Source organism: Miscanthus floridulus, chromosome 11 (assembly GCF_019320115.1).
Source record: "Miscanthus floridulus cultivar M001 chromosome 11, ASM1932011v1, whole genome shotgun sequence".
Lineage (NCBI taxonomy): Eukaryota > Viridiplantae > Streptophyta > Magnoliopsida > Poales > Poaceae > Miscanthus > Miscanthus floridulus.
The window spans coordinates 74,095,188-74,239,366 of record NC_089590.1 but is presented as its reverse complement, the minus strand read 5'-3'; the positions used below and the strand labels follow the sequence as shown (position 1 = coordinate 74,239,366).

At 44.8% G+C, this 144,179-nt stretch overlaps 5 protein-coding genes, 4 long non-coding RNA genes and 3 pseudogenes across 11 annotated transcripts; 8 read left to right on the top strand and 4 right to left on the bottom strand.

Moving 5' to 3' along the window:
- The first annotated feature begins 14,873 nt into the window (after nucleotides 1-14,873).
- On the top strand, nucleotides 14,874-15,413 carry LOC136491009 (uncharacterized). 2 transcript variants are annotated; one of them, XR_010767931.1, is made up of 2 exons: nucleotides 14,874-14,978; nucleotides 15,090-15,413. It is a non-coding gene; the product is annotated as an uncharacterized lncRNA (long non-coding RNA). The 2 variants fall into 2 exon arrangements; XR_010767930.1 differs by having other exon boundaries at nucleotides 15,058-15,413.
- A 2,022-nt stretch (nucleotides 15,414-17,435) lies between these two features.
- LOC136493976 (uncharacterized) lies at nucleotides 17,436-18,931 on the top strand. The gene is made up of 3 exons (XR_010768460.1): nucleotides 17,436-17,647; nucleotides 18,357-18,426; nucleotides 18,680-18,931. It is a non-coding gene; the product is annotated as an uncharacterized lncRNA (long non-coding RNA).
- Nucleotides 18,932-34,576: 15,645 nt separating this feature from the next.
- On the top strand, nucleotides 34,577-35,125 carry LOC136490826 (uncharacterized). The gene is made up of 2 exons (XR_010767875.1): nucleotides 34,577-34,690; nucleotides 34,770-35,125. It is a non-coding gene; the product is annotated as an uncharacterized lncRNA (long non-coding RNA).
- Nucleotides 35,126-37,168: 2,043 nt separating this feature from the next.
- Nucleotides 37,169-40,638, top strand: LOC136493533 (uncharacterized). Of its 2 annotated transcripts, XR_010768373.1 has the most exons (4): nucleotides 37,169-37,375; nucleotides 38,084-38,153; nucleotides 38,407-38,495; nucleotides 39,127-40,638. It is a non-coding gene; the product is annotated as an uncharacterized lncRNA (long non-coding RNA). The 2 variants fall into 2 exon arrangements; XR_010768372.1 differs by lacking the exon at nucleotides 39,127-40,638 and having other exon boundaries at nucleotides 38,407-38,658.
- An 18,763-nt stretch (nucleotides 40,639-59,401) lies between these two features.
- Nucleotides 59,402-60,016, top strand: LOC136492213 (uncharacterized mitochondrial protein AtMg00810-like). Its single transcript, XM_066488307.1, has one exon. It carries the CDS (start codon nucleotides 59,402-59,404, stop codon nucleotides 60,014-60,016), a length of 615 nt encoding a protein of 204 aa, XP_066344404.1.
- Nucleotides 60,017-62,793: 2,777 nt separating this feature from the next.
- Nucleotides 62,794-65,994, top strand: LOC136494689 (uncharacterized). The gene is made up of 3 exons (XM_066490858.1): nucleotides 62,794-65,367; nucleotides 65,526-65,793; nucleotides 65,888-65,994. Exons 1-2 carry the CDS (start codon nucleotides 64,999-65,001, stop codon nucleotides 65,778-65,780), a joined length of 624 nt encoding a protein of 207 aa, XP_066346955.1. The 5' UTR covers nucleotides 62,794-64,998; the 3' UTR covers nucleotides 65,781-65,793; nucleotides 65,888-65,994.
- A 1,551-nt stretch (nucleotides 65,995-67,545) lies between these two features.
- LOC136492211 (uncharacterized) lies at nucleotides 67,546-73,043 on the top strand (annotated as a pseudogene).
- Nucleotides 73,044-73,200: 157 nt separating this feature from the next.
- Nucleotides 73,201-88,957, bottom strand: LOC136492210 (uncharacterized; annotated as a pseudogene).
- Nucleotides 88,802-93,878, top strand: LOC136491217 (vacuolar-processing enzyme beta-isozyme 1-like). The gene is made up of 9 exons (XM_066487460.1): nucleotides 88,802-89,341; nucleotides 89,968-90,132; nucleotides 90,296-90,452; nucleotides 90,532-90,617; nucleotides 90,690-90,889; nucleotides 91,811-91,859; nucleotides 91,963-92,169; nucleotides 93,205-93,411; nucleotides 93,537-93,878. The coding sequence occupies exons 1-9, from the start codon at nucleotides 89,105-89,107 to the stop codon at nucleotides 93,717-93,719; spliced, it is 1,491 nt and encodes a 496-aa protein (XP_066343557.1). The 5' UTR covers nucleotides 88,802-89,104; the 3' UTR covers nucleotides 93,720-93,878.
- Nucleotides 93,801-97,358, bottom strand: LOC136491218 (plasmodesmata-located protein 8-like). The gene is made up of 3 exons (XM_066487462.1): nucleotides 96,248-97,358; nucleotides 94,241-94,342; nucleotides 93,801-94,145 (listed from the first exon to the last, which is right to left on the bottom strand). The coding sequence occupies exons 1-3, from the start codon at nucleotides 97,005-97,007 to the stop codon at nucleotides 94,141-94,143; spliced, it is 867 nt and encodes a 288-aa protein (XP_066343559.1). The 5' UTR covers nucleotides 97,008-97,358; the 3' UTR covers nucleotides 93,801-94,140.
- A 23,410-nt stretch (nucleotides 97,359-120,768) lies between these two features.
- LOC136492209 (uncharacterized) lies at nucleotides 120,769-123,466 on the bottom strand (annotated as a pseudogene).
- A 13,289-nt stretch (nucleotides 123,467-136,755) lies between these two features.
- On the bottom strand, nucleotides 136,756-137,715 carry LOC136493412 (auxin-responsive protein SAUR36-like). The gene has a single exon (XM_066489495.1). The coding sequence runs from the start codon at nucleotides 137,434-137,436 to the stop codon at nucleotides 136,924-136,926; it is 513 nt and encodes a 170-aa protein (XP_066345592.1). The 5' UTR covers nucleotides 137,437-137,715; the 3' UTR covers nucleotides 136,756-136,923.
- Nucleotides 137,716-144,179: the final 6,464 nt, after the last annotated feature.

Genomic DNA, 144,179 nt, shown 5'->3' with positions numbered 1-144,179 from the left:
GTTTAGCGGTCACCATCACATATTACATAAAAGTTCACAATCTCAGATACATCAGAGTTTCAACATAGTTATTACAAAACAAGTTTGAATAAAAGTAGCGGAAGTCATTTGTTCAAACCACACACACTCACGCGGAGTTTAAATACAGTGCCAGTGAATGATCATCTCCAACAAAAGCATCAGATGAGATGTAAGGAATGACCATGCCCATGGTCCTAAGCATCACCCATCGCAGGATAAAGGCAGTTGATACAGTAGCCGTAATACATCTGCCCATCTGCAACAAGTGGGAATAAAACCCTGAGTACGAGAAGGTACTCAGCCAGACTTACCCGACATAACCGAAAATAAATGACACCAAGGATTATGAAGGGCTTTATAGTAGGGTAGCTGACTCATTTGCAGAAAGAAGCATTTTTAGCATTTCAAGAACTTTCGAAAAGCATTATTGCCAAGTTAATTATTATTAACCTGTCGACTAGATTTGCACCTATACTAGAGTAAACAAGTGATTAAGCAGATAATGATAACCAATGATCATTAAACAACTTCCATACTGTCATATTCATTATAACTGTCCAAGTGTTCCATAACATTTACTATGATGAAGTAACTCAAGTCAAGTGCTCACTATCCAGGAGCGATGGCAATTCGAATCGATTCCTAACCAGCTGGTGATTTATTCCTTACACAAACCTCACTCACCCGCTAAAGTGAGATATTGATCACCGAGTCAACTTTCCAGAAATCTCGAGTTTGCCAGGAACCACATGTACCCGGGGGCCGATCGACTGCACTTTGGTCTTATCATCCCGCCCCCGTGTCCTACCACACCTGCTCCGGCATAGTGCGTTGCGGGCAATCTACTCGGCCCGAAAAATCTCCCAGCTTCACGGTCGAAAGGTACTTTATCCGGCCAACTAAATGTAAGGCATGCGTTCAACATGACTCGAGGCCCAACAACGGCCGGTCCTTAATCGACACAGACGGAAAACACTACAGTCCAAAACTCTGCAAGTCTCCATCCGGTCTCAACTTCATTTAACACTTAGTTATACCGTGACTTCATAGTCATCCAAGCAGATCCAGGTAACCACCTATAGCTCGCAGGTGACAGGAAATCACCCGACTTCTACCGGTCTAAGCCAGCTAAGCATTGACTCGACTGCGGATACCAGGGTAACAAGGATATAGTATAACAAAGGTAAACAAGGTATAATGCAGCAACGGTTGCAAACAACTCCTGAACGTAATGCATTAATTTAAAGTAAAGTATTTAATTAAATAATTGCAAACCGGGAGAAAAATGCTCCGGGGCTTGCCTCTCTCGAAGGAGCTCGGACGGTGATCGGGGCACTCCGAAAGTTCCTCAACGTCCTCCTCGTCGGCTTCTGGCACTTCCTGCGGCTGCACCTCGAACTGCTCCTCGGGCTCCTCGGGTATGACGACTGGGTTCTCGGTTTGCGATCCTGTATGATGCAATGCGCGTAAGTGATTATGCAAACGGTGCATCGAAGGAGATGAATGCAATGGATATGTTTAAATGCAAGGTAGTCAACATCATCCAAGAAACTATACTACAAGCACATGTCATCTACTGCATTCTCTTCTACTACTAATATGTTAAGTCAACATATCTTATGAAATGCCTCAAAGATACACCAAAGCTATTATTATTAACTAACCTTGTATTAAAGAGGATTATTTTATTTCCTTTTTAATTAGGGCTACAACAGCAAATCTCTATTTCTGGTGCTTATAAAAATCTGAGAAAATTACTGTAGCATGGTACTACTCTAAGTAGACTACCATCAGATTTTCATGATATTTGAATGAGTGGATTAGCCTACACAAAAATAACAAGCTATGGCATGATTTTGTACATGAAAATACTTTGAACTGTGAAAAGTGTCAAACAACAGAATTAATATTTTTCCTAGGTTCTTTATAGCATATAATGACTGTACAAAAATTATCTCATGCATGTTTTATACAAAGTTTGCTCTCTAGCAAAAATAACAGAAATCAGCTATTAAAGGGACTTGAACTACACCTCAAAATTTTCCCATAGTACATGCATGAAACATATTTTTCCTAGGAAATACATGACATAAGAAGATTAACAAACTGGGAATCATATTTTTCTGCAGACTATAGATTTTTCTACATATTTTTCAAGTTATCAGCAATATTCATGATTAAATAAAATTCTACAGCAAAGTATCTCAAAAATGACATGCACAATTTTTACCTGGTAGATCTGATGATAAGGAACCTAGCAAAATTTGTTTCGACAAATTTGGAGCAAATTTGAGTACCCAAACATTTTTCAAACCATTTTAGATTTCAAATAATAAAAAGAAATTGAAAACGAATTATTTCTACTCCTACTGGGCCGGCCCGTGGAAACGAAATGGCCCACGGCCACCACCGGCCTGCTCAGTCCGAGCGAAGGGGCGAGCGGCGGCCTGGTAGGGGCTTCGGCCCACGGTCGCTTTGGCCCAGCTCGGCCGAAGCGAAGGGGACACGCCGGCACCGAGACTACGCGGCGGCGCGGCTCGGCCAGCGACCGGTGGCCATCTCCGGCCACGGCAGGGCAAGCAAGCGAGCGCATGGGACGCGCGAGAAGACGGCGAGCGCGGTAGGGTAGCTAGGCGAGGCTGGAGAAGAGAAGGAAGACGACTTCCATGGCGGCCGAGCACGGCGGCGCCATGGCCGTCGGTGGCGAGGCTCGGGGAGGCTCAACCTGAGTTCGGAAGGCGGCGCAAGCGCGAGCGCGACTTGAAGGAGGGCGAGGCGGAGTTGCGGGTGGGAGGAATCGGGGAATGGCGCGGTGGTGCGGGAGCTTGACGCCGGCGGAGCGCGTCGGCGAGCTCAGCAGCACGGGCGCGCGCTGCTGCTGTTGCTGCGCCTGAGAGAGCGGGAGTGCGAAATGAGGTGCGCAGCGAGGGCAGCAGATGTAGGCGGGCGCGTGGGAGCAGTCGCAGGCCATGGCTGCCGCGCGGCGTGCGTTGCCAGCATAAGACGGCCACGCGGCGGGCATCGCCTGACGCGGTCAGGAGCGTGGCGCGGCGAACGGCGCGGCGCGCGGAGGCAGGCCGGGCTGGCACGGCACGGGGCTGGGCCGGGCCAAGGCGAGGCGCGCGGCGCTGCGGAAGGCTCGCTGGGCCGGCTTCGGCAGGCGGGCCAGAAGCGAGGCGGCGGCCCGCGAAGGAGGAAAAATCCTTTTCCAAATAAAATTTTCAAGGAATTTTTAAATGCCATCTTTCAAATATTATTTTGAGCAAGAAAATGACCTCTTTTGAAAATGTACCAAAAATGAAAGTTGTTTAGAATTTAATTCTCTACAACTTTGCTTTTATGACCAAAGCCAAATTCTTTCTAGATTTTGAATTGTAGCATCAAAGTCCACGTTTAGCTCAAAACCCTAATTTTTGGAATTTATTTTTGAAGCCAAATTTTGAATTAATTTGAATACAAACATTGCTCCAAAAATTGAACTAAACATTGCTAGATGATTTACAATAGTAGCCAAACATGTTTTACTAACCTAGCAAGAAAAATTTTAGGGCAAAACAATTCTTAAACAGGTGTATGCATCATTCAGGTTTCACGCATGTTTCAGATGTTTCAAAGCAATGTTTCAATTGTTATTCACATGATTAAGCATGTATGATTTGGATGCTTGATGATGCATGATATGCGTGATTTGCAGTGCCTAAATGCAGACATAACAGCGGGGTGTTACAAAGTCCATAGGCTGAGCAACCTCCTGGATCCAAATCATGAACCTCAACCTGATGCAATGGACCCTAGTGTCATCATTGCTGATGATGATGAATTTGAAGTGGAAGAAGAAGAAGAAGATCCAGAAGAATTAGTGATGGTCGATGAAAGTGATAATGAAGGCGGAAATGTTTTTGGAATGGATACCGATCACGAGGATTGATGTGGTCGAGGAGAAGGGTAGAGTTGTAAAATAGGAGATCTAGTTAAGTTGTGTAGTGTTGTTTAGGTGCGGGCTTGTGCTTAAATAAGTAAACCCAATGTAATTTGTGTTTGTAGTAAGCTCTTTTAAGATTTCAATAAAAGTTTGTGAGTAAAGTTTGGTTTGTTATGAACAGATGCCTCGTACTCATGCTTCGGATGTTCCTGGCTCTTCATAGGATGAGAGTGGTGTTCCTGATCCACCACCAGTTCTGCCAACTTTAGCTGATGCTATAGCAGCACTAGTCCATGTGACTATTGAAAATGCTCGATTGCTTCGAGAGATAGCTCAGAGTAATCAGAATATGGTGCAAGGAAGCCGTGGCCGCAATCATAACAGGCAGGAGGCTACGTATGTTGATTTTACAGATACAAGACCACCAGTGTTCACCAAGGCCAATGAACCATTGGAGGCTGATGATTGGCTTCGGACCATGGAGCAAAAATTTGATCTTATTCCATGCACGAAGATACAGAAACCTGTGTTTGCTGCCCAGCAACTTAGAGGTGCAGCAGGTGCCTGGTGGGCAAATCTAGTGGCTATGCAACCAGCTGGCATTCCAATAACTTGTGCTGAATTCTGTACTGCCTTCAGAGCTCATTATATTCCAGAAGGAGTGATGGCCATGAAGCTGGATGAGTTCCTTGCTTTGAAGCAAGGGGATCAAATGGTTATGCAATATGTGGGTAGATTCAATCATCTGTCACAGTATGCATATGAACATGTCAATACCGATGCTAAGAAAAAGAAATGGTTCATGAGAGGACTGAATACCAAATTACAGACAATGATGACTGCATGTGCCAATGTTACTTATCATGAGGCGGTGAATATTGCAATTGCTTCTGAGGAAAAGTATCGGTAGCATAAGGAGATCAAGAAAAAGAAGAGTGTGCCGTCTGGATCTTTTGGTGGAAATCAAAAGAGGCAAAAGATAATCTATCATCTAGTCAACCATTATCATCCTCCTTATCGTCCACCGCAGTTCCAAGCCAGGCAACAGTCAAATGTCCGTCCTGCTATAACCTACCCGAATTCACAACAGACCAATGCTCCTAGTGGCAATGCTCCAACGTCCTAGGGTCACAATTATCCATGTTACAATTGTGGAAGGACCGGTCATTTCTCCAGGGAATGTCCGTATCCCAAGCAGGCTAATCAAAATTATCAGAAGGCCCCTGCCAATCAATAACAGGGTCAAGCACAGAACAAGAACCACAATCAGAATGCTCAGAAGGGCAAAGATGAAAGGAAGACAGGACAGGTGTTCTATATTCAAGCTGGGGAAATTCCGGAAGGGGAGCCAGTGATGATGGGTATGTTTCCTGTCACCGATCACCCTGCTGTTATGCTTTTTGATTCTGGTGCATCTCATTCATTCATCAATAGAACCTTTGTCGTAAAGCATGCAATTCCAATTGGGGAAACAAAGGAAAATTTCTTTAAACAGTCGCCCGGGGGACGTCTGTGTACTAAGGAAATGGTATACTAGGTACCCATAAACTTGGGTGGGCATATTTTTCCCACTACCATGATTATTCTCAAGGATCAAGATATAGATGTGATCTTGGGAATGAATTGGATGTATCAGCATAAGGCTGTTATAGATGCTTTGAATAGGACATTAAGGGTGAGTTTGCCTGATAGTAATTCTCAGCTTCTTATCCAACTTCCAACCTTAAGGAGGTCAGTGGAAAGAGTTTGTGCAACTTTTGTCAAGGAGATTAGAGATATCCCGGTAGTTTATGAATTCCCTGATGTTTTTCCTGAGGATTTACCTGGTCTACCACCAGATAGGGATGTTCAGTTTAACATAGAGTTAAAACCTGGAATAGCTCCGATCTCTCGGAGAGCTTATAGGATGCCTCCCAAGGAATTAGCCGAGTTGAAGACTTAGTTGCAAGAGTTGATTGAGAAAGGATTTATTCAACCTAGTTCATCACCTTGGCGATGCCCTGCAATTTTTATGAAAAAGAAAGATGAGACCCTGAGGTTATGCGTTGACTATCGTCCGTTGAATGAAGTGACCATTAAGAATAAGTATCCCTTACCTCGGATAGACTTGCTTTTTGATCAACTGGCCGGAGCCAAAGTTTTCTCCAAGATTGATTTAAGATCAGGCTATCACCAAATCAAGATTAAGCCTGAAGATATTCCTAAAACGGCATTTACCACAAGATATGGATTATATGAATACTTGGTAATGTCTTTTGATTTGACAAATGCCCCAGCTCATTTCATGTATCTGATGAATTCAGTGTTCATGCCTGAGCTAGACAAGTTTGTGGTGGTGTTTATTGACAACATCCTAGTTTATTCCAAGAACAAGAAGGAACACGCGGAACATCTCATAATTGTCTTGACCCGCTTAAGAGAACATCAACTATATGCCAAGTTCAGTAAGTGTGACTTCTGGCTTAAGGAAGTACAGTTTCTTAGACATGTCTTATCAGCTGAAGGAGTTGTTGTTGATCCAAGCAAAGTTAAGGATGTGCTTGATTGGAAACCACCAACCACTGTTCATCAAGTTCGGAGTTTTTTGGAAATGGCGGGGTATTACCGTCGTTTTATTCCAGATTTCTCTAGAGTATCCAAGTCCATCACTAGGTTGCTGATGAACCAAGCCAAATTTGTCTGGTCATCTGAGTGTGAAGAAGCTTTCCAGACTTTGAAGAGACTATTAACCACTGCACCAGTATTAGTCCAACCTGATATCGAGAAGTCATTTGACGTTTATTGTGATGCTTCGGGTATTGGTATTGGATGTGTATTGATGCAAGAAGGCCGAGTCATTGCCTATGCTTCTAGACAACTAAAGCAACATGAAGAACACTATTTGACTCATGATCTAGAGTTAGCAGCAGTTGTCCATGCTCTAAAGATTTGGCGGCATTACCTGCTTGGTAATACGTGCCATATTTATACAGATCACAAGAGTTTAAAGTATATCTTTACTCAATCGGATTTGAACATGCGACAAAGAAGATGGTTAGAATTGATTAAAGATTATGACTTGGAAGTACATTACCATCCTAGTAAAGCAAATGTAGTTGTAGATGCTCTCAGTCGAAAGAGTCATTGCAATTGTCTGACAGTAAGAACAATGGGTTTGACTTTATGCCAAGAGATGGAAAAGTTGAGTATAGGGGTAATTCAACAAGGTAGTTTGACCAATATAACTGTTGAAGCCACTATTCGAGATCAGATTATTGCTGCTCAGAAAGAAAACAAGGGTATAGCACATATCAAAGAAAGAATCAAGAATGGGAAAGCGGAATGTTTCAAAGTAGATGATGAAGGTGTGTTATGGTTCAAGAATCGCTTAGTGGTACCCAAGGTTCTGGAGTTGCGACAGTCAATTCTTGAAGAGGCACATGCTACTAGGCTATCTATTCATCTAGGAAGTAATAAGATGTACCATGACTTGAAACAAAGGTTTTGGTGGACCAAAATGAAGATAGAAATTACCCGATATATAGCAAGTGTGATACTTGTCAAAAGGTGAAAGCTATACATTTGAGGTCTGCTGGGGAGTTATAGCCATTACCTATTCCAGCTTGGAAGTGGGAGGATATTAGTATGGACTTTATTGTTGGTCTACCCAAGACATCAAAAGGTTTTGACTCAATATGGGTCATTATAGATCGACTAACTAAGTCAGCACATTTTCTTCCACTCAAGAGTATATATCCTACTATCCAGTATGCCAAGATGTATCTAGCAAGAATCATGAGTCTACATGGAATACCAAAGACCATTGTGTCAGATAGGGGTACACAGTTTGTCTCTAGCTTTTGGAAACAACTGCATTCTTCATTGGGTACCAAACTACTGTATAGTACAGCTTATCATCCATAAACCGATGGTCAGGCTGAAAGGGTCAATCAAGTACTTGAAGATATGTTAAGATGTTGTGTTCTTAACTATTCCAATAAGTGGGATGAATGTCTGCCTTTGGCTGAGTTCTCATACGATAATAGTCATCAGGAGAGCTTCGAATGGCTCCATTTGAAGCACTCTATGGTCGTAGATGCAGAACATCACTGAGTTGGTCTGAGCCCGGGGAAAGAAGGTTCTTTGGAGTTGACCTTGTGAAAGAAACAGAAGACAAGGTTAGACAAATACAAAGTAATTTGAAGATAGCTCAGTCCTGCCAAAAGAGTTATGCAGATAAACGACGTAGACCATTGGTGTTTAACAAAGGAGATTTTGCATATCTGAAGGTATCATCAATGAAGGGAGTTACCCGTTTTGGTGTTAAAGGCAAGTTGGCACCTCGATATATTGGGCCATTTTAAATTTTAGAGAGGTATGGAAAAGTGGCATATCGCTTGAAGCTACCCGAACATCTTTCAGCTGTGCATGATGTATTCCATGTTTCTCAATTGAAGAAGTGTCTCCGAGTGCCTGAGCAGAATGTTGAGGTTGAAGGAGTGGAAGCAGGCTCGACGGGGGCAACCGCAGGAGCTGGCTTGGCATGGCTTTTTTTTTCTAGGACCAATTGTTAGGGGTGGATAAAATCCTAAGCATCCCTCATGACTGAGTTTCCAACGATCTACCACCAAAGATAAATTAGCTACTACATCTATTACATTTAGAGTTTTCCCAAAAGAAACTACTACTACTTAGCCAATCCCAGCTGGGAGACTAAAACCTTGTAGATTGCCTTCCTCCACTAGTCATTCCTGCAGACTCCTGATGTTGTCCTCTCAAAAAGAAGTTGTTTCCATTTCTGCACAAATGATACAATTATGTGAGTAACATATTTTTTTATCTTGTGGATAACATCTCCTGGGCACAGTAAAATTCTTATTTGAAAAAACATCCTAGGAAGCCAAAGAACCCACACTATCCCCACAAAGAAAATCTTCATGTTATTGTTCTTAACTAAAACTAGGTGGATACCCCGCGCGTTGCTGCGGGAATTCAAAAGGTGATATTTTATGAAAAACAAATAAATTAATCATGACACATGAAGTGAAAATTTTCAAAGAAAATGTTAGGGTAGGAAGTGTGGAAGACATTATATATAATTTGCACAGTAACATACATCACACAACCGCACAGGAATAGTCCCATACATGCTAAAAAAAACTCATATAGGGATGTGAGAGTCCAAGAGTCTGAGAGCAAGTAGAAATCGAGATGATGTTTCTCATCAAACAGGATAAAGGGAGTGACAAAAGAAAAACTATTTAGTTACTATACAATGTATATGATTTATGTCAGAGGTTCATGTCAGCAGAAACTAAAATAAACACCGGATAAAAAGCAAGTAATATTTTAAAAATAAATCATCTTCCTAAAAATTAACAAAATTGTATATAGGATGGGGTTCAGCAAGAATTGAGAGGAAGCTTTGTTTGAAATTAAGGATGACAAAAGTCTGTGATGCATGCCTGGATGCCGGCTGCTATGATATTTTACTGAAAATGATCCGCCTCTTGAGCCTTGATCATTTGCTTCTGTCACCTTGGAACGGATGGTACCAACAATCAAGTAAGACCATCGATACAAAGTAGGAATTGATGGTCGCATGGAAATCAAATTCTCAACAATGATTGAAGAGGTGAAAATGGACTGCCTAGCAACATAGCAGTATATATACGCTAGCTTAGGAGCGGTAAATAAAGTATATGTGAGTGGAGAATAATCGCAATCGGCCTCTTCAATCTTTGATTGCTGGGCAGTCGGTGCAGTTAATGCTCCATGGAATGGGCGCACGGTGGTGGCTGGTGAAGTTACACGGACTTCTGTTTCTATCGGCTCGATGGAAGAAGCACTCAACTCTACTGTAACCGTAGAAGTAGGGACGGCCGGTGGTGAAGCAGATGACGTGGCGCAACAAAATTTCAGATAAATATGATAGTGGGGTTTGTCTTTATAGGAGTTATAGATGTTATTGAAATCCTTAACATGGTCATGGGTGGTCCGTGATTTCTTGACATGCAGTTGTTCTACTGTTTTCCAGGATTTCATTAGTTGCTATTGTATTACATTTCTAGCAGTGAAATAATGATATAGCACAGGTTCAAGAAACCATGATATAACAACATATATAGCAGTGAAATAATGATATAGCACAGGTTTAAGAACTGGACCTTCACTTCATGCTCAAGTTCTTCACCATATCCTCCAAAGAGCCCTGAAGTTCTTGTTTCTGCTCATTGTATTCATCAACCTCTTTTTTCAAGGCCTGCACTCTTTCTCGCAATTCCAGCACACCCAGGAATTTAATTGTAGTCTCATTTGTCCTCCTTCAGCCCCTACGTGCTTAAATATTTATATTTTACAATAAAAATATAATTGAGCTTTTGTAATAACATATTAAGGGTGTGTTTAGTTGGTGAAAAAGTTGGGGTTGGGCTACCGTCCTTGTTGCTAGGGTTGGTCAGGAGCAGATTGACCAACACAATGCAAATTGCAAGGCTCGCACGGTGTTGTTTTCTAGTCTGTCTATGCCTGAGTTTGAGAGAGTCTAGGACTTAGCCACAGCTAGAGAGATTTGGGAGAAACTCCAGAGCTACCATGAGGGTACCCCTCAAGTCAAGACCAGACTCTTTGAGACCTACCGGAGAGAATACGAGAACTTCACCCACCTACCCGGAGAGTCGGTAGATGCCTTGTTCTCTAGGTTTCAGTCCCTAGTGAACAAGATGAAAGCCAACCGTCCCAACATCCCTTACACCGAGAACGAGAATATCCACAGTAGATGCTGTTAGGGTTTGAGTCGGTTGTTCCAGATGCCTGCGTGCTAGCTGGTTCGCCATTTAGGAGTAGCAGAGTCCAGGGGCCTAAGTGGAAAATAACCGACCCCCTATAAATAACAAGAGGGCTGCCCACTCCCCTCTTGAACGAGTCAGTTGAGTCATTTCAGTTTTCCCATTCTCTGTTGTAGTCTCGTTCCCTACTTTGTCCTTTGTACTGCGTCTGTGATTTCGGGAAGCAAGGCCCTTACCTTGCGTTTGCCCTCGTGGCATTGCAATTCTTGTGTTCGTGATGTTTTGAATTGTGTTCTTCGCGTTTCTCTCCCCCCCCCCCCCCCCAAATTCCCGGTGCTAGAACTTTTTACTCGCTCAATCTTTTGGAATTATGTTTGAACCAAGTTGTTGCTTATGCACAAGGGATCAATCTGACCAAAGGGTTTCGGGATTAATGGATTGAGCTAGTAGATCGGTCTAGTTTTCTCCCCAGGTGTTTCTTCTCACGAGTTCATCCTTTTCCCTTTTGATTTCTTTTGATTTCGGAGCTGAGAAGACGAATCCTTCCATGGATAGAATCTAGACCTCATCTAGAGGCAGTCCACGAAGTTGGAAATCATTTGGTTGGCTGGTTTGGGAGATCAGGTGAATTTGGGGCGAAGAACCGAGCGTTCGTGCTTTTCCCGATAGCACCGGACGCTGGTTCAGTGAGCACCGGACGCTGAGGTGGTGCGTCTGTTGAGTTCACGCGCTCAGCCCGAGAGTCGCTGTTTTCTGGAAGTTGATCGAACGCTGCACCGGACGCTGCATCGATGCGTCCGGTGAGTGGCCTGGGTCTCTATCCAGTGGACTGAGTTACACCGGACGCTGCTACAGTGTTACCGTAGCGTCCGGTGCAATTCCTCCGGAGCGTCCGTTGCGTTTCCAAAGAGGTCCAGAAAGGGTTTTTCTGCACCAGACGCGTCCTGTGCTCAGTCACCGGAGCGTTCGGTGAGTGGTGTTGTTCTCCAGGCAGCACCGGACGCTGCACCGGATGCACAGGTCCAGCGTCCGGTGAGTGCTATTTCAGCAACCTCTTCCTGCTGTTCAGCCCTAGCTCTGTGAAGTTCGTCTGCTCGGCGGTTGCTACTTTCTTACGTGTTTTGGTACCCGCTGTGATTCTCGGAATTACCCAGTCTCTCTCATAGACTCGGGTTACCTTGTGTGCTTGGTTTTTGGGCAAGTGTTTGGGACAGTGGCCGGTTTCTTGTGAAAGAAATTTTGGGCTCCCATTCACCCTCGTCTGGTCGCCGTGTTCGGTCCTTCAATTGGTATTAGAGCCAGGTTAAAGGTTCTCCATACCTTAACCGGTTGTGAACCACGAAGGTGACATGGATCGAGGAATCGAAAAACCGCCGTTCTTCGATGGTACAAATTACCCATACTGGAAGATCCGCATGTCCGCCCACCTCCAGGGTATTGACTCGCGGGTATGGGATATTTGTAAAGACCAAGCTTACACTGTCCTTGCTGCTAGGGTTGGTCAAGAGCAGATTGACCAACACAATGCAAATTGCAAGGCTCGCACGGTGTTGTTTTCTAGTCTGTCTAATCATGGATTAATTAGGCTCAAAAGATTCGTCTCGTGATTTACAAAAAAACTGTCTAATTAGTTTTTTCTTTCGTCTATATTTAATGCTCCATGCATATGCCGCAAGATTCGATTTGACAGGCACTGTAGAAACTTTTTTGGGAACTAAACAGGGCCTAAAAGTATGCACAGTTAGGCCTCGGGCTGGTAAAATCGAAGGTCCCAGGCTGGAAATGTCAAGGGGTTCTAGGCAGGCAAAATCTTAGGGATTGAAATCGTTTTGAGTCCCCGCCTCCCCGCGCCAGTCCGGCGGTCTCCCCTGCCTCCGAGACTGATGGCCCCCAAGCGGAGCAGAAGATCGACGCAAGAGGTTCTGCTAGAAAACTACTAAGTTCAATAAGAAAAAAACATTAGTGGCATGGGGAAGCAGCAAATCTTCTTCTCCTCCTAGTGGCGTTGTTCTTACATCAAACACATACATGAATAATGAAAAAACTAGATAACTTGGTGAACTTCATCTTCTAGATCATGGTGATTGTGGCTGGCCTGCGGAGTGTTCAGACATTGACGCCCCCACCAGCAGACTGCTGCCCTGGATGAGCAGGTAGATGCACTACAAGAATGAGAAACGCAATGTTCATATAAGGGAAATCTAAGGTGCTGGGCTGGTAAAATCTATGTCCCGGGCTGGTAAAATCTGAACTTAGGGGCTGGTAAAATCTAGGTCCCAGGCTGGTAAAATCATGTCCCAGGCTGGTAAAATCACAGGTGCCGGGCTGGTAAAATCTATGTCCCGGGCTGGTAAAATCTATATCCCAGGATGGTAAAATGTATGCGCCAGGCTGGTAAAATCTACGTCCGAGGCTGGTAAAATCATGTCCCAGGCTGGTAAAATGTATGTCCCGGGCTGGTAAAATCACAGGTGCCGGGCTGGTAAAATCTATGTCCCGGGCTGGTAAAATCTGAACTTAGGGGACATACATTTTACCAGCCTGGGACATACATTTTACCAGCCTGGGACATGATTTTACCAGCCTGGGACATGATTTTACCAGCCTGGGACATATATTTTACCAGCCTGGGGGACATGATTTTACCAGCCCGGCACCTGTGATTTTACCAGCCCTGCTTAGAACCGTAGATTAAAATTGTAGATTAAAAATTTAAAAGTGAAGAAGACCAAGACAATGTCATCATTTCATTGTCCTGCTCGGGCACCTATTTTGTAACCAAAGTTACTAAGCAGTTTAAGCGAATCTTTTCTATAACCCGATACACTGTGGAAAATAATAATCCTTTTATTGTTTTGTTGTTTTCTCTCTATAAACAACTTTGAAATGTCCAACTCGCATGTGTACCTCGTTCAAGTTCGTGATTAATATAAGAGGTAAGGATGCACCTAATACTTTTAATTAGGTACTTATTTTTTTGAATCGAGGGAGACCCCCATTTCCATTATACGAAACGGAAATACAGTGTAGCAAGTGTTTAAAGAGCAAGAAAGGAACAGAGCTAGTAAAGTATCACACCCTACGCTGCCTGCCACCTACATGATAAAGCTAGCAACAGCGATCAGAAAACTAGCAACTTCAGACAAAATACAACCACCAGATAACGCAACAGCTGTTTATGCCAAAACATCAGCTGACTACTTCGACCTAGCAGACGGCCTGGAGAACACGAAACAGTATCAACAGCAGTTCATTAGAACAGGCAGGACATCAGCAAACCAGGTACTTATTTTATACCACATTATGTTTTTTCCTTTTCTGTTGTACAACTAAGCATGTAATTGACATATGTTACAGATTATGTATTTCATCATTAACTTATTTGATAGTTATGAGCCTGGTATGGGTTGCTTAGGCGCTCCTATAGTGGCCCTAGGCGTCGAAATTTACCAGCTCCGCCACTGCTAAAGCCCAAAGGTGTGTGTGGATGTGGGCTGGATGGCATAGTATTACCAATTTGCTACAAAAACCGGTACAACCAAAACAGCAAAATGAGAGGAGAAAGAGCAGGAACTCACCTGGAGACAACAGACATCACAGGAAGTCTTCAGGTAGTTTATCTCGAGGTATATTAGGCACACCAGGTCCTCCTAATTTGTACAAAGATGAGAAAATGGAGGTAAATGGAGCAAGTGCCTGTGAAATGGAGCAAATTAGCAAAATGGAGCAGGTGCTGCTTACAAACACATCAAGGAGGGAGCTTCTCCTCTCTTCATAGTTATTAGGCAAAGCGTTAAAGTTAGACAGAAGGTATGGAACATTATTCAGCATAGCTGTAAATATCAACAGCTCTCTGCCTCTGGAACGTTGTTCTCCATTCCCTGCAGCCATAAAATCAACTGCAGCTTGTACCTCAGGGGATACCTCCTTCATTTTCGACGAACTGCAACTAAAACTCACTGGACCACTACCATTCACTGGACCACTACCACCTGGCTCCGATTCAAGACTCACTGCACCTGAATTTGTGCTTTCACCATCAGTCTCAGCGAACAAGGTTTCGAACGTGGCTTCATGGCCAGTGATAGGGATTCTATTGCGTGTAGTATACTGGGATGCAAGAAAAAACTTCTCATCAGCAATCTAAATTGAGGAGTGGGCCTCAACCGTGCACACACATGGTTGATTGGATCGAGTCGCATTGTTGCGCGGCCGCCGGCCACCATCGCGAACGAGGATGCGCGCCTGGTTTCCTGTGAATTCCGAAGGTATGCATGTGTATATCTATTGCTATTCATCAATCTCGATTAGAAGATTAGTTTCTAATTGGCCATCCGGCGATTCGAGGCTTCCAAGCCATGTGAATGTTCCTGATGCAGACTCCTCTCCTTGCGTCCTCATGCGAACATCCGATGCTCATGATGCCACGTGATCTGGCTGCGAACAGCGGCGTCGATCGATGATCAATTGGATTCAGAATCTTTCTCTCCGTGCACGGGCACATTTGTTAGATCGGCTATGCGAGAACGGCTCCAAATCGGCAATGATAATCCCCATGTGTTTTATTTTTTCTCCCGATCCAGAATTCTTGTCTCCGATCCAAATATTCATAGTATTCTTGTAAATACTTACTTCATAGTACACATTTCTCGTAAATATAAATGTACCTATGTTGAGGTAACATGATAGAAAATTCTCGTAAATATTCTTAGTGCAAATTCTCGTAAATATTCTTATCTTAGTATAAAATATTTGGAGTATTATTGTAAATGCTTATATTCATAGTACATGTTTCTAGTAAATATCAGTGTAAGTTATGTCGGAATAATACAATACAAAATTCTCGTAAATATTCTTAGTGCAAAATATTCATGGTATTCTAGTAAATATCTACATTCATAGTACACATATCTCGTAAATATCAGTGTAAGTTATGTCTGAGCAATATAATAAAAAAATTCTCGTAAATATCGATCTTTTTCTAAGGCTTATTTATTTATCTTATTAGCCATGATGCCATGATGCATTGGGGTTTCATCTTCATGTTGTTGCTTTATCTACTCAATGATGGTCGTTGGGCCTTTGAACAATGTGAAACCAAATATGTCGATATGATATCAAACTAAGTAAACTATATTAACATTGGTTAATTTTGGTAACCTAGAATTATGTTTGTCTGGGGATTTTTTAGTGCACTCAGCTGATGCAGGTTCAAAATTGATTTCTTGCTTTTGCAGCTTCGGGTCTCCAACTGCACAAATACAAAGTGTTCTCCAGCGACTTCAATTTCATTATTTATATCCAACATGTTCGCTTAGTTCGTGTCTGATCCGAAGCCATGGGAGATGTTCTAATGATTTAGAGCACTGTTTTCTCACTCAATTTCTGGATGTAAATACATAATATAGTTGATGTTCCTATCAGTGTGCCATGTTAGATTGTGAACTTCTAGCTCGATTATTTTGTTGTATGTATATTTGCCTTGGTTCTCTGCTGTCTATATATGTATAACTTGTCAAACCTCAACTATAGACTGCAATACATTTACATATTTGCATGGAGTATACATTCTAGTTAATAAGTCTGCAAAAAAATCTAGTAAATATATTATCGTAACTACACTTGCGGCAGAATGGCATAGATTCTAGTAAATAATTATGTAAAAATCTAGTAAATATTACTATAAAAATCTAGTAAAGATTACTGTAACTAGTAAGGGCAGAAAGGCATAGGTTCTAGTATACAATTTGCAAATCTAGTAAACAGATTATCGTAAAAGAGGCAGCATAGATTCCAGTAAATCATTTAAAAATTATCATAAAACGTACATGGCAATCAGGCATGCAGCTCCATCACAGAACGTACATGCATGTACATGGTCCAGTTACTATAATCACGGAACGTGAAAATTGCCTCTCCATAGTGATTACAGTAATACTATAATAACGGAACGTGAAAATTGCCTCTCCGAGATAGTGATTACAGTAATTAATCTGCAATATTTAATGCTCATGTGCATGCAGGCATGCAGCTCCATCCGCCAGCTTCAAAACTGAACGTCCTGCTGGGTATATATATATATATATATATATATATATATAGTATTTCTATATTGTACCCAGGTACCGAATAATATTCAGTATCCGAGCCCGTCCGCGCGCACCCATTCCACAGCCCTGGCCACGGTTATCCCCGATAAAAAAAAATCAACAGGCTTCATCCGTATCCGTCGCCACCACATGACCTCAGCCCCACACGACCACCCCTCCGCGCCGGTCGTGGGAGAATCGGTTGCATCCGGCTCCTCCACTCCTGTGGAGGCTCCGCCGCCGCCATCCGTGTGCATCCGCCGGCAAAACCCCGGCGACACCTGGTTATATCTGCCGCCGCCGCACTCGGGGCGGCCATCCTCCTCGCACCGCCGCCCTTCCGTTCCTTGCCTCGCCACTGCTGTGGGCACACCCAGCACCACCGTCTTCACCTTAATCAGCTTGCCGTCGCCACGGACCGCGGCCGTTTCTGCTATCGTATCATTATCTCACACCCTATGATTTGTTTTGGTTTTTGCCTAAATCCAGGAGATTAGTTGGATGATCGCCTCCCAAATTCATCTAGATGAAGTGTGTTGCATCCTTTATCGCGGAGGCAAGCCTACAACTCTTTGTTTTTTCTGTTTCCGTTAGAACCTAAGAGGATTATGCAATAATATAATTGGCTTGTTTTTGTGCAGATCGCCTGTGAAACATCAGTGCCAGGATCGCCTGTGAATTTCTCCCATCCTCCTGGTGCTGCAGGCCAGCTCTGCATCCTTGTTGCTCGGCTGCGCTGGTCTTCTTTGCCAGATCCGAACCATGCATGAAGTTGATTTTGACACAGATTTCTACATCCTCATTATTATAGAATAAAGGATGCGGATAAAGGATGCGCAAGCACCAAGGTTCAGGAATCGTGCCCCTCTTTATTATAGAATACAGATTTACAAGCTGACCATGTTTTCTGCGTTCAACTACATTTGGAGTAGGAATTCATGAACTCGGTCAAGCTGTTGTAGTACTGCCAGGCTATCTCTTCTATTTTGGTTCTCAAGTGTCCAAGTGTCACCAACTTGATATGTTAGGCAAAACATATTAGCTGCAGATGGTCCGATAAACAATTGATGGTTAACCAATTAGTTATCACCATAAATATTCATTTCTAGAAACAGATATTATGATTGTTCCAGAAAACAGGTGGTCATAGCAATCCTAGCCTCCTACATGATAATAAAAAATATTATTTAGAAACACATTCTGCAGTATGATTCATTAATAAAAATTTAATTGAGTGGATTCACTTATTCAATTAACTACTGATTCTGAGACACAAGAGTTAGTACCATGATTATTTTATGACATTGTAAGTGTTGCTGCTGTGATACAGTAACTATGGTGGATTAATTAGCAGCTCCTTTTTTGTTCGATGCATAAGCATGGCAAATTAAAACTTGAACTTGATCATCACTGCAGCTAGAGTTTGGTCAATTTTGATTGAAGATCCAGCTACCCAAGTAGTTATGCATCGGAGACTTCACTTAATCAGCTTATGCCTTTTTCTGATCTGTCAACCAAACTGGCTCTTGTCATGGTTTGGTGGGTTTTTTTTTGTAGTGGCGGAGCTGATGACCATGAAGTTCAGGTGCTGAATGAGAGGGCGTTTGTCCATGTTTGTGTGCTCCAGGTAATTTTTTCTTCCTCTTGCCGTGCCCTCATTAACTCTGTCTTCCTCTATGCTGCAGTAAACTTTGCTTTCTTTCCTTTTCTGATTGTGCTATGCTGGTTTCGATTTTGTAAGAGAGAAATCCATTTAGATATATATATTCATTATGAGGTAATGCAAATGAGACAGGGAGATGGGGGAGAGTGGCGTATGCCCCATTTTCCTATTCTTCTCGACCAATGAATTAATAGTGAATATTGTTTTGCTCTTGCAGGTTTTAGAAGACATTATAGCCATACTGATGCTGCTGAGGCAACACCTCTTCGGCATCCCATCCCTGGAGTGATGGTGTGATACTGTAGTGTACGATCTTGTGCTCATTTTTCTTAAGTTTTAATATGTTCAATTATCAAGCTACTGACACTATTAATGGTCGAAAAATCTATTGCTTGGACATATGAAGTAGTGTATCAGTTCAGTTTTCACAGTTTCCATTGGAATATGGAAACATTTGCATTGCAGTCAATTGTGATGATTATTGGGGATTGGGAAATAACATGATAGTAGGTTTCTCTGATCTATTCAAAGTCTGATGCTTCCTTCTAGAAAATAGTTGAATAAATTAAATTGATCTGGTACTGTAGATGCAAGATAACTTGAACATTTAAAGCTGTACTGCAGCTAATTTGGCTGCATGGAGCACACATGTACTCCTAATTCAATTTAACTTTGGTTAGTGACCACACTTGAACTGCATGGATAAATTAGTATATGAAATGATTCCTATGCCTGATTCCACTCTATAAACATACTTTCTGTTATGTTTTTTTTGGTTTATTTCAAATGCTACATTAGCTCCTACATTACTGCTACCCTACATTTTAACATAACACTTAGCCCTTTTAGAAATAGAATAAAGTAAGTTCTACAATATGTGTCGGTTTGCTTGTGATTGCAATGGAACATCTGAATCCTATTTTTTTTCCCCTGACAGGTATGAGCGAATTTTGAGTTTGAGTTGGTAGATAATTAAATTTGTAGAAGTAGCTCGTTTATTAGAGTAGTCATAAAATTCCTTGTTTTGATTGTTTAGATTAGTCTGCCATTAGCTTCTTGCTGTGTTATCTGGTAAAAGAAGCTGTGAAGGAGTGGAAGCTGTGAAGAAAATGGCCTTGTTCTTCCACAAGAAGGATCTGGAGCTGCAGAGTCAAGAGGATCGTCAGCTGGTGCCGTTTGTTGGTTAGCTGTGATGGTAGCATCGTTGCTAGGCTTGTGCGCCATCTGTGCTGCAGCCCTGTATGGAACTCCTGAGAGTGCCCTTGGGTAGCCCTTTGTTCGTTGCTGCATTTCGCTGCGTTTCTGGGCCTGCGTGCCATCTGGGCTAGAGCCCTGTATGGAACTCCTGAGTTTCCCCTTGGGTGGCCTTTTTGGTCGTTGCTGCGTTTCGCGCTAGTCGTAGCGGTAGTTGATGTCCTTGGGACTGATCCCTCTGTGATCAGTTTCATGGGCGTGTTGGGTTTCGTTTCTCGCTTCCGTGATCAGTTCTGCTACTCACTAAAACTCTGTAATTTCGTTGCTTTGGTAATGAAATTCGGTCTTTACCGGTGTGGAAAACAATCTGGTAAAAAAAGCTCATTTCAGTAGCTGTAGTTAGTCCTCAGTTCTAATGACTGCTAGTCTTACTCGCTTTTGTTTGTGGTAATTCTAATAACCAGCCACTGCACAGTATGGGTGCATTTTTCCTCAGTTCCAATAGTTTTTTTCCTTTCGGTTCACTAGCATAATTGGTTAGCTTCCTTTCTTTTCTTGTTAACTAGTTTTCTTTTGTGAACCATTGGTGAAGCAGTCTGAAGACTAGCAAGGTTCAGAAAACTCACTGGTTAAGACGATGGATCCCACCACTCATTATTCTAGAAGATGAAAAAAGTTCCTATTTATTTAAAAAAATGTTGCAGAATGCACACATCTCACATGGACAAGTACATAATATTGGAGAAAGTGCTTGTTTGTTGCTAGATTCCGATTTGTACTCTTAAATGAAATTATTTATGATCAGACTACTATGCCTTTTGTGCTCACACATTGGATTTTTTTGATGTCACACTTATGATCAGATAGCATAGGTGCAATTTTCAGTCTAAAATGTGCCCTTTGCTTCTCACTTGTCGAAAATGAGCCTTGAGGTATCGAAGATGGCACAATAGTGCATAGCAGATTATTTGTCTCTGCTTATCACTGTTACCTAGGTCAATGTGAGTATTAGAGAGCATAGATGCAGTTTTGCATTATTAAATTTCATCACTCAGCAAGCTGCAGTTCCAGCTTTCACTCCTTGTATGCATGTTTGTGCATCACATGAATAAATAGTTCAGTCCAGATTTGGCAAGCCATTAATATAAATTGATGAGATTTTGCCCATCACTAATACATGGGCAGTGTGCTTGCGGTAGTAGCTCATCTAAGGCAAGTATGTCCGAGAAAAACAGAGCTTATGGATGAAGACTATGCACGGTAGGTTATTTCATTTGACATACTAGTGTTAGTGTTTTGAAGGACTGTTCAAAGTATATTTACTGTTGTTGTTCAGTGCTTTGAAAATTTTGCCTATTTTTGTTTTATGCCAGATGTGATTTAGTGACTAATATAGGGATGTATATCATCAGTTCGTGATTCCATGTTTTCTTAGTTCTGCATATGGATTATCTAGTCAAGATGAAATATGCTAGTGCATGCACAAATTAGTGCTCATGTATGAAGATCCACTTGCAAACTTCCTTATGATTTCTTTAGAATTTTCAGTCATGCAGATCTAATTAATCTGTAGCTCCCAAGTTTGCTCTGCTGCAGAACAGTTCGGGAAATGCCATTTTTCTCAATATTCATAGGTGATATCTTTACTTCTAAATCATATTTTTTTAGATGTCCAATTATGAATGGGCACGGCATAGGGAAGAGTACAAAACGAGCTGTTATTATTTATTGCACTTTAGGGGTAACGTAAACACATATACCTGTTGGTGGAGCCTCCTAGCTTTAGTTGCTTTTCTTTGCTAGATTACATACTTGTTTTTTTCCCATTCAAAACTCTTGGTTCATTGATGTTTATCCTGTTGTTTAAGAAAGTGCAAATCGGTACCTGAGTTTGTAGGAAAATGTCTCTTTTTTGTCCATTATGGACTACTGCAGAACTGAACTGAATGTTAAGTCTAGAGAGCAACTTTTCTTTCCTATTTGGTTTGATTATCTGCATCTAGCAATTTCCCTTTCAAGCCAAATTTATGTTTTTCCTTTTTACAGGCAAGAACCCTTCTTATATGGATGGATGCTTTCAATTGATTACCACAAAAGTAGGTCTCCCCATGGCCTACCTCTAAACTAATGCATCTTGATATCCTCCATTACATGTGCTATAATAGATTGATTTGGAATTATTTATGGATCCTCTACTCATAATCATGGTTTCAAAGGTGACTAAGGCGTCCAGTCAAGAGCTTGGCGTGCGTCTACACACCTAGGTGACACCTTTGAAACAGGGCTCATAATACTTGTCCTTTTGTTCTGTTTCAAGTTTTTGCAAGTCACTAACGATGGTTCCACACTTGCAGTTGATCCATTTATATGAGTATAAGTATATACTTTAATTCGGTAACTATGTTTATCTTTCACCATTTTCTATAGTATGTATAAAGTATCCTTGGCTTACTGAATTATTTTTGCATACTTATTTCCCATTTATATCAGCTTGAAGGTCCTATAGTCGTATCATATTTGAATGGTTAGTGGATGTTACCCTTCATTTACTATGTATTCAGCAATGGATTAGAAGTCAGGAAAAGTATTTCTGCTATATCAGATAATTCAAACTAATATTAGATTTTATTTTGTCGATTTGACAATAGAAATTAATTTTATTGTGTTTAGCACATAGGTAATTTAGTATAGCCTATACCTCTTTGAGATGCAAGCATCAAATGCATTAGGTAAGTGCAAGAGACCTTGACATCAGCAGGGACGGTGTGTTGCTTCAAGATGAATTATAAGTTAAACATTATTGATGTTTAGGGTCCGTTTGGTTGGGCTTTTGACTTTGGCTTTTGGCCCCAAAAGCCAAAAGCCCAACCAAAGGGGCTGCTTTTCCAGGCGGCTTTTTTAGAAGCAGCTGCTTTTTCGTAGTACAGTTTTGAAAGCTGGTTTGACCCTGCTTTTGGCTTTTGGCTTTCTGCTTTTCGAAATTGGTGGAATAAAAAGCTCTTCCATAGTTGTTTCAAGAGAGATAAATATAGAAGGTATATTTTATACTTGTTTAACCAAACAGCTTTCAGCTTTTCTACAGCTCACAGCCCACAGCAGCTTTCCCACAGCTCATAGCCCACAGCAGATTTTTCCTACAACCACAGCTCAACCAAACACACCCTTAGTAGTTCCAAAGTTGGTGTTAGCTGTTCATGATACATGCCCTTGTCATAGATAGCTCAGATTTCTTTGGTACATCATTTTTAATGACCTACCTGGCACGATTTGTGACCAAAATGCATTGGTCATAAATAATTTAGACTATAGTTCACTATACTTTTATTTTGTATGACCACGTTATTTACAAATTAGAAAAATCAGAAAATAGTCCTATATTTATATGTACATCTATCCGTAACCATAAATCATTATTTTTCTAACCACAACTATTGGTTACCATGTTCAATCTACAAATGCTTATGCCCCCTACATCATGCATATTTATTTTTTCGAACCACAATTATTTTTTAATTTGGACTTTGAATAAACTTTGCTCCAGTGCAAATACTTATCACCACTTTTTGGTGTTTGATCCATAAGTCCTTATTACCAAATTTATCCTGAGCAACAAAAGCTCCATTTTTACAACCATAGTTATTTTTCTTGTTTTTGATCCACAATTTCTTATGTCCAAAGTTATATGTAACCATAAACATTCATTTCAAAACTACAACTATTGTTTCCTCTATAAGATCCACAAATCCGTATGCATGGCTTACTCTGATATTAATCATGAAATTCTTTTTTAATGTTCTCTTTTGTTTCGCTTTTTTTGACAGGTAAAGCAATTGGCGGCCACTAGAGAGGGGCGAGACAAGAGAGGGATGTATTAGTTTTGTTTTTTCTTTCTGAATAAAAAGTAATAAAACTGCAAAATATATTGCAATCTTCTTTGACGATTCATTTACCTGAGAATTTATGTTCTTGGCGAAAAAAGGTTTATGGATTGAAATACGATTTGTATGATTCATTTACCGTTAAAACCCAAGTTTTATGATAAGTACCATCATAAATACATCAAATCATGTTTTTACGTCCCACAAGTTTTAGACTTTTTTGTTGCCTCGCCTATTTCAATATAAAATCTACCTTCCAAAAATAAAAAACAATACACGTTCGAGCCATGTTCTTGGACGCTCACACTTTCAAAAAAAACCACGAGACTAATAGAAAAACGACCATGAGACGAAGAAAAAAAACCGACCATGAGACGAAGAAAAAAAGGAAAAAAATATTGTTGTTATTATTGTTGTTATTATATTACTATCACAAGGAATTTATATATATGTGGATGATAATTGGAGACCGGACAGAATGGTACTTTGGATCTAGACTTGGTTATTAGGCATTCGAGCGAGGCTCGGATTGCACTTGTTTCGCCTGTGTCGATTAAGGACCGTCCCGTTGTTGTGGATGGTAGTCAGGTCACAGACTTATTATCTTAAGCACATACTTGCTTATGGGAGCAGGAAGGCTCGTTACGCTCTTGTCGTGGGTTTCGGCTCTTTCTGGATCGACTGGTTGGAGGCGGAGAAATGTGGAGGTCTAAGCACCATACTGAGACCGGGTCTCGAGTGTGGGAGGCTTGGAGTCCAAGTTTGGACGGGAACCTAGACCCCGTGATAGGAGTGGAATGGGTTGGCCTTGTTTGTGCTTGGGGTACAAACGTGGCATGTGTTTCGGGGTACCCAGCTGGGATACATTGATTCGTGAATCACCGTTTCTGAGACGGTACCGACTTGGTGAAAGGTCCTAATATGGCTAGAGGGGAGGTGAATAGCCTATTTAAAAATCTACAAATCAACTAGAGCAATTTGATTAGTATGACAAATAGCGTAATGCAAACTTGCTCTAGCTCTACAAGGGTTGCAAGCCACCTATCCAACGATTCTAGTTGCAATGATTACTTAGGCACACAAACTTGCTATGTAATTACTCACTAAGAGCTCTCAATCTTGCTATTCTAAAGAGCTCAACTAGATGAATGTAAATAATAAATCAAGCTCTCAATTCTAATTACACTAAAGAGCTTGTATCAACTAGTTTGCAAGAATGTAAATAAGTGAGTAGGGTGATTATACCGACGTGTAGGGGATGAACCAATCACAAGATGAATATATAGCCAATCACCGGGAGAATGCCAAAGACAAGAGACAATCGATTTTCTCCCGAGGTTCACGTGCTTGCCAACACGCTACGTCCCCGTTGTGTCGACCAACACTTGGTGGTTCGGCAGCTAAGAGGTGTTTCACAAACCTCGTCCACACAATTGGACACCGCAAGAACCGACTCACAAGTGAGGTAACTCAATGACACGAGCAATTTACTAGAGTTACCTTTCGGCGCTCCGCCGGAGAAGGTACAACTCCCCTCACAATCACCGGAGACGGTCACGAACAATCACCAACTCATGCCTATACTCCACCGCTGCACCGAGCCGTCTAGGTGATGGCAACCACCAAGAGTAACAAGCAAAATCCGCAGCGCAACACGAATATCAAGTGCCTCTAGATGCAATCACTCAAGCAATGCACTTGGATTCTCTCCCAATCTCAAAAAGATGATGAATCAATGATGGAGATGACTGGGAGGACTTTGGCTAAGCTCACAAGGTTGCTATGTCAATGAAAATGTGCAAGAACGAGAGCTTGAGCTGGCCATGGGGCTTAAATAGAAGCCCCCACGAAATAGAGCCGTTGTACCCCTTCACTGGGCACACTGCGGGCTGACCGGACGCTCCGGTCAGACTTCACCAGACGCTGGCCCTCGGCGTCCGGTCGCCCGATGGACGCCACGCGTCACTAGCTTCAAACGCTGTTCGTTAGATTTCAACGGCTACAAAGCTGACCGGACGCTCCGGCAACCCTGACCGGACGCTGAAGCCCAGCGTCCGGTCGTTTCCAGTAAGCTCCCCGAGGCGTATTTTTACGTCCGGACGCGTCCGGTCCACCTTGACCGGACACAGACCAGCGTCCGGTGCAATACCCTATGTACTGTGCAGACCCGTCAGTTTTGACCGAACGCAGCCTATCAGCGTCCGGTCGCTGAGTGACCCAGCGTCCGGTCAATAGACAGACGCGCGCACCCTCTGTTGCCACTGACCGGACGCACCGGTCCAGCCGAGGCCAGCGTCCGGTCACTTGCAATGACCTCCAACTTTTCTGTCTAGGGCGCCGGTGGCACCGTCGGACTGTCCGCACTCTACGGGCGGACACTCCGCCGGTGGAGTTTTTTACCCTTGCACCTAAACTTCATCACCCTTGATCAAATGTGTCAACCACCAAGTGTATCACCTTGTGCACATGTGTTAGCGTATTTTCACAAACATTTTCAAGGATGTTAGCACTCCACTAGATCCTAAATGCATATGCAATGAATTAGAGCATCTAGTGGCACTTTGGTAACCGCATTTCGATACGAGTTTCACTCCTCTTGATAGTATGGCTATCTATCCTAAATGTGATCACACTCACTAAGTGTCTTGATCATTAAAACAAAATGGCTCCTACATTTTATACCTTTGCCTTGAACCCTTTGTTTTTCTCTTTCTTCTTTTCCAAGATTAAGCATTTGACCATAACCATGCCATCACCATTGCCATGATCTTCGCCATTGCTTCATCACTTCGAGTAGTGCTACCTATCTCATAATCATTCTTGATAAACTAGGTTAGCACTTAGGGTTTCATCAATTAACCAAAACCAAACTAGAGCTTTCAATCTCCCTCTTTTTGGTAATTGATGACAACCCTTATACAAAGATATGAATTAAAGTTCATTTGAATCCATGTTGCTTGCCCAAGCATATTTACCATGTGTAAAGGATATAGGCAAGTTTCATGAACTCCATACGATAGCAATTGCTCCCCCTACATATGTGCTAAGAGTTTGGATTGAAGCTTTGCACATATGATTAGATATGAAATATAGGAGTCAATTTCTACCAAATGATGCTAAGGTATAAGAGATGGACCTTTGAAGCGTGATACCAATCGGAGTGCACCAATATACCATCCTTAGCACCATTAGTAACTAGACATATACAAGAACTAGAATACCCCGTGAGATCAACATTACATGCAAGGGTCTAGTTTCCATAGAATGAACATAAGTCTAGTTACTTAGCCTATGCATGCTAGTTTTTCATTTCAACATTCAAACCTACAACTAGCATACACCACACAAGCATTGATTTTTGAAATTAAAACTTATGCCATGCAAGCAAACATATGTAATGCTCATTCAAATGCACCATACAAGTTTATGAGCTTGCTCCCCCTATTTGTATGCTCAAAAATTTTTTTGTCATCTCCCCCTTTGTTTTACTATCTTTGTACACTATTTCTCCCCCTTTGTCATCAATGACCACAAAGGCTTAAAGTATAGATAGGGTAGGATTATTAATGTCAACAATTTGCACAAAAGGTGGCCTCAAATTATAGATATGTTGGGGTGAAACCAAGTGAAATGAGGATCATTTTTCCAATTTGGTTCAATCTAGATTACTTGCAAAAGATATTTAACTCGGTTTGATCCAAGGACAAGCTTCTTCACACCTCCAAATAAGGGTTATCTTGTACCATATTGAGTTAAACACTTATAGCTCATTTTCTAAATCAAACACTAGGTTTACAAGCCCACAAACATGTCATATGCTACCACTAGGTCATTTTAAACATACAAGCAATAGTGGTACCATACAAGCATCAAATTCATTTGATTTTCATGAATGAGCCTATTCAAATGTGAAATATGTCTAGATGCACTAATCATGTCCTTAGCAAGGATATATGCCATGCCAATCAACTTTTACCTTGGATTGCTCGAAGGAGAGGCATGTCATATAATGGGGGTGCATCAACACATATTGGAGAAGTCAAGTATATTTAATTCATTCCTTAGCTTGCAAAACCTCTTCTCATCAAGTGGCTTGGTGAATATGTCGGCAAGTTGATCTTCGGTGCCCACACTCTCTATGCAAATGTCCCCTTTTTGTTGGTGATCTCTTATGAAATGATGGCGGACATCAATATGCTTTGTTCTTGAGTGTTGAACCGGGTTGTTGGTGAGCTTTACGGCACTTTCATTGTCACATAGCAATGGCACTTGCTTGAACTTGATTCCAAAATCACTCAAGGTAGCCTTCATCCAAAGTAATTGAGCACAACAACTACCGGCTGAAATGTACTCCGCTTCGGCGGTTGAAAGTGCTACACTATTTTACTTCTTTGATGACCAAGACACAAGTGATCTTCCTAATAGTTGACATGTGCCCGATGTGCTCTTTCTCTCAACTTTGCATCCCGCATAATCGGAATCCGAATATCCAATCAACTCAAATCTTGCTCCTTTGGGATACCATAATCCAACATGTTGTGTATGCTTCAAGTACCTCAATATTCTCTTTGTTGCCTTCAAATGACTTTCGCTTGGTGAGGCTTGAAATCTAGCACACATGCATACACTAAACATCACATCCGGTCTTGATGCGGTCACATAGAGTAGACTTCCAATCATAGACCGATACATCTTTTGATCCACCATGTTGCCACTAGCATCACTATCCAAGCTTCCACTTGTCCTCATTGGTGTACTAATAGCTTTACTCTCATCCATTTCAAACTTCTTGAGCATGTCCTTAATATACTTGCCTTGACTCACAAATGTGCCATTCTTTATTTGCTTGATTTGAAGACCAAGGAAGTAACTAAGTTCTCCAATCATAAACATCTCAAACTCACTTGCCATCATCTTGCCAAACTCCTCACAAAATTCTTGATTTGTTGACCCAAAGATGATATCATCAACATAGATTTGCATTACAAACAAGTCATTCTCAAGCTTCTTAGTGAAGAGAGTGGCGTCAACCTTTCCCATCTTGAATCCCTTAGAGAGTAGAAAATCCCTCAATCTCTCATATCATGCTCTAGGTGCTTGTTTCAATCCATACAAGGCCTTTCTCAACTTGTAGACATGGTTGGGTTTCTTTTCATCTTCAAAACCGGGAGGTTGCTCAACATACACAAGTTCATTGATGTACCCATTGAGAAATGCACTCTTCACATCCATTTGATACAACTTGATGTTGTGGGCACAAGCATAAGCCAGCAAGATCCTAATTGCTTCCAATCTTGCAACCGGGGCATATGTTTCTCTAAAGTCAAGACCTTCAACTTGAGTGTAACCTTGAGCCACTAATCTTGCTTTGTTCCTTATCACTATCCCATCTTGATCTTGCTTGTTCCGAAAGACCCACTTGGTTCCAATCATATTATGACCCTTAGGCCTCTCAACTAACTCTCATACTTGGTTTCTTGTAAAGTTGTTTAGCTCTTCATGCATAGCATTGACCCAATCAACATCATTCAAAGCTTCATCTATCTTCTTAGGCTCAATGGATAACACAAATGAGAAATGCTCACAAAATGAAGCAAATCTTGATCTTGTTTGCACACCTCTTGAAATATCACCAATGATAGTGTCCAATGGATGATCTCTTGCAATATTGGTTGGTTGAAGCACTTGCACTTGATTTCTAGCATTTGATTGATCACTTGGTTGAGATGATGAACTAGCCATTTGTTGATCTTGCACATAGCCATCACTAGTGCTTGCTTGGATTTGATCATGAGAACCACTATCTTGCACATTTGAGTTAGAGAGCACTTGATTCTTGTCATCTTCAATATCAATCACCTCTCTAGGCCTTAACTCACCAATCTCCATGTTCTTCATTGTATTGACCAATTCAGTGCCTCTTACATCATCTATATTCTCATCTTCCTCTTGGGAACCATTTGTTTCATCAAACTCCACATCATGATTATGGACTAATTAGGTTCGAAAGTTTCATCTCGCGATTTCTCACCCAACTGTGCAATTAGTTTTGTTTTTCGTCTACATTTAGTACTCCATGCATGTGTCGCAAGATTCGATGTGACACATTGAGGTGAAAATTTTTGGAATCTAAACAGGGCCTAATTTTATATCACATATACTGTTATAGTCCTGTACACACGTACTGCATAGAGAAGATGGCTACAGTGTTACCGTAGCGTCCGGTGCAATTCCTCCGGAGCGTCCGTTGCGTTTCCAGAGAGGTCCAGAAAGGGTTTTTCTGCACCAGACGCGTCCTGTGCTCAGTCACCGGAGCGTCCGGTGAGTGGTGTTGTTCTCCAGGCAGGACCGGACGCTGCACCGGACGCACAGGTCCAGCGTCCGGTGAGTGCTGTTTCAGCAACCTCTTCCTGCTGTTCAGCCCTAGCTCTGTGAAGTCCGTCTGCTCGACGGTTGCTACTTTCTTGCGTGTTTTGGTACCCACTGTGATTCTCGGAATCACCCAGTCTCTCTCATAGACTCGGGTTACCTTGTGTGCTTGGTTTTTGGGCAAGTGTTTGGGACAGTGGCCGATTTCTTGTGAAAGAAATTTTGGGCTCCCATTCACCCCCTCTCTGGTCGCCGTGTTCGGTCCTTCAATTGGTATTAGAGCCAGGTTAAAGGTTCTCCATACCTTAACCGGCTGTGAACCACAAAGGTGACATGGATCGAGGAATCGAAAAACCGCCGTTCTTCGATGGTACAAATTACCCATACTGGAAGATACGCATGTCCGCCCACCTCCAGGGTATTGACTCGCGGGTATGGGATATTTGTAAAGACCAAGCTTACATCGTCCTTGCTGCTAGGGTTGGTCAGGAGCAGATTGACCAACACAATGCAAATTGCAAGGCTCGCACGGTGTTGTTTTCTAGTCTGTCTAATCATGGATTAATTAGGCTCAAAAGATTCGTCTCGTGATTTACAACAAAACTGTCTAATTAGTTTTTTCTTTCGTCTATATTTAATGCTCTATGCATGTGCCGTAAGATTCGATTTGACAGGCACTGTAGCAACTTTTTTGGGAACTAAACAGGGCCTAAAAGTATGCACAGTTAGGCCTCGGGCTGGTAAAATCGAAGGTCCCAGGCTGGAAATGTCAAGGGGTTCTAGGCAGGCAAAATCTTAGGGATAGAAATCGTTTTGAGTCCCAGCCTCCCCGTGCCTCCCCGCCTCCCCGCGCCAGTCCGGCGGTCTCCCCTGCCTCCGAGACTGATGGCCCCCAAGCGGAGCAGAAGATCGACGCAAGAGGTTCCGCTAGAAAACTACTAAGTTCAATAAGAAAAAAAAACATTAGTGGCATAGGGAAGCAGCAAATCTTCTTCTCCTAGTGGCGTTGTTCTTACATCAAACACATACATTAATAATGAAAAAACTAGATAACTTGGTGAACTTCATCTTCTAGATCATGGTGATTGTTGCTGGCTTGCCGAGTGTTCAGACATTGACGCCCCCACCAGCAGACTGCTGCCCCGGATGAGCAGGTGGATGCACTACAAAAATGAGAAACACAATGTTCATATAAGGGAAATCACAGGTGCTGGGCTGGTAAAATCTATGTCCCGGGCTGGTAAAATCTGAACTTAGGGGCTGGTAAAATCTAGGTCCCAGGCTGGTAAAATCATGTCCCAGGCTGGTAAAATCACAGGTGCCAGGCTGGTAAAATCTATGTCCCAGGCTGGTAAAATCTATGTTCCCTAAGCAGGGCTAGTAAAATCTACATTTTACCAGCTAAAATCTACAGTCTAAGCAGGGCTGGTAAAATCACAGGTGCCGGGCTGGTAAAATCACAGTCCCCTAAGTTCAGATTTTACCAGCCCGGGACATAGATTTTACCAGCCCGGCACCTGTGATTTTACCAGCCCGGGACATACATTTTACCAGCCTGGGACATGATTTTACCAGCCTCGGACATAGATTTTACCAGCCTGGCGCATACATTTTACCATCCTGGGACATAGATTTTACCAGCCCGGGACATAGATTTTACCAGCCCGGCACCTGTGATTTTACCAGCCTGGGACCTAGATTTTACCAGCCCCTAAGTTCAGATTTTACCAGCCCGGGACATAGATTTTACCAGCCCGGCACCTGTGATTTCCCTTATATGAACATTGCGTTTCTCATTTTTGTAGTGCATCCCCCTGCTCATCCAGGGCAGCAGTCTGCTGGTGGGGGCGTCAATGTCTGAACACTCCGCAGGCCAGCCACAATCACCATGATCTAGAAGATGAAGTTCACCAAGTTATCTAGTTTTTTCATTATTAATGTATGTGTTTGATGTAAGAACAACGCCACTAGGAGAAGAAGATTTGCTGCTTCCCCATGCCACTAATGTTTTTTTTCTTATTGAACTTAGTAGTTTTCTAGCGGAACCTCTTGCGTCGATCTTCTGCTCCGCTTGGGGGCCATCAGTCTCGGAGGCAGGGGAGACCGCCGGACTGGCGCGGGGTGGCAGGGGAGATCGCCGGAGTGGCGCGGGGAGGCGGGGAGGCGGGGACTCAAAACGATTTCTATCCCTAAGATTTTGCCTGCCTAGAACCCCTTGACATTTCCAGCCTGGGACCTTCGATTTTACCAGCCCGAGGCCTAACTGTGCATACTTTTAGGCCCTGTTTAGTTCCCAAAAAAGTTGCTATAGTGCCTGTCAAATTGAATCTTGCAGCACATGCATGGAGCATTAAATATAGACGAAAGAAAAAACTAATTAGACAGTTTTGTTGTAAATCACGAGACGAATCTTTTGAGCCTAATTAATCCATGATTAGACAGACTAGAAAACAACACCGTGCGAGCCTTGCAATTTGCATTGTGTTGGTCAATCTGCTCCTGACCAACCCTAGCAGCAAGGACAATGTAAGCTTGGTCTTTACAAATATCCCATACCCGCGAGTCAATACCCTGGAGGTGGGCGGACATGCGGATCTTCCAGTATGGGTAATTTGTTCCATCGAAGAACGGCGGTTTTTCGATTCCTCGATCCATGTCACCTTCGTGGTTCACAACCGGTTAAGGTATGGAGAACCTTTAACCTGGCTCTAATACCAATTGAAGGACCGAACACGGCGACCAGAGGGGGGGTGAATGGGAGCCCAAAATTTCTTTCACAAGAAATCGGCCACTGTCCCAAACACTTGCCCAAAAACCAAGCACACAAGGTAACCCGAGTCTATGAGAGAGACTGGGTGATTCCGAGAATCACAGCGGGTACCAAAACACGCAAGAAAGTAGCAACCGTCGAGCAGACGGACTTCACAGAGCTAGGGCTGAACAGCACGAAGAGGTTGCTGAAACAGCACTCACCGGACGCTGGACCTATGCGTCCGGTGCAGCGTCAGGTGCTGCCTGGAGAACAGCACCACTCACCGGACGCTCCGGTGACTGAGCACAGGACGCGTCCGGTGTAGAAAAACCCTTTCTGGACCTCTCTGGAAACGCAACGGACGCTCCGGAGGAATTGCACCGGACGCTACGGTAACACTGTAGCAGCGTCCGGTGTAACTCAGTCCACTGGACAGAGACCCAGGCCACTCACCGGACGCATCGATGCAGCATCCGGTGCAGCGTCCGATCAACTTCCAGAAAACAGCGACTCTCGGGCTGAGCGCGTGAACTGAACGGACGCACCACCTCAGCGTCCGGTGCTCACTGAACCAGCGTCCGGTGCTATCGGGAAAAGCACGAACGCTCGGTTCTTCGCCCCGAATTCACCCGATCTCCCAAACCAGCCAACCAAATGATTTCCAACTTCGTGGACTGCCTCTAGATGAGGTCTAGACTCTATCCATGGAAGGATTCGTCTTCTTAGCCCCGAAATCAAAAGAAATCAAAAGGGAAAAGGATGAACTCGTGAGAAGAAACACCTGGGGAGAAAACTAGACCGATCTACTAGCTCAATCCATTAATCCCAAAACCCTTTGGTCATATTGATCCCTTGTGCATAAGCAACAACTTGGTTCAAACAGAATTCCAAAAGATTGAGCGAGTAAAAAGTTCTAGCACCGGGAATTTCAGGGGGGGAGAGAGAAACGCGAAGAACACAATTCAAAACATCACGAACACAAGAATTGCAAAGCCACGAGGGCAAACGCAAGGTAAGGGCCTTGCTTCCCGAAATCACAGACGCAGTACAAAGGACAAAGTAGGGAACGAGACTACAACAGAGAATGGGAAAACTAAAATGACTCAACTGACTCGTTCAAGAGGGGAGTGGGCAGCCCTCTTGTTATTTATAGGGGGGTCGGTTATTTTCCACTTAGGCCCCTGGACTCTGCTACTCCTAAATGGCGAACCAGCTAGCACGCAGGCATCTGGAACAACCGACTCAAACCCTAACAGCATCTACTGTGGATATTCTCGTTCTCGGTGTAAGGGATGTTGGGACGGTTGGCTTTCATCTTGTTCACTAGGGACTGAAACCTAGAGAACAAGGCATCTACCGACTCTCCGGGTAGGTGGGTGAAGTTCTCGTATTCTCTCCGGTAGGTCTCAAAGAGTCTGGTCTTGACTTGAGGGGTACCCTCATGGTAGCTCTGGAGTTTCTCCCAAATCTCTCTAGCTGTGGCTAAGTCCTGGACTCTCTCAAACTCAGGCATAGACAGACTAGAAAACAACACCGTGCGAGCCTTGCAATTTGCATTGTGTTGGTCAATCTGCTCCTGACCAACCCTAGCAGCAAGGACGGTAGCCCAACCCCAACTTTTTCACCAACTAAACACACCCTTAATATGTTATTTCAAAAGCTCAATTATATTTTTATTGTAAAATATAAATATTTAAGCACGGAGGGGCTGAAGGAGGACAAATGAGACTACAATTAAATTCCCGGGTGTGCTGATAGACTCGACCGAGCAAACATTGCACTACCATTCGAAATCTTCAATTACTTCCTTTTTCGTGCAGAAGAAACATCGCAACCGGACCCGGCCTCCTGATTCTGCCGCCGCCGACGGGCATGCCTTGAGCGATGCTGCGTAGCCGGCTACCCAGCACGTTCATAGCGACTCATGAGTTTCAACCGTGCACACATGGTTGATTGGATCGAGTCGCATTGTTGCGCGGCCGCCGGCCACCATCGCGAACGAGGATGCGCGCCTGGTTTCCTGTGAATTCCGAAGGTATGCATGTGTATATCTATTGCTATTCATCAATCTCGATTAGAAGATTAGTTTCTAATTGGCCATCCGGCGATTCGAGGCTTCCAAGCCATGTGAATGTTCCTGATGCAGACTCCTCTCCTTGCGTCCTCATGCGAACATCCGATGCTCATGATGCCACGTGATCTGGCTGCGAACAGCGGCGTCGATCGATGATCAATTGGATTCAGAATCTTTCTCTCCGTGCACGGGCACATTTGTTAGATCGGCTATGCGAGAACGGCTCCAAATCGGCAATGATAATCCCCATGTGTTTTATTTTTTCTCCCGATCCAGAATTCTTGTCTCCGATCCAAATATTCATAGTATTCTTGTAAATACTTACTTCATAGTACACATTTCTCGTAAATATAAATGTACCTATGTTGAGGTAACATGATAGAAAATTCTCGTAAATATTCTTAGTGCAAATTCTCGTAAATATTCTTATCTTAGTATAAAATATTTGGAGTATTATTGTAAATGCTTATATTCATAGTACATGTTTCTAGTAAATATCAGTGTAAGTTATGTCGGAATAATACAATACAAAATTCTCGTAAATATTCTTAGTGCAAAATATTCATGGTATTCTAGTAAATATCTACATTCATAGTACACATATCTCGTAAATATCAGTGTAAGTTATGTCTGAGCAATATAATAAAAAAATTCTCGTAAATATCGATCTTTTTCTAAGGCTTATTTATTTATCTTATTAGCCATGATGCCATGATGCATTGGGGTTTCATCTTCATGTTGTTGCTTTATCTACTCAATGATGGTCGTTGGGCCTTTGAACAATGTGAAACCAAATATGTCGATATGATATCAAACTAAGTAAACTATATTAACATTGGTTAATTTTGGTAACCTAGAATTATGTTTGTCAGGGGATTTTTTAGTGCACTCAGCTGATGCAGGTTCAAAATTGATTTCTTGCTTTTGCAGCTTCGGGTCTCCAACTGCACAAATACAAAGTGTTCTCCAGCGACTTCAATTTCATTATTTATATCCAACATGTTCGCTTAGTTCGTGTCTGATCCGAAGCCATGGGAGATGTTCTAATGATTTAGAGCACCGTTTTCTCACTCAATTTCTGGATGTAAATACATAATATAGTTGATGTTCCTATCAGTGTGCCATGTTAGATTGTGAACTTCTAGCTCGATTATTTTGTTGTATGTATATTTGCCTTGGTTCTCTGCTGTCTATATATGTATAACTTGTCAAACCTCAACTATAGACTGCAATACATTTACATATTTGCATGGAGTATACATTCTAGTTAATAAGTCTGCAAAAAAATCTAGTAAATATATTATCGTAACTACACTTGCGGCAGAATGGCATAGATTCTAGTAAATAATTATGTAAAAATCTAGTAAATATTACTATAAAAATCTAGTAAAGATTACTGTAACTAGTAAGGGCAGAAAGGCATAGGTTCTAGTATACAATTTGCAAATCTAGTAAACAGATTATCGTAAAAGAGGCAGCATAGATTCCAGTAAATCATTTAAAAATTATCATAAAACGTACATGGCAATCAGGCATGCAGCTCCATCACAGAACGTACATGCATGTACATGGTCCAGTTACTATAATCACGGAACGTGAAAATTGCCTCTCCATAGTGATTACAGTAATACTATAATAACGGAACGTGAAAATTGCCTCTCCGAGATAGTGATTACAGTAATTAATCTGCAATATTTAATGCTCATGTGCATGCAGGCATGCAGCTCCATCCGCCAGCTTCAAAACTGAACGTCCTTCTGGGTATATATATATATATATATATATATATATATATATATATATATATATAGTATTTCTATATTGTACCCAGGTACCGAATAATATTCAGTATCCGAGCCCGTCCGCGCGCACCCATTCCACAGCCCTGGCCACGGTTATCCCCGATAAAAAAAAATCAACAGGCTTCATCCGTATCCGTCGCCACCACATGACCTCAGCCCCACACGACCACCCCTCCGCGCCGGTCGTGGGAGAATCGGTTGCATCCGGCTCCTCCACTCCTGTGGAGGCTCCGCCGCCGCCATCCGTGTGCATCCGCCGGCAAAACCCCGGCGACACCTGGTTATATCTGCCGCCGCCGCACTCGGGGCGGCCATCCTCCTCGCACCGCCGCCCTTCCGTTCCTTGCCTCGCCGCTGCTGTGGGCACACCCAGCACCACCGTCTTCACCTTAATCAGCTTGCCGTCGCCACGGACCGCGGCCGTTTCTGCTATCGTATCATTATCTCACACCCTATGATTTGTTTTGGTTTTTGCCTAAATCCAGGAGATTAGTTGGATGATCGCCTCCCAAATTCATCTAGATGAAGTGTGTTGCATCCTTTATCGCGGAGGCAAGCCTACAACTCTTTGTTTTTTCTGTTTCCGTTAGAACCTAAGAGGATTATGCAATAATATAATTGGCTTGTTTTTGTGCAGATCGCCTGTGAAACATCAGTGCCAGGATCGCCTGTGAATTTCTCCCATCCTCCTGGTGCTGCAGGCCAGCTCTGCATCCTTGTTGCTCGGCTGCGCTGGTCTTCTTTGCCAGATCCGAACCATGCATGAAGTTGATTTTGACACAGATTTCTACATCCTCATTATTATAGAATAAAGGATGCGGATAAAGGATGCGCAAGCACCAAGGTTCAGGAATCGTGCCCCTCTTTATTATAGAATACAGATTTACAAGCTGACCATGTTTCTGCGTTCAACTACATTTGGAGTAGGAATTCATGAACTCGGTCAAGCTGTTGTAGTACTGCCAGGCTATCTCTTCTATTTTGGTTCTCGAGTGTCCAAGTGTCACCAACTTGATATGTTAGGCAAAACATATTAGCTGCAGATGGTCCGATAAACAATTGATGGTTAACCAATTAGTTATCACCATAAATATTCATTTCTAGAAACAGATATTATGATTGTTCCAGAAAACAGGTGGTCATAGCAATCCTAGCCTCCTACATGATAATAAAAAATATTATTTAGAAACACATTCTGCAGTATGATTCATTAATAAAAATTTAATTGAGTGGATTCACTTATTCAATTAACTACTGATTCTGAGACACAAGAGTTAGTACCATGATTATTTTATGACATTGTAAGTGTTGCTGCTGTGATACAGTAACTATGGTGGATTAATTAGCAGCTCCTTTTTTGTTCGATGCATAAGCATGGCAAATTAAAACTTGAACTTGATCATCACTGCAGCTAGAGTTTGGTCAATTTTGATTGAAGATCCAGCTACCCAAGTAGTTATGCATCGGAGACTTCACTTAATCAGCTTATGCCTTTTTCTGATCTGTCAACCAAACTGGCTCTTGTCATGGTTTGGTGGGTTTTTTTTTGTAGTGGCGGAGCTGATGACCATGAAGTTCAGGTGCTGAATGAGAGGGCGTTTGTCCATGTTTGTGTGCTCCAGGTAATTTTTTCTTCCTCTTGCCGTGCCCTCATTAACTCTGTCTTCCTCTATGCTGCAGTAAACTTTGCTTTCTTTCCTTTTCTGATTGTGCTATGCTGGTTTCGATTTTGTAAGAGAGAAATCCATTTAGATATATATATTCATTATGAGGTAATGCAAATGAGACAGGGAGATGGGGGAGAGTGGCGTATGCCCCATTTTCCTATTCTTCTCGACCAATGAATTAATAGTGAATATTGTTTTGCTCTTGCAGGTTTTAGAAGACATTATAGCCATACTGATGCTGCTGAGGCAACACCTCTTCGGCATCCCATCCCTGGAGTGATGGTGTGATACTGTAGTGTACGATCTTGTGCTCATTTTTCTTAAGTTTTAATATGTTCAATTATCAAGCTACTGACACTATTAATGGTCGAAAAATCTATTGCTTGGACATATGAAGTAGTGTATCAGTTCAGTTTTCACAGTTTCCATTGGAATATGGAAACATTTGCATTGCAGTCAATTGTGATGATTATTGGGGATTGGGAAATAACATGATAGTAGGTTTCTCTGATCTATTCAAAGTCTGATGCTTCCTTCTAGAAAATAGTTGAATAAATTAAATTGATCTGGTACTGTAGATGCAAGATAACTTGAACATTTAAAGCTGTACTGCAGCTAATTTGGCTGCATGGAGCACACATGTACTCCTAATTCAATTTAACTTTGGTTAGTGACCACACTTGAACTGCATGGATAAATTAGTATATGAAATGATTCCTATGCCTGATTCCACTCTATAAACATACTTTCTGTTATGTTTTTTTTGGTTTATTTCAAATGCTACATTAGCTCCTACATTACTGCTACCCTACATTTTAACATAACACTTAGCCCTTTTAGAAATAGAATAAAGTAAGTTCTACAATATGTGTCGGTTTGCTTGTGATTGCAATGGAACATCTGAATCCTATTTTTTTTCCCCTGACAGGTATGAGCGAATTTTGAGTTTGAGTTGGTAGATAATTAAATTTGTAGAAGTAGCTCGTTTATTAGAGTAGTCATAAAATTCCTTGTTTTGATTGTTTAGATTAGTCTGCCATTAGCTTCTTGCTGTGTTATCTGGTAAAAGAAGCTGTGAAGGAGTGGAAGCTGTGAAGAAAATGGCCTTGTTCTTCCACAAGAAGGATCTGGAGCTGCAGAGTCAAGAGGATCGTCAGCTGGTGCCGTTTGTTGGTTAGCTGTGATGGTAGCATCGTTGCTAGGCTTGTGCGCCATCTGTGCTGCAGCCCTGTATGGAACTCCTGAGAGTGCCCTTGGGTAGCCCTTTGTTCGTTGCTGCATTTCGCTGCGTTTCTGGGCCTGCGTGCCATCTGGGCTAGAGCCCTGTATGGAACTCCTGAGTTTCCCCTTGGGTGGCCTTTTTGGTCGTTGCTGCGTTTCGCGCTAGTCGTAGCGGTAGTTGATGTCCTTGGGACTGATCCCTCTGTGATCAGTTTCATGGGCGTGTTGGGTTTCGTTTCTCGCTTCCGTGATCAGTTCTGCTACTCACTAAAACTCTGTAATTTCGTTGCTTTGGTAATGAAATTCGGTCTTTACCGGTGTGGAAAACAATCTGGTAAAAAAAGCTCATTTCAGTAGCTGTAGTTAGTCCTCAGTTCTAATGACTGCTAGTCTTACTCGCTTTTGTTTGTGGTAATTCTAATAACCAGCCACTGCACAGTATGGGTGCATTTTTCCTCAGTTCCAATAGTTTTTTCCTTTCGGTTCACTAGCATAATTGGTTAGCTTCCTTTCTTTTCTTGTTAACTAGTTTTCTTTTGTGAACCATTGGTGAAGCAGTCTGAAGACTAGCAAGGTTCAGAAAACTCACTGGTTAAGACGATGGATCCCACCACTCATTATTCTAGAAGATGAAAAAAGTTCCTATTTATTTAAAAAAATGTTGCAGAATGCACACATCTCACATGGACAAGTACATAATATTGGAGAAAGTGCTTGTTTGTTGCTAGATTCCGATTTGTACTCTTAAATGAAATTATTTATGATCAGACTACTATGCCTTTTGTGCTCACACATTGGATTTTTTTGATGTCACACTTATGATCAGATAGCATAGGTGCAATTTTCAGTCTAAAATGTGCCCTTTGCTTCTCACTTGTCGAAAATGAGCCTTGAGGTATCGAAGATGGCACAATAGTGCATAGCAGATTATTTGTCTCTGCTTATCACTGTTACCTAGGTCAATGTGAGTATTAGAGAGCATAGATGCAGTTTTGCATTATTAAATTTCATCACTCAGCAAGCTGCAGTTCCAGCTTTCACTCCTTGTATGCATGTTTGTGCATCACATGAATAAATAGTTCAGTCCAGATTTGGCAAGCCATTAATATAAATTGATGAGATTTTGCCCATCACTAATACATGGGCAGTGTGCTTGCGGTAGTAGCTCATCTAAGGCAAGTATGTCCGAGAAAAACAGAGCTTATGGATGAAGACTATGCACGGTAGGTTATTTCATTTGACATACTAGTGTTAGTGTTTTGAAGGACTGTTCAAAGTATATTTACTGTTGTTGTTCAGTGCTTTGAAAATTTTGCCTATTTTTGTTTTATGTCAGATGTGATTTAGTGACTAATATAGGGATGTATATCATCACTTTTGCATTGTGTATCAGACCTTCACATTCTCATATGTTGAGTGTGTCTTAGTGAGCCCCTCTAGCATGCGCCTGATTGTATTGTACTGTAAATTTAGGAAACGCTGTTAGTTTGTGAATGAAAGTTCTGTTCCTAAATCATGGCTCAGAAGTTGCATAGTTAAATAACTATAATCGATCCAGTCAGTCTTGCTCCCTTTGGAAAGCATTGTGGTTAGCCATGATCCAGCCCTAACGTCTTTCTTCTGCTAACTCTAAGGTTGCATCTCTATAATGGGTCACACGATCCAACTCCTGTGCTGCCTCATCTCTCTCTATGGTGAGGTTCGTCAGCTGGTTATAAAGCTCGTCTCTCTCGCGTGCTATTTGACCCCACTGTTGCAGGCGATAGTTTGCAATACCCCGGATCTCATCTACTTCTTGCTGAGCTCGCCCACATGCATCCGCCCTACGGCGATACTTGCGGGCACGCAACCTGAACTTGTACTGGGCTGCCATTGCCTTGCCAGCTTCTTCTAGCACACTAGAAAGGGTGTCCTGCCTGACTCGACAAAGCTTCAAGACGGCCATCATAGCACTCAGATGTACCCACAATTAAGTACATTCATATATACATGTATGCAACATGTAAATACTCCGGTAACCACAACTAACTCTCCCCTAGACCGACGGTTGGACGGTCATGCTCTCACAACTCACACTTACCTTAGCGTAGAGGCAATTGATCCATACATTACCATTCAAATGAATGGCACCCATGCAATATCACGCCGCATGGACGACGAAATAGAAACAATCAATTTCCCTTAAGTTAGTAATTATATATAAGCCACCTAGAAGTCCTTAAGTGAGCTACATGGGATGTGATCACCGGTACACCATAAATTTTTTTATTTTTTTGAACACTTATATATAACTATAAGTTGGAAAACCGTTTTCACAACAAAAGCTTTTGTTTTAAATACCCGTATGACAAGTTTAGTGTTGAATCTAGCTCTGATGCCAGCTGTCACAGAACCGACCAATTTATAAGAGCACAAGTACAAAAAAAACAATCGCCGAAACGATCAAATTCTCGCAATTGAGCCCAAATAAACCCGGTAGTCAACTGAAATCTCGAAGAATTTCAAACCAACTTGCATACAACCAAGATCACAGTAATTCAACATAACATATCGTACATTACAACATTTCACAGACGGTTTGCAAATAGGTTACAACACCTCAGAGTCATCGTTATTACAAAACAAGTTTTGTAAAGTATGCAGAAGCAAATAGTTTAACTTACACACCCGAGTTCAAATACAAATACTGGTTTGCTGATCACAACCCGCAAAAGCATTCGGATAAGGGAAACAGAGATCATGCCCATGATCTAGTCTTCGTCACCCGTCGGGTGGAGACAATACTTATAGAATCCCTGATATAGAAGGTCATCTGCAACAAGAGGGAATAAACCCTGAGTACGAGAATATACTCAGCTAGACTTACCCGTCGGAAACCAAAACAAATGACACCAAGGATCATGCATAGCTTAATTTAGTGGATCTGGCTGACACTTTCTTTTTGCGGAAAAAACATAAGTAATAAAGATCAACTCTTGACCTGAACTAGCAGTGACTTTTAGCCATTAACCTGTCATCTATATTAGCACCTGTACTAAGCAATCATTTGATTAAGATGCAAACATTAATAACCATATCAGGTATAAATCTTGGCAACATTATCATCATCATCCATTTAACCATATCGTTAAATTAATTGAATCTACATTGCCGCTGCTCAGTTAAGTTCTCACTATCCGGGAGAGACGGCGATTTGAATCGATTCCTATCCAGCTGGAGGGGTATTCCTAATACAAACCTTGCTTCCCCCGTCAGGGTCGCAAACAAGTCACCTTTGGTACAACTCAGGAGAAAAATAAAAGAGAAGACGCGGGTCCGGGCCGCCCTGCATTCTCAGAGAACCACTCTACCAGGAAGTGCAGGATTTTAAGCACCTGACTCCCCTTGGGCTTACGCCAATGGCTCTCCGCACATCCTTACTACCTCCAGAATGCATCCAACCCCCACGGTTCCTGGCCTGAGTTGAGCTACTCGGCTTCGCGGTCGGAACGACTTATCCGGCTAGCTAAGTGTTAGGCTACGTTCAACATGACATGAGGACGTACAGTGTATCGGTCCTTAAATGACACAGACGGAGTCACTATGTCCAAACCTACACAAGACTCCGCCCGGTCTTAATTCATTATTAACATGGTTCTTTTCCACGATAGCAAATATAGCCAACCGTGATCCACCTCATCCTAAAGCTCGCAGGTGACAGGAAATCACCTGACTTCTACCGCACTAAGCATAGCTAAGCATTTAACCCGTTCCTGGACTTAAATAGGATTCAAGTACGATATCTGGACAAGGATGAATATATAATGCAGCAAATGGTTCCAACCAATTCCTATACTTAATGCATCGTCAACAATAAGAGATACTCAAGATGTTTGTAAAAACATGGGAGACTTAATATGCTCCGAGGCTTGCCTTTTAGGAAAGAGGAAGGACGGTGGTCAGGGCACTCGGGCAACTCCTCGGCGGCTGCTTCGTCGATTTCCTGCACCTCGGGCTCCTCCTCCTGGTTGGCTCCCTCGAACTCCAGCAGCGTCACTCCCTCCAGCACACCTATTGCATGAATGCGCAAGATAAATATCATGGATGCACATGAACGAAGCTAGGGTTGCTCGGGGAATGCACATGCTTACTGCAGTCCGCATTTTCCGACTTAGGCTCTATTCAAATCACTTTACTTACCAAGTTTATACAATCTAATGTACAATTGCTCATCTTCAGTTAAGGACCTAGCACCTGCACCTAAGCATGTTCTCAAGTTAGGCTAGCACCTAAACAATCAACAAGGACATTGCAACAAGGCATGCACACAAACATTTGTATTTCAACAAAATATGAACTATATAGCGGTACAGTAAATTGGCCATAACTGGAGATTTGGAAATCCAAATGACATGCAACAAGACAATTTGGAAAGCTTATGAAATTGTCTACAATTCATTTTCAGACCTCAAGGCATGATTCAAACCTTTACCAGGTCAAATTCTTTAATCAACAGAAATATGTCTTCACAAGATAGAGAGCAGGCAAAACTGTGGTCCAACTTTAAACGACTGTAACTCCTAAACTACTAGGCTAAATGCCACCAAATTTCAACAGGAGCTAGATACATAAGTCCTCTACAACTTCTGTATTCACTAATTTTCCAGAAAACCAAATTATCGTGGGGAACTTTGCAAAGTCCCCAGAACTATACCGAAAGACACGATGCAGAAAAATAATTATTAACTTATGTTGCAAACATATAATTAGACAAAACTAGCTTTAATCACTCATCACACATGTCACAAGAACACCAGAAAGTAAGGTGTTCACCATCAGCTCATTTCTTTTAATGCCTTTATTAATTTATTTGATTAATTAAGAGAAATAACAAACATATATGAGAACTACACCATTTAATCTATAAAAATTACAGTAAGTACTACATGCTCGAAGTAGACTGCTATAAAAATTTCAAATCATTTGAGCAATTATAACAGCCTACACAAAAATGATAAGACATAATGGCTTAAAATGACATAATTAGGAAACCTTATTGAAAAGTGTCAAGCAGCAGATTTTATATTTTTTCTAGCATCCTTAAGGTACTAGGATACTCCCCACAAAATTTCATGGTCATTGGATTCCTAGATAATTTACAAAAATTCACACAAGGATCATTCAATGATAAAAAAAAATCTATAACTCAAAAACCATACATGCAATGACTCTCAAATTTTTACCAGAGCTTCTACTAAGCAAGAATAGCTCACCATACAAATTTCATAATTTTTGAAGCACAGGAACTCAAGATATAATTTAAACAAGTTTGCATGCATTTAAAAACACATTTCAAGTTCCTATTTAATTCATCCAAAAATTCCACTACAAGTGTTCATGTCATATTTTTCCTAAATACTAGACTTCACTATGATCCTAACAAAATTGGAACCACCCAATTTGGATCTATAAAACTGGAGATACAAATTTCACAAAACAACATTCAAAACTAGAATTATTTGAACTGGCTTTTGAATACACAGTCACTGTCAGTAGGGACCCGCATGTCATCCGGGCCCGCTTGTCATCGACACCAGAACAGGGGAGACGCTTGCGACAGCGCGGCAGTGGCGTAGCTCACCGATGGCGAGGACTCCGGCGAGATGGTCGGCACCTACATGATCTACGTGACGAGCCGCGTCGAGTGATGCTACCAGAAGGACCTAGAGTTAACCGGAAATAGCTCGTCGTCGGCCAAGGCGGCACGGCGGAGCTCCGGTGGCGGTGTGCTAGCGACGGCGAGCCCCCATTGCCGACGTAGATTTTACCAGCCTGGCGCATACATTTTACCATCCTGGGACATAGATTTTACCAGCCCGGGACATAGATTTTACCAGCCCGGCACCTGTGATTTTACCAGCCTGGGACATGATTTTACCAGCCTGGGACATGATTTTACCAGCCTGGGACCTAGATTTTACCAGCCCCTAAGTTCAGATTTTACCAGCCCGGAACATAGATTTTACCAGCCCGACACCTGTGATTTCCCTTATATGAACATTGCGTTTCTCATTTTTGTAGTGCATCTACCTGCTCATCCAGGGCAGCAGTCTGCTGGTGGGGGCGTCAATGTCTGAACACTCCGCAGGCCAGCCACAATCACCATGATCTAGAAGATGAAGTTCACCAAGTTATCTAGTTTTTTCATTATTCATGTATGTGTTTGATGTAAGAACAACGCCACTAGGAGAAGAAGATTTGCTGCTTCCCCATGCCACTAATGTTTTTTTTCTTATTGAACTTAGTAGTTTTCTAGCGGAACCTCTTGCGTCGATCTTCTGCTCCGCTTGGGGGCCATCAGTCTCGGAGGCAGGGGAGACCGTCGGACTGGCGCGGGGAGGCAGGGGAGATCGCCGGAGTGGCACGGGGAGGTGGGGAGGCGCGGGGAGGCGGGGACTCAAAACGATTTCTATCCCTAAGATTTTGCCTGCCTAGAACCCCTTGACATTTCCAGCCTAGGACCTTCGATTTTACCAGCCCGAGGCCTAACTGTGCATACTTTTAGGTCCACATGGAAGTCTTCATTTCCATCATTTGTTGCAGGTCCGCCTGAGTCAAGATTGCAACGGGTACGTACCCGATGGGTACTGGCCACCCGTACCCGCACCCGCCAGATCAAAATCTTACCCGTCGGGTTACCCGTACCCGCAGGCGGGTAGAAAATTCATTCCATACCCGCACCCGACGGGTAATTCTTACCCGACGGGTAATTCTTACCCGACAATATACCCGAGTTCACACACCAAAATATAATAGCTTCCAGCAAAACAAATCAACAATAGAGCAGCAAAACAGAAATATGGGCTCGTGGAGTGGAGTGAGGATGAGGATTAGGGTTTGAGGGAGTTCTGGAATATATATACTCATATGCTTATATGGGCCAAATATGGGCTATATGCTTATATGGGCTAAAATTGCAGAGGTTGGATATTATTTATGCGGGTTTTTTTTACCCGCGGGTATGCGGGTATGGGTAGTATACACCCACACCCGTACCCGCATACCCAATGGGTACAAGAATTCGTCCAATAACGTACCCGCGGGTGCAAAATGTCTTCCATACCCGCCTCCTTATCGGGTAATGGCCAAGACAAGTTTGGAAAGAAAGAATGTCTTTAAGACGCAACAGACAATGCCTATCCATTGGAGGGATTAGAGGAAGGTTCTCTCCACCCAAAGCCCCTTCGAAAGATTGTGGGTCACCAAACAGGGTGAAAGAACCGAATCATGCATATCAACAACGTTACAACAAAGTAGGCATGCTCTTGGTTGGTAGTAGTTACCTGAGCTCACACCTGTCATTTCCTACTACTTCATAAAAAGAAGAGGGAGGTCACATGCTTTGGCTTCCTCTCTGAAACAACTTTCTCGCTCCAGAATTGTTAACAATGGAGATCAGCGATGAGCAGAGAATGGAAGTGGAGCGCCAACATCTTCCTCCTTCCTGGCAAGGAAATGGAGACGCCGATGTCGAAGTCGAGGAGGAGGATCATCTGTGGCCAACAAAAGATGGCCCTCTTCCAATATTCCTCAAGGTATTATGCTTTTCTATCTACTACTATCTCACTCCTGTTTTAGGCTGTAAAAGAAACTCTCTAATATGTGCAATGACATACTGAACCCCAAAACCCCGGGCAAAACGCAGTTCGAGAATGTGGAGTACAGGGTGAAGATGACTTTGAACAACCCCCTCACAGCTGCGAGAGAGGCGTTTGCATCCCAGATGAGGGTAGATCAGGGAAGCAGCTGCAAGCACATCCTCAAGGGCATCGCAGGGACTGTGGACCCTGGTGAGATCCTGGCGCTGATGGGCCCATCTGGCAGCGGCAAGACCACCTTGCTCACTCTCTAGTAGCCTACGAACTCTAACTGGTAGGAGTATGCTGAAGGGCATGAATTCTGTGCTGGCACATAATAACAATTAGACACGACAGCAGACAGACATACCATGTGGGGATACTTGTCCTGGTCAACAACGCGGGTGTTCTCCAGCTTGATGTTGAGGTACTGGTCAACCGAGTGGAGCGTCCCGCGGATCGCCAGGTCGTTCTTGAGCTCCACTGTCACCTCCTTCCCCACGAGCTCCTTGAAGTAGGAGAAGAACAACTGGCACAACAAGGGAGGCGCGTCAATCGAACTCCACCGCCACCCTAACACCAACAAGGCGGGGCACCCAAAGAGGAAACAAACAGGAGGGGAAAAATTACCATAGTGTCGCTACTGCAGGCTCAGCTCAGTTGGCCCCTGAATATCCGCAAACAGTACCACAGAATTAGCACCCAAATTCAGGACGGGGGCAAAAGCTAGTGGGCATAATAAGATATATAATGTGGATGTAAATTGGGTCAGATCCCAACACAAATAAGCTTACCCTAGGGCTTGGGGGTGCTCGGTTTCACAGAGCGTGAAGCGATAGGATGGGAAGGGACTGGGAGGGGAGGGGAGGGGCGGAGGGTACCTGGTGGATGCTCGTCGCCGGAGAAGGGCCCGACGAAAACCTAGCCAAGGGCGGCGGCGTTCGACCAGTCGTCGCCGCCAGGAAAGAAGGCCAAGCCGGGAGAGAGAGCGCACTGGGTGGTGATGCGAAAAGTCACGTGACTTGTGTGGCCCGGAGAGAGAAACAACGGGGAGGAAGAAGTGGGCGAGGCCGCCTCATGTAGCTCAACGGCGGTTGGTACTTTCTTGCGTGTTTTGGTACCCGCTGCGATTCTCGGAATCACCCGGTCTCTTTTATAGACTCGGGTTACCTTGTGTGCTTGGTTTTTGGGCAAGTGTTTGGGACAGTGGCCCATTCACCTTCCTTTGGTCGTCGTGTTCGGTCCTTTAATTGATATTAGAGCCAGGTTAAAGGTTCTCCATACCTTAACCGGTTGTGAACCACGAAGGTGACATGGATCGAGGAATCGAAAAACCGCCGTTCTTCGATGGTACAAATTACCCATACTGGAAGATCCGCATGTCCGCCCACCTCCAGGGTATTGACTCGCGGGTATGGGATATTTGTAAAGACCAAGCTTACACCGTCCTTGCTGCTAGGGTTGGTCAGGAGCAGATTGACCAACACAATGCAAATTGCAAGGCTCGCACGGTGTTGTTTTCTAGTCTGTCTAATCATGGATTAATTAGGCTCAAAAGATTCGTCTCGTGATTTACAACAAAACTGTCTAATTAGTTTTTTCTTTCGTCTATATTTAATGCTCCAGGCATGTGCCGCAAGATTCGATTTGACAGGCACTGTAGCAACTTTTTTGGGAACTAAACAGGGCCTAAAAGTATGCACAGTTAGGCCTCGGGCTGGTAAAATCGAAGGTCCCAGGCTGGAAATGTCAAGGGGTTGTAGGCAGGCAAAATCTTAGGGATGGAAATCGTTTTGAGTCCGCGCCTCCCTGCCTCCCCGTGCCACTCCGGCGATCTCCCCTGCCTCCCCGCGCCAGTCCGGCGGTCTCCCCTGCCTCCGAGACTGATGGCCCCCAAGCGGAGCAGAAGATCGACGCAAGAGGTTCCACTAGAAAACTACTAAGTTCAATAAGAAAAAAAAACATTAGTGGCATGGGGAAGCAGCAAATCTTCTTCTCCTCCTAGTGGCGTTGTTCTTACATCAAACACATACATGAATAATGAAAAAACTAGATAACTTGGTGAACTTCATCTTCTAGATCATGGTGATTGTGGCTGGCCTGCGGAGTGTTCAGACATTGACGCCCCCACCAGCAGACTGCTGCCCTGGATGAGCAGGTAGATGCACTACAAAAATGAGAAACGCAATGTTCATATAAGGGAAATCACAAGTGCCGGGCTGGTAAAATCTATGTCCTGGGCTGGTAAAATCTGAACTTAGGGGCTGGTAAAATCTAGGTCCCAGGCTGGTAAAATCATGTCCCAAGCTGGTAAAATCATGTCCCAGACTGGTAAAATCACAGTTGCCGGGCTGGTAAAATCTATGTCCCGGGCTGGTAAAATCTATGTCCCAGGATGGTAAAATGTATGCGCCAGGGTGGTAAAATCTACGTCCGAGGCTGGTAAAATCATGTCCCAGGCTGGTAAAATGTATATCCCGGGCTGGTAAAATCACAGGTGCCGGGCTGGTAAAATCTATGTCCCGGGCTGGTAAAATCTGAACTTAGGGGACATACATTTTACCAGCCTGGGACATGATTTTACCAGCCTGGCACATCGATTTTATCAGCCTAGGACATATATTTTACCAGCCTAGGGGACATGATTTTACCAGCCCGGCACCTGTGATTTTACCAGCCCTGCTTAGAACTGTAGATTAAAATTGTAGATTAAAAATTTAAAAGTGAAGAAGACCAAGACAATGTCATCATTTCATTGTCCTGCTCGGGCACCTATTTTGTAACCAAAGTTACTAAGCAGTTTAAGCGAATTTTTTCTATAACCCGATACACTGTGGAAAATAATAATCCTTTTATTGTTTTGTTGTTTTCTCTCTATAAACAACTTTGAAATGTCCAACTCGCATGTGTACCTCGTTCAAGTTCGTGATTAATATAAGAGGTAAGGATGCACCTAATACTTTTAATTAGGTACTTATTTTTTTGAATCGAGGGAGACCCCCATTTCCATTATACGAAATGGAAATACAGTGTAGCAAGTGTTTAAAGAGCAAGAAAGGAACAGAGCTAGTAAAGTATCACACCCTACGCTGCCTGCCACCTACATGATAAAGCTAGCAACAGCGATCAGAAAACTAGCAACTTCAGACAAAATACAACCACCAGATAACGCAACAGCTGTTTATGCCAAAACATCAGCTGACTACTTCGACCTAGCAGACGGCCTGGAGAACACGAAACAGTATCAACAGCAGTTCATTAGAACAGGCAGGACATCAGCAAATCAGGTACTTATTTTATACCACATTATGTTTTCTTCCTTTTCTGTTGTACAACTAAGCATGTAATTGACATATGTTACAGATTATGTATTTCATCATTAACTTATTTGATAGTTATGAGCCTGGTATGGGTTGCTTAGGCGCTCCTATAGTGGCCCTAGGCGTCGAAATTTACCAGCTCCGCCACTGCTAAAGCCCAAAGGTGTGTGTGGATGTGGGCTGGATGGCATAGTATCACCAATTTGCTACAAAAACCGGTACGACCAAAACAGCAAAATGAGAGGAGAAAGAGCAGGAACTCACCTGGAGACAACAGACATCACAGGAAGTCTTCAGGTAGTTTATCTCGAGGTATATTGGGCACACCAGGTCCTCCTAATTTGTACAAAGATGAGAAAATGGAGGTAAATGGAGCAAGTGCCTGTGAAATGGAGCAAATTAGCAAAATGGAGCAGGTGCTGCTTACAAACACATCAAGGAGGGAGCTTCTGCTCTCTTCATAGTTATTAGGCAAAGCGTTAAAGTTAGACAGAAGGTATGGAACATTATTCAGCATAGCTGTAAATATCAACAGCTCTCTGCCTCTGGAACGTTGTTCTCCATTCCCTGCAGCCATAAAATCAACTGCAGCTTGTACCTCAGGGGATACCTCCTTCATTTTCGACGAACTGCAACTAAAACTCACTGGACCACTACCATTCACTGGACCACTACCACCTGGCTCCGATTCAAGACTCACTGCACCTGAATTTGTGCTTTCACCATCAGTCTCAGCGAACAAGGTTTCGAACGTTGCTTCATGGCCAGTGATAGGGATTCTATTGCGTGTAGTATACTGGGATGCAAGAAAAAACTTCTCATCAGCAATCTAAATTGAGGAGTGGGGCAAAGAAAGAATGAGGAGTGGGGCAAATACCAGCATACGTTCTCCAGGGGCGATGTGGACTCGGCTTACCCACCTTTCTTTAAAAAGAGCAAGCTTTGCCTTAACCATTCTACCATTGAACACCGACCCTGGAAAAAGTGTATGCAACCTGTTCGCAATCTCTCTATTGAGCCATGCTTTCGTATGATACTCTTGCTTGCCATCAAGAATTGTTCGAGCTTGGTTGAACAAAGCCACTTCTTCAGCACTCTCCCATTGATGTCCCGGTGCCATCCTCAGCTGACTGGAGCGGGCAGCTGAGGATGAGCTGCAGCTCAGGATGGGCCGAAGCTCGTGATGAATCTAAAAAGGAACACCTGTATAGTGAGTTCGAGTCTAGGTTACTGTACCTAAGATGGATTATATAGCCTAAGTCGGGGAACAGCTGAGTAGATATTAGCTTGAACCATAGCTGACTAGATATTAGCTTGAACCATACCCGACTCTCCCCCAAAACAAGCTGTTGATGAACTCACTCCAATAAAGAAGTTCATATTAGCAGGCAATGCACCCACTTCACTTCAATCCCCGTGAAAATGCCTACTTCAACGTTGAACTAAGAACTCGACCTACTATAGTTTCCTTGTCTATTGACCAACATGGCCTTGCCTGCCGCATTTTGCGGGACGGCCCTGTTTCTAACACAAAATCATATATAAGTGGCCACAGAACAATCCCCCCTGAACCGGCGAGCAGCAGCAGATCCGGCGAGATTCCGGCGAGATTGAAAACATACCTTCGGTGACTTGGCGCTCCGTCGAACACCCACTGGTTGCTTCCTCTTCATTTTCCAGCAGCTAGCAGCTCGCAGTATAAGTAGCAATTACTCGGGTGGCCAGAAAGTAGGAGAGAAGGATCGACGTGACCTGCATACGAATCCGTGACTGAGAGAGAGGAGGGAGGAGAGAGGAGGGCGGAGAGAGGAGAGGAGGGTGGCCATTACGGCTTGCGTGTGGCAGTCAACCTGAAGATATATATTATTTCTTCCAGATAGTGTTGTTCACCATGCTTTTTTTTCTAGGACCAATTGTTAGGGGTGGATAAAAGATCTGGTTTTCTCGAAAGAGAATTCAAAGACTATGACATATCAGAAATAAAAACGGTTTGTACCTTTTCCAATTCTATTTAATTCTATTTGTATTCTTAAATTTGGCTCTTTATGTAATAGTTGTTAGCTTAGGATTCATTGAACTCTCAACTCTCTCTCTCTCTCTCTCTCTCGGGATATGATATTTCCAAAAGCTTTGGAACGGGAGGTTTCTGTGAAGACACGGTGATGTCGATGTATGTAAGCTGTCTCATTGATGATGAAAGTTATCATGGACCAGATACTGTGGGTTACAGGATCTTCCTGTATCCTAAAATTTCTGTAAGTGAAAATTTTGTGTGCACTTATAATGTGTTTTTATCCTCATTGATCTTTTTTTCTGTGCACTTATAATGTTGCTTTTATCTTCTCGTCATAGGAATTGCTGTTGCTTAAGAAGGAAGATTACAATATTAATTCAGTTGTTGAAGAACTGAAACAACAATACAGTGCTGAGCAAATTTTGAAAGCCATGCATGTAAGTATTTTGCTTATATTGCTGTTGCATATTTCGAAAGCTAGACATATACTTTTGAAAGCTAGACATGTAGTTGAATTCTTACACAGTATCATGGTTATTTTTTGCATAGATTCTCTTGCCCGTCTGCCATAATTCATACTAGACAGTATACATTGTCAACAAAAGTTATGGACAAATCGATGTGTTGGACTCCGGGTCAACAACACTGAAAGATAAGCAAAAATGGCATACACCAGTAGCCTCTAAAATAAGGACGAGGCTGGGTGAAGCTATTTTGAAGATCACACAGAGCGAGTTTGACTTCTCAAGTTGGAGCATGCCAGTTATAACTAGTCTCCCTCGTCAAGACAGTAATGACAGCAGGTTCTTTGCGATGATGTTCTTGAAGCATTATAATCCAGATACTCGTAAGGTGGCGTTTTGTGACTTGAACAAGAAAAATCTTAGGAATCTTAGGTGTAAGATTCTCTGGTACTTAATCAATCACAAGTTGAACGGATCACGTAATTCACTACCTGAGGGTATCATCAGTTCTACATCAACCTGAGATATCATCATCCATGACCATGTGTGTAATAGGTGCATGGATGGACATGCAATGGTTTTTATAGTACTTATTGTCAGGCATGATGAACAATTGGTCTGAGAACCGCATCTGATGAACGATCCAAGTTATAGTTTATCTACTTTCAAAAAACTCTTTAGTTGTGATGATGATATGTTTCTGTAAATTTGGTGATGCGTTTTCTGTTAATGCATTCTATTTAAAGGCATTGAAACAGGCAAGCACCCTGGCAGGAGCAGCCATGCAGCAGTTTGGCATGCAGTTTCAGCACCTTAAACACATATACATCAGGTTGCCGTAGTCATCTAGGTGTACGAGGAAGAAAGAGACAGGGTCAACGAAAACAACCTGCTTAGCAAGTTCGTGCTCACCAGCATCATCCCGACGCTAAGGGGTGTACCTCAGATCACTGTCACCTTTGACATTGACGAGAATGGTGACCTAATCATGTCAGCTAAGGACATGACAACTGGACTCAAGAACAGGATCAAAGACCTTCACTGGCGTGGTGCCCAAGCTCTTATGTTTGTTAATCCTGAAAACTGAACAGAGTACATTATGTTTGTTAATAGATCGATGGAAACTTAGAAATCCTAAATCCCTTTCTGGATAGTGGGGATTTTCACCAAAATTAAGGAGGAATTGAACCATTTCCTGTGAGGCTAGTGCAAAATTGCTGCACCTAGAGTGCTAAATCAAAACGAAGCTTCTATGCGACAGAGCAAAGCAGGAACCCTATTTACTCAGTACTCACCACTTCCTGCGCGTCTACCCAGCATACGTACATGAACTCCCGCCTGGGCCGCAAAAATGATGCCGAGAGCTTCAGTACCTGCCGGAACAGCGGGAGCGACACGACGGACTTCGTCTCCCGGTTCCACCTCCGCTTGGGATGGAAGTCAGAGACGACGCCTGGCCACCATCTGTCGCTGTGGTACGCCTCGACGAGATCGAAGAGCTCCAACTCGCGCCCCAGTGGTGGCGGCGGCGGTCTCGGCCACACATTGGACTCTGCGATGACCTCCCGCAGTGGGGAGCCGCCGCGGCGTTTGACGAGTCCAGAGTAGACGACCTTGTAGCCACCGGAGCCCGGGAGGCGCGCGGTGACGGTGGCCTCGTAACGCGCGTCGCGGAAGCCCGGTCCGGTGAAGAGGACCTCGACCCTCATCTCCCACGGCGTAGTGGCGGCTGCGTGGCCAGCTGCCGGAGCCCGTGCCGGCATCCTTCCCCTCCTCCTCAGTAGGCGATTGAAACATGCTTGGGCTTCTCTAGGCGGCACGAGGTGATGGCGCGCGCCGTCTGTCCGAGGAACCCGCATAGGGTGGTGGCACTTGGCAGCGTGATTGGTGGCAGGGCTTCAATCACTGATCTTGAACCAAAGCTACTTGCTCATCAAAGAAAAGCCTTCGAATTTATATGGAAAAATTTGGCAGGATCATTACAGCTTGAAGAAATGGATGATTCAACAAGTAGAGGTGGTTGTGTGGTTGCTGGCCTTAATTGGCCGGGTCATGCCTCCTGCACCGCCATCACATCGCCTGGCCCATTCGCCAATCGCAAACGAGAACGAGAGAGCTCGGAAGCTACTTCACTGCCTCGACATTGTTGAACGCAAGAATCGGACCCTTGTTGAGATGGCACGGACGATGCTCGACGAGCATAGGACTCCGTGAAAGTTTTGGGCCGAGGCAATCAACACTGCTTGTTATGTTTCCAATCGCATTTTCTTGCGCGCCTTCTTAAAGAAAACTTCTTATGAGTTGCGATTTGGACGTCCTCCCAAGGTGAGCTATTTCAAGGTTTTCAGTTGCCGGTGTTTCATTCTTAAGAAGGGTAAGCTTGACAAGTTTGAGTCTAGATCTTCTGATGGCATATTTCTTGGCTATGCTAACCATTCTAGAGCTTACCGTGTGCTTAATTTTGAAACTAACCGCGTCGTGGAGACCTGCGAGGTCACATTCGACGAAACCATGCCTTGTTCCTCTTCTGCTTTTGAGTGTGCAGGTGAGGATGAGCTCGGACAGACCATCTTCGAGGAAGATGAAGAGCAAGACGCCGATTGGGGCCATGCCAAGCCAGCTCCTACGGCTGCCCCCGTCGAGCCTGCTTCCACTACGACAGCTCACGGCCCCGACCCTTCTGCCTCTATGTCTTGGGGTCCGTTCGAGCAGCTTCCACGGGGTACTTTACCCGAGGAAGCACCAGCTGCTGTTGAGGGGGAGGCTACTTCGACACGTGAGGCACCGCGCCTTGTTCAGCTTAACCACCCGCCTCAACAGATGATCGGCGACATCAACAAACGGGTCACCCGTTCTAGGTCTATCGAGATCTCCCATTTCGCTCATTCTGCCTTTGTTGCTAACTTTGAGCCCGATAGTGTTGGACACGTGTAGCAGAACCGCCTAATCTAATGCCTCACAGGAGTGCTTGTCTTCCATTAGACACTAAGCACTCAAGGGAGAACACTAAATTACTCGGTTCCGTCGGGCACACCCCAGGGGAGAACCCGAAAATCCACATTTTTGCCATCAGGATCACAAATGAGAGAACAAAGCTTACATCATTCTTAACTATTTCATACATCCCTTTTAGTATAACATTAGAGTATAATAGTTATTGTATAACAGCGGAATGTAATCATATTATCAGAGTTATAAATAATTTAATGTACAGCGGAATTTAAACATGTGATCAGAATTATAGCGGAAATAAACATATATTCATGATATGATGAAGTATTGATATATAAACTACTACAACAGATTATGAAACTTTCATTTATAAAAACATTTGGTGAGAGTTATAAATAAAAACTACGATCGCGACGTAAAGGAATCCTCGCTGAGCCCACCAGGAGGGATCCACACACAAGGGTCAGCTCTAGCATCAACCTGTCACCTGCAACAGGGGGAATAAAACCCTGAGTACTCAATTGTACTCAGCAAGACTTACCCGACAGGAGGAAAGAAAAGACTCCAAGGATATGCAAGGCTATCTAGCTTGTGGGTTGCATTTGCAGGAAGCATTACTAAGCGTGCGTTCTTATATTTGATTTTTATTAATAGCCGCATTGGTTCATTAACTAACCATTCTATGTAAGCACCTGTGCTATTTTCAAGCAGGTGGTAAGCAATCAGATTTCCTTTTCCATCTTTCATCTTTCATCTTCAGTTCTTACTACGATGCTAAACCGCAGACAAGCCGTACCGGATAGCCCGGTGATTCGCGAATCAATACCCCTAGCTGGGTACCCTGAAAACACACGCCCTGCTTGTACCCCAGGCACAAGCAGGACCAACCCATCACTCTCCTGTCCCGGATGTCCAGGTCCCCGTTCAAACTGGGACTCCAAGCCCCCGCCCCTGAGTCCCAGACTCAGTGCGGTGCAAGGACCTCCTCCACCAAAACAAACCCTAACAGTCGGTCCGGAAAGAGCCGGATCCGCGACAAGAGAGCAACAAGTCTTCCAAGCGCCCATACACAAGTATGTGCTCGGGATAATAAGTCTGTGACCTGCCTAGAGTCATATGCAACGATCGGTCCTTAACCGACCAGACAGGGAAAAATAGTGTAACCAAGCTATGCCCCATGTCCACGGCGACACAACTTCTTACACTCACCAATACCCAAACAATATCTCTGCCCGGTCACCATTTTTCTTTCCACCATTTTGATATTTTCTAAGTGATAGTAATCCAATAATATATTTCCTATCTCTCGCGAGTGACAGGCAATCACTCGACTTCTACCGGAGTCCTGTAGCATAGCATTCTACACAATCCTGTCATACTAGTAAGAATCATAGGAATAAAGATATATATGCAAATGGGTTTCATTCAACTCCTTAAACTTAATGCACAAATATAATTTAAACTGCAGAAAAGTAGAGGTTATGCACCAGGACTTGCCTGGGTAAAATATAACCAAAAGTTAGCATTCCATCTTCGTGATATGATCACCATAGCATCATCTTTCAGCTACTCCAGTTGATCCCACGATCCACCATCATTCCTATTATGATATGTATTGATGCAAATGCATAGATGTAAATAATCAACGACAGCCAAAATTCTTAGAAATCCAATCACGCTTCCAAAAGTACCATTTCTTCAGCAACTCCCGATGACTCCACAATCCATCGACGTCCCTCCGTCGACGTCGAACTCGCGGTACTCAGCAAACAGACACAATTAAATATTCACATAAATTCAACTGCGTTCCAAAAATTATGAAACTTTATGGATAGGTGGGGTTCGATTTTAGATGAATTTAGGAAGAAGAAGTGATGGAATCGGAGTTAGCATAGTGGAGATATTAATTGTGCAAGGTGGCCGCTAATTAATCACGAGGAGAGAAAATAAAACGTGATTAGTGGCCACCAGCTGCCGCTGGTTATTAGAAAGAGAAAAGGAATAAAGAAATTGGTGGAGTGGATTAATGGCTCATGACTCTTGACTTTACGTGTATAGGAGCTGAGTTGGTTCTCGGCTTTGCTACTGACACATGGCATAGGACAAGCTGCTGCTGTGGACTTAAACAAAGAGCAGAGCGGGTATACGGCTAGGATTCTTCGAGAGAGACACAGAGAGCACCGAGCGTTTGTGCTCCTCAGCTCGTCCACCATGGACAGCTGCTGGACTTTCGCCTGATGGCGATTCTGGCCATGACTTCCAAATCTAAGGGCATGGGGAGGTAGAAGGGAGGTAGGGGATGTATGGGGACTATCTACCTTGGTCAATTGCAGCTTGAGGAAGGAGATCAACAGAGCGTAGCCTTCCCAGGCAAGAATAGAGAAACTCGATTTGAGAGAAGCAAGTGAGCAGTGGAGCGGAACGGCTTGGCGTAACCTTTTAATGGCAGGCGACGCGAAGGCGCGACAGCGACGCGTCGTAAGGTTAGCGGCTAACTAGCTTGCTTAAAGGTAACAAAGCGATGCTGCGCACGACCGTGGCGTTTTCGGATGAACAGTGTTTTCCACGCGCGCTACAGTGTTTTCCACGTCGCTACGATGTTTCCTGCGTGACCTGTGTGCTCCGTGAGACTCTGGGGACAGTGCTGGCTTCGTGCTACAGTGATTTCCTTGGTGCTACAGTGCCCAGCATGCAAGACGGTGCCGGACGCAGTGAACCGTGTTGGATTCCAGGCGAGTATGGTGCACGCCGAAAAAAAATAAACGAAGCTGCTGCGCTCTCTTTCTCGTCAGTTCGTGCTTAACAAAATAAACTCGTGAGTTTATAAGTATCGTTCTATTTATTAATGGATTTTATTTTATTTATAAAAGTTGATTTTCATGCTTAATCTAACCGAACAAAACGTTCTCTAGAATCGTCGTCGGACATTCCTGAATATTTCTATGCACTGCGTAATTTATCTGAGCGTTGATTTGAGTCCACGAAACTAAGTCACACGGGATTCACTTGTCGCAGCAAGTACGTTTTAAATTAAAAACCCAAAAAACTCGTTTCGGAAATTTTTCTTAGGCCTAAATCGTGGTGCTAAATAAACTCGTAACACCAGGGGTGTTACAACACGCACTTTCTGATTCTGATTGGGTCAACGCTATGCATGAGGAGTTAGAAAACTTTGAGCGCAACCACGTTTGGGATCTAGTTCCACCTCCACCCGATTGCCATCCCATAGGAACCAAGTGGGTTTTCAAAAAACAAGCAGAGTGAGGATGGGAAGGTAGTGAGGAACAAAGCTAGGTTGGTTGCTCAGGGGTTTACACAGAAAGAGGGCGTAGACTATGAAGAAACCTTTGCTCCTGTTGCACGTTTAGACGCCATTAGGATCCTTCTAGCTTTTGCCGCTTCGAAGGGTTTTAAGTTATTTCAAATGGATGTCAAAAGTGCTTTTCTAAATGGGTACATAGAGGAGGAGGTGTATGTGAAACAACCCCCGGGTTTTGAAAATCCCAAGTTTCCCCACCATGTTTTCAAATTGCAAAAGGCTTTGTATGGTTTGAAACAAGCGCCTAGAGCATGGTATGACCGTTTGAAAACTTTCTTGATTTCAAAAGGTTTCAAAATGGGGACGGTAGATAAGACGCTTTTCCTCCTCAAGCAAGGCGTTGACACTCTCATTGTTCAGATTTACGTGGATGATATCATTTTCGGTGGCTCTTCTCACGGCCTTGTGGCCAAGTTTTCTGATATGATGAGCAGGGAGTTCGAGATGAGCATGATGGGCGAGCTCAATTTCTTCCTTGGGCTCCAAATCAGGCAGACACAAGACGGCACGTTCATACATCAAGCGAAGTACACCCGGGACATCCTTCGTAAGTTTGACATGGGCGAGGCCAAGCCTCTTTTGACGCCCATGTGCACGACTACGGCTCTTGATGCGGACAAGGACGGCGAGCCGGTGGACGAGAAGGAGTACCAGAGCTTGATCGGGTCACTCCTCTACTTGACGGCGACGAGACCTGACATACAGTTTGTTGTATGCCTCTGTGCGCACTTTCAGTCTTCACCACGGGTGTCGCATCGCCAGGCCGTCAAGCAGATTCTCAAGTACCTCCATTTCACCCCTGAATTCGGTCTTTGGTATTCTGTCGGCTCTTCCTTGACGCTTCGAGGCTTTTCTGATGCTGATCATGGGGGTTGCCATATCGAGAGGAAATCCACCTCTGGTACGTGCTAGTTCTTGGGTACGTCGCTTGTGTCATGGTCTTCGTGTAAGCAAACCGGCGTATCACAGTCCACTTGTGAGGCCGAGTACATTGCCGCCGCTGCTTGTTGCTCACAGCTTCTTTGGATGATGCACATGTTGCGGGATTATGGTCTTGAGTACACTAGAGTGCCTATCTTTTGCAATAGCACTAGTGCAATTAGCGTTGCTAAGAATCCCGTGCATCACTCCAAGACGAAGCACATAGAGAACCGCTATCACTTCTTGTGCGATCACTATGAGAAAGGAGACATAGACCTGATTCATGTGAGTTCAGAGGAGCAATTAGCTGATATTCTCACTAAGCCTCTGGATCAAGCCACCTTTGCTCGCTTGCGAGGTGAGCTTGGGGTTTGCTTCCCCTTTTAGGTTGGGGGAGTGCTTGCTTTGTACACTAGTAGAGTAGTCAAGTTTCCAATTGGTATCTTTCCTTTTCTTTGCACTTTTGCACTTGCATAGCATTTGTACACACTTTGCATTTTGAGCTTCATGTTTATAGTGGCTAAAATGAAGTTGTGCTCTTTGTGAGTTGCTATTGTATCTAGTGCTGTTTAGACTCATTTTGATCATGTGAGTTGTGCTAATGAAGCTAACCTATGTGAACATGATAAGATGCTAAAATTTAACCTAAATTGATAACAATTTCAATTGGTATCTATCTTGTGTTCACCACTTGAGACTAGCACCTAGCTTGCTTAAGTTGAGTTGAGATCGCTTGTGCTATTGCTTGTATGCTAGGTAGGCTATGACTCTAGCTTCAAGTCATTCACGGTCTTAGTCAAAATAATATTGTGCTAAAATTTGACTAAGTTTTGGTGAAATTGGAAAAGATCGAGGTGGGTTTGCTCTTGCCCCACATCATCGTATCGAGACGGCTTCCCTTTGCACTTTGGGATGAACTTGAGCGATGTAGTGGACGACCGAAACCGTGGTCTTTAGCTTCTTATGGCTTTCATGCCTAGGCTACACCCGGTTGAAAAGTTAGGCATGCCACGGCTTACAACCCCTCGCACTCACTTGTCCGTTATATGCCGCAAACTCTAAAAATATGCTTTAAATTGGTATCTAAAAGATAATACTTGGACATGATGAGTGAACCTAGTTAGAGGTAGTTCACTTTGCATACACGTCGTAGCACTAGCTTGATTTCCTATCTTTTGCTTGCTAGTTGCTACTTTCGGTGGTGGACATTCCTTAACTAGTGAAAATGATTTCAATTGGTATGATTGCTCATGGCTTTCATCTTGTACATCTCACTTAATCAACTTGAGCCTTTGTAGTTTTTGGCACCATTTAGAGCACTTGTTCATTTCAGGTACTATAATCTTGAAGCTTGCTTGCATTCATATGCATTTTTGTGCATCTCACGCTTTTTCCGAGGGGGAGATGGCTTCTCACCCATGAGAGCCTTGATGTGTGCATGTGTCAACAAGGGGGAGAAAAAGTTGACACACAAAATGAGTTGAGTTGATCAACAAGAGGGAGATGCACTCATCTTTTGAGAAATTTGCACACACAATGAAAGGGGGAGAAATATTTTGGCTTTTCTAAATTGGTTTCATGCTCTCTTTTCAATTGGTATCAAGCCTTTTCTTGGTTTCGATTGGTTTTGAGCTTGTCTTTGCTTTGATAGTGGTGTTGAGCCCGTTTGCCTCTTCTTGAGGGCTAGCTTTCTTTTGCTTGGTTGTGTCGAGCTGTTGCCCATGTCTTTGGGGACCAAGCTTTGCTTATCTCAAATGATCTCGTTGGCTTTTTCTTTGGCTTTTGATCATTTGGATAAGTTGTTCTTTCTCTTCTTCTTCTATTTTCTTTGCTCTATGATTATTGTGTGTTGGTGTTGACAATGCACTCATCAAGGGGGAGATTGCGGACACATGGTTGCATGTGTCTGGATCTTGAAGTGATGAGTGATTGTCAACGGGTTTGATGCTTGTCTACTTGGCTTGTGATGCGCAGGTGTGGAGCATGGAGACGGTGACCAAAGGCAAGGTGAAGGTCGAGTAGAGACGTGCCGTGCCGAGGGACCGGTGCGGTGAAGGGCGGACGTGAGGCTCGGACCGAGGGATCGGAGTGCTGGAGGGTCAGCCGTGGTGGCTGACACCTGGGGACATCAGTAAGTGCAAGAAGACAAGGAGTGTGGACCATGGGCCGGCGCGGGTTGGACCGGCTGGACACGGGCCGGGACGCGGGGGACGCACCAGGAGGGTGATACTCGCGGAGGTTCGGCAGTTGAGCCCAAAGCTGCCACCGGAGCGGGTTTCTGGATTTGGGCCTCAAAATCTAGGCGGAGCTTCCGAGGTGAAGCGGGGCGGCACGTGGCGAAATCTTGGAGGTTGCGTCGAGGCGACGGCAAGTCCAAGTAGGAAGCGGGGCCGTCCGATCAGAATATCCACAGTAGATGCTGTTAGGGTTTGAGTCAGTTGTTCCAGATGCCTGCGTGCTAGCTGGTTCGCCATTTAGGAGTAGCAGAGTCCAGGGGCCTAAGTGGAAAATAACCGACCCCCTATAAATAACAAGAGGGCTGCCCACTCCCCTCTTGAACGAGTCAGTTGAGTCATTCCAGTTTTCCCATTCTCTGCTATAGTCTCGTTCCCAGTACTTTGTCCTTTGTACTGCGTCTGTGATTTTGGGAAGCAAGGCCCTTACCTTGCGTTTGCCCTCGTGGCTTTGCAATTCTTGTGTTCGTGATGTTTTGAATTGTGTTCTTCGTGTTCTTCGCGTTTCTCTCCCCCCCCCCCGAAATTCCCGGTGCTAGAACTTTTTACTCGCTCAATCTTTTGGAATTCCGTTTGAACCAAGTTGTTGCTTATGCACAAGGGATCAATCTGACCAAAGGGTTTCGGGATTAATGGATTGAGCTAGTAGATCGGTCTGGTTTTCTCCCCGGGTGTTTCTTCTCACGAGTTCATCCTTTTCCCTTTTGATTTCTTCTGATTTCGGGGCTAAGAAGACGAATCCTTCCATGGATAGAGTCTAGACCTCATCTAGAGGCAATCCACGAAGTTGGAAATCATTTGGTTGGCTGGTTTGGGAGATCGGGTGAATTCGGGGCGAAGAACCGAGCGTTCGTGCTTTTCCCGATAGCACCGGACGCTGGTTCAGTGAGCACCGGACGCTGAGGTGGTGCGTCCGGTGAGTTCACGCGCTCAGCCCGAGAGTCGTTGTTTTCTGGAAGTTGACCGGACGCTGCACCGGTGCGTCCGGTGAGTGGCCTGGGTCTCTGTCCAGTGGACTGAGTTACACCGAACGCTGCTACAGTGTTACCAAAGCGTCCAGTGCAATTCCTCCGGAGCGTCCGTTGCGTTTCCAGAGAGGTCCAGAAAGGGTTTTTCTGCACCAGACGCGTCCTGTGCTCAGTCACCGGAGCGTCCGGTGAGTGGTGCTGTTTTCCAGACAGCACCGGACGCTGCACCGGACGCACAGATCTAGCGTCCGGTGAGTGTTGTTTCAGCAACCTCTTCCTGCTGTTCAGCCCTATCTCTGTGAAGTCCGTCTGCTCGAGGTTTGCTACTTTCTTGCGTGTTTTGGTACCCGTTGTGATTCTTGGAATCACCCAGTCTCTCTCATAGACTCGGGTTACCTTGTGTGCTTGGTTTTTGGGCAAGTGTTTGGGACAGTGGCCGGTTTCTTGTGAAAGAAATTTTAGGCTTCCATTCACCCCTTTGGTCGCCGTGTTTGGTCCTTCAGTGAGGAGTGAGGACTGAACACCGACGAGAGGGGCAATGGCCGACGGCTATAGTCTGGTGGATGCGCGACGGCGATCAGCCCACCGTCCAGGTGAGCCAGAGTGCAGCACCCCGCTTGCCCATAGCCGCCGCCGCTTCTGCTTCGGTTCCTTCCTCGATCTCTCATGTTGCGGTCCTCCGCGTCGTTCTCGTCGTGTCTCTCTCTTCTCCGTTTCTCTCGCTGATGCCTGGTCTCGTGCCGGTCGCCTCGCCTAGTAATAAATGGTATAGGGGCGTACCGGATCAGGGCAGCGAGCTGCTCGCCTGCCCCTCTTGACTAATATTCTCCTAAAAACAGTAAAGACCAGCAAAAGTGCAGAACTTCAGGTTCAACTTTCAAGGACCAACTTGACTTAACTAGGTTCTATGCAAGTTCCATCTACTAACCCATACTCCCTCCGTCCCAAAAATAAGTGACGTTCTCGTTTCCCGAGAAACGACGGCCGGCAATTATATATTAAAATATATAAATATTTATGCTAAGTAATTAGTATCATCGAAAAGATCTTTTTGTCTAGTTTTTTAACAAATTTATTTGAAGATGTAAATATTGCACGTATTTTCTACAAATCGAGTCAAACTTGTGGCACAAAAACCCAAAACGTCGTTTATTTTGGGACGGAGGGAGTACTCCTTTTCAGGTTGCACTGTACACTGCATACAAGAGAATAAGGTCCTATTTAGTTCCACTCTAAAATGCTAAATTTTTCAAGATTCTCCATCCCATCGAATCTTTAGACACATGCATGAAGCATTAAATATAAATAAAAATAAAACTAATTACACAGTTTAGACGAAATTTACGAGACGAATCTTTTAAGCCTAATTAGACTATGATTGGACACTAATTACCAAATAACAACGAAAAGTGCTACAGTGGCATTTCGCTAAAAATTTTGCCACTAAACGGTACCTAATTGAACTCTGCTCTGTACATGTATGGAAACCAAAAATCCTTCTGAAGTTGCTCTGCTTACCAAAACCTTACAGCAAATTGATTCAATGCATTCGAGCAGTTATCAGCAAATCCGGCGCCGGCCAACCTGCCACCGACGGCCTAGACCCGCCGTAGGCCCCCACCCCCAGCCCCGTCCTGCTGCTCCTCTACCTCACCATCCGCTGCTGCTGCCTCGGCGGCGGCGACCTGGCCATGCGCCACGCGCCACTCCGTAGTCTCCGCCACTTACTGTGCCAGCGCCACATGCCACCCCTTTCCACTGCGTCGCAGCAATGCCGCGGACGAAGAGAAAGCGGAAGGCGGCCCCGCCAGAGCCACAGCGACGCGCGCCGTCCCTCCTGGAGTTCCGTGCCCCAGTGGACGACGCGTGGTACGACGCGCACGTGACTGTGCAATGCGGCGCGCTGCGGGTCATGTACGAGGGGTTCCTCGAGGAGCTGGACGAGTGGTACGACCCCGCAGCGCTCGCCACCGCCGGTGCCTCCGCGCGCGACGTGGCCGCGCTCCGCGCCAGGTTCCGTGTGTGGTCCATGCCCCTGGAAGACACCCAGTGCCGCGGTCTCCAAGCCGGCGCGCTGCTCTGTGTCTCCTGCGCGCTCGACGGCGGTGACCTCAAGTTCTACGACGCCGTCCTCGAGTCCGTACGTCGTTCTTTCCACTTCATCCATGCACAAATGCGATGCAAATGACCGCTATCAGTCTGGCGCCCTCTGCTGTTCCTATCCTCCAGTTACAGAAAATCTTTTCTCGTGTCCCGTCTCACCCCGTTGTGGACTCTGATCTGATCTCGCCATGGCAGCAGACCGCACCGCAGACGGGGAGAGAAATTGCTCGGTCTCCTCCAGACGTCCAGCGGCGTACAGGGGAAGCTTACATGACCGCAACGATCATGCTACTTGTTATAACTAATCTGCGTGCACTCGAATCGGACGGCGGCGGCGGCAGAACGAAGAGGCGTCGGGTGGATGTGGTCGTCCTTAATCAGCATGTGATAGTTATAGCCATGTCATATGTCTGCATTACGAAGATGTGGTCGTCTGTAATCACTATGTGATGGTTGCGTCCATGTAAGCTTTCCCTGTACCAATGTGGCCTTCCGTTCATGTTACCTTCAATTACGTATATTTCAGCTTTACCCAGATGTGGCCGTCCTTATTCCAGCGGCGTACAGGGGAAGCTTACATGACCGCAACGATCATGCTACTTGTTATAACTAATCTGCGTGCACTCAAATCGGACGGCGGCGGCGGCGGCGGAACGAAGAGGCGTCGGGTGGATGTGGCCGTGTGATCGAGGAGGCGGCTGCGACGAACCAACCGTCGCCGCGCTCTGTGCTGGCGGTCGCGGTTCCGAGCCCGCCTATCTCGCCGACGACATCCCTCCCGTCGTCCTTCCCGTACCAGCTGCTGCTCCCGGCGCCGCCGCCGGCCACCACAGGCCTCGCCTCTGGAGCGGCTCCTCCACCTGCCGGCGCCAAGGGCAGCGTGGCTGTCCGTCCACAGCAGAAGCGGTGGCGGCGCCTGCGCGGGCCGCGTCGTGCGCGGCCGGTGCAAGTGCGCCACGCCGTCAAGCCGCGACGGATGTTCGATTTCACTTCTGAGCGGACTAGCCTCATGATCCGCAACATTCCGAATGATTTTACGTGAGTCTGTCTTATTTTCCTCTCTTGCCCTCCCCCGACTAACCCAACCCAACACTGAGCAGCGATGGCACCTTCCCTCAGCGCCGCAGCCCGTGCCTACATCCCGCAGAGGCACGCGCCATGGATACCTCCGAAGCCCGTGCCTGCGACGGCCGGAGGGATAGTCTCGAGAGGTACTCCAGTTACCGGCGCAGCGGCGTTCCATGGCGCCGTGGTGCCGCCGCCAGATGACAAATCCAGAAGCCGTTCATAAGAGCAGTATCGTGCACGCTGGTGGCATCACGAGGCGGGCCAGCAGCCAAGCCGCATGCAGTCGCTGCCCATGGCACGGGCCTTGCCTTTCGTCCGACCCTTTGCTCAGAGAGCCTGCGCCTCCCTGTGTAGTGCTTGGCTGGCTGCATGAGTTGGTCTTTTTTTTTTACAAGAAAGCAAAGTGGTATTTATTAGCAGCAAAATGCTGCAGCTTGAGTACATTGTTTATGACGTCCAGCGGCGTCCACTCGGCCTCCTCCACTCGTCGCGCCTCATTTTTATATCTCTTGCACTCTTGCCCTCTTCAGAAACCCACCACCAGGCCAACACCGCGCACTAGAGAGCAGCAGCAACCATGCCTGGGTTTACGACGTACATCTGCATGGCCCCGCTGCCGCCGCCGCCGGAGTTCCTGCCGTGGCCGCCCCTGGCTCCACCACCGCCTCCGCCTTTCTGGAGCATCCCGCAGGCCCCCTGCGTCCTAGAGATGCACGCAGCGGCATTCCATGGCGCCGTGGTGCCGCCGCACGGCGCGATGGCCGTGGCGCCTCCCTTTGCGCCAGGGCCAGCACCCGGTGCCTGGCCGCAAGGAGGCGGCTGCGACGAACCAACCGTCGCCGCGCTCTGTGCTGGCGGTCGCGGTTCCGAGCCCGCCTATCTCGCTACGACATCCCTCCCGTCGTCGTTCCCGTACCAGCTGCTGCTCCGGCGCCGTCGCCGGCCACCGCAGGCTTCGCCTCTGGAGCGGCTCCTCCACCTGCCGGCGCCAAGGGCAGCGTGGCTGTCCGTCCACAGCAGAAGCGGTGGCGGCGCCTGCGCGGGCCGCGTCGTGCGCGGCCGGTGCAAGTGCGCCACGCCGTCAAGCCGCGACGGATGTTCGATTTCACTTCTGAGCGGACTAGCCTCATGATCCGCAACATTCCGAATGATTTTACGTGAGCCCGCGCTGGAGGCCGGCATGCGCGTCCCGCTGCACGCGTTCTTCCTCGAGGTGCTCGCCCACTTCGGCGTCGCGCAGGGCCAGATCACGCCCAACGGGTGGCGCGCCATGGCTGGCTTCCTCGTCCTCTCCCACTCCGCCGGCGTCGCCCCGTCTCTCCCCGTGTTCTGGCACTTCTTCTCGCTGTGCGCGTTCAAGTTCAAGGGGTGGTACTATTTCCGAGGAAAGGACACCGCCGGCGCGCTCTTCAAGGGGTACTTCCTGTTCCATCCACCTGAGCTGGATGATTCTGCATTGGCAAAAGTTAAGTGATTTAAATGTTGAAAGGAAGAAAATGGACCCTATTACCTCAACCCTAAGCGATCTGCACATGTGGGCTCAAAAAAAATAGCACTATTATGGTTACTTTTGGTGTGGCGGCGTAATACCCAAAGTCTTTTTTAGAAAATGTTCACAACTTTGTTTCCTTAGTGGCTGGTAAAATCTATGTTCCAGGCTGGTAAATCATGTCCCTGGCTGGTAAAATCTATGTCCTATGCTGGTAAAATCGATGTCTCAGGCTGGTAAAATCATGTAACAGGCTGGTAAAATGTATGTCCCGGGCTGGTAAAATCTGAACTTAGGGGCTGGTAAAATCATGTTCGTGGCTGGTAAAATCATGTCCCATGCTGGTAAAATCTGAACTTAGGGGCTGGTAAAATCTAGGTCCCAGGCTGGTAAAATCATATCCTGGGCTGGTAAAATCTGAACTTAGGGGCTGGTAAAATCATGTTCGTGGCCGGTAAAATCATGTCCCATGCTGGTAAAATCTGAACTTAGGGGCTGGTAAAATCTAGGTCCCAGGCTGGTAAAATCATATCCCAGGCTGGTAAAATCATGTCCCATGCTGGTAAAATCAAGTCCTAGGCTGGTAAAATATATGTCCCGGGCTGGTAAAATCACAGGTGTCGGGCTGGTAAAATCTATGTCCCGGGCTGGTAAAATCTGAACTTAGGGGGTGATAAAATCTAGGTCCCAGGCTGGTAAAATCTAGGTCCCAGGCTGGTAAAATCATGTCCCAGGCTGGTAAAATGTATGTCCCGGGCTGGTAAAATCACAGGTGCCGGGCTGGTAAAATCTAGGTCCCGGGCTGGTAAAATCTATGTCCGAGGCTGGTAAAATGTATGCGCCAGGGTGGTAAAATCTACGTCCGAGGGTGGTAAAATCATGTCCCAGGCTGGTAAAATGTATGTCCCGGGCTGGTAAAATCACAAGTGCCGGGCTGGTAAAATCTATGTCCCGGGTTGGTAAAATCATATCCCAGGCTGATAAAATCATATCCTTCTAGGACCAATTGTGAACAAAGCCACTTCTTCAGCACTCTCCCATTGATGTCCCGGTGCCATCCTCAGCTGACTGGAGCAGGCAGCTGAGGATGAGCTGCAGCTCAGGATGGGCCGAAGCTCGTGATGAATCTAAAAAGGAACACCTGTATAGTGAGTTCGAGTCTAGGTTACTGTACCTAAGATGGATTATATAGCCTAAGTCGAGGAACAGCTGAGTAGATATTAGCTTGAACCATAGCTGACTAGATATTAGCTTGAACCATACCCGACTCTCCCCCAAAACAAGCTGTTGATGAACTCACTCCAATAAAGAAGTTCATATTAGCACGCAATGCACCCACTTCACTTCAATCCCCGTGAAAATGCCTACTTTAATGTTGAACTAAGAATTGGCCTTGCCTGCCGCATTTCGCGGGACGGCCCTGTTTCTAACACAAAATCATATATAAGTGGCCACAGAACAATCCCCCCCTGAACCGGCGAGCAGCAGCAGATCCGGTGAGATTCCGGCGAGATTGAAAACATACCTTCGGTGACTTGGCGCTCCGTCGAACACCCACTGGTTGCTTCCTCTTCATTTTCCAGCAGCTAGCAGCTCGCAGTATAAGTAGCAATTACTCGGGCCTTGTTTAGATGCCACCCAAATTCCAATTTTTTTCACTCTCTCTCCGTCATATCAATTTTTAGCCGCTTGCATGGAGTATTAAATGTAGGTAAAAAAATAACTAATTACACAGTTTAGTTGGAAATCATGAGATGAATCTTTTGAGCCTAGTTGATCCACGATTGGACAATATTTCTTAAATAAGACGAAAATGGTACTATTCATCGGGTTGAAATTTTTTCACAATCTAAACGAGGCCTCGGGTGGCCAGAAAGTAGGAGAGAAGGATCGACGTGACCTGCATACGAATCCGTGACTGAGAGAAAGGAGGGAGGAGAGAGGAGAGGAGGGTGGCCATTACGGCTTGCGTGTGGCAGTCAACCTGAAGATATATATTATTTCTTCCAGATAGTGTTGTTCACCATGCTTTTTTTCTAGGACCAATTGTTAGGGGTGGATAAAAGATCTGGTTTTCTCGAAAGAGAATTCAAAGACTATGACATATCGGAAATAAAAACGATTTGTACCTTTTTCAATTCTATTTAATTCTATTTGTATTCTTAAATTTGGCTCTTTGATGTAATAGTTGTTAGCTTAGGATTCATTGAACTCTCAACTCTCTCCCTCTCTGTGTCTGTCACACACACCCACACCTTGAGGCAGGCAGGCAGGTCCTAGGCTGGTAAAATGTCAAGTTAGGGGTGGTAAAATCTAGGTTCCAGGCTACTCCCTCCGTCCCTTAATATTCGTCGTTTTAGACTTGTACACGGTTATTAAGGACAGTAGCCTGTGACTCCGCCAGCCCTATAGAGCAACCAGCCTGAGACTCCACCATGTCATTATTGCTGTGTTCTTGTGTCGGTGGTGTGAGAGGGGGAAGGGGTAAGGCTGCAGCCTTCTACACTGCGATAGACAGGTGGATGTGATAAGATAGTACTACACCTATACACTTGCTAGGCCAACGACAGTTAATTAGGGACAACACATAAAAGCTAAAACGACCAACATAAAGGTACAGAGGGAGTATGTCACACACACCCACACCTTGAGGCTGAAACCTAGGAATTTACCAGCGAAAGCTTGGCTTTTACCTGCCTTGAACCTTTCATTTTACCTGCCTATAACCTAGGATTTTTCTTGTATAGAACCTGGGCTTTTATCTGCATGATATGGCAGTAGCTGTTTAGGAATTGTAGATATGGCAGTAGCTTTTTAGGAATTGTATATGGATCTTATGATGTGGGCTAGTTGGACCCAATTGGCCCGTTATGCCATAACCATCAATAATTTGATTGATTCTTTTTTTTGTAGATTTTTGTCCCATTCCTTTCATCAGATCACCGGTCCTTGGTTGTGGCGGAACCGGATTTAACTCTTATAATTGTACTTGATTCCTTGAGTGACTTGGAGGGATCCACAAAACGTCATGAAGGACTGGTTAGATATTTTCAACATCAAATGCCTTGCAAAGAAAATATATGATATTGTTTCGTTACACCCTAAGCTGCTGCAACTGATCCATTGCACTCTTGCAGATAATCGCACTGAGACACTTTCTTTCTTCAATAGGCCTAAATTGTACTGACTTCTTATCTTCAACACCAAGTGTTTGGAAGCAAAAGAACCTATAAATTTTTAGCTATTTCCTAATGTCATACTTTATCAAGTTATTTGCTAATTTCATACCTCAATTCGTGCTCACGTTCTTATTTCTGCAGTGATGATTGTGGTTTTCATACGCTTCTGTACATAATGAGATATAAGGATGGAAACTACAAGAACATTGGTGAGGTTAGTCCTGCCTTTTCTGTAGCAAGTCACAAGCTTTGGTAACTGGGCAGCTCTTATCATATTTCTCTTGTAGATTAGATTCTGTTGATTGTGCTCATTGTTGATAAAAATGCAGGACGAAATCCTCATTTGCCGCCAACACACTGCATGGTTCCTCCTTGAGCACAAAGATAACGTGTTGAGCAGCGCATTTACATACATGCATTCAAAAAGGATGTTGGAAGATAAAGATGCAAGAAAGAAAAAGAAACAAAAGGTAGGAGTTTACCAGCGTAGGATTCTACCTGTCTAGAACCTGGGCTGTTACCTGCCTAACCTGGGTTTTGCCTGCCTGTAACCTGGTTTCATTGTTTGAATTGAACATGAGAAGGATGGCAAGGATGGGGGGACATCAGGTGGGGAAAAATCAAATGATGGGGATGAGGGCAACAAGAAAGAAGATGACAAGGATGGGGGGACATCAGGTGGGGAAAATTCAGATGATGGGGATGAGTTCAAAGAGAAAGAATTAAAGAGAAATGATCTACGAACCAAGAAAAAGAGTTCGTTGGACGGAAGAAATGTCAAAGAGGCAATAAAAGCTAACGCAAGGAAAGAGTTGGTAGTCCAAAGAGACCGCTTATTGGTCTCCCCTTTCCATAAAGAAGATACTTGGACCCAAAATCTGGTTGATGAACAATTGGAATTGCAACTCTGGGAAAAGATAATTGACAATGAAGAATACACGAGGTACATTCTTTACTTATAGATGTTGCTTTTACTTCAGTAGTTCTTGAAACTTGCACTGATAATGATTTATTTCCATTTCCAGCACCAGTGTTGTTTTCATGAGTCTTCATAACAAAGTAGTGACTGATTCTTGGAAACTTTCGGGATATGATATTTCCAAAAGCTTTGGAACGGGAGGTTTCTGTGAAGACACGGTGATGTCGATGTATGTAAGCTGTCTCATTGATGATGAAAGTTATCATGGACAAGATACTGTGGGTTATAGGATCTTCCTGTATCCTAAAATTTCTGTAAGTGAAAATTTTGTGTGCACTTATAATGTGTTTTTATCCTCATTGATCTTTTTCTGTGCACTTATAATGTTGCTTTTATCTTCTCGTCATAGGAATTGCTGTTGCTTAAGAAGGAAGATTACAATATTAATTCAGTTGTTGAAGAACTCAAACAACAATACAGTGCTGAGGAAATTTTGAAAGCCAGGCATGTAAGTATTTTGCTTATATTGCTGTTGCATATTTTGAAAGCCAGACATATACTTTTGAAAGCTAGACATGTAGTTGAATTTTTACACAGTATCATGGTTATTTTTTGCATAGATTCTCTTGCCCGTCTGCCATAATTCATACTGGACAGTATACATTGTCAACAAAAGTTATGGACAAATCGATGTGTTGGACTCCGGGTCGACAACGCTGAAAGATAAGCAAAAATGGCACACACCAGTAGCCTCTAAAATAAGGACAAGGCTGGGTGAAGCTATTTTGAAGATCACACAGAGCGAGTTTGACTTCTCAAGTTGGAGCATGCCAGTTATAACTGGTCTCCCTCGTCAAGACAGTAATGACAGCAGGTTCTTTGCGATGATGTTCTTGAAGCATTATAATCCAGATACTCGTAAGGTGGCGTTTTGTGACTTGAACAAGAAAAATCTTAGGAATCTTAGGTGTAAGATTCTCTGGTACTTAATCAATCACAAGTTGAATGGATCACGTAATTCACTACCTGAGGGTATCATCAGTTCTACATCAACCTGAGATATCATCATCCATGACCATGTGTGTAATAGGTGCATGGATGGACATGCAATGGTTTTTATGGTACTTATTGTCAGGCATGATGAACAATTGGTCTGAGAACCGCATCTGATCCATCCATGCACCTATTACACACATGGTCATGGATGATGATATCTCAGGTTGATGTAGAACTGATGATACCCTCAGGTAGTGAATTACGTGATCCATTCAACTTGTGATTGATTAAGTACCAGAGAATCTTACACCTAAGATTCCTAAGATTTTTCTTGTTCAAGTCACAAAACGCCACCTTACGAGTATCTGGATTATAATGCTTCAAGAGCATCATCGCAAAGAACCTGCTGTCATTACTGTCTTGACGAGGGAGACCAGTTATAACTGGCATGCTCCAACTTGAGAAGTCGAACTCGCTCTGTGTGATCTTCAAAATAGCTTCACCCAGCCTTGTCCTTATTTTAGAGGCTACTGGTGTGTGCCATTTTTGCTTATCTTTCAGCGCTGTCGACCCGAAGTCCAACACATCGATTTGTCCATAACTTTTGTTGACAATGTATACTTTCCAGTATGAATTATGGCAGACGGGCAAGAGAATATATGCAAAAAATAACCATGATACTGTGTAAGAATTCAACTACATGTCTAGCTTTCAAAAGTATATGTCTGGCTTTCGAAATATGCAACAACAATATAAGCAAAATACTTACATGCCTGGCTTTCAAAATTTGCTCAGCACTGTATTGTTGTTTCAGTTCTTCAACAACTGAATTAATATTGTAATCTTCCTTCTTAAGCAACAGCAATTCCTATGATGAGAAGATAAAAGCAACATTATAAGTGCACAGAAAAAAGATCAATGAGGATAAAAACACATTATAAGTGCACACAAAATTTTCACTTACAGAAATTTGAGGATACAGGAAGATCCTATAACCCACAGTATCTGGTCCATGATAACTTTCATCATCAATGAGACAGCTTACATACATCGACATCACTGTGTCTTCACAGAAACCTCCCGTTCCAAAGCTTTTGGAAATATCATATCCCGAAAGTTTCCAAGAATCAGTCACTACTTTGTTATGAAGACTCATGAAAACGACACTGGTGTTGGAAATGGAAATAAATCATTATCTGTGCAAGTTTCAAGAACTACTGAACTAAAAGCAACATCTACAAGTAAAGAATGTACCTCGTGTATTCTTCATTGTCAATTATCTTTTCCTAGAGTTGCAATTCCAATTGTTCATCAACCAGATTTTGGGTCCAAGTATCTTCTTTATGGAAAGGGGAGACCAATAAGCGGTCTCTTTGGACTACCAACTCTTTCCTTGCGTTAGCTTTCAATGCCTCTTTGACATTTCTTCCGTCCAACGAACTCTTTTTCTTGGTTCATAGATCATTTCTCTTTAATTCTTTCTCGTTGAACTCCTCCCCATCATCTGAATTTTCCCCACCTGATGTCCCCCCATCCTTGTCATCTTCTTTCTTATTGCCCTCATCCCCATCATTTGATTTTTCCCCACCTGATGTCCCCCCATCCTTGTCATCCTTCTCATGTTCAATTCAAACAATGAAACTAGGTTACAGGCAGGCAAAACCCAGGTTAGGCAGGTAACAGCCCAGGTTCTAGACAGGTAGAATCCTACGCTGGTAAACTCCTACCTTTTGTTTCTTTTTCTTTCTTGCATCTTTATCTTCCAACATCCTTTTTGAATGCATGTATGTAAATGCGCCGCTCAACACGTTATCTTTGTGCTCAAGGAGGAACCATGCAGTGTGTTGGCGGCAAATGAGGATTTCATCCTGCATTTTTATCAACAATGAGCACAATCAACAGAATCTAATCTACAAGAGAAATATGATAAGAGTTGCCCAGTTACCAAAGCTTGTGACTTGCTACAGAAAAGGCAGGACTAACCTCACCAATGTTCTTGTAGTTTCCATCCTTATATCTCATTATGTACAGAAGCGTATGAAAACCACAATCATCACTGTAGAAATAAGAACGTGAGCACGAATTGAGGTATGAAATTAGCAAATAACTTGATAAAGTATGACATTAGGAAATAGCTGAAAATTTACAGGTTCTTTTGCTTCCAAACACTTGGTGTTGAAGATAAGAAGTCAGTACAATTTTGGCCTATTGAAGAAAGAAAGTGTCTCAGTGCGATTATCTGCAAGAGTGTAATGGATCAGTTGCGGCAGCTTAGGGTGTAACGAAACAATATCATATATTTTCTTTGCAAGGCATTTGATGTTGAAAATATCTAACCAGTCCTTCATGACGTTTTGTGGATCCCTCCAAGTCACTCAAGGAATCAAGTACAGTTATAAGAGTTAAATCCGGTTCCACCACAACCAAGGACCAGTGATCTGATGAAAGGAATGGGACAAAAATCTACAAAAAAAGAATCAATCAAATTATTGATGGTTATGGCGTAACGGGCCAATTGGGTCCAACTAGCCCACATCATAAGATCCATATACAATTCCTAAAAAGCTACTGCCATATCTACAATTCCTAAACAGCTACTGCCATATCATGCAGGTAAAAGCCTAGGTTCTAGACAAGAAAAATCCTAGGTTATAGGCAGGTAAAATGAAAGGTTCAAGGCAGGTAAAAGCCAAGCTTTCGCTGGTAAACTCCTAGGTTTCAGCCTCAAGGTGTGGGTGTGTGTGACATAGCCTGGAACCTAGATTTTACCACCCCTAACTTGACATTTTACCAGCCTAGGACCTGCCTACCTGCCTCAAGGTGTGGGTGTGTGTGACACACACACAGAGAGAGAGAGAGAGAGAGAGTTGAGAGTTCAATGAATCCTAAGCTAACAACTATTACATTAAAGAGCCAAATTTAAGAATACAAATAGAATTAAATAGAATTGGAAAATGTACAAACCATTTTTATTTCCGATATGTCATAGTCTTTGAATTCTCTTTCGAGAAAACCAGATCTTTTATCCACCCCTAACAATTGGTCCTAGAAAAAAAGCATGGTGAACAACACTATCTGGAAGAAATAATATATATCTTCAAGTTGACTGCCACACGCAAGCCATAATGGCCACCCTCCTCTCCTCTCTCCGCCCTCCTCTCTCCTCCCTCCTCTCTCTCAGTCGCGGATTCGTATGCAGGTCACGTCGATCCTTCTCTCCTACTTTCTGGCCACCCGAGTAATTGCTACTTATACTGCGAGCTGCTAGCTGTTGGAAAATGAAGAGGAAGCAACCAGTGGGTGTTCGATGGAGTGCCAAGTCATCGAAGGTATGTTTTCAATCTCATCGGAATCTCGCCGGATCTGCTGCTGCTCGCAGGTTCAGGGGGGGATTGTTCTATGGCCACTTATATATGATTTTGTGTTAGAAACAGGGCCATCCCGCAAAATGAGGCAGGCAAGGCCAGTTGGTCAGTAGACAAGGAAACTATAGTAGGTCGAGTTCTTAGTTCAACATTAAAGTAGGCATTTTCACGGGGATTGAAGTGAAGTGGGTGCATTGCCTGCTAATATGAACTTCTTTATTGGAGTGAGTTCATCAACAGCTTGTTTTGGGGGAGAGTCGGGTATGGTTCAAGCTAATATCTAGTCAGCTATGGTTCAAGCTAATATCTACTCAGCTGTTCCTCGACTTAGGCTATATAATCCATCTTAGGTACAGTAACCTAGACTCGAACTCACTATACAGGTGTTCCTTTTTAGATTCATCACGAGCTTCGGCCCATCCTGAGCTGCAGCTCATCCTCAGCTGCCCGCTCTAGTCAGCTGAGGATGGCACCGGGACATCAATGGGAGAGTGCTGAAGAAGTGGCTTTGTTCAACCAAGCTCGAGGGCACGAAAAAACGAGGCGGAAACATGTGAAAACAGGTCATGAACGAGCCAAAATGGGCCACGAATAGGTCACGGGCCCTGGTCCCACTAGGGCGGCCCGTGAGACCTGGGGGACCCACCCCTAGGCCCCCACATGAAGAGTCCAAGGTTCTGTCCATCTGTGAAAAAACACGACTCCCGCGTGGCACCTGAGCGAAAACCAGTGCTGGGTAAAAACGTGGGAAAACTACATATCACGTGGATTTCCTAAGGTCCTAGAAAACGTAGTAGAGAACCATACGGAAAACTACAAGAACCCCTAGGAGGGAGGATCCCTCTTAATATAAATAAAAAATATTAAATCATACTACTAATTTTTGTTGTTGTGAAATATTCGGGGGGGGGCATGGCCCCTGCTAGCCCCCCCTTGGCTCCGCTAGTGGCCCCGGTGTTCTCGCCTGTGCCAAGGAAGAAGCATGGAATGAAGCCCTAGTTTCGGTTGAATATACCTCTATGATGTTTGGTGTCTTGCTTCTATCATATATACCGTTGTGTGACTTTTGGTAGATTCAATCGGATGAAAATAATTTTTATATCAAAATTGTAGCCCCTCGAGTCAACATTCGGTATTATACTTACCGTCGCCGTATAAAAATGTTATTATGATGCACCGATGATATCACTTATAACCATTATCATGTACGTAAATTATTTTCAGGTACCGTAGCTCAAGAAACGGTACTGGACTTACCGTCAAATTATACAAAAGTTATGAGGAAACACCAGAGATATCACGTGTTACCGTGCATGTCTAAAGAAGGTATGGGTGCATACAGACGGTAGTTCCTATCACCGTTGAGATGTATGAAAGTTACTTACATGTACCGTGAGTCAACATTCGGTATGCCACTTACCGCTCCCGTATAACAACGTTATGCTAATGCACCGACGGTAGTACTCCTAACCATTCACATGTATGCATATTACTTTCAGGTACCGCACTACAAGATACGATACTGTACTTACCGTCACATTATATCACAGTTAAGAGTAAACATCAAAGATAATGGTCATGACCGTAGGTCTCTAAAGAAGGTATTGGTGCATACGGATGGTTTTCCTCATAACCGTTGCCATGTATTAAAGTTACTTACATGTACCGCGAGTCAACATTCGGTATGCCACTTATTGTCCCCGTATGGACCGAACCTTGGACTTTTCGTGTGGGGACACCTTGGGTGGGTCCCTTGGTCTATGAATATGTTCCTCCCGACCTCTCCCTTGAATCCATGTAAGCTACGCCTCTACTTCAACACACATTCCCACCCAACCGGATCTACGCGACCTCATCGGTGACCTCAACGACCCATCCCCTAACAGCTTTCCCACAGCTCACAGTCTACAGTAGCTTTTTTCCATAGCCATAGCTGAACCAAACACACCCTAAAGGTGCTCGTCTTCCTCAGGGGTGGAGTTCTGAAGTCGCCTTCGTCAGGGCTCGCAGGGCAGTAATGAAGCTCTATCTACCCTCTTCTCTCCTTTCGTGCCGAGCGCCGATGTGCAGAAGGCTGTCAAGTCCGTCAAATAGTCATTGCTCCAATGCGCAGAAGGCTTGCTATATCATCCAATCTTACCAGCTCACAGATGAAGCTTCGGAAGCAGCCGGAGCGAAAGGCTCGCCAAAGAAACGAAGCAAGATCCGTGGTGAAATCAGAACAGATCAAGCGACCAAGGAGCAAGGTTTGTTCCCCTTCCAGTCTTCCTCTCCCTCCCTATGGTTTTCTGTTTGATTTTGAGGGGATGCTTTGGTTAGGGTTAGGGTTTAGTGTTGATGCCAATATAACTCTTCATCGGCAAATATTCAAGCAAACAAACTTGAATATTACTTTTTCTCAACCATTGTTCATATGATAACTCTGAGTTTTCGTCAAGATTTTCTAAACATTTCAGCTATTTCTGCAAATATCCCCTCTTCTTTCTAATATGGCCAAACTTATTTGCCCCCGGCCCTTAAAATGTTTCTTAAACCTTTTCAACTTGATATTAACAATGTCGATAGGATCAGAGCTAGCCGTATATTTAGTCCACAATCTCTGCACAGTAGGAATAAAATCTTCACTTTTAAACCAAGCAATATCAAATCTAAACTCATTTTTGCTTTTAGTGTACCATCACTCATAGTATCCAAAAGAAAAATATTATGATCAGACAACTCTCTAACAATTTACCTCACAGTGACAAGTGGGAAAATGTTTTCCGACGAAGAGGACATAAGTACTCTATCAAGATTTTTGAATTTAGGGGGACTCTGATTACTTGACCATGTATAGAGACCACCAGTCATATAGATCTCTCTCAAACCAAGGGTGTGCATAATAGAATCAAAGATTGTTGATGCATGAGACAAAACGGTAGGTTTATTTTTTTCACTACTATGTCTCAAAATATTGAAATCCCCATAAGGAATATAGATAACATTGCTTGGTTTAAAATTCTACAAGAAATTCTTCCTTAAACTCTTAATGGGCAGCCCCATAAACAGTTAGCAAAGCCCATTGGCACATTTTTGCCTTGTCCCACGAATTAAATTGCACCATATACCCAACTTGACCGTTTGCACTTCCAATGTTTCTTGTCTCACTCCCACAAGGATTCCTCCAGCCCTACCAACAGAAGGGGTCCATTTCCAAAGAAATAAACCATTAGGATCAATCTTCCTCAAAATACTCTGATACTAGTATTGAAGCAATCTTCCTCAAAAGGTGTCGGAAAGGCAAGAATCCTTTGAGCCTGAGACTTTTAAAGTCGTTCGACTCTAATCTCTCTTGAAAAAGATCCTTTTCTACCTCCAGTTGAGAAAAGATACCCTTCTTGATTTAGAATGAATCCAAGTCCCTTTCTCCCGGTTGGCGCAGACTACTGCTTAGGACGTGCATGAGGCCGCATAGATCTAAAGCTCCGTAAAATCTGAAGCACGCCGATGCTTGCATGTGATTTTGAATTATTGCCTGCAAGGTCTCTTCCATCCAGCAAGGAAAGTACGTGAAGTGTATTGGAAGATATACAACTCTCTATACATTGGTGCACAGGATGCACTTGTAGCTTCTTATCTAGCCTTGGAAGACGATGGTGATAACATCTTTAGCCGTCTAGAGTTGGCAGCGGTGACTGGTAACATCGCACCAAGAGCGGTGACTGGCAACAGAAAATTATCAGAACTCCTAGGGGCTTGGGTGCCCCTCAAGTATATTTGGGGGAGAGAGTTCGGTTAGCAGAGACCTCAGTAATCTATTCGAAACCAGTAGTTTTTCCCCATCATGGGCCAAAAGCATGCAACCAAAACTGTTCCAACAACATGTACTCCTCCCAAGCCAGTCGGGTGCCCGTAGAAGCACGCCACCGCATGTTACTATGCAGCGAGAGAGACCGTGAGTCACCAAAATAGTTCCAACAACATGCTTGCCACCCTAGCTAGACAGCCACCCGCAGCAGCTCGCCAAACTAGGGTACCGCAAGCTGCCGACCAGCCAGGGAGGCCACGCATCATTGAAACAGTTCAAACAAAAAGCTAACCACCCTACCCAGCTAGCTGCCCGCAGCAGCCCGCTGAAGCACGACACCGTAGGCTGCTCACTAGCCAGGGAGGCCACGAGTCAACAACACGCTGGCCACCCCCGCTAGCCAGCTAGCCAGGGATGTCACGCTGAACTCCTAGTACGGTCACATAGCGTGCAGCCACTAAAGGCCACACATTGGCTAGCCATGGCCTGCCAGCAACAAGCTGCAACCAGTCGAAGCTGGCCATCGGCCAACCGCGGAGGCCGGGGGGCGTGACCGACATTCTGGTGGAGCCTTATGAACGGGTCATCGAAAAACTAGTGGTTTCAAACCATTTTACCTGAGGTCTCTGCTAACCAAACCCTCTCCCCCTAATATACCTGAGGGGCATCCAGGCCCCCACGAGTTTTGGTAGTTTTCTGTATGGTTCCTTCAGGCGTTTTGGAGGACCTCAGGAAATCCTTGTGATATGCAGTTTTGCCTGGTTTTTGCACAGAAACGCTAGTTTCCGCCTTGGAGGCACCCGACAGTCGTTGTTTTTCACGGATGGACCGAACCTTGGACTTTTCAACGTTAGGGCACCCATTGTCAACCAAATACTTCAGTATAAATTCTGAGTCAAAGGGACATGTGGGTTCCTTTTTCTCCGCCCTAGTGGGACCGGGGCCCATGACCTGTTCATGGCCCGTTTTGGCCCGTTCACGACCCATTTTCACATGTTTCTGCCTCATTTTTTTGTGCCCTCGACATAGACTAACTTGTCATTTTCACCGACGTCTTGGGGCCCGGCATGGCCGTTTTGACAGCCCGTTGGCTGTTTCCGCCCGATTTTGGCCTCCCGTGGCCTGTTATCGGCCTGCCATGAGCCGTTTCCGCCTAGCGCCTTGGTGGTTCAGAGTCAACCATCCATGCTAGGCATCTAAGTCTCGTTTTCTACCCCAACATTGCCTCAGCTCTTTTTGTTTTGCATCATAGGCAGAAAGAAGAAATTTTAGCCTTAGACTCATCGTCATGTCTTATTGCTTAGTTTCGCAGTCGTTTGCCCAGGGTCTCAACCAGCAAACACTCACTCCCTACTACACCAGAGGGGCATCCCCCTCCTAGGAGTTCTTGTAGTTTTCCGTATGGTTCTCTACTACGTTTTCTAGGACCTCAGGAAATCCACGTGATATGTAGTTTTCCCACGTTTTTTCCCAGCGCTGGTTTTAGCTCAGGTGCCAAACGGGAATCGTGTTTTTTCACGTATCGACCGAACCTTGGACTCCTCATGTGGGAGCCTAGGGGTGGGTCCCCTAGGTCCCACAGGCCACCCTAGTGGGACCGGGGCCCATGACCCGTTCGTGGCCTGTTTTGGCCCGTTCATGACCCGTTTTTGCCCGTTTTCACATGTTTTCGCTTTGTTTTTTCGTGTCATCGACTTCGCCCGTTTTAACATGTTTCCACCTTGTTTTTTCATGCCCTCGATTTAGACCGACTTGGTCATTTTCACCAACGTCTTGGGGCCCAGCATGGCTCGTTTGGACAGCCCGTTGGCTGTTTTCGCCCGGTTCGGGCTCCAGCTTTCTTCGTTCCAACAACGGGCCAAAAGCATGCAACCGAAACTGTTCCAACAACACGTACTCCTCCCCAGCCAATCGGGTGCCCATAGAAGCAGGCCACCGCAGGCTACTATGCAGCGAGAGAGACCGTGAGTCACCAAAATAGTTCCAACAACATGCTTGCCACCCTAGCCAGCCAGCCACCTGCAGCAGCCCACCAAACCAGGGCACCGCAAGCTGCCGGCCAGCCAGGGAGGCCGCACATCATCGAAACAGTTCAAACAAAAAGCTAACCACCCTACCCAGCTAGCTGCCCGCTGAAGCATGACACCGTAGTCTACTGACCGGCTAGGGAGGCCACGAGTCAACAACACACTGGCCACTCCAGCTAGCTAGCTAGCCAGGGACGTCACGCTGAACTCCTAGTACGGTCACATAGCATGCAGCCACCTTCTTCATTGTTCAACCTCCTGCAACCTGGCACACTCCGCCGCCATGCACATACCTAGAAGATATATATTGTTTCCTTCCATAATGTTGAGGTTGAAGGAGTGGAACTTGAGCCTGATTTGACCTATTCTGAATATCCTATCCAAGTTCTGGATCAGAAAGACCGTGTTACTCGAAGGAGGATAATCAAGTTCTACAAGATACAATGGAATCAACATTCCGAAGAAGAAGCTACTTAGGAATCAGAAGATTACTTACTAGAAAAATTTCCAGAGTTTCTTGTGTCAATATAGAATAGAGTAATGTTAGTTGAGCTCGGTTGTTGCCAGTTGTGTTTTGTAAAGGGACCTCAGCTGTTTTATGGACATATTTTTGTATGTGTTCGCGCGACACATTTCCTTTTCCATTACTTACCCTATGGCTTTGAATCTCGGGACGAGATTTCTTTTAGGGGGAAGGATTGTAACACCTCGGGTGTTTAAATACTAAAACCTGCCATGTCATCATATGCATTGCAAAGCATTTGGCATTTAGTGAAAATTTTGATATAGATACACTAAAACAAGTTTACCTTTATGTGGTATGTGTTGAATTGTATTGTTTGAATCAAGTTCAAAATTTGGTTTGGATTTGAATTTTCAAGAAAACCCTGATTTTTAGTATTTAAATCCTACCCTGAAAACTCATTTCAAAATCTAAGCATATTTTGGGGTTGAGCCTAAAAGCAAAAGTGTTGAGCTTGTCAAGTTATACAAAGTTTGTTTTTGGAGTTTTCAAAGTTGTTATGAAAAATTTGAAGTAATTTGAAAAGGCGAAATTTGTTAAATGTCCCCTATTTGAATTCAAAATTTCATTTCAAAATGTAGACCAAATTAGGGGGTGGTTATAAAAGCAAAGTTGTAGAACTTTGGATTTTGAGCAACTTTTATTTTTTGAGATTTTTGAGTTATTATACAAATTTTGGAGTAATTTGGATTTTAAAATGAATGGCAATTCTATAATTATAGTGAATAGCGCTCGCCGCCTAACTGCATCGCCGGCGTCCTTCTCCGGGCTTCCAGTCACGCCTGTGGCCGCCCTCGGCTTCGCGCTGGCACGAGCAGGGCACTGCGTGTCGCCTCCTTGCATTTTTGCCGCCCTATAAAGCTCAGGCGTCGTCGCCGTTCTTCCTTTCCCTTGCTCTGTTTTTCCCGTCGCCTCAGCTCAACTCCGGTGAGCCCGCACCGTCGCTGTAGTGCCTCCACCATCGCAGCTAAGCCAGTCCCAGTTCCGTCTCCTTCTTGCGAACTCAGCCAACCAACTTTGGTCGCTTGATTCCGCCGGAAACCCGCTGTGCGGACCTTTCTTCCTCGCGGGCGGCAACCTCACCGGTGATCCCGTTTCACCGCGGCCAGCGCTCTCCGGTGAGTCTTGGCTCTTGCTCAGTGTACCTACAGCTTTGTCTCGATGCCGTGGTGCTAAATACCTCATTGTTTGGTCAATTTGTCCATCACAGTCATCGGTTCATCGCCGTCATCGTTGTTTGCGCCACCGTGATCACCGTGGACGTCGACCAACATCTCCGTTGATCCTCCGACTTCGCTCTTTGCTCCATCGCGTTTGGGGTGAGCTGCTGGACCTTCCTGTGCCATTTATTTGATCGCTACCGGGCTCCTATCACCGGTGTAGTGTCGCTGAGCCACCGTATCCGCCATGACCGGTGGAGTGCTTGTATCGTGTCGTAATTAATCTCAGTAGTGCCACAAATCGATGCGCCTAGTCATGGTGATCGTGTTGGTGTCTTCGCCGTCGCTGTTGGTCTCACCGGCGGCGAGATTACGTCGGTCAGCGCCGTCGTCGCCGTAGTCAAACGCCGAAGGTTGAAGATGACAAGTGGGGTCGGTTGTTAGTGACTCGGCGTTCAAAATGATTTTTCTATTTTTCAGATTTAAATGAATAGTGATATGATTTGTTATTTTTGTGTAGAATTATTTAGAGTTCCAAAAATTATAAAAATTTTTGTGTGACCTCTCTGTGATGTATATTATTTAAGAAAAATATGAAATGTTGATTTTCAGCACTTTTTGAATGTGATAAAAATTGCTCAATTAATTACTAAATGAGTTTCCATAATTTTTCTAGGCTTAATTAATTATCCAAAAATTATGAAATTTGTTTTGCCACTTACTTATCATGTGATGAACCTTTACTAGAATTTTGAGCTCAATTATAATAAGTTGATCTATTTCATAATTTTGAATTAAATAATTAATTCATAAAAGCAAATAGTAACCTTTAATGATTTTGGTTTTTCTTGAATTTTTGATTGAGTGATGACCTTGGGTCATTAGTTGATAATGATCCTTGGCAATTGAAGTATGTGTTACGAAAAAGATTTAGTTAGTTTGACTTGCAACTGTACCGCGAAGGAAAGTTGTATTCGAGTTATTAATTTTTGCATCCATCATCGAGCATCATGTTTCGTATCCCGCATCATGTTAAACATGGCATTGTTACTACGTGTAGTGAACGAAGGTGAACACGTGGTAGTTAATCAAGTTGCGGAGGAGATTAATCCGTCTGTTGAGGTCGGATCGGATAATTGTGGAACGTCGCAGGAACCTAACTTTTCCGTCAACGAAGGCAAGCCCCTGATGCATTTAACCCTACCTTGTGTTTTACAAATTTTATCGCTTTTGCTTTTATATACTGCATTAAGTGATTAGGAGTCCAGTGAAAACCTAATTGGTGCATTACCAACCTTATTTTTTCATATCTACCTTGTTACCAGTTTTAATTCATAAATGACTAGTTATGCTTAGTCCTGCTTAGCCGGGTGATTACCTGTCACCCGAGAGTTTTAAATGGATCTTTGGTTACTTATGTTATTATAAGATCTGAGCATGTGAAGTAATAAATCTAGACCGAGCGGACTCGATGTGTGAGAGCCACAAGACATGGAGGTCTTGTGAGCGGCTTCTTTCCGCCTATGTCGATTAAGGTCCGTCCGTTGTTGAATTGCATGAGGTGAGACTTTGTAGTACTAACCACATACTCCGGTAAGCCTTAACTCGGCTATTCTATTACAAGAATGGCTACTCGCGCACTGGGAGTGGAGAGATGGCGGGAATAGCGTGTACCCACGTGGCAATGGGCTGGATGGGTGGAGTACTGTATTCTCGGGTGGCGCGGACCCGTTCTTGTTTTAGAGGATCCGAGAATAGGTTGATATATGTCAGTCGGGGACCTGCATATATCGTGTGGTCTGGAATCCCCAGCTGGGTTTATAATCGGTTCGAATCGTCGTTGCTCCTCGGTTATGGAGACTCAACTCACTGTTCATCATCGTAGTTAATAACTAGAACTTGAGTAAGGTTTGAGAAAGAGATTGATATGAAGTTCATGATCTCATTACGGATCATGGCAGATTCATATGTGGTACTTATAAAGTTTTACATGTTGAAGTAAAGAATTTTGTTAAAGAGCTTTTACGTAAAAGAACTTTGATTATTGCTAAAGCCATACCTTGAATCCATGAGCCTGCATTCCTGAGTCGTCTCAGTTTTTATTTCGGTTAAGTCTTGTTGAGTACTTTTGTACTCAGGGTTCGTTGACCCTTGTTGTAGGTGAGCCTCATGAGCAGGTCTGTTTTGGACCTTGCTGCATGACTGTTGTTCCTGTCGATGACGATAAGTGAATGTGTGATCCTTGGGCAGAATGTTTATTTTATGTGTTATGTTTATGTTAATTATGCCACTCCACTACTACTATGGTTTGTAATAATTATCGAACTTAGTTTGTAAGGTTTGAAACAACTGGTTTGTAAACTAAGTTATCGTAAGACTTCCGCTATTTTACTCTGATGTATATATTTGAATAAATGTTGTAATATTGCAATGACTCTGTAATGTGATCTTGCTTGGAAATCGTGGATGATTCGGGGTTCCCTGAGGACACCTGACAGACTTCTTAAGTTACCAGGAACATATGCATAGTCGTCAAAGGTCGTTGGACAGTGACAAGTGCATGTGGGTCCTATAATTTAGGAGGTTCTGCCACACTTCAATTGCTACTGGTGTGCTCAGTGCGGGCGTAGCTAGATCATCGGCTGTAGGCCGTATGAAAATTGGATGTCCGAGGTACAAAATCGAATTTCCAAGAACTGAGGTCCGTAGGAGTGATAAAAGAATCGAGCCTTGACTACCTTAAAAGTTGTCTAAAATTTCGTTGCCCAATTATGGATCTCGTAAAAGTGAAAAAATGGTGACCATCACGAATGCAAATATGGATCTGTTTTGTTGATGTCTAACCTTACCATAGCTAAGGTTCAGCGAAGTATGGTGGCCACTGAAAGTGTGGCCAACAAAATCTGGTGCCATACTTATGAGCTGCAGCAAAGTTTGACGATTAAAGAGCTATGACAAGTTCTAGTCATAAGTTCATGGCGATTTTTTTTTCACAAAAATCAAACACGAAACTACATGAATGCCTTAGAGTCAAAAGAGCAACGCGTAGATGAATAATCGCAAGTCGCAACCACCAATAATCGGCTAAACTAACTTATGTGCTGTCGATGCGGGACCCACGGGATACACCGCAAGGAAGAGAGGAGATCTAGTTTGATTAGGATTCCTCCCATGTAATCCTAGTGGTAATACTACCATGTAATCCTACTAGGACTCTACATTGTAAACCGACTAGGACTCTGGCCTCCTGACTATATAAAGGAGGGCGGAGTTCCTAGACAGACTGAGGTAACACAACACTTTATAATCAATCCAACGCAAAGGCTAACGCCGACCGGACGTAGGGCTATTACTCGATCACGGTCGAGGGCCCAAACCAGGATAAATCGACTGTCTCTTGCGTTTACCGTCGAGTTCTGCATACGCTGAAGCCCGAACAAACTGCCCCGGGTACCCCCGTGGCAGGCTATCGGTGGTAAAACATCGACATGTGCATACTGGAAAACAACCCCATATGTTCACAAAAAAGGGAAACAACCCCATAACATCAACTCTTCAAACATGGTGTTGTCCAAACTTCACAATAAGAAATATACAAGCAAAGAGCAGATCATTTACACATCAATCCCCATCATTAACGTATCAAAGAACTCATGTATGCCTCATATGTCAACTCAATCATACACCATGAACTTTAACAAAATGGCACCAATAGCAAGTAAGATAGGAACCAATCAACAAATAGACACCAAGATTTATGTGAAAACTCCTTGCGAGAAAAAACTACGGACGACACGAGCAAGCAATCCACTATGAAGATGAATGATACGAAAGGTGAGAGCCAACAAGGCTGGGGAAGCTCCAAATCCCAATAATGTTCACTTCTCTAGTGCTGGATCTGGTAGATCAAAGTCTCATCATATCCTCTCTCGAATCCTAACTCTCTCCCCCTCAAAAGCAGATGAGCAAGCCCCACATATGAAAGGGATCTCGGGTAGCTCTTTTGAGCTAAAATGAACACTTTGTGATAGGCCCTCCAAAGTTGCGGATTTCATAAAAAGTTCCTATACATCTAATCAAATATATGAACACTATTTTGCATATGTAATTGCTCAAGTGAACCTCAAATTTTGCATATGTAATTGCTCAAGTGAGCCTCAAATGGTGTCAATAGGAGTTGTAACATCACACAACCTTTGAAACGGAGAAAAAACTAAATTTTTTTAGAAGTTCAAATTTCTATACGAATTTTTTTTCCCATTAGAGCTTTTGGAACAAAGGTACGGATTCGTTCAAAATTTCTATGAAATGAGCTATCCAATAGGACTTTTGAAGAAAATAAGCATATAAAGTCCAACCTCATTTCTTGTTTTACTATGTCTTAGGATGCTTGCTTACCATCCAAACGCCTCATTCGTTATTCTTCCTCATCCTGTTTTCTATAAAATTTTAATTGGATAGGCACGCCGATCAAACGTTTTTCCTATTCCTGATTGGCGTCAATTTTGATTTCTGAGTGGCACATCCTACATTGAAATCTCGTCGACGTCAATTTTGAGTTCTGAGTGGCACATGCTACTTGAATGGCAACCGTGCTCGATCTCATTTCAGTACGCGCGAAGCAATCGCGTTATCCCTCCACCTTGCCTGCCGGCAACGTCTAACACCCTTTGGCACAAGCAGCACAAAAGCATGCTCCGCCCCGGTTTGCTCGAGAAGAGACGGAAACGTTCCATGATTTCCTGCAGCGATTCCAGACTAATGATCAGAAACAGTCGGTTTCTTTGCGTCTCCCCCCTCCTCCCTTTCGTGGCGATAGACAAAAAGGCTAAGCAGATCACGCGGGTCACTGTCAACTTTCGCTTTATCAGCTCAGAAATCTCGTCGAAATTAGTCAGTTGACGACGACCCGACGCGCGCATTTTCTTAAGCCGAAGCATCGGAATCTTATCCGGTGCCCACTCGCTCACGCGAGGGGCTCGTGTTCCAGCCTTCCAGGCGCCTCTGCTGCCTGCAGCCCGCGCGCGTTGTGAAGGCGTGAACGGCAGCTCGGCCTCGTCTCGGCGCAGGCCCCGTCCGCGCCGGCATCGCGCCGCGGCCGCCGCGCGGGCCATGCTACGTTGCTGCCGCACGACACGTCACTTCGGGTCGTTCTTTTTAAAAGGCGCCCCCCGGACCCAGACTCGCCGTCACCGCTCACCACTCTCTCGCACCTGCTACCCGCCTGCTCTCTCTGTCTGACGCGCCGCCCCTCGCGATCGATGATGGCAGCTGCGGCGTGGCTGTGTGGACTCCTCTCACTCCTGGCCCTCGCCGCCGCCGCGTCGGCGGCGGATGGGGTGGAGGGTGAGTGGGAGCCGCTGATACGGATGCCGACGGAGAAGGAGGGTGACGCTGCTGCTGCTTCTGCTGCTCCGGCGGTTGAGGAGGATGAAGTGGGGACGAGGTGGGCCGTGCTCGTCGCCGGCTCCTCCGGCTACGGGAACTACCGGCACCAGGTGAGCCCGCGGCGGCCTCATCTCTGAAGTGCTGTGAGGGCCTAGGGGGCAGAGACTGGAGAGCATGGGATGGATTTCCCCTCCTGCTCATGCCTGTTAGCTTGATACTGTTGCGACTTTCCGATTGATTCGAAGCGTTTCGAGTTTCGATGCTTCGAATTTGTGGGGATTCAAAGCTGATCTGCACTTCCGTTCGCTATGTGAGTTTAAAATTGACTGTATAGACACGGTTTGCCCGTGAGATTTAGGTATGAAGGACCGGGCTGTCCGATCCCTAGTTGCTTTGCTTCGTTAGAAAGGTCCATACATGATTTGGCTCAGCTGTTTCGGGTGGTTGCTATCTAGGTGGATAATTATAGGTGCGAGACATGCTTCATTGGTGACAGGAATTTTGTTTGACTGAATATCTGTTAGGAATGTGGGGGCTATTTGAGGTACATTTTTTTTATATTACGCCTGGATTCTAATGATTGAACGTGCCACATAAAAAATAATGTTCTGTCGTGCTTTCTTCTGCCACGCATAAAGCAGTATATTTGTTTATTGTGTGTTTGCTACAAAATATGTTGTATGCAAACATTATGACTGCTTACTTAGGGAATAATGGTACACTTGATGCTTGGCAGGCCGATGTGTGCCATGCGTACCAGATACTGCGGAAGGGAGGAGTGGAGGAGGAGAACATTGTGGTGTTCATGTATGATGATATTGCCCATAACATTCTGAACCCGAGGCCTGGGGTTATCATTAACCATCCTAAAGGCGAAAATGTCTATAATGGTGTTCCAAAGGTAAATACTTGATGTTTCTTCACTTCAATCTCAGTTTTGCACAAGTGCATGAGTAGCCTACCCTCAAAATCAAAATATGATTGTGCTTTGTGATCACATATGGATTGGCAGCTCCAATTGCTCATGTTTGGCACCAACTTGATCAACTTCACATTCATTGCAGGATTACACAGGTGATCAGGTCACTACTGAAAACTTCTTCGCTGTCCTCTTGGGCAATAAAAGTGCTATCACTGGAGGGAGTAAGAAGGTGATAGACAGCAAACCTAACGACCACATCTTCATCTATTACTCAGATCATGGGGGTCCTGGAGTTCTTGGTGCGCACTTTGAACTTACTGTGTAAGGGATGTTGTTCAGTTGATTTTCTGTATGGTACTTAACTAAGCAAAAATTTAGGTATGCCAAACTTGCCATATCTGTATGCTGGTGACTTCATCAAGGTTTTGAAAAAGAAGCATGCTTCCAATAGCTACTCAAAAATGGTATAGATCCTTCATTTTCTTCACTCTAGAAAAGTCCATTCTGGAATTGATACACTTTACATTGAATGTCAGGTTATATATGTTGAAGCATGTGAAAGTGGCAGTATCTTCGAGGGATTAATGCCTGAAGATCTAAATATTTATGTCACAACAGCCTCAAATCCAGTTGAAAATAGTTGGGGAACATACTGCCCTGGGATGGAACCATCACCCCCTCCTGAGTACATTACCTGTTTAGGTGATCTGTACAGTGTTTCTTGGATGGAAGACAGGTAAGACCATAAAACTCATTTGAGATCCACTGCTGTGCAACATTATTATGTTAGATCAAAATAAATTCTAGCTTTTCTACACTCGTGGAAGGTATATCTTATGGAGCCTACATATTTGATATGTTGTTTTGCCATTTTTAGTTATATAGTGTGATACAATTCAAGTTATACTGGGTATTTTTATGCTTGGACTATTGTGTTATTGCCCATGATCAAACTGCCTTTTTTCATGATTGGTCCATTTGTTTTATCTCACTTGGTTCATTCTACGCAGCTAAACTTTGCGTCAACATTGTTATTTGGAGCCTATTCAGAATTCTTTTCTAAATTTGTACATACATGTCATGTGACATGTCTTCATATCGCGTTAAAGAAATGCTACTCCCTCCAGTGTTCTAGTTCTGTCCAACCTCCAACTTTATAAAAAAATATATTAACATCTACAATACCAAGTAAATGCACTATCAAGACATATTTCATGGTGGATTTCGTGAATCTCATTTGATGTTGTACATATCTGTGTATTTTCTATAAACTTGGTTAAAGTTAGAGAATTTGACTTAGGACAAAACTACAGCATTTTAAATTTTGGAACACAGGTAGTACATAAGAAGGTATGTGCGGTTGTTATTTAGTACAATAGTCATCCACTTTACTAGTATTTAAGGTATTGGCAGATCAGTCTTGAGTCCTAAGTGGTAATAGCAAATACATGTAAAAAACAGTAGATAATTGAAAAAGTTGTGGAAGTATTGATTGTCGAACAATCAAAGGACTGTTAACAAGTAAATGCATAGTGCTTTTATGTTTTTCTTTTCTTCCAGTCAATATGGCCTGAATATACAAGCTTGGTAGTAAGTACTTATGACTATTATACCTACTAAGCCTGCTCTTTTGAACTGATCTGACTCTAATTGGCAGTCAAACCAACAATCTAAAGAAGGAAACCATCAAGGATCAGTATGAAGTGGTGAGTCTCAAGCACATCCTCCATGTTTAATAGCAGTTTGTCACCTGCTTTGTTAGGAAGGTAGAAATGAGAACTTTAAAAAAACAAATAATTTGTTGAGCAGGTGAAAACAAGAACCTCAAACTCGAATAAGTACAAAGAGGGTTCTCATGTTATGGAGTATGGTGATAAGACCTTCAAGGATGAGAAGCTTTTCCTTTATCAAGGTTTTGATCCTGCTAATGCCAACATGGCAAACATGCTGCTTTGGCCAGGCCCAAAGGGTGCAGTCAATCAAAGAGATGCTGATCTTCTCTTCATGTGGAAGAGGGTAAATCCTAGCTATTCTTTCATTCTCCCCATAATCATTTTAACTGTTCCTCTAAAAGAACTGCAATGATACACATTTGCGGATTCTATAAAAAAAATGGATGCTATTCCAAGTAATATTCATGGAATATATCATGCCAAATAGGAATATTGGCTGTTTGTTGTTTTCCGTTCTTGTCCTCTACTTTGGTGAATTCAAACATGATGCGTTGTTGCACTAGGTAAAAACATGCAGAAACCATTTCACAGATGAAATCTCTGTAAATGACTAGTTATTTGTTCTTGAAAAGTATGCTACTTGGTACATTGCTTGATATATGTGGCATCATTACATTGTGTTGTTACAATAAAATAGTTTATTTCTTTTTTTATAACCATCCTTATGCTCATCTCCATGGGTTAGCTGGTAGAGTTGTTTATTTCTGTTTACTTGGTTATCTTCCAGAAATTCTTCACACAAAAGATCAGGCTCTTTTTTTTTATTATTGTGTGTGTTGTTGATGATGATACCATGGGTATGCTTTAGTTTTTATGACCACTTTATTTCTTTTGTTGGAACACGCAAATTTAAGTCCTTAAAGTGCTCATTTGAAAAACAAGCCTAGGGGCTAGCAGCTGGCACATTTTCTACCTATGTTTTAGAGAAATTTAGATAATAATTGACAAGACAGTTCAAGAAAGGGGTTTTGCTTGTTCCATCACTGGCAAAAAGCTGTTGTGATTTTTCCTCCAAATTCAAACTATCACCATTAAAAGTTGAAACGATGTGGCTTGTTTGGTATAGCTTAACTAAGTCGTGTAGATGGGCTTCATACTTCTTAGAGAAGATAGGAGGAAGAACTAGCTTTTTAATACAAATGTGGTCTTGGTGAGAGGGCTGTTGCGATAGCACCACGCTTGAGAGGGTTAGGGCTGGTACATTCGTCTTGATGTCAAGCTCACTCCTCTAATACCAAGCTGAAGTTTTGCCAATCACTTGTGGTAGCCAGCAGCCTCCTATTATTGTTGCTTCCTAATGTTCAGTTATTTCTTTCAGTATGAGCAGTTAAATGGGGAGTCTGTAGAGAAGCTGAGGGCTCTCATAGAGATCAAAGAAACTGTTCAACATAGGAAACATCTTGACAGCAGTATCGATTTCATTGGGAGGCTTGTCTTCGGATTTGAAAAAGGGCCTTCAATGCTTGAGGCCGTTAGAGCCACGGGTCAACCATTAGTCGATGACTGGGATTGTTTGAAGAGGATGGTGAGTATACTGATTTTTCTTATTCGACTCTGACATAAGGCATGCACATGAAGTTCCTTGCTATTGCACATTCGCATTCAGTCAGTGTCCAGTTGAACTTATTTAATCTTGATGGCTTTTGCTAGGTGCGGATTTTCGAATCCCATTGTGGTTCACTTACTCAGTATGGCATGAAGTACATGAGAGCGTTTGCAAACATTTGCAACAGTGGTATATCTGAGATGAAAATGAGGGAGTCAAGCATCAGCGCTTGCAGCAGCTACAACTCGGCGAGGTGGAGCCCGATGGCTCAGGGACACAGCGCTTGATGATAAAGATCAATAGCAAAGCCCCCCGAGGTCTGCTGCCCCCAGTGCCTGTGTGCGAGCTCGTATCATCTGGGGACCGTGTGAACCCATGATCACTTGTATATATCATCATGTACTTATGTTCGTACTTATGTAAAGTAATGCCTAGTCTGATCTTCATCCAACTACCGAAATGATTAAGATCAGATGTGAATGCTGTTGCGAAGGATGATCGCAAGTAGGCCATAATCAGTGGGCCAAAAAATGATGACCCAAATCAAGGTAGTACTCCTCGGATAGCCCATATCTATTGCTAACAAAATGAGATAACATTACATGTGCTTTACGAAGCATTTTGCAGGCCATGCTAGTAGACCAATCTCTTTTCCGAGCCCATCCCTATGCCAACGTCTGAGAGTGGAAGCCCGTTCCAGTGGCCAAGCTAGCCTGCATCGAGACACCAGTTGCATGAGGTTAGTTAAGGCAAGGCCTCGATCCCGTGTGCATGATTGCACGACGCTTAGCAGGTCAGGGGGGCTTACATGTTTTTCTGAGGAACGAGATGAACACCACGAAGAGCGCCAGTCCTGCCAAGATGCCGACGATTATGGCCACAGTCCTCCCAACATCATCCTGCGAATAATCTGTGACCACAAGAGGACATCGCATCATCGGATGCAGGATTAGAATAGCATATGCAAAGTTGCGCACTAGCGGCTTGCCCGAGTGCTCCTTTTGTTTTATCGGGAATATATTCATCGGCACTGGGGGTGGTTGGCCGCCGCCGTCGAGCCCCAACAATCCCACAATGTGCGTGCCTATCGCTGCCGCGCAGTCCTAAACCTGATAGGTATGCTTGGCGATAGGCATTTTTTGTTTAGTCTTTAGTGGCTATTGGTGGATCAGGACAATGTTTTGGATCGGTATATACGGCTAAAGAGAGAGAAATCGACGGCTAGCTTACGGCCGAAAATGCTTTGCATCTGCAGGTGACGATGCAGGGCCATGCAGGAAATACGAATCTAGCATAATCAAATTTACTCTTTTGGTCCTTTTTTTTCGGATCAAGAAGGAATGCAGCTCCTTTCATTACTGTCACTTCAAAGCATCTACTACCTGATTATACTGGGTCCAGTTGTATCGCATGCGGTCCACTAGAAACTCCAAGATGATTAGCATACCAAGCCCTTGTTTAGTTCGCGAAAAGTTGAAAATTTGGCTACTGTAGCACTTTCGTTTTTATTTGGCAATTAATGTTCAATCATGGACTAATTAGGCTCAAAACGTTCGTCTCGCAATTTCCAATTAAACTGTGCAATTAGTTTTGTTTTTCGTCTACATTTAATACTCCATGCACATATCGCAAGATTCAATGTGATGAGTACTGTAGCACTTTTTGGAAAAACTTTTCACGAACTAAACAATGGCCAAACCCCCATAATATATTGGACCGGATTGTGCTGGAGCCGCTACTGATTTGACTGATGAGGTGGAATGGAACAGAGAACGGCGCGGTGTCACTTGTCAGCAGTCAAGTGATTGCTATCTTGTCTCTGGCCGCGTTTAGATGGGCACCGAATCGGCGCCGCCGTTTTTCCTGTAGCCACAGTAGCTACAATGTTGTTTCGTTTTTATTTGGTAATAATTGTCCAAATGTTGACTAATTAGGCTCAAAACGTTCGTCTTGCAAAGTACAACCGAACTGTGCAATTAGTTTTTGATTTCGTCAACATTTAGTACTCCATACATATACCGCAAGTTTGATGTGACGGGGAATTTTCTTTTTGCATAGTGTCAAATTCAGGAGTTTGGGGCAACTAAACATGGCCTCTTTCTCCTTTGCTGTTCTAGACAGCGTCCTGTGCTAATCTAGATAGCGCGTTCGAGCTATTGCCTATTGGTACCAAAAATTTTCAAGTAAGGCCTTGTTTAGATCCCACCCAAAAATTAAAAATTTTCAAGATTCTTCGTCACATCAAATTTTGCGGCATATGCATGGAGCATTAAATGTAGGTAAAAAGAATAACTAATTGCACAATTTACCTGTAATTGGCGAGACGAATCTTTTAATCCTAAATAATCCATAATTGGACAATTTTTGTCAAATACAAACGAAAGTGCTACAGTAGCCAAAAGCCAAAAATTTTCGGAACTAAACGCACCCTAACAAGCACGATTGATCTAGACAACTGAAAATTAAGCCGTTGGGAGTGAGCTTTCCTGTGGAATTACTCGCCAAGTTGCCTCTCGTCCTGATCGCCATCCATTGGCATGCGGCATGCCCATAGGGAGAAAAAGAGTGAAAGAGGACATATTCTGCCTCATCTCTTTGTTACAAACTTTGAGATGTTTACCTATCGCCTACTGGAATCAATTCCTGCTGCAACTCGAGATGGGCACTCGCAAATTGCGATCCGTAGCACGCGCACTAGGCAGCACTAGCAGTCTAGTACTGCAGCATCAGTATTTTCGCCGTGTCGAAGGCTCAAACGCAAGGGCAAAACCGATAACAATTTGCGTTGGAAAATAGTCTGTGCGTACGGCCGTACCTTGTGTCGGGCGGAAGTAGTAGCCGTTGGCCCAGTACCTGACGTAGCACTGCGCCAGGTAGACGTCGGCGGCCAGCGCGGTGCCGCAGGTGCCCTTGAGCTGGCCGACCGCCTGCGCCAGGCACGCCGTGCAGTCGGCCCCCGCGAGGTCGCCCAGGCACTGCGCCACGCCCTGCACGCCGCCGGAGCTGCTCACCTTGTACCCGCCGCTGGCGCCCACGCCCTGCACCTGCTGCAGGTCCCCGAGCACGGCGTCCCGGTTGCTGAGGAACCCGCCGTCGCTGCTGCTGCTGGTGCTGCACTTGCGGTACACCATGGCGGCGTCGGGCGTGCCCAGGAAGTTGGTGCTGTCGTACCGCACGTAGCACCCTTCCAGCTGCAGCGACGCCGCGTACGCCGCCGCGCACACCTGGCTCAGCTGCGCCAGCGCGTCCCGCACGCACGCCGCGCAGTCGGCGCCGCCGCCCAGGTCGCCGCGGCACTGGTACAGCCCGTACGCGGCCGTGCCGTTGGCACCCGCCGTGAAGCTGTTGTACCCGGCGTTGGGCGCCGCGCTGGCGATGGAGGCGAGGAGCGACTCCAGGTTGCCCTCGAAGGGGGTGCCCGGCTGGTACTTGGACGGCGAGCAGCCGGCGTAGATGAACGTGCCCGTGGCCGCCTCTCCGACGCCCGCCGCGCCTAGGCCGATGATGATGGTGGCGGCGAAAACAACCGCAGCGACCACGCGGGAGCGGCAAAGATGGCTGCGCGGGCGATGCATGACTGACGATGAGACGGAACTACGCGCGTTCTTGCCGTGCGTCGCTGGGTTCGATGGCCCTGGGGCTCGGGAGCAGTGGCGATCGCCCGATGCTTTTCCGAGTCCTTGTCTAGGCAGTGCCAGTGAGGAGAAAGGTGATGGTGGGGAGATTACAGAATAAATGCGCGCTTTCGTTGCGCTTGGGGAAGCCGCAGGACTTTGTGGTGCGCGCGCGGCCTCTCTAGAAATTTTATACTACGTCGTTCGAGTCCACACGACGATTCCAGCTCGAACGGCTGGCCGGTGACTCTGGTCTGGCTCCGGTCCATCCGGCATCGTCGTCAGTCAGGCGAGAGCGAGACTACACGAGGCGTAGGCACAGGGGAACGAACGGCCGTCGGTTCTCCTTCTCTGTCTCCCCAGCTGGCGATAAGAGTGCAGCATGGGCAGTTGCGTGGCGCGACTACGACTGTTGTCGCAGACCGGTGACGCCTTGACATCTACCGTCATTAAGCCAGTTTGCTTCGGCCGCCGTCCAGGCCGTCCACGTTTGCACAAAAATTTTGCGCCGTTTGATCTCAGTTTTACAGTTCAGATTTACTCTTCCGGTTGTTTACTGTTGCTCCACATGTCGCCTCGGGCCTCTCCATCCCGTGCGCTCCGTCCCCGCGCCGCCGTCTCTCTCCCTCTCTCTCTCTCCCCGTGTGGCGGCGAAACGGCTGGGCCCCTGCGTTGGCCACGCTCCGACGCGGCGGCGCACAGGCGCGACCGGATTCCGGCCATGGCCGCAGCCACGGCGGCGGCTATCCCCTCCCCCGCGCTTCTCTCTCTCTCCTCTCCTGATGCGGCGGCGCACCGGTGGCCGCGGCCACGGGCAAACGACCGCTATCCCCTCCGCTTCCCCACGCGTCGCGCACGCCTCTCTCCCCCCTCCTGATGTGGCTCAGTGCGGGTGGGTCCCGGCCGTGCCGTGGCCGGCGCAGGGGCAGAAGCATGGCTTCGTGGCCGCTCGTCCTCATCTTCGAGTTTCATCTCAGTTTGCCCATGTGCCTCTTTTTTACAGTGCTTTCCCTGGTTCGTCTTTCTCAGCTAAGATGCCATAAATATATTAATTTGGGACATAGCTTCATACTGCTATCTGATGCACGTATTTATCGTACGAATTTCATTCCTGCATAATATTTTTACTAATATGAGTGCCCCGTCCCTGACCAAATATTGTTTTCCCTCTAATGCTTGGTGCAAGTGATGGACATGTGTTTTTGCTGTATAGCTTGTGATGAAAATGAACTCCCATTTAACTTGAAAATATAGACCGATGACCTTAAAAGGCCCACGACATGTTCATGAATATATGTATCGCTATTTGTTTATTTATCTTACCATGTGCCTGTTCAGTGATGCACCTCTTTCAGCTCTGTAACTGAACACAATATGGCTACTACACATCCAGTCCTTCAGGCCTCAGGTAATAAACCACACCCTTGTATATTCATGGCCTCTTTCTCAAAAAAAATTCTCCTCAATCCATTATTGCAGCTTTTATTTTCCTACTGCAGTATATTTCTCAAGCAATTGATGTATTACATCTGTTCAGAAGGGATCAATGACTTTGCCGGTCACTACCAATCGTACTATCAAAGTCGACAAACAACTTCTCATTTTTGAGGATTGAGGTGACACCTGATTTTATAGAGCTAATTTTATACAAAAGTTCCATCGGATTGAAGCTCATTTGTGTTTGTTTTCTTCGTATTCAGTTCGCTCAATGGATTATAATATACAACACCGTTAGAATTTCATGGGGGTGATCTGATCTTGATGGGACTATTCATGACCAACGATTTTTCTTACTACCGTATGTTTTTGTTATGGTTCCATCGTCTTATGTGATTCATCGTAATTAAAAGCTATTTATAGTTAAATTAAAATTATATATGAGTACAGGCAAAGATGGCTTAACCCCTTCCCTCCTCCCCTTCTCGGATCAAAGTAAAGTGGTACATTTTGAAAAGCTATTTAGAGTTAAACTAAAATAATATAGACCTTCAAGCAAAGATGGCTTAATCTTGGTTTATATATGCCATAGCCCTTTTAAGTAATAATATCTCCATGACAGGGTTACATCCCCTCTATATCAGTTTGCTTGTGTCAGGTAGTTTAGTTAATGTATTACATCATAGTCCCTGAAGATCTGCTCTACATTTTACCCACCTACCTTACCTTCTTACTTAGTTCCTTTCTACTTAGAATGCCACCTTGCACTACAGGATTGCAACTTGATTTTTGTTGCTCACTCTTTATGAATTTCCTTGCTGGTTTGCCAATTTATGTACTTACTCATTTCTTTTATTTCCAGATAATATTTATAAGCATAGGTGGATGACACAACGAGGCAATGCAGTAAAAAACAGACGATGGGACTTACAACTACCTTGCATTAAGAGTTCATTCCTTTCCTTTTGGAGATTAGGTAACACTTGAAGTCACCTCTCTTCTTTTGTTCCGGTTGTGCAACCTATGAGCTAAAAGGAGGAACTCCATTCTCCTTTGTTGATTTATAAGTATGAATCCACACGTTAGTACTATCAGTACGTTAGTTTTTGTTTCAGAAAGGAGCATTTCTTCCCGCATGCGTCGGTGGCGCTCCAATCTTAAAAAAAAATATATAGACATGTTTACATCTGCGACTGTATTCCAACTGACTGTCGACGCGCGCGGGGCGCGCATGATGGACTAGTGGTAGTATAATTTAGCACACATGGAATGGAAGCACAAGTACATGGAACAGCAAATAAAGCCTAACTTATTGCATTGGATCGAGAGATTTGGCGAGTTCAGATCATCTCATTCAAGGTCTGGGTTTTCCACTACATCTTTGACAGCACTGCATGCTTCCCTCTTTTCGATTTGCTTCAGCAAGTCATAATCGCATTCACGAAGAAACGGATCTCCCCCGTCGGAGAATCGACCCAATTGAAATGGCACATGCCACTCATCAAGGTGTGAGACGCCTTCGCCTTTCGAAAGAAGTAATGTGGCCTCTCTTCTTTTCTCAAGGTGAATGGCTGCTTCCGCTGGATCTCCAGGAACTGCCCGGCCGTATAGGATATAAACTCACCAAACTCGAGTCCGCGCCATCGGAATAATGGCCTGTTTGTTCATCGGTTTATGGTAATCGCGACTTGCTTTCGCGTGATTCGAGGATTTGTGTGTCCGTCTATCGTGACCGATTCTGGATCGGCGACCCGGGGAGAGGATTAGTAGGCCCATCGATCGTTGTTCGTCCGGGTGTGATCGCTTCCATGACTCATAACAGTGGCACGTACTATGATAGTAACGTCAATTCAGGGGTTACGTCAGCAGCAAGCCGGCACTGATCCCCGGCTGTTGGTATGGTTCAATGGGATGCGATCCACCGAATCCAGTGTGATTTTCAGGGGACGACGAATTCCATCTACTACCTGTAGTAGATTTCAGAATTCTGATGATTCTGATGGATGCACCTACTACGTGCATTATCGGCAACATCGAACTATCGAAGCGTCTAGAGCACTACTGTTTCCTTCCATTGCAGGACGACACGATCGAGCCCGGGCTTTACTGGATTCCTCGAGATAAAAAAAAACGAGCACGAAAACAAAGTTCCAGTCGCGCAACAGCTAGGCGTACTGCCGGACTCGAGACCGGACTGGACTTCGACCGGCGGCAGACGTGCGGCCTTTTTCAGCGCATCCCTGTGTTCGACGTTCCTTCCGAGGACCTGACGGCGGGCTGGTAGGTACTCCTCCGTCCACGAAAGCACGTAATTATGGGATTTATGTCGATCAAAACAATTTAAATTTAACCAAGTTTATTATAAATACTATTAGCAATTATGTCTCTAAATAACTTTATTATAAAAATATATTCTATAACAAATCTAATGGTATTTATTTTGCATCTTGAATGTTGGTAATTTTTTTATATAAATTTAGTATAAGTTCAAACTGCTTGACTTCTCAAAAAGCGAGAATTGTATTCTTTCGTACAGTACCCGCGAACGGCGAACATGCCGCAAAATCTTGGGGCCGTCTTGGCGTTGTGCCGCATGACCGCGTCGCCGTTCTATGGCGTCGATTCCATGGAGACCTAGAAGCATACTCCCTGCGTGCATCGTCGCTTTCCGAAAAGTTATACGTAATCGATTTTAATAAAATATAAATAAAAATAAAATTAACATATTTAGAAATACAAATATTATTAGTATTTTCTATAAATTAAATTTTAAAAAGTTTGATCAGCACGCTTCCAATATAGTAACAAATAAAAAAGAAAATTACTAGCGCTCGGACGTTCGGAACATATGAGTGCGTTCGATCGCCCTGCGCAAGCTGCTGCCCTAGCCCGCCTGCCCATCCACCTGCCGCTACGCGCGTATCGCTGCTGCAGGCGCAAGTCCATCCCCTGTCTGCCACGCCCCGCCCTGCACGCGTACCCCGCTCTCGTCCGCCTCGCCCTGCCCCGCACGCGCACCCTGCCTATGCCCGCCACTTCGCCCCTCTGACTCCCTCCTCTCTCCACGCGGGTAGGACCCAGGAGCCCGGATGAGGACGAGCACGCCCTGTCCGTATAGTAGGACCTCAGGCGTGCTGTGTGCCCCATCTGCCGGTCCCTGGCTCGCCGCGTCCCTTCCCCCATCACCCAGGACGCGCCCCAATGAGTTAGAAGCACAAAACACTTGCAACATGAAACACTTGAATGCAAAATACGGAGTAAGTACTCTAGTATGAAGCAAATGAAACATTTAGAATATACACTTGCAACATATATGTGAAACATATGCAACATCCACATAAAATACTTGCAACATAAAACTAAAACAACGGAAATATTTCGAACATACTCTTGCAACATATGTGTGAAACATATGCAACATCCAGATAAAAACGCTTGCAATATACATATGAAATATTTTGAACAAATGCTTCCACCATGTCTCTGAAACACTTGCAACATATACAAAATATTGATTTACTTTTACAACATCGATATGAAATACTAGCAACATACCTCTAATAACATTTGAAACACTTAAAACATACATTTGCAACATAAGGGGAAGGAGAGGCCAGGGCCGGTTGATTTCGGCCTCGGAGTGGGAGCTGGCGCTGAGCAGCAGCGTGCGAGCACCACCAGCACAGGCCGTGCTTCGTGGGTGCTCTTGGCTCGGTGGGGACCGACCTGAGGCACTCGACGGCACCACCAGCGCTAGCAGAGGCAGGCGGTGCTGCCCCTGCCCGATCTCGTCTGCATCGTTGGATGCCATCACTGAGGGAGGATGCAGACCAAGCTCTATGGAGATAAGAGAGGCGAAGGCATATTAGTCGTTGCTCCTGGTCCGAGGTGCTGTCGGAGTGGGACGGAAGCGGGCGGGCGGGCACAACAAAACTAAAGTCGCGCGATGGTCGATGAACTACGGTAGGGAGGAAAGAAGGCGGCCGGCGGCACATAGGTGAGGTGGAGATAGAGGATGGTGGTCGGCCAACCATGGTTGAGAGTGTCGAGGGAGCGCGGTCACAGTGGAGTGCGCAACTGGAATTCGGCGGCAAGTAGGGATTTGGGAATGACGTTTCTAGAGACCCGTGAGTGAAGAAGACAGCCAAATGTTTTTTTATCAAATAGCCGATTGTAGTAGACAACTGGGATAGATGGGTTGTTCGTACCGTCCCGGCCCACGGCAACGGGGGTGTCCGGACGATCGGACGCCCTGACCCTAGCATTTTCGAATAAAAAAGGATAGAGAAAGTAGTGCATAGCAGTAGCCCTAGGAGGGTCCATGGTCAACCGTGACATTTGTTCGCTATGGGTTTAAGCCACTTTTTAGGCTTTTGTCGACGTGTGTAAATATTTTCCAACATGCTTCTATAATAGTTTCCTAAATAATTTTACATTGGGACCCAAACTATTTCTAGCTAAACAAACTTTTTTTAATAGTTTCTTTTGTCTCTTACCGTTAGGGTTGTAACCCAGGGGTGTCTCAAGGCACCGATTAGTTAGCAGGCCGCGCAGATCGCAACACAACGGCTAACAAAGGCCCAACGACCGAGGCCCAGCGAAAGCCAAGCGGAGCAGGCCTAGTGCTAAAGATGGGGTCAGCCCCAACCCCCTTGCACCTGCCTTAGCCACACGACGCTCGAAAGACGCACGACCTCTCCCCATTACGACCCCCTAAAAGGATGGGGGAGGTCGAGCGCTGCTAAGTGCGCCTGCTCTAACAAGAGCAAGCATGCCACACTGAGCCCGCAAGAACCAAGGGGATAGCCCCGTTAGACACCATCCATGTGCCACGTCGCACCGATGAGACAACACCACACCACGGTGGCAACGGGTATGATACCCACCGTCCAAATATGGATTGACTAGACGCTTGTACGATCCCACATACTACTGAATGGGATCCACGACAAGGGGCATGGCAAAAAGGCCATCCAGGCCAGCAGAGTGCCCCGACCCCGACGATCGAGGTCGAGGCCCTCGTCCCCACAAAGCGACCAAGCAATTGACGATACAGGGCAACTACCTACTTTGAGTATGACGCCCCTAGGAACTAGAAGACGATGACGAAGGCCACGACCGACACTGTGTTGTATAGGACGGCAGACAAACCACCATCAAGGCTACAGTGCTGCCATGGCCGACATAGTAGCGCCACGTCACACCCTGCCACAACGTGGCCAGAAGACCACGATAATATCCACGACTGGGAGAACCACCTCTTTGTATAACTCTGGCCCCAAACTCTATATAAGGGCAGCCAAGACACCCATCTTGCTATGGTTCACATCCTCTACCATTCCATCCATTCACCATTGTAGTAGGGCTCCTAGAGCTTCTCTTCGAGCAGCCCTTCGCCTAGCATAGGTCATTCCATCTCTTTCACCATTCTTGTAGCCCCCCATTGTAAGAACTTCAGAGCATTCAAGCGAGGAACACGCACTTGATCATCTCTGAGACTGGACATAGGGCTTCGGCCTGAACCAGTATAAATCCTCATGTCTATTGGATGCCACCATCGTCTTTCTAGAGTAGCGCGGCAATCGTATAAGGAAGCGATGGCTCCTTGCACTACCGGTGGACTCAATGGTGGAATGGCCCACGACGGCTAGATCCACCGCAAAAACTATGAGTTTATCGGCATCAAAGGGCCAACACCCATGTCTGCCCTTAGCTACGACCCAAACCTTTGCCATGGAGATCCGGGGCACGTAGCCCGCGGCGGACACACTCTCAGAACTGCCTCCGGTGATAGCATCCTAGAGTTCACCTACCCAGAGGGGCCAGTAGCCTCGCTCACTGCCGGCCGTGGCCAGTCCTCCCATTCGGGGAACCAAAGGTCCACGGCTCACAACAAACTCACCTAAGGAATGGACTCAGCTAGCCACATCCTTTTGGGGAACCATGCGATTAATCGCACCGAAGGGCCGACGCCTGTGTTCGCCCTCAGTTGCGATCCGGACCTCCGTCCCACAGATCTGGATCCCACGGTCCATGGTGGACATACTCTCGGAACTACCCTTGGGGGCTGCATCCTGGAGTGCACCCACGTGAGGGGCCCAGTGCCCTGTCTCATTTCCGGCCATGGCTGAGACTTCCACCTGGGAAGCTAGACGACCATGGCTTATGGCGATCTCAACCAAGGAATGGCCTACGGTGGCCACATCCTTTTAGGGAACCACGAGACCGCCTGAACCAATGGGGCAATGCCCATCATTCGCTCATACCCTGTCTAGACTCGCCGCGTGGCAAAACTGGACCCTACGACTAAACCACGCCCCTAGCAGCGTCACCGCCAGCGAAACGCAACGAACTAGGGCACGCATGAACTATGAAACTAGACGCCACCACACGGCATCACCGTTAGCGATCAAGCGGCTAACTGGCATCATGCCACACAAGGTCAAGCCCGGGACCAGGATCCAATCCTACATAGCGGGCAAGCCATATGACACATCTCCATGGGTTGTCACCTATTGCATGAAGGCGCGTGCATCCGAGGAAGTGGGCTCCCTGAGTGCGCCACGCGCCGCGATGAGCGGACCGAACCATGCTGCGCTCAAAGCCAGCTCCCGCAGCAACAGGTCACGACAACCCCCTATTGGGAGCGGCAACCGCACATGGAGCCAGAAACACGGCGATAGCGACGTCATCGCGCTAGGAGGACTCGGGCACCAGTATGCACAAGCCCTCCTGGCTAGAAGCTACAACAAGCCGGATGTGAAGAGGCCATCCTCGGAGGCTCGTAGGCCCATCGAGGATATCGAGCCAGCAAGAAACGACACAAGGCTGCTCGAGGGGTCGATCCTCGCCAGCTACGACCGCTTAAGAGTGGTGGAGAAGCGACCACATCAGCTTGCAACCCAGGGACTATAACACCTCCAGCCCAAGCAAGCGCTCGGGGGCCTACAGCGCCTCAAGCACCAACTCCATCACGAACAGATGCTCGGGGGCTCGATGCGCTTCAAGTTACGACAACCGGATCCATAACAACTTCTGACACATCGGTCAGTAACGTTATCTCTGGCTCTAGCCGCTCTACCCAAACATGTCCACTTACACATATAGGCACACCCTTAGCTCCAAAACACCGCAATCAACCCGTGGAGCGAGCTATAGAATGGTGTGCCCACACACCTCGCCTTGAAGCAGCTCAGGTTCCCAAGCGACCTGATCCAGCTCACGCTAGCAGCCGAACACGACCCGTTCACGGAGGCCACGCACAAGAACACGTATGCGTGCTCCATGATGTAGCACTGCTTGTCACCATCCTAGTGACCCCTTCCCAAGCGCCACGCAACCGCTCCTAGTGCCACGATGAGCCGATGACCCACATCTCGACCTCTCGTTCAAGCTACCCCGACCGACCCAACGGACCAGCTCCTAGGCGTTGACAGGCACCTGTGCGTGAGCCTAAAAGGAAATGGGAAACACGTTCGATCGGGTCTAGAGGAGCAAAGGGAAACAAAACTAACATCAACCCCTCACTTTCTTCTTGCATTGTGCCAGATCTGCTATGACCCCTTGTCACGATGCCGCTTCAATGGGCCATACACGTTTTTAGCCCCGTGGGCTAGCCCCCAGGTTAAAAATGTGTCCACGAGCGTAGGACCGCGAAGGGAAAAGCACATTCCACCTCGAATAGAAAGTGTGCGAAAGAACGACAACATGACAAGCAAATAGGTTGGTCGCGCATTATGCACAAAGAGCACAAACATCATCTATCGCCGAATGAGAGACCTACTCCAGCCCCTTCGTGCGTACCTACGATAGGACAAAATGGCGAGCTGTTCCCCGACACCTCGACCGCGGCATTGGGTCACACAACGTTCAGCCCTGCGGACCAAACCTCGAGCTAGAACTCACACCCGAAGGTCATAAAGCTAAGGGAGAAGATCCCGAGCGACGAGCTCGATGAGGGCCAAACCGACAAGAGCGATTTTGTTTACACCAAAATTTGGAAGAAGAGTCACAGGGACTCAAAAAGCTCCAAAGATCATGTCAATAGGGAATCAATTGCATGCAGATCGGGATCAGCTGATTTGAATGCAGCACTGGAATCGGCTCTCTTCAGGCAGTGCCGACAGATAATGACAAAGACTACGATCGGCGCCAGGATGAAACATGATGGACTCTACAAAAGGGGAAAGATTAGAGTCCAAGTTATCTTAGATTAGGAATGTTTTCTCTAGGGTCAAAAATTATGATGAGACGTGCTTAGACAGGAGTCATATGTAGGTCCCGGGTATAAATATCAAACCCCGGCTATTGTAAAACACAATCAATCAAATACAAGTCATTTACTTTTTTGGCTCCCGCCTCCCTTAGGAGTAGGAGTAGAGTATATCTCGGCGAGTTCTTCAGCAAGTATGGCTGCATCGATCCGGTCGACCTCCACTGCTTGTCTGTAAGTACCATCATGACTCATACCTCTGTTTATACGGCTGCATCGATCCGGTCGACCTCCACTACGACTCTTGTATGAGTTAGTTATTGACTCTTGTCTAGTTCAAGTATGGCCGCATCGATCCAGTCGACCTCCACTGCTCGAACTAGATTAAGGTCAAGTTATCGGCTCTATCTAAGGGTGGCGTTTCTTTGGATAGATTCATTAAGTTACCGATATTGCTTATTGCTTTCATTATTTATTTAATTACAGCAATATCACTTCACCCGATTAGGATTGATCTTAATCGTCCTTATATCCTTTTTAACCCATCGTTTGTTAATCTAAAACTGATCTAATCTGTACTTTAAACAATGAGTTATGTTTTGTCGGCTGTTTTACATCAATCTTGATCGTGCATAGCGTGCGGTTGAGGCATGTTTGATCTTGGGTAGATCTATTGGTTAGTGAAAACTGTTCCATGGCCCGTTATCATGGCCTGTGTGATTCTGCCTCACACCCCACTATTAGCATCGTGGAGTAGAGATTGTTATTTGGTAGATCTGTTCTTGAGAGGGCATGACCTTAACTGTACGCTATGCCTGAATCGGCTGTTTTAGCCGATATCGAGCGCTTTCACGAACAGTTCGCATCACAAGATCGTTGAAGTAGCGATAGGTTGAAAGATGTGTTAGCCCCATGATCTTATTATTGTATTACGGCCTACATGATTCTGCCTTATGCCCCACTTATATTAGTAATAAGTTAGGGTCGTCGAGTCTATTGTTGTTTCTACGACCTGCATGATTCTGCCTCATGTCCCACTGGTCATAGCGATAGATGAGATCTAATATATTCATTAGATTTATTTCTATTAAATGGTTGAATGATGATGAACTGTTTCTTTTATAAAGGAGTTCGGTTACTTGCAGTCATTGGCTTAGCATAAACCAATCATTGTTGATATTTTATTGTCATTGATTAATATTTGCTCAAATAACGACATTTATCTTGAATGATAATCGATTCTTCTTATACAACCCAATGAGTTTTAACCAATTTATTCTTATGAACATGCTGGAATTGACTATTTAGTCGATCTCCTTTCATATCGGCTCTCAGAGCCGCACATTCAGGACTGTCTGGCAACACCGGTAAGTTCCACCCTTAATTACTAATAAGCTTTCTCTCCTTGTCAATTGCATGGTTAAATTGACTGGCATGTCTCGAGAGGAGTGCGCAGGATCGACCACCCTTGCGCTGAAGCTACATGGATCTCTAGCTCCATCGAGCGGACCCTTCCGGCTTGCTACGTGTGTCCTCGGCATGGGATAAAATTATGTGTCAATAGATTCACCTACGGAACACTCGTGCTCACTTGAACGACCATGGCAGGCACATCATCCAGCCAAACGAAACCGTCGAAAACTCCTTGAGGCCCCAAAGAAGCACGACCCGCTTGAGAACGTCGAGCGCCTCGGTGCACACTTGAACGGTGTATCAGGGCCACTCCACCCGAGTCAGCGACAACCACTCCCCCGGAGGGAGGCCCAGCGAAGAACGACAAACACGCCACCTCTCTAGATAATGCAAAGCACGCCATGGCGCGCGAGCACGAATTCCCATAGCCCGATAATGGCTCAACGACGAGCCTAGACGAACAAAACGATTCGCGAAGATCGACAACACAGAGACTAAATAGCTTGGGCAAAAACCCTTCATGCCAAGGATCATCGAGACAAGTCATTCAAACAACTGACATTGGCAATGACAAAAGGGAAATTAGAAAGGGCAATGCATACATCACCGCCTCAGGGGCTTACATGTTTGCTGATTACAACACTATCCTAAACATTATGATCATTGGCTTCTAAAGCCGTGAACAAAAACGTCTAGTCTAGCGCGTTACAGGACTAGATGGACCTAAGGTTATAATAATCATCGGATCCCCTCTCGATTGCGATGGACATATCATGAAGCGGAGAAACCAGTACAAGGTGTCTCTAACCTTCAGAGCTGCATCGTGAGTAGGAGAGGACTATCAAAAGAAGCCTCGGGGACGACCGCCTCGCGAAGCTTCCTCTAACATCTGAGGAAGAGGAGCCCGCCAAAAACCGCCCCAATGCCACTTTTGGTAGAGCAGGAGAGGAGCGCTTGGCGACGAGCCAGCGAGTGGGCCATCGAGTCAATGCCCGAATGCTCCCAGACCCAGAGCTAGGAGCCGCATGCCTGCCAACCATGGGGGAACTCAGCGACCTAAGCCTCCCATGGCAACATTCCTCTCCATCTTCGTAGAACTTCCTCTAACACTTGTGGAGGACGAATGCTGGCTGGGTATGGCAGAGCCTGATCCTTAAAGATATACATTGTAGACGGATGCCAGCAAGGTGCAGCAGAGCCCGATCTCTAAAGATATACACCTATGGAGGACGAACGCCGACAGGGTGCGATGGACCACGAGCCATGGCGCTCAAAGAAGATAGTCGTTCTCTCACCCGAACTGAACACTGGGGAAAACTCGAAAGTGGGGGAAGAAGTGGGGATGAGATTTGTTCCCCTCCTCTCCCACGACTTAAATAGGCGGCACGAAGACGAAGGCAAGGAAGATGACGGTTGGTGTTCAAAATGGGTGCGAACTTCAAGACACACCCATAAACAAGGGGCAGAAGACATGGTGGTTCAGTCTCCCAGGTGACACAAGACCCAGCAATGATCATAGGGGGTACATCAAACACACGTGTACACTCCACCATTTACTAACCACCTTCTCATAGCGCAGGGGAGGCGGTTGGGCGAAAGATTGAGCCTTGAACCTTTTGCCTTCATTATCTCACGAATTCGTGCACCTACATTCTATGGCGCACAACTATACAAGAGAGGGCACCGCTAGGGCGCAACATGGCTAGGGGAGGTCAATAGCCCCCTAGGTTCACACGTCGAGCGGCCCTCCACATCCACGACCCCATGTCTTGCTTAGGAAAACTCTCTATCAGGTCAGTCCTTAGAAGGGCTCGAGGGCACAAAAGGGATTGGGGTAGGGAGGAGATGGGCCCCATGGCTCTAATCGGTGGTGCAGAGCCACATGACCATCTTTTCCTATGTTCAAGTCATCTGCTTCGAAGTCTCTAGGGTTAACCTCCTCTGGGAGGGAGGCATCTTGCCCTCTGGCTGCTGCGGAGGTGGTTGGGGACCAACGGGATTGATGGTCGACAATTTATGGGACGTCTCACGTGAGGCACAACCAAACTTCACATCGATTGGGGAGGATATCAGGTCCCACTTGGATTACCCAAAGACCTCGATGAGGCACACCGCTTTGACCACGTGGTTACAGTGGACATGCCTCTCCCCGCGTGGGGCGAAACCAAACCCACCTGTAACAAGGCAACATGACCTCCCGGGTTCGACAAGGGCACCAGGGAAAAATGGAGTCAGGTCCTCATGACCCCAAAAGAGGTCAGGGCTAAGCCCAACCAACTCTGCCCTGTGACACAGGTCTCTGACCTAAGGCCTGCTCCGAAGGCTCATAAACCGTCAGGGGCCCACGACCTCTTCGGGAGAGGTCAACGAAACAAGATGCCAGGGTGATGCGCAATGCGGAACCCAAAGCATGATCACGGCTCGGACACGCGGAAGAGATAGAAGGTCCAAGACCTACGAGCCAAGACACGATCGCAAAAAATCCTCACGATTGAGCTAATGAGAGGTCGGGGAAATGACTCCTTAAAAAATTCTGAAAAGGACACCCTTCCTATTCGGTGACTTTGCGCCAATAGCGCAACCATGACCCACCGGCTCTGGGGCTCTCTGCGGTAATGGGAACAACTACGACAAACCCAAGGAGAAAGGATTTGATAGAATCCGAGTATCCTCGACACACCAGAAGCGGGCAGACCGCTTACAAGACGATGCGTGAATGAAGCAAAATCTCCCTTCGTTCACCGCCTAGTAATTGTAGATGCGGCTGTGCCATGCAAGGGGCACAAAGCACCAGACACCGCCATGGGTGACGACGAGCGCCTCTCGGGTTGCCGACTATGGAAGCACGAAAGAGGCAGACAAAAAGCCATGCATATCTCATCGCGCTGTCGTAGCCCATGGCCCGAAGAAGACAGGGATGACAAGGGGAGAAGATGTCAAGTTCCCAATGTTTTCACGAGGAACGGACATCTTCGCTGCCTCTCACCTCCCTGCCCGCAAAATCCCTTCTAGCACCTGCTGTTGGGGGACGCTACGCCGGCTCCTAGTCACCATGAGCTACTCCCAATGAGGTGTGCAACTAGAGCCGCATGGTTCCCCCTGAATGCATAACCCTTGGCTCCTCACCATCTCCTCAAATACCCACCCATTAGGGGAAATATAAGATAACACGAGGCCACAACCACAAATGGTCTGAACAAAAGAAAAACACCTACTTATAAGCCCAAGGGCTGATCGAAAAACCTAAAGCCTTCGTGCCACGTGGCGCACCGTGGGAGGACAGGGGCAACGATAGATGCCCATAAAAGGTCGTAGAAAACAAGACCTTCCTAAAGGCAACACCAGTACAACATCGACAAGACCGCTCGGTCCTGCTTGGGTCACGAACCCCGATGCATGGTGCACCAACATGACAGGGCTCATCAGTCACGTACCGTGTCATCAGGACATCATGACGGAACAGGATGCAATCGCCACCTATCGCATTAAATACGTCAGCCCGCAAGGGGTCAGGCGACGAAGCTCGATGAAATCACGACCACGAGCCCACGCTCTAACGCACACGCGTACCAGCGCTTTCATGATCACTTCATGATCACAAAATTGCTCGGGGGCTACTATCGGAGTTGTAACCCCAGGGTGTCTTAAGGCACCAATTAGTTAGCAGGCTACGCGGATCACAACACAACGGCTAACGAAAGCCCGAACGACTGAGGCCCAGCGAAAGCCGAGTGGAGTAGGCCAGGCGCTAAAGATAGGGTTAGCCCTGACCCCTTCCACCCACCTTAGCCACACGACGCTCGAAAGACGCACGACCTCTCCCCATTACGACCCCAGAAGGGATGGGGGAGGTTGAGCGTAGCTAAGCGCGCTTGCTCTGACAAGAGCAAGCACGTCACACTGACCTCGCAAGGACCAAGGGGACAGCCTGGTCAGACACCATCCCTGTGCCACACCGCACCGATGAGACAACACCGCACCACGGTGGTAACGAGTACGATACCCACCGTCCATATACGGACTGACTAGATGTTTGTACGATCCCACCCACTACAGAATGAGATCCACGACAAGGGGCACCACAAAAAGGCCATCCAGACCAGCAGAGTGCCCCAACCCCGACGATCGGGGTCGCGGCCCTCGGCCCCCTCAAAGCGACCAAGCGATCGATGATCCAGGGCAACTACCTACTTTGGGTACGACGCCCCTGGGAACCTAGAGATGATGACGAAGGCCACGATGGACATCGCATTGCACAGGATGGCTGATGAACCACCATCGAGGCTATAGTGCCGCCACGGCCGGCACAGTAGCGCCACGTCACACCCTACCGCAACGTGGCCAGAAGACCACGATGATAGTCACGATCGGACGTGCACAAGAAGACAACATAGCTTGCAAACCAAGTTAGCTAGGTCCTCCCTCAGGCTCTCGACCATTCGGTCGGAAGAACCACCACTTTGTACAAGACCTGGCCCCGAACTCTATATAAGGGCAGCCAGGGCACCCATCTCGCTACGGTTCACATCCTCTACCATTCCATTCATTCATCATTGTAGTAGGGCTCCTGGAGCTTCTTTTTGGGCAGCCCTTCACGTAGCATATGTTATTTCATCTCTTTCACTATTCTTGCACCCCCATTGTAAGAACTTCAGAGCATTCAAGTGAGGAAGACATACTCGATCATCTCTGAGACTGGACGTAGGGCTCCGGCCTGAACTAGTATAAATCATTGTGTTTATTGGATACTACCATCGTCTTTCTATAGCAGCGCGACAATCATATAAGTTTACTAGTCCGGTTTACAAAACACCGACACTTACCATTTACTCATCCAGATTACTTTATTTTTCTTAATTTACGCATGCATCTGATTTACTCTGATCTCCCAAGAAAAAGCCTGGTGAAGAGTGGATATAGAGTTTCTCTTGACTGCGGAAACTTTCGAGTTAAATAGGATATTCATCAACTTTTTATTTTTATTAAACTGTTGGAGTTTTTTTTTTTTGCTAAAATATCAGAATAAGGATTTGTTTTACAAAACTCTTGGAGACGCTCTCGAAGATGGATGCACAGCTACGGATGCAGTTCTTGGATAGTAGTTTGGCAGAAAACATATAGTAACTACAACTATTTTGGTCACGCCATTGCGCGTCATGGTAGAACAATTTGCCACATGTATTGGTGCTTACACACATGCCACTGTGGCACGGTATTGGCACCTTGGAGCCTGTTCGGCTGGCTGGTCAGTCGGCTTGTTCTATTTTTTTTCAGCCGGAATAGTATTTTTCTCCCACAACATTATAGCATAAACAGTATTTTCAGCATAAACAATAACAATTCAGTTCAACCGAACACTCTCCTAGTTTGGTGTGGGGCCTGGCTTGTCATGCCATCTTACCTGACGTGGCAGTGCTTTCACGCCATCTCACCTGACACGAGGGCTCGTCGTTTCACCTTGCTTGGCACGACAAGCCCGACATCCTATTCCTTTTTTAGTAAGAAATAACAAAATATCTGCATAATTTGTTGCAATATTTGTTCATATTGATAGGTAGGTCTTATGTCCGAGTGGCAACGAATTGACGGACCTTACTATGGCATGGCTCATAGAGCTTTATGAGAGTTTTCACCCGTTTTCTCCCATATCGAGATCGCAAAGTTTAAAGCGCTACCGGTCGCGCTAAACACCAGGCGCGCGACCCCGTCGCCAAAGCCTGGTGGTCCTCGCATGCACCTGCGCAGGTGGCTTGCCTCGATCCGCAGCGCTCCTGAGATTTGAGCTTTCTACGTTGCGTCCCTGCCCAGCCACTGCACTGGCAGTGCTAAAAAAACAACCCACTGCACTAGCAGTGTGCGTGCTCTATGTTTTTCATACTTGCAAGCTATTTTAGTTGACTGTCTTAACTAGCATTAACAAGAACATGGTAACTTCATTTTTTGGTAATTTCATTTTCTTTTTTTTTTGGTTTTCATCGGGTCTACTTTAGTTTTCAATTTTTGTCGATTTCAATTTTCTTTTCAAGTTGTCAATTTTAGTTTTAAGTATCTGATAATTTTAAATTCATTAACATTTTGTCCGGTAATTTCAGTTTCAGTATTTTTTTCATTGTGTATACTTTTTTAGTTTCATTATTTTATCTTTTCATTGTTTCTTTTATTTTTAGTTAAATGGTTTTTTCATTTTTTTTATTTTTAGTTTTCAGCCTTGCTTTTTTCTATTTTTTCAGTTTTGAGTCAAATATTTTTTAATATTTTTTAAGTTTTAGTTTTCAGTCTCTCTTTTAGGTTCGAATGCATTCCTAAATCCTACATATTAGTTGTATAATAACTTATCCTCTAATTTGGCACCTTATGCAATGCTTCTTCTAATAATTTGTCCCTCAAGGTGCAGCTTGTCTTTTTAATAAATGTCCCTCTAATTGTCAGCTAGTTGTTTACACCAAAATTTGGGCAGAAGAACGCGGGAACTCGAAGCTTCCAGAATTGTGTCGTCAAGGAATCGATTAGATGTGAATCGGTATCGGCTGATAAAAATGTGATGTCAGAATCGGCTATTTTATGGATGACGTCAGCAGCCGACGTCAATGGGCTATGCTTGAGTGACGCCAGGAAGATGTGTCGGACTCTACAAATAAGGGAAATTGGGGTCCAGGTTATTATTAAGTTAGGAAGTTTTCTTTTATTCCTCGAATTTTAATGAGTCGTATTTGAGTAGAATTCATGTTTAGGTTCTGGGTATAAATATTAGACCCTGGTTATTGTAAAAAAAAAAGAAATACTCAATCCATTCAATATTTCCTTCTTTCACCATCGCATTAGGAGTAGGAGTATTGTAGATCTCGACGAGTTCTTCAACAAACAGGGCCGCATCGATTGATAGACCTCTAGCTTGCTTATGAGTATCATCATGACTTGTATTGTGCTTATAAAGTTGCATCAGCTGATTGATCTTTTATGAGCCATAATAAAAGTTAGTTATCGATCTGTATCGTAGTTTGTAAGGCTGCATCAACTGATTGATCTCTTATGAATTATAATATAGATCAAAGTTATCGATCTTGTGTTAAATAACTTGTTGTTTAATACAATACCACCAGTTATCGAATCTGCCAAGATCACTTAGATTTTTCTTGTTGTTTTTGGTTGATTCATCAGTTATCGATCTTGCTATAATTAAGATTTTATTAATTATAACATCTTAATTAGTCGTCATTTGATCTGGTCATGCTTCAAATCTTATAATTGATGGCTTAATTCCGTTAGATCGACTGTTTTTATCTTTATTCCAGTCAAACATAGTATGCATCCAAAGATATGTTTCAATCTTGAATAAACTCACTAGTTAATGAAATCTAATCTAATGACACTACTATAGCTGCATCGATCCGGTCGAACCTCACTGGTAAGACTGTAGATTAGAAATTATCGATTAATGGTCTTGTTCATGATCAAGATATGTACTATATTTGTTTGCTATGACTGCATCAGCTATTTTAGTCGATTTGCCTATACTCTCACGCATATAGCATGTTTTCATGAATCTGTCAACATATAGATGGTTTTATATATTCTTTGGCTTTAGTTTATTATCATTATCATCGCTGCATCGATCCGATCGAACCTCACTGTTGATGATAATAGATTAGACTCAAAACTATTTGTAGAATCTTTTATATTAGACAGTCGATTTGTTCGTATGTTATACTCTTTTCATCAAACTTATCAGCTCGACGCTTTATATCGATCATGTTCCATTTAGCCGATGATGCTTTCTGATGTTCCATGAGCATCAGTTATTTTGATTCATATCATTATCATTTAATATTAACCGATAATTTTTTATTTAAAGATCTTCGTTTCATGGATACGTTGGATATCGGCTATTTAGTCGATAGCCTCATTGAATTGGCTATCTAGTCGTATATTTAGAACTGTTTGGTGCAACACCGACATGTTCCACCTTAAATTACTGATAAAATTTTGTCTCCTTTTTAATTGCAGGTCAAATTGACTAGCACGTCGTTGGGTTTTCAGAATTGACTGGTTCTGTGTTGAAGCCAAGTAGATCTCTGGTCTTGTTCCACTCAGATCTTCCAGCTTGCTGTTTGTTGATCACATCGCCACATTTTTGTGTCAACACTAGTCATATTTTTCCGGCTTATATAATGGGTTTTATAATAAGTTACCTTTCTAGTTGGCAGCTTATGCAACGCTTATTCTAATAATTTACTCTCAAGTTACGGCTGTCTGGTTTTATATCGCTATCCTCATTTTTTAATAAGTGCCTTAAGTTGGCAGCAAATCATATTTTTTAACTTTTTGTAATGTGTTGTATAATAATTTATCCCCTAATTGACAGTTTATGTAATATTTATTTTAATAATTTATCTCTTCAGGTTGCAGATTGTTTTGTTTTGATCCTTCTTTTTAGAGATTAGTATCTTTATATAAATACTATATAACAAATTTATTATATGGCGCGACCGGTCGTGCTTCACGGGGAGTGCGTGACCCATCTTGAGCTCCTGCATGCGAGCGACGGACCCACTGTGCTCCTCTGTCTCTTTCTATTTTTAGCAAACGTCTGTCATGCAAGGGACCCACTACCCATCCCCATCCTCTTTCAATTTCCAGCGGACATGCAACGTCGCTTTCAGCCTGACGTCACACTGACGAAACCCAAAAAAAGCAAAACATTTTCTTTACATTGCTATGACTTTTAATCGGTGTATCCGTTTTTAATTCAGTCTGCAATGGTATATTTTATGTGATGAGATGAACAAAACTAGATCCGACTTACCTATGTTTCAAATTTTTTAATTTTAGTAGCAATTTATATGTAAATGTGCTAGCAGATTTGTCTAAATAAGCTGTTACTATGTAATACTAAAGTTGTTACTGAAAAATATATTTTATTGAAGTTGTTACGTAGTATGCACATCGATTGTTATCATAGAAATATAATAAAATTGTTATACAATGTTTACATAAAATACTAACACATAAAGGGAATAGCGGCCCAAAACAAGACAAGCTGTAATTCAGAGGGACAAATTACTAGAAGAAACATTGCATAAGCTGTCAACTTAGAGGATAAGTTATTATACAACTAATATGTAGGATTTAGGAAGACATTCGAACCTGAAAGGAAAAATGAAATAATGAAACTCATAACTCATTAAAATGAAACTAAACTAAACATTGAAACAAAAAATAAAATATTTAAAAGCAAGAAATATTGAAGAACAGTTGATATGCAAGGCATTCAAACCTAAAAGGAAACTAAAACAATAAAATAGCTAGCAAAACCTGAAACTGAAATGGACAACCAGAAATTTGAACTGAAATTGACAATAGAAACTAAAAACTAAAGTAAACACAATAAAAATCAAATAATTGAAACGAAAACAACATGTACTGAAACTGAAATTGACAACTAGAAAATTAAACCGTTAATGACAAATACAAATTGAAAACTAAATTACACACAATAAAAAATAGAAAATTGAAACTGAAATTGACAACAAGTAAATTAAACTTAAGAATTGACAAATCAAAAATAAAAGCTAAATTAAACAAAATTTAAAATAAATAACTGAAACATATTTACTGCTGAAATTATGAGAAAATAAAAATAAAATTGACAACTAGAAAATTGAACTATTAATGAGAAAATACAAACTAAAAACCGAAGTAGACACAATAAAAAAACTGAGACATAAAACTCAAACTCAAATTGGCATCCAAAAAATAAAACTGAAATTGATTATAATAAATAAAAATACTAAGTCGAACTGCGGATCCACGTACGTCACCGGCCCATGGAAGCTTTTCCTTTCAATTTTTATTTGGGCTGCTGCTACGCGTGCGCATGTGCATGCGAATGCAAGCTTTTCTCATTTTAATTATTTGGGCTGCCGTGCGCATGTGCATGCGAATGCGCGGGCCAGACTACCAGGCCAATCGCGGGGTCGCGCGCCTGGTGATTAGCGCGACCAGCCGCGCCTTAAACTTTGCGCATCCCACATGGCCACATGGGTGAAATATGGATTATTCTCTCCTACATATATAGCCCATCTTGGCGAAGACTTCTGTCTGGGCCTTAGAACTCTTCGGCTTCATTTTTGCCCACACGATTTGTGGACTTGCGGTCATGAAATCGTTTTGTTGACAAGGCCCATTATTTACTCCATATTAGGGCCAGTACATTTCCTGAAGCAAGGCCCAAAATCTGTTTTGATGGGAAAACATTGTGGCCCTGAAACTCCCGTGCTGGTTAGCCCAGGTCTTCGGTCCACATTTAGCCATGCTTCTGAGTTCCGAGGAAAGCATCTGCAGCGAGCTGTTTCGAACTTCGAAGTGCACATAAATGGAGGGCTGCAGGCTAAAAGTCTTTGACATATTTTCGGAGGCATTGCGCTCGCTGAAATTTAACTTATGTTTATGCTTATGTTGATTTATTGTGAAAGAAAAATAATATTTGTTCGCTCAAAAATACTACTGAACTAGTTCAAACAAACATGGCAGCCCGATGTGTCTCGCTCGAACTCGTCTGAGCCCTGAAGGAGACAGATGATCTTCTTGAGGAATAAGCAGTATCGAGTTTCTTTGCCAAACTCCATCTTGTTGTGTGCTAGGCTACTAGGTGTGCCGGACTGCTGGTATCTTTAAGATTGAGTTGTACTCCATGGAAATCTTTGTTCGGTTTGCCTAAATATATCGTGTGATACTAGGCTTGATAGTATCTTTAAAAGATTGAGTTGTACTAGGCTTAAGCTCTCTCTTGTCATTTTCCAGAAAGGATATCGCGTGATACTGCCTAAATATTCCCTCTGAGTTCGATTTGCATCGGGTGTCATATGGAGGTGTCTTATCGATTGTTCAGATAGTAATAATAAAATAAATTATAAAAGTCCTCAGTAATCCGCGAGACGAATTTAGCGCCTAATTAAGTTATCATTAGCACATGTTACTGTAGCACCATATTGTCAAATCATAGACTAATTAGTCTTAGAAATTTCTCTCGTAAATTAGTCTCCATCTATGTATTTAGTTTCGTAATTAATCTATATTTAATATTCTATGCATGTGTTTAAATATCTGATGTGACAGGAACTCAAGTTTATTTGCGTTGGCTGGGCCATCCTGCACGTCAGTTCGTCACATCAGACTGAAGAACCGTACCCTGCAACTAGTAGCAATGCAACAACCCACGCACTGAATATACAGTCGTCACGCATCCGGGTCTATCTATGCTTCGTCTTTGATTTCCTTGTTAGGTCAAAATAAGTACTATTTCAGGCTTATTACCACATGAAAACGGAGTGTTTTGACTCGATCTGCAACGAGGACGAACAAGAACAAGTACGGACACCGCGTCGTCCTGTTCTTGTCGTGCTAGAGTATTTTCCCAATGCAGACTCGATCTTCAACAGTCTCGATCTGGATAGCACCACATAACCAACCCTTAACCCAGTCCAGATATAGCATCTGCAGCAAGCTGTTTCGAAGTGCTTGGATAGAAAATTTTGGCGGAGTCACGACTGGAGGGCTGCAGGCTAAAATCTTCAGACCCTTTCGGAGGCACTGTTGAGTTCTCAGATTATCTCTCAGTCTGGTATGTCTGGCTCGAACTCGTCTGAGCCCTGGAGGCTGGAGGAGAGTCATATAGCTGATCGTCTTTGCTCCTGAGGAATCAGCAGTATCGAGTTTATTTGCCTAACTCCATCGTGTGTGCTAAGCTACAAGGAGTGCTGGTATCTTTAAGATTGAGATGTACTCCAGGAGTATATATGTGGAATTCCTTGTTTCTCCTAGTTGCTTGCTCTCGTCTCCCTTGATTTGTTTGGTAGCGTGCAGTAAAGGTATTGGATACCGTTACTGTGTTTGGTTCCGTCGCCGGTAACGTGAACACTGCACTGCACTGTTTTACTCCAAATTTAAATACTAGGCTGATAGCTAATCTAAGAGGCCATTCAATTGAGTAAATTAATTGATGTCAAACTACACAAATATATTAATATATATTCTGACAAAAACATGACAAGATCGTCAAAGAAAATTTATGTCGGCCAAATGAAATGGCCATTTCCATGAACTACTTATGGAGGAGTTTAACCATATTAATTATAGAGGAGTTAAGCCATATTGCAAACCAACAAGTATAGCACTAGAGCAAGGCCAGATCCAATCATATATAAATAAAACCGAGAAAGGGTAAAATGAAAGACAACATCTTCTATGTTCTAGTCTTCATATTCAAATGCAAAGACACTGTCAACATTTATTTTCCACCTCCAACAGCAAGCACACTCAGCAACCCTCTTCCACCATCAACTCTTGAATGGATATGCAAATATCTTATCTTCCTCCTTTTATCCGCTTTCTTGTCTCCTCCTCTAAAAAAAAGATTTTAGAAAGACAGTAGGAGTGTTGAAGATGGTACAGAGTATATGTGCATCAAAAAAGCAGCACCACAGATTTTGTGCATAGCTCACAATGACAACCGTACATAGTATGCATGGTTTATAAAGAGTGTTGGCTACCATTAAGCATGTTTTGAATGAACTCCCTCCTCAAAGACTGGTCAAGGGTTAGCATCATACTCATTTGATCTGGCGATTTTACAAATACAGTAGCAACTTTGATTTGTTCTGTCTAAGTAAACCCCAGCTTGCGCAACTCTGCAACAGCCTTCTCCCTTAAAATCTGTTGTGGATTTTCATTCATCGCCTTCTCTTGAATTGCAGCCTCATGGTCCATTGCTTCTGCCATTTTTCCAACATTAATAGCCACACCCTTCAGATCACCTTGGACTTTCATGTAACATGTTCAGAAAAGGATCACGTGTTCCGCTATCCTTGCTCTTCCCTCCTTGCCTCTTCCTCCTCTTGCAGCTAGATGATGCTGAGTCAACGGATTGTCTAGGGGTTTCTCTGGACATCCTATCCTCTTCTTTCGCAATGCTGGTTACCATGTTTAGCAGCAAGCTCTTCTTCCATGTTGCCAACAGCCCCACTGATATCTTCGAAACCTTTACCAGTGGCTATATCATTTCTATATATTACAGATAATGTATCATAGAAAGGAAATTTGGTGCCATATTGGCCCTTAGCATCAGGATGATCCTACATATGATAGTAGCAATATGTTAACAGCTGTAGATAATGTATCACTTGTGTGCTGAAATAATAAACCCATGGTCAGTCAAAATGGACTATGCTAGAAAAAATTGAGATTCAATAGTAGTGACAATCCGAAGTCCTTATGAAGTTATTTGAATGTATACCGGCTGCTCTAGTGTCTAACAGAAGAAATTTCATCATTTATGGACATATGTTTTGAGCACATAAAAGCTTTGATAATACCAGGAGTCTATGGGATACAATCCTGCCATGTAGCTTATTATTTGGACTGAATAACTACTAGGATTGAAAACAGTTTTGCACTGAACTAGTAGGACTAAATAGGCTTGTCAACAGTTTGCCAACTACAGCAGCATTTGGTAAAATCACAGTAACATGTACTCTAGGAGTAATATCAATGAAAATAATATCACAAGAATTATAAAGTGTTCTGCGCCTAGTCCAAAGTACTGCTCCAATCATACATTCATATGTGATAGTAATACACTAACATAACCATAATGAACTCTACAAACAGTCGGCGCACAATCTTTCCATCTTAAATAGAAAGAAACAAAAACTTTATATAGAATAAGCTTATAGCGATTAGGCTTTATCAGATAAATACTAGAGTAATTGCTGCATGCTATTCTCATTGATACCTACTTTTAATCTCCTTGGAAAGCCTAATCGAAACTTATCATTGCGCAATCAAGTGGATCATAGAGTATTTGAAGGACTAGCACCAGAAGCATGATGGCGCTAACTAACATGGAATCATCATTTTCTCATACCTCCTAACTTGGGAAGACAGGGCAGATGGGTGAACAGAAGTTTTTGAAACTTCAAAACAACCAACAGACAGAGCTCTGGCAGAACAAACTCAAGTACAGATCCTAAAAAAACAGTATAAACCCAAGCTTTTCACTGGATCCACTAAGTCAACTAGATTAACTTCTACTAATGTGATATTGGACAGTTGTGTATAGAAGGCAAAGCACAGTCATTACAGTATATGATCAAATTTACTTATCAATCAGGCATATCTCCAGCAGTAGAAATAATTAAACAAGTATAGAAGGCAAAGCATAGGCATCACAGTATATGCCTACAGCTACTCAAAATAATTAAACAAGTGATGTTTCAGGAATCAGAACCCTCAATATAGGCCCTTACGAATCAAAACAAGAAAGCGCACACAGATACATCCTAGATAGAACAAGATTAAGTACTTGAAATCAACTCTCATGAGTATCATCACCACAGACATGCATATGTAAAGTCAAAAGGATCTTGCAATGTTTATCGTACTGTATCTTTTCACACGGAAGCATCTTCTTAGTATCATCCCAGGTGAAGCCACTTCTGCTCAGCATTTGTTCCAGCGCTCCATACTTTGTCCTAAAATGCCTGACTCTAGACTCAATATGAGGTAAAGCTGAAATTCGAGCGCCTGGTAGCTTCTCAGCAAGAATGTCCTCTAGTGCAGATAAATACCCATTATCAAAGCCTCCTCCTTGCCCCTTCCACTTTGGCTCCAGTGATATCTCGTACAATGCTTTCATAAGCTCATCATCTTCATTCATAGTCCACTTCCTTTTATTCTTTCCCCTTCCATGCACAATTGTTGATTTCTGAGAAAGGTCCATAGCTGCATAGTATTAAGGCCATGTTAAAATACTACACAACTAATAATATATAATAAGGCCATGTTAAAATACTACACAACTAATAATATAGAATAATTTCAAAACTAGAAGAATATGAAAAGCAGACCTCAGTTAGAACTAGAAGAAGCCCTATAGTTGTTATATAGCCCTTGAGCAAGAACATCTCGAAGATTAGTCCACTCATTAGAAGTTGACACACAAGTGATAAATTCTGGTTCACTAACTTCTCCTTCAGTAATTTTCATTGAAGGTACCACTGATTCATCCAAAAATTCCATTGGATCTCTTGACATATTTTGCAAAATCAAATTGTGCAAAAAGAGCACAAGCCATTATTATTCGGCATTGAGTTGTTATAGGAAAATAAGATGGAGATCTCAAAATTCCCCACAGACCTTTCAACCTTTCAAAACACCTCTCAATAATATTTCTTACTTTTGCATGCCTCATATTAAAATATTCCTCTGCGCTATGTGGGGGATTTTGTGCAGTCCAACCTCCCAAGTGATACGTTTGACCTCGATATGGAGCTAAAAAGCCATTTGCATTTGCATAGCCAGCATCCACAAGATAGTAACACCCTTTAATATTGCAAACAGAAACAAAATCAACATTTGCACTAGATAACTTATCAGGAAACCACGAGTTAACAAAACCAAACTCGCCTTGGGGGATACGCAAGCCATTTGGCCTGGTAATGGGCCACTATCTCTTCTAGCTCCATATTACGTGTGCCCTTCAACCCACCAACATCTCTAAGCATCTCACACAGGATGTAGAACGTTCTTCTATCCATGTGAAGCTCACTAATACAGGTAGTGTCGCTGCTACGAATTAGTTGGAACTACTTCTCATTTCTAAGTTCTTCATTTATTATCCTTCTCTCTATCTTGAAACACCTTCTTCTATAAGCCAATGTAAGAAAGAGCCACATGTAATAGTACATGACGACGATGGAAGTCATCATATTTCTAAGGGCCATGTTTCTTCTTCGAGTTCTTGTGGTTAAAGGAAGGCGAGCCATGAAGCTGGACACAACATTAGTAATATATATTAATTATTTAAGCACTAACCAGTAAAATAAGCTGCTATATCCTTAGAAAAAAATTCATTGTTGTTAGATATTATGGGCTTGGCCCATTTATTTAATATCTCTATTAAACTCTATGGTCCGTACATGTACATTAATGGTTTTATACCATATGGGAATTTAATCGAGAGGCGACTCTACTTAAATACTTGATCATTGATCGATCTATTTGAGAAGTAAAAGTGAATCACCTAGATGCCACACGCGCGCGCGCGCGCCGCCGCCGCCGCCGCCCGGCCCGGCCCGAGCCCGTGGGCGTGGGCGTGGCGAGGCGAGGCAGGCAGGCGGGCGGCGGTGAGCGAGCGGACGGGCGGGCGAGGCCTTTATTTTTGAAACTCCGTTTCCGTTTCCGGTGACGAATTGATTGGAGGTTAACTCCCGTGACTTCTGGCTCTCCGTCTCCGTCTCTCCCACCGCAGAAGGGAGGTGTGACCTCTCGGTGCCGTCGACTTCTCGTCTTCTGGCCTCTACCTATAAAACAAATCCTCTCCTCTCGGTTAAGTTCTCTTGGCGAAATACACCACTTTCCAGCAGCGCAAGTTCTTCCCGTTCCACCTCCGGCGAGCACCAGAGATGGAAGAGTAGGCCTCCGGAACGCGTCTCCGTCGTGGGCTTCACCTGCTCGGGTGAAGACGGGCGATTACGTTTTTGGGGAGTGTCGGTGGTGGCACGACTACTCGCTGGTGAACCTGTAGCGGTGCCTCTTCACGGCGTCCTTTTCTGCACTGCATCGAGCGGGACGACTACAACAGCAAAGCACCACCATGGCTTTTCCTGGTGCGAGCGGCTCCGCCGCAGGGTATAATCTCCTTCACCCTCTTCTGAGTTTCATTATCAATATCATGATGTTCCTAGGCAATACTGCTTTCATATTCAGCATGCTCTGTTTGGTTGATTTGGATGATTATGCTAGTACTGGTTTTCTGGTTCCTTTGATCTTTGTGATCATCGTGATCTTGATATTTGAGAACACATCTTTTATATTTATGATCATATCTGTGATGCTTCAGCTATGTAAAACAATGTTTCACATATGTTTCGGCTCTATATTTTGTCTTATTATCATGTTAACATTTGTCATGAATTGTTTCTGTCTTTTTATTCATGACTTCACTCTCCTTTTTATTGCGTTATTTTTATGGATTAAAATAAATATGAAAATGCCTTATTTTTCAACATTCCAAAAACGTAATTTCAGGCCATTTTCATCTGTTGGCTTTGCGGGCATGCTAAAGCCTACGCCGTTTGAGGGCACTCACTACAAGAGGTGGCGTGAGAAAGCCCTTCTGTGGTTGTCGGCCATGCGCTGTGGTCATGTGCTCAATGAGCAGCCTGCTACTGTGAGATCCGATGAGGATGAGCAGGCTTGGGGACATGCTGAGACCATGTGCAAGGCTGCACTGTTGAGCATCATCAATGATTCTCTGGTTGATGCCTACATACCACTCCCGACTGGCAGAGCTGTGTGGGAAGCCCTTGAGGCCCGATACGGTCTTTCCGACGCCGGTTCTGAGCTATACATCATGGAGCAGTTCCATGACTACAAGATGGTTGATAACCGTCCTGTAGTCGAACAGGCTCATGAGATACAGGGACTGGTGAAGGAATTGGAGCTGTACGGCTGTCCTCTCCCTGACAGGTTCGTGGCAGGGTGCATTATTGCTAAGCTGCCACCTTCCTGGACTGATTTTGCTACTACCTTGAAACACAAGAGGCAGCAGTTTAGCATTGCTGAACTTGTTGGCACTCTTGATGTTGAGGACAAGGCAAGAGCAAAGGATGTTAAGGGAAAGAGCAAGGGCGGGAATGGTGAGGCGACTACTAGTGCACATGTGGTGCAAAAGTTTCGGCCTAAGCCACAAAAGAAGAAGCCCCAGCAGGAGCTTAAGCAGAAATCCACTACCTTCTTCAAGAAAGGTAATAATAAGAAGATGGGATTAGACAAGGCAAAGATGAACTGCTTCACTTGTGGGAACACTGGGCACTTTTCTAGAGAGTGTCCTGAGGCTAAGTGGAAGCCCCCACCAAAGGCGAAGACAGTCAACACCATTGAGACTGATGCAGACGCTTCTGGGTATGGTAATTTATCTGCATTTACAGTTTGTTCCTCACCTGATTGGTGGGTTGATACAGGTGCAAATATACATGTGTGTGCTGATAAGTCCTTATTTTCTTTTTACCAGGTCGGGAGGAGTGGAGCCTTGCTGATGGGGAATGGCGCGCGTGCTGGTGTTCATGGTGTTGGTACGGTGGATCTGAAGCTTACTTCGGGGAAGACCGTGCAACTCAAGAACGTGCATCATGTCCCCTCAATAAGGAAAAATCTTATTAGTGGCTCTCTGTTATGTCGAGACGGTTTTAAACTTGTGTTTGAGTCGAATAAGTGTGTTATGTCAAAGTATGGAACCTTTGTTGGAAAAGGCTATGAGAGCGGAGGCTTGTTCCACTTGTCTTTGGTTGATACTTTACCTCTTGCAGTGAATAATGTCGTTAATAACGTTAATGTTGAGATGAATGTTTGGCATTCTCGATTATGTCATGTTAATCTTGGTTGCATGTCCCGCTTAGCTGGTTTGAATTTAATTCCTAAATTTGACGTTGCCAAAAGCTCCAAATGTCATACATGCGTTGAGGCAAAACAACCTCGCAAGCCTCACAAGGCAGCTGTGGCGAGAGAGTTAGCACCACTTGAACTCATCCATTCCGATATTTGTGAAATGAACGGAATTTTGACAAAAGGTGGTAAGAGATACTTCATAACGTTCATAGATGATTGCACTCGATATTGCTATGTGTACCTAATTAAAACAAAAGATGAGGCATTACATTATTTTAAAACCTTTAAAGCTGAGGCTGAGAATCAACTTGAAAAGCATATCAAATGGTTGCGGTCTGATCGCGGGGGAGAATATTTCTCTAATGAATTTTCTGAGTTTTGCGCGGTGCACGGTATAATTCATGAGAGGACACCTCCATATTCACCACAATCCAATGGGATTGCTGAAAGAAAGAACCGCACTCTAACTGACTTGGTGAATGCCATGTTGGAGACAGCTGGTTTATCTAAGGAATGGTGGGGTGAGGCAATTTTAACTGCGAATCATGTCCTAAATAGAGTGCCCACAAAGAACAAAGAAATCACTCCATTTGAGGATTGGGAGAAAAAGAGATTAAATATTTCTTATCTTCGCGTTTGGGGTTGTTTGGCCAAAGTGAACGTGCCAATAAACAAAAAGCGAAAGCTTGGACCAAAAACTGTAGATTGTGTTTTCTTAGGCTATGCCATTCATAGTGTGGGCTATCGTTTTTTAATAATAAATTCTAGTGCTCCTGATATGGCTGTTGGAACGGTCATGGAGTCTAGAGATGCCACGTTCTTTGAGAATGAATTTCCAATGAAAATAGGTGCATCTAGCATGTCTAGTCATGATCCTATTCCTGAACTTCATGAATCAAATATACACGCTGATGATAACACCCATGAGCTTGAGCAAAATCCTGAGGAGGATGATAATACTGTCACTCGAAGGAGTAAGAGGCAAAGAGTTGCAAAATCCTTTGGAGAAGACTTTATTATATATCTCGTGGATGACACTCCCACAACCATTTCTGAGGCATACTCTTCTCCTGATTCTGACATGTGGAAGGAGGCAGTGCAAAGTGAGATGGACTCCATTATATCCAATGGGACGTGGGAAGTGGTTGACCGTCCATTTGGTTGCAAACCTGTGGGCTGTAAATGGGTGTTTAAAAAGAAGCTGAGGCCTGATGGTACAATTGAGAAGTATAAAGCTAGGCTTGTTGCTAAGGGTTATACACAGAAGGAAGGTGAAGATTACTTTGATACTTACTCACCTGTTGCTCGATTGACGACCATTCATGTGTTGCTATCCCTGGCTGCCTCACATGGTCTTTTCATTCATCAGATGGATGTTAAGACAGCCTTCCTAAATGGAGAGCTTGAGGAAGAGATCTACATGGATCAGCCTGATGGGTTTATTGCAAATGGTCAAGAGGGTAAAGTTTGTAAGTTATTAAAGTCCCTGTACGGCCTAAAGCAAGCCCCCAAGCAGTGGCATGAGAAGTTTGATAAAACTTTAACATCAGCCGGCTTTGTTGTGAATGAAGCTGATAAATGTGTATATTATCGGTTTGGTGGTGGTGATGGTGTGATACTATGCCTATATGTGGATGATATATTAATATTTGGCAACAATCTAAATGTGATTAAAGAAGTAAAAGATTTTTTGTCGAGTAACTTTGAGATGAAAGACTTGGGAGAGGCTGATGTTATTCTCAACATTAAGCTTTCAAGGGAGGAAGGAAATGGTGGGGTAACTCTTATGCAGTCTCACTATGTGGAAAAGGTCTTGAACCGATTTGGGTACAGTGAGTGTACGCCTGCTCCTACTCCGTACGATCCAAGTATTCATTTGAGGAAGAATCACAGAATTGCAAGAGACCAATTGAGATATTCATAGATAATTGGTTCTCTTATGTACCTAGCTAGCGCAACCAGGCCTCGTTCGCTATAAGCAAACTGAGCCGGTTTGTGTCAAATCCGGGAGATACTCACTGGAATGCTCTTGAGAGAGTGCTGCGCTATTTGAAAGGGACAATGAGTTACAGCATTCACTTTTCCGGGTATCCGAGGGTACTAGAGGGTTATTGTGATGCTAATTGGATTTCTGATGCGGATCAGCTGTATGCCACGAGTGGATACGTGTTTCTACTTGGAGGTGGTGCTGTTTCTTGGAAGTCTTGCAAGCAGACTATCTTAATGAAGTCTACAATGGAAGCAGAACTGACCGCATTGGATACCGCTAGTGCTGAAGCAGAGTGGCTCCGTGATCTCCTGATGGATTTGCCGATTGTTGAGAAACCAATCCCAACAATTTCCATGAACTGTGATAATCAAACTGTGATCACTAAGGTAAACAGTTCTAAGGATAACATGAAGTCCACAAAGCAGGTGAAGATACGTTTGAAGACTGTCAGAAAACTGAGAAACTCCGGAGTAATTGCATTGGACTATGTCCATACATCAAATAATCTGGCAGATCAATTCACTAAGGGTCTGTCATGCAATGTGATAGAAGGTGCGTCGAGGGAACTGGGTTTGAGACCCACATAGAGCCATCAACAGTGGTAACCTATCCTATGTGATCGGAGATCCCGTGAATTAGGATGGCGAAACAAGCTGTTGATTGACTGAGGGAGAGACCCCTTAGATTATAGCTCAGTTCGTTGGAGATGCACCGTCTCTCTAATACTGTTAGGCAGGATGATTAAGTTCTTAATGTGATCCGAGCGGCTTGGTATAGCGGGGATGTTGTCCTACAGAACATCCTATAAGAAACACACCTATATGAGCTCGATTGCTAGTCACAATCTATGAGATGTGGGTAATCTCTAGATGCTCATGAAAAGGTCTCGAAGTGTGACTTATATGCTTCAAAACAGAGGGAAGGCACTTGGCAGCCTAGTATCAGTTAAGAGGCTATGTGAAACTCATCTCGCACAAAACTGTCAATTCAAGGTTCTGTCCATTGTTCAGTCGTGGATGAGTGTAGCTAGCTTTCTAGATGGATGTTCAACTTAACAGTCTCCATCGAAACACTGGTATATAAAAGGAATGTGGTTCTGAGAACTTCAAACTGCGTACCCTAGAGTTTGGTGGGGATTGTTAGATATTATGGGCTTGGCCCATTTATTTAATATCTCTATTAAACTCTATGGTCCGTACATGTACATTAATGGTTTTATACCATATGGGAATTTAATCGAGAGGCGACTCTACTTAAATACTTGATCATTGATCGATCTATTTGAGAAGTAAAAGTGAATCACCTGGATGCCACACGCGCGCGCGCGCCGCCGCCGCCGCCGCCCGGCCCGGCCTGGCCCGAGCCCGTGGGCGTGGGCGTGGGCGTGGGCGTGGGCGTGGCGAGGCAGGCAGGCAGGCAGGCAGGCGGGCGGCGGGCGAGGCCTTTATTTTTGAAACTCCGTTTCCGTTTCCGGTGACGAATTGATTGGAGGTTAACTCCCGTGACTTCTGGCTCTCCGTCTCCGTCTCTCCCACCGCAGAAGGGAGGTGTGACCTCTCGGTGCCGTCGACTTCTCGTCTTCTGGCCTCTACCTATAAAACAAATCCTCTCCTCTCGGTTAAGTTCTCTTGGCGAAATACACCACTTTCCAGCAGCGCAAGTTCTTCCCGTTCCACCTCCGGCGAGCACCAGAGATGGAAGAGTAGGCCTCCGGAATGCGTCTCCGTCGTGGGCTTCACCTGCTCGGGTGAAGACGGGCGATTACGTTTTTGGGGAGTGTCGGTGGTGGCACGACTACTCGCTGGTGAACCTGTAGCGGTGCCTCTTCACGGCGTCCTTTTCTGCACTGCATCGAGCAGGACGACTACAACAGCAAAGCACCACCATGGCTTTTCCTGGTGCGAGCGGCTCCGCCGCAGGGTATAATCTCCTTCACCCTCTTCTGAGTTTCATTATCAATATCATGATGTTCCTAGGCAATACTGCTTTCATATTCAGCATGCTCTGTTTGGTTGATTTGGATGATTATGCTAGTACTGGTTTTCTGGTTCCTTTGATCTTTGTGATCATCGTGATCTTGATATTTGAGAACACATCTTTTATATTTATGATCATATCTGTGATGCTTCAGCTATGTAAAACAATGTTTCACATATGTTTCGGCTCTATATTTTGTCTTATTATCATGTTAACATTTGTCATGAATTGTTTCTGTCTTTTTATTCATGACTTCACTCTCCTTTTTATTGCGTTATTTTTATGGATTAAAATAAATATGAAAATGCCTTATTTTTCAACAATTGTTGCATCGTCAAGTAAGAATTCAGAGCAAGTGTCCAACGACATATCATATTTGACATGCAACAGAGCAACATACTACATGGATTTTTTTTACATTCACTTGACAACATAGAGCTATATTGATCATCTTGTATAACTTCTAAAAATACAAAGCAGAGCTATATTGTCAAAATAATAGACTTTAACATTAAATCAACCTTTTCTACGTGGTTTAAACTTGTTTGGATTGTACTGTAATATTCACCGGTACACATACAATGTTTTTTGGATAACTAAGACAACAGATTTTGGATTCAATTAATGAGAAATTTGTGCCGTTTTCAAGAGTATGCTCATTCTTTTTGTCCACTCCTACTTTGTGCCGTGAGAACAAATATATATGGAGTGACAAATAGGAGTATGGGACTGTACAAATTAAATCGAATGGTTAATTAGATAAGTGAATGAATGAGCATAAATGTCAATTTCATCGACCGTGTCATTTGTATGGAATGGATCTGCTAGCTGGTCACTCAAATACAATTGCATGAAGGCATCAGTGGTGACATGGAATTGACAGTATGGATGAGATGCTTTATTTTTGTTGACACAACAAAAATATCTCCAATTTTATTTAAAGTTCACAGCACCTAGACATGTATCCTACTTTTGCAACACAAGCGTGTGAAACAAATAGGGATTTGAGAGGGAGAGGAGGAAGGCAACCACAATCTAAAGAGTAAATTTGTTGTGGCCACGGCGCGGCCTCAAGGTGGCCACGTCAGTAAAATTATTTTATGCCATCGGATGACCATCCGACGACGGCCAGTCTACTCTTTGCATCTGTACGGTCCTTCTTGTTGCTGTCGATCTGTGATTGGTTGATCGAAAAATATCTCCCTCTCTCTCCTTTCTCTCTCTCTCCCCAAGTCCCACGTCGCTCTCCCCACTCCACCTCTACTCCCCTTTCTCTCTCCCTCTCTCTCCCGATGCGGCGGCACACGCACACCGGCGCCAGCACGGGGCGAGGTCACCCCTCTCCTCCCTCTCCCTCCTCTCTCAGCTGCGGCTAGGGCGGGCACGGGTCGTGGGCATCCGGCCGAGGGCGCCGCAGCCCCTCGGCGAGGGAGGCCCGAGCCCCGGTTAGGGCCGCCAGGCGCGGCGGCGCGAGGGGCCCCAGCGCGAGCGGCGGCACGAGGTGCCTCGACTGGGCCCCGGCGGCGGGTGCGAGCAAGACGCAGCGGCACGGGCAGGTCTTGGAGGTTGGCACGAGTGCGGAGCGAGCGCGCCCCCCACCGTGGTGTTGCGGCGGCGCGGGCGGGTCCCGTCGGTGGGCACGGCGGTGTTCTCCGGCATGCGCTTCCGTGACTCCACGGCCAAGCTTCGCCAGGCTTCTTCTCTCTCATGCCTCCCTCTCCTCTCATGCTCTCTTTCTCTCAATTCCTCTCCGTTGCGCTTCCATGAGCAGTTGCTGGTCGGTGTGTGCTCCGGCGTGCGCTCTGGTAACTCCGCAACCAGATCTGTTGCCTCCATGATCCGATTTGTCCATCCCCCGTCGTTCTTCTGTTCCTCATGGTTTCCGTGCAGGTTGGTTGGTTCCTACTCTATTATTTTCGTTTTCCTGTTCCTTCTCTAATGGTGCCTGTCTTGCTTGTTGTGGTTGCCATGAATGAGATCTCTGTCTTGACATGCCTGCTAAGGCACTGGTGGTGTGCATCGGCAGGTGAGCAGTTGGAGTAGGGGTATATGCACTGATGGATGTTCTTTCTTGGTTCAGAGATATTTGGATTGGCAATTCATTTTTGAGGTACGGTTGGCTGCTTCTTCGTATCTATGACCATGCTGATTTCTGTTGCTTTAGGTTTGCTTCAACGAGATTGGCTGCATGTGTGGTCCCATGGGTGTTTGGAGGATGGTTCTAATATGTTTTGGACGCGACGACCTTAGCGGTTTAGGCTTCCTCCTAACTGCATCTATTCTAGAGAAAAAAGAATGCGTTTTTAGGCCTAATCCGGCTACAGAGCATTAGATACAACAAAAAATAGATGTTTTGCTCAACACAGATCTATAGATGTTTTGCTCAACACAGATCTCGGGACAGCAAGATATGAACAACAGTTTCATATGGTGCAGGGAGACGAATTAGGAGAAGCAGCAAATCAATTTGGTGATAGAGACAAGTTTTTGATCTAGAAAGTATTTGATTTATGGCCATCCCTTGAGTGTTGCTTGATTCTTCGTCGAAAGCTTTCTTTTGACCTGTAGGCTGCTTGATAAGAACAATCTGTCAGAGGATAAAAGGTGAATCTCAAAGCATTGCATTAAAAATAAATATACAGAAATATACAGCTAGAGCCAATATAGAACTGCCAATAGTTTCTAGAATTCGTATGGATAATTCATTACTTTGCAGTGCATGCTGTTTTTCTCTAATTTGTGGAGAAAATCAGTTGCCTTTTGGACTAGGTTCAATTATATTTTCATCACGTTTGTCCATGTCAAAATTTAGTTAGGATTTTACCTTTTTAGAGGATCGTTTATCTTTCTTGTGTTGCCCTTGATCAGTTTACAGAGATTACTGAATTTATTGGGTTTAAATTTCCCAGCTGAATAAAGACTCCCTACTTTTAGGTACTTTTGCCAGTCTTCCTCTATGTTTGATGTGCTGCTTTCTCGCGCTTTTTTTTTTTTGCAAGAGTAAGTTGCCTATGTTAAACTTTACCAAACCGGGAAAGGCGTTCCTTTTCTGTCTGTGTCGGTTTGTAGCAATTGGCGTTTGATCTACAGTTTGTCCTGAAACTGGAACCTGAATGTTGATCTTATTAGAGGTTGATATTTCCTTTTTCAACTTCCTATATAAGAAAAAAGATCAGTCGCTATTAATTTATGTTTTCACAACACCTGAACAGCCTATGCACTGTTTGCTAGGGACATATTGCAGCGTTTGCATTCCTTGCCATGAGATTTGTACAAAATGTTTTCAGGACAACAAGTGCATTTTTGTTTCGTCATCCTAAGAAAAAATTTCCCGCAGCGGTTATTACCTTATATTGACTGTTCCTTTTCCTTTTTTCTATGATCGGATCTGAATGATAGTTGGGTCCTTGTGTGGTTACTCATTTTAGTTTGCACTGTCTATTGTGTTCTTCATCGTTTGTTTCTAAGAAAACAGTATCTCATCATCGTTGATGATTATAGCTGTCAGTTAGGTGATATTTGTTATTTGTCAGCATTGTGCCATTTCCCAGATAGATTTTTGGCCATTTCTCGCGCGCATGGGCGCGCGCAAATCACTAGTGTCATACCTAAGGCAAGGGAGAACAGAGGTCAGGTTGAAGTGCCTTGCTTGCTCCGCGCCACGTCCTCTTCTCCTCCGTGCAAGGATTTTGGACCTGAAGAAAAAAGGCCATCTAGGGTTCAGAAAGAAATCGCGCGCTGTTGCATGGGGAGAAGAGAGGAAAGGGGAAAGAGAAGGAGAGGAGAGGCGGAGCCATAGAGAGAGCTCACCGTCGAGCGCGTCCTCTTCTCCGTGCAAGGATCTTGGACCTGAAGAAAAAACGCCATCTAGGGTTTAGAAATCGCGCTGGTGCACGGGAGAAGAGAGAAAAGGAGAGGAGAGGAGAGGCGGAGCGTTAGAGAGAGCTCACCGGTGAGGGGGAGGGTTTGTGGTCGCCGCCGCCGCCGTGCGAAGGAGGAATACCATGCGGGGAGAGAGGAAGGCGTCGACTTCGAGCGGTGGAGACGAGGGTCGCGTAATGAGATAAGGGACCGGGAGGGGCGGTATCAGACTTAAACGCCCAATTGCGCGTTATGTTTTAACGGGCCGGGCCGAACCAAACGACTGTATCGTCAACCTATCCCGGACATATTCAGATGCCGTTAACAGCTTGTGAGTTCTGTTTGCCCCCCGACCGTGACCCTTTCCTGGCATCGGGATCTAAGCAGTGATGAGCTGCTGCTTTGTCTGCTCACTTGTCCAACCGTGCTGCGCTCTTCTAGCTTACAGTAAAGCATAACGGAGGTGGAAACTGGAAAGGGACGCGATGGAGCCATACGCCCTGCAAAGACGACGTATATATCTTCCTTTTTCCGAAAGATGGACGGCAGATTTTCTAGGAGTAGTTCGGCTTTCTTGATCGCCTAACAAAATGCATAGCAGCAGGATATCTTTTTTTTTCCCTCTGATGAAAGACCCGGCGGCCGGGCGTGTGTGAAGTGTGAACGCTGATATGCCCGTGCTCCGGCCCGGAGCGCCACTCCTGGGCCTCAGGCGGAGGAACGAGACCGGCCGGGGAAAGACGAAAAGGGACGTGATGGACGCCACGCCAGTGCACACGACGCGCGTCGCGCGAAACGGCGATCACAACTTTTTGGCAAAGCCGGGGAGATGTCGCGGGGATACACCTCTCTACCTTTTCTCTATCTCTCTCCGGCTGGCGGCTGGCCTGCGCTTGCGTAGCGTGGTGGTGCGTGGCCGCATGATTGCGTCCGTGCAGCCCCCACGCCGGAACGGTGAGCGCGCCGGTTCTTTGCTGCCGCCTGCAGGGACCGGGATGTATCTGCCTGTCTGCCTGCGCGCCCGAGCCGCGAGGGAGAGCGCCAGGGCCAGGGCCAGGTCCCTGGTCCTTGCCACTGCGAGCCATCAGCGGCGCGTTTGCCCCGTGAACGGACAGCGGCCTCCTTGTACGATCCCATGATTGTTGCTGTAGAATTCTGGTAGTGCACAGCAGCCGCCGCGCGTCCCCGTCGGTCAGGCTCCAGGAAATCTCGTCCTGCTCCCGCTGCCAGCGCGCCAGGGGCCAGGGCGGTGCACTGTACTCGCCGGGCACACGACGGAGCTTATTACCAGTCACCACGCACGCTTCCTCGCGAGCAGGACAGGGACAGTGATGCCTAGCGAGGCGGCCAGCGCGCTGGCGTGCTGCGTAGCCCTTGGCAAATTTAACCGAGAACCGAAAACCGAATCGAAAGAACCGGAACCGAAACTGAAAGAACCGAAACCAAAAAATTCGGTTCCTTATTCGGTTCCTGAAATTGAGGAACCGAAATAACCAAAGAAAATTCGGTTCCTACTCTCGGTTAACCGAATTAACCGAAAGAATCGAATTACATGAATTATACTTCACTTACTTGTATTTTGTAGGATTATGTTTGGTTTATGTGTAGTGTTTTATATTTGAACTGCTATATATTTGTGTTACTATATTTCTATTGTTTTCTTATATATTATTATTATTAAAAATGAATATAGCGTTGCATAAATTTGCCTTAGAACAAGTATATTTATTATTGTCTTGAGGTCTTCTGAAAAAAAAAATCGGTTAGTTCGGTTAAAACCGGAACCGAATCGAAATAACCGAGAACCAAAATGCTCAGTTCCTAAAAATTTTTGGAACCGATCGGTTCCCGTTTTCTAGGAACCGAATTTCATTGGTAACCGAGGGAACCGAATCGAAACCGAACCGAATGCCCACCTGAGTGCTGCGTGCAAAAGCGGCGCGCGGTCGAAACGGCGTGCTCCAGGTCCAACTGCCCGTCTCGATCCATCTTGATTCCTGCGTGGGGTACGGTATGGTTCGTGCAGTGGTTGGCGCGCCGTTTTCACCGCCCGAGCACGCTGAATCTGGATGGCACGCTTTTCCGGGCATCTGATTCTGGCGTATTCACTAGGCAGCAGAGGTAGTAGGCATGAGACGAAATTGTCGAAGAGATGTTTGCAGTCAAACGAGGCACACAAAAAGACAGAGCATTTGCTCTCGTAATAACACTAGGCAAACGTGAAGGATTCAGCACACTCGGTCAGCGACAGTTGGATGATCCGCGAGGAAGCCCATCGCATACCGGGGAAATTCCAGTGATTTGGAGATGAATCGGCGTATTTGGGACAAGAATATAAGCATCGACGAACAAAGAACCGGATGGATGGATGCATCAGTTCAACAGGACCAAGAATCGAAAGAACAAAATCAGCTTGGCTAGGCAGCCCCGTTCTGATGGAAACACATATGTACACCATCCGCCTCCGCAGCCGGCCGGCGGTCAGGGGCCTCCTTCTGTCCCTCTCCCTCTCCCCCCCACCCCCCCTAACGACTAGTGCCTGCCTACCACCTGCCGAAGCCCTTCTTCCCCGCGGCGGCCAGGGCCGCGGCCTGCTCGAACCGCGCGGCGGGGCAGGGGATGGTGATGACGCCGGGGTGCTGGAACCCGAACTCCTCCTCGGCCTCCCTGAGCAGCTCGCCGAACATGGGGTGGTTGAAGTACACCACAGGGACCACGTACCGCAGCCACTGCGACGCCTCCCCGCCGCCGCCGACGTACACGGCCACCTGCCCCTTGGGCGTGGTCACCGTCTGCTCGCCTCCGCAGCCGTCGCCCAGCATCCGGTGCCCGCCGGCCCTCCACCCGAGGAGCCTCAGACGCCGCGCCAGCGACCGGCCCCACCGCAGCACCAGCGCGAGCTTCCTCTCGGCGCGCTCGGGCGTGCCGTCGCCGGGCTGCTGCTGCAGCCGACGGTAGCCTCCCCGGCGCCGGCGCCGGCCGCAGAGCGCCCACCGCCACAGGCCGAGCAGCTTCCGGCCGAGACGGACCCCGCCGTGGCGGGACCTCCTTAGCATGGCGAGGAGGATTGGAAGAGACAGCGGAAAGATCTCTCCTTTGCTGAGCGAGTTCTTCCCCTCCCTAAGCAGACCAGACGCAGGAGGGCGTTAATGGTGTGGTGCGGAGTTGCAACGGAAGCGCGCAGGAGACGAGACGAGACGAGACGTCGTGAGGGTGAGGCCTGCCGCCTGAGAGGAAGGAGTGTGAACCCGGAGGGGACCCGTGCTGTTTTATATAGCGCCGGGGCACACCGCACACGCGCGAGTGGAAAATTGGACGGGGGGTTTTGCTACGTCCTTGGGGTGGGGGGCTCGGTTTGGCCTGCCTCTGCTTGCCCACTGGCAGCAGACTGGCTTGATATCGCAGGCTTGGATTTGCCGGGCTCGGATTTGGCTGGCGTGCCTCGGACGGTGCGTGGTCCATGACCCCTTTGGCTCCGGAGAGATGCCGCCCGACCTGAAATTCTTTATTTCATTGATCTCGGACATTGCACCCTCCTATGGATCAGAAGCCAAACAAAGGTAGAGTATGGTTAACTCTCCTAGGTTGCTTTGTTGGGTTATTTCCCCTTCCAAACAACTTTGTTTCGTGGTCACTCCAAAGGTGTGGTTAACGCGGAAGGAACGCGACTCATCCATTGATAGTGCTAGTTTACTACTCGATTTTTTTTGTTTTACCAATGTAGTAGTACGGTGGCGACGTTATCGAAGAAGTTACTTGCTCTTCTGTTATCGGCCATGCCGCCCGTTGAATAGTGGAGATTGTTTAGTACTAATAGCATTTTCTTTTAATTTGGTGTGACCGGGGATTGTTTAGTACTATCAATCGAGCTCTTAGAGTGGAGATTGTTTAGTAGTTGAGTCTGTCTAGCCAACAACTATGTGTTTTAATAAAAAGTAGCACATGGTTATTTGCTAGCTACAAAATACACAATTTATAATAGAGGAAAAACCATGCGTTTTAGCACAAACTAGCACATGGTTGTTGGTTGCTTGTTTAACACATGATTTTCAAGAGAAAAGAAACCATGTGTTTTAGCACAAGGTAGCACACGTTTTTAAAGAAGGCCCACTTAGAGAAAATCTGTTATAATTTATGTGCAACTAAAGTTGGCCCATTAGCTAAAATGACAAAATGACTCATTTAACAGCAGCAACCCATAAGAGAAGCCCAAAACTATGAATACATAAGAATATAGCTAAAATTACAAATTGACCTATTTAACAGTAGCAGTCCATAACAAAAGCCCAAAACCATGAATACATAGGAATATAGACTTGGGAGAGAAGCCAACCAGAAACAGATCTTCGTGGGGAAAGCCTCTGCTCTGCTCACGTAGGGCAGGGGAAAGGGGGAGAGATCAGATTGCAAAGAAGAATAGGAAATTTCAAGAAGAAGAACTAGAAGACTGACCCATATCTCATCAGCAAAGGTTAGTATCCCAATTTTTTCAATCTACTTCCTAAAAAAGCAACAAAAAACAACTCAGATAAAAGACTAGGAGAATGTAGATCCATGAAAAACTAGTGCTGAATCTCTATTTGTGAGGCATGAAACGAGACGGCGACATGAGTGAGACAGAGACCTCTCTTCGATTTTCTGTATCCTGACCTTTTTTTAGAGTCTGTCTCCTGACTGACTAGTGCTGAATCAGATGACCATGCATGCATTACCCATTAGCACTGCAATTAGTGGCAGCCAGGCACATCAACAAGCCACTCTAAATCATGTCCCTGTTCATCAAAGAACTACTAGCTAGCTAGCTCTAGTTGCATAAGAGATGGAAAATTGCAACTAAGGTACTAGTGCACACCTGAAAACTGAACAAGCAACTCCTTAGAAAAATCGAAGATGCAGAGCAGTAGCTTCTAGAACTCAGGGCCAAACTGAAAACAGTAGCCAAGCTACTGCTAGGACTGTTGTGTTGTTCCTGCACAAGACAAGCATAGCCACACCACTCAGCAATCCTCAACTAATCCTCAACTAAAATTACAAATATATCTCTTATGCATTTGCTATATTACTATTGTAATTAAATTACAGAGCAAAAATAAGAAAATTACACATTTAATATAGTGCAACTTGTACTCGCTGCTAATGCAATTATAATGTACATATATACAATTTAAAGATCTGGCTCATGCAACTTGTACACGCAAAGCAGGGCAAAGGGGCAGAGATTAGATTGAAGAGGAACCACAAACCTCAACAGCCAAGGTTAGTACACCAATCATTTGAATCCAACATCAGTGAAGTCAGCTGCTTGCTTTTTTATGAAGCAGAATAATATATATGTCACAACAAGTAGATGTGATAATTATCCAACATCAGTGAAGTCACAAGAATCAATTAAGGACATGCAGTCAGCTCCTTAACAAATATTTGCAGGCACAAATTGTTCCAGTGACCTTTCAAATACCTATAGATATAAAAAGATGAGCAAAATCATTGCTTAGAATAAAAAAATGCCAACATAAGAAGGTTGTTTTTTGACTAAAATATATTTCAATGCAGGGAGGCTACACTGAACTTATGATGGAACAGATCAGGAACTCTTAGGAAGATAATCAGATTGACTGGAATATGCAGGTAAAATTTATAATACCAGTACACAAAAAATACAATTCAGACATATATAAATTACACACATATGTGCAATGTAATATCAACATAACAGTACTTTAATTTCAATGCTTCATTATAAACTATGCAGCAAGATGAAGAGATGCAAGGATCATTAACAAAGATGATACTTGGAAATGACAGGAATGAGGTAAAACTATATTATATATGTTTGTCAAACTAGTTGTGTTATATTATAAATGGTAACCATTCTCATTATCAAACAAATAAAATAGAATATGAGATTTGAAGATCTGGATGGAATCTTTAGACCACAAAGTGACTGGTTAATATCAGAGTCAAGGCTGTCATATGAGGTAGATACAGACAGTTGAGCCAATATGATTACATTTATAAGCAATACAAATATGTACTGGCATCAAAGTAAAACTTATCTTTGTAAAAAACAGGATGGAGAAATGGCAATCGTCGCTGATGATGATGGAGCAACGACAAGCATAGCTGATGATGATAGATCTGAAATTCAACAATACCATTGGCAAACTGATGTATTCAATAACATGAACATTGATGAGGTACATAAAAATGATCTCTTCAACTATTTCAGTCCACACTGAAAAAAAATATTTTTATTATAAATGACATCACTCAGAAACTAAGACTGCTGCTAATATATTTACAGGTGCAGCATAAAAATCAAGATGACCAACCAACAATGGGAGAAAATGACTTGAGGATCATAGCAGTAGAACCAACAAGTTTAGATATTACATCAACAGTAACAGATGATAATGAACATGTAAATGGCAGTCAGGAACTGACGGAGGAAGAGATTGAAGAATTCATAAAAAATGAGCAGGTTGCAGCATCTGAAGGCAACAATGCACCAATCAACAGCAAGTACACCCCACAACTATCGATGGAATTTAAGAGTAGGGATGATGCTCACCATTTCTTCAACTTCTATGCGTTCCTAGCCGGATTTCAAGTTGCCATAACACATACGACAAGAACTCAAAGTAAGAAGAGAAATAATGAGGTAATCAAAGTGACAATGAGATGCACTCGTCAAGGAAAAGAAAAGAAACCAAAGTGTTTAGAGCAAGAAGAAGCTGAAGTAGACAAGGATGTTGGAAAGAAACCGATAAGGAGAAGGAAAACAAATGTTCAGTAGAAGTCAGATTGTCCATGTGTTATGATGGTGAAAGAAGGAGGTGTATGGAAGGTTAAAACTCTTGATTTGGAGCATAATCATGAGCTATGCCCTGGAGACAGTGTAACACCCTGGTGTTACGATCCTATTTAGCGCCACAATTTTGATCTAACAGGTTTTACCGAAATGAGTTTCCGGGGCTTTCAAAGTCTTAACTTAGGTTTTTAAAGTATCACTCGTGGCAAGTTATATCGCACTAGCTAGTTGAATAGTTCTGGGATGCAGTCAAAACTGAAAGTTATAACTTCCCAACTCGGAAACGATAGGCGATGGCGTATTAGTATTTAAATTCTAGCTATTTTTCTTGAACGTTAACTTTATATTCTTGCATCGTTAGTTGCCTCATGGTAAGTACTTTGGCATGGGGTGGTGCGCAGAATGGTCTGAAGTAGCAGGGTTGACCTAGAAGTTTTCAGAACCTTTTAGAACGCACGTAGAACTACGTTCGGTGCTCTATTCGTGAACCGACGCGCTGTGCGACGAACCCGTCTGGGCCTTCTCGCATCTTCTTCCCTAGTCGCTCTTTGGTCGTGCCGAGTGTTTTCCTAGCAAGCTGGTGGCGTGAACTTTGAGTTAGCGAGGTTGGTCGAACCTTAACCGCAATGTTTGGCAGCTTTGGCGTCGCTTTAAATAGCGTGCACGGCACTGATTTCGCCCTTTTGGCCTTTGGGTCGCGATCACCAGGCGCGCCTGCATGCTTGGCCGTGTCCGGCTGAGCGCTGGCCGCGCTGAGCCCCTGCCGTCGCGCTGCTGTCCCCGCGCGCTTAGGTGCCCGTCTGCCATGCCTTGCCCCACTGGCCAGTCTGGGGACGCCGACCACACGCCGGGCCCGACGTGGCCGCGTCCGCTCTCTGCTGGGCGCGAACTGTTGCCGGACGAGCACTGCTCTCACGCCCGACATAGGTCTACGTCCTGACTGACCGTCGCTGCCTGCCTTGTCACGTTCCGTCGTGCCATGCTCAGCCAGCGCCATGTGAACCTGCTGCGTTTACGAACGTCACGACACCGCGCGGCTGCTGCACCTGCGTCGTGGCCGTCTCGTCGAGCTCCCGCCGTGTCGGTTGGTCATTGCCCTGCCCGCGTGTTCGTCGTTTTGCTTCAACCGCCCGCTCCCGGACACGGCCAGGTGGCCCCGTCGTGTAGCCGACATCTCCTCTGTTCGAGCACTGTTGCACTGTGCCTCTATCGCGCCTCGTGCCGCTATCGGCGTGCCGTTCTATTTCTGGGCGCTTGGGCCGTCTCGGTTCGATTATTCGCGTCGGTAGCTAAGTCACGAAGATGGCCAACCATTCGAACCGTAGTTAGCCACCGAGGTTCTTCAGCGATGGCCAATTTACGAGTTTCGTCTCCGCCGGTCATGATCGCCGCCGTGCACGGCGCATTTGGGGGTAAGCCTCCGGTCGGCATTAGTTCAATTACTCGTGCTCCTGAGCTCGCCTCGACCTTATTCTGCTGGTGCTCGCATCATTCTGGTCAGGGACATCATTGGTGATGCGGTGGCACACCGATGCCGCGCTCGAAGCACCGCCGTATCGCACAGGCGCACGTGGCCGGGATCCTCTGGACCTTCCCCATCTCAACCGGCTGCGCGGCTTGCTTCGGGGTAAGCTCTTGTTGCTCCCTCACCTCCCCGTTGTTCTCGTAACCGTGCTAGCTCGTCGGAACAGCCGCGCCATCACCGCAAACCACCGCTTGCTGCTGTAGAGGGCCCTAGGGCGCCTCCTCGTGCTCCACCGCTTCCTATCGTCATCGGCGGGGTTGTAGACGGTGATCGACCCTGTAGTTGGGCCAGCGTGGGTCCCTAGTGTTCGGCGCAGCAGCCGTGTGCCGGTCGGAGCCGCGCCAGCGTGCGCAGGGCTGGCGTGGACCACCCCTTTGTGAAGACGGTAAAGTACGAGGTCTATAGTACAAAGTTCATCTCTTGCGTAATAGTAGCTCCTAGTGACGCTCGATTACTCAGTAGTGCGGGGTCTCTTTTGCAAAACAAAACAAAAAAAAACTGCGCAGCGGTAGCGAAGCGGGCCTGCTGGGCCGGCCTGCTGGCGTGCGGCCGTGCTTCTCGTGGGCCGTTTCGGCTGCTGGACCACTTGGGTCGCCGCCGGCCCTCTTTGGTTTAAAAAGCATTTCCTGATTTAGTTTCTGTAATAAAATTTTAAATTCGATATAAAATTGTGTAGATGTCTAAAAATAGCGAAACCAGTTTTGTTAGTCTCCTAAAATCGTGATCTACCTGCTAGTCTAATTTGTTCGTATAGTTGGATAATATTTTTGGAAGCCATATAATTAATCTAAGATATTTAATATTGCAGAATATAAACTTATAGGAACTTTCGTGACAAATTGGTAATAGTATTAGATCTGAAATCTTTACAGTAGGTTCCTAGCAATATTAGCTGCTCACCATAATTTTGTAGCTCTAGAATAATTAGTTGCTAGATAAATAATAATGTCCTATTGCGAATAGAGAAACACCGTTGGTTTATATAACTAAAAGAATTGTTGAGAAATAATGCCTTGTTCGACAACATGGATACGTAGCTAAGTACGGTCGTCGTTAGAACTAGCCGTTAACTTGAGAGGCGTAAAGCGTATTTATATGAGTCACGATTGCAGTCAATTAATTATATTTTTGCATGGCATTACATTGCATATCATATAGGTACGATGATGGATCAACGGATCGATCAAAGGATGATTGGGAATCCGAAGATGATGCGATGGGCTTTCTATCCAGTTGATGGTGGATGATCGGAAGATGCAGACACTAACTTTTTAATATATCTTACCCAGGCAAGTCCCGGTGCATAACCCCTACTTTCTGCAGTTTAAATTATATTTGTGCATTAAGTTTTAAGGAGTTGAATGGAACCCACTTGCATACACATCTTTATTCCTATGAGTCTTACTAGTATGATAGGATCGTGTAGATTGCTATGCTACAGGACTCCGGTAGAAGTCGAGTGA

Bases quoted from the DNA above. Each gene is read 5' to 3' on its own strand.
- LOC136493412 (XM_066489495.1), bottom strand. From the start codon at position 137,436: ATGCTAAGGAGGTCCCGCCACGGCGGGGTCCGTCTCGGCCGGAAGCTG.
- LOC136491217 (XM_066487460.1), top strand. From the start codon at position 89,105: ATGATGGCAGCTGCGGCGTGGCTGTGTGGACTCCTCTCACTCCTGGCC. The intron at 90,618-90,689 runs GTATAGATCCTT...ATTGAATGTCAG, and splicing joins CCAATAGCTACTCAAAAATG to GTTATATATGTTGAAGCATG. The intron at 90,890-91,810 runs GTAAGACCATAA...TCTAATTGGCAG, and splicing joins GTTTCTTGGATGGAAGACAG to TCAAACCAACAATCTAAAGA.
- LOC136491218 (XM_066487462.1), bottom strand. From the start codon at position 97,007: ATGCATCGCCCGCGCAGCCATCTTTGCCGCTCCCGCGTGGTCGCTGCG. The intron at 94,343-96,247 runs GTACGGCCGTAC...TTGTGGTCACAG, and splicing joins CTACTTCCGCCCGACACAAG to ATTATTCGCAGGATGATGTT.
- LOC136492213 (XM_066488307.1), top strand. From the start codon at position 59,402: ATGGGGACGGTAGATAAGACGCTTTTCCTCCTCAAGCAAGGCGTTGAC.
- LOC136494689 (XM_066490858.1), top strand. From the start codon at position 64,999: ATGCCGCGGACGAAGAGAAAGCGGAAGGCGGCCCCGCCAGAGCCACAG. The intron at 65,368-65,525 runs GTACGTCGTTCT...TCGCCATGGCAG, and splicing joins ACGACGCCGTCCTCGAGTCC to CAGACCGCACCGCAGACGGG.